Below are 141883 nucleotides of genomic sequence, written 5' to 3' on the forward strand. Positions count from 1 at the left end.
TATGGTTGTCAGCGTTTTCCACCTCCCGAAGTGATAATTTCATGAATGCTTAAGTAAAAACCAGGCAAATAATAATTTACCCTTCGTTAAGTGTAAGATGGAAAGTTCAGGATGAAGACTATAACACACACGATGCTTCGCAAAGGAAATCTTACAAGTTTCACCACAATATTCTGTATTTCTAGTCTTGCATTTCCTTGATTGTTAATTCCATATTATACATATGCACGTACTTACTTCATTTCAAGGCGCCAAAGAAACACATTTAATGAAAGATGAGTCGTAATCGATAGAAAATAAGCCCACAGGAGCTTTACTCGAACAGTTTGGTCTCTACGTAATTGCAAAAAATAGCACGATTTAATTTATCGCCTGACTAAATAAAGTACTCTCTACGTCGTTGAAAACGCGGATGAGACCAGTCGACAGTTAAAAGACAACTACCTGTTAACAACTCGAATGGTAAACAGGGCCTTAAGAGCGACGCTGAATAAGTTCCCTGAAAAATGCAAGCCTCATTAACTTAGGCAAAACCCCATCTCTTGAAGCTGTTTTTGAAACAATTTCACTCTTCTTTACTGGAACTTTTTCTTGAATTTATGTTCAGTTCTTTGCCTCAGATACAAAACAAATAGGTAACGACTGTTGAAAAAAGTTCGTCCATGCATAAGTTCTAAAGATTGTTTAACAGTTTTCAAATTAAACCATCCGTGCATTAAGACTAATACAATTGCATATCTAAACAATAGAGACTTAATGACTAGAAATGTGAATCACACAATTTTCCGACGTTTTATTTCTTTAATAATAATGAAGTTCGAAATTACTGAGCTGTTTTTCAGTGGTATATCACACCTAATAAGAACTTAAACAATTTCAAGCGTAACTTAAAAAATTCGAGCAACTTCCGCCGAAGAATTAGACAAGCTGGAAAAATATAGAAGATAATTTATTAATGAAGTCATTTGGTGTCTTATAGAAAGACATAAACAGCTTCTGGTATCTGTCTTGTCTGTCATCTTGAACAAAACTTTTACTATGTTAAATAATGGGGGAAAATGTATTGTTTATTCTCGTAAAAGTGCGCCTAAAATATGTTTTAAAACTCCTACGGAGTGCGTGAAGCCGTCTAAATGTTTCATCGTGCACAAATTGTCGGGATGATTTTATTATAAGGACGGAAAACGTTGTGCTTTTTGTCTAACTTGTGGTGACAAAGCCGTAGGAAGAAAAATGAACGATTTTACAAGAATAGCAACTTTTCAAATAATTTCGAGCCATTATTACTTGTTGATTTAACGTTGCGTGAGACAAGACAGACGACAATTCAATAAACTATGAGTAATATGAAAAGGACGTAAGCAAATTTCATGATAGTGCGTATGGCGAAAAAAAATAGTCATATTTGCAGCTCCATAAATTTATTTGAACTACAATGTCGACGACTCATTAAAAACTGTCATGTTAAAAATATTTATCAACAAATTTTAAGTATTTGGCATATCAGCGTAAATTTACATCGCATTTTGTTTAATCTGTTTGTCCTCATTGTCAACTTAAATTTGTATTGTAGCTCTGAAGCCCTTGAGGTTTGAGCAGATCGTTTGTATTGCGTTTTCTTTACGTCCGTGAATTACGGTCATCGTGGCTTTCGCGCAAGATGGAGCTGTATAAATATTCATAGTAAATTCCTCGAGGCCAGAGCTAGTTTTCAAACTAAAATTACGTGACAGGTTGATGAAAGTCCTTTTTAAATTAGAGAACTAACTTTCAAAACCACAAACAAGTGCAAAATTTCCTAAAACAAAAAGGAAAAAACTCAATTGAAATCCTATCGTGATAATTTAACGTTGAGGCACTTTGAAAATACTAGACAAAATTAAAAACAGGTAATTAAGTGTTAACAACTGAGTTGAAAATGTAAATTGGTCACCGTAAAGAGTAAAAAAGCTGACGTTTCGAGTGTTAGCCCTTCTTCGCCACATCTTCCTAAAGCGATGAAAAAAATCACACCTTCGTTGGATGCCACGCCCGAGGTAAAAGACAAAAGGAACAAATAAAAAGTGATGACAAACGCGCTCTGCCAAAACCTCGAAAAACTTGCTTTTAGCAGTATTTCATTCTAAAAACATTTCTAGAATTCAGTTTTGACAGTTTTTAGAAAAGTCTTGTACAAGCAAGATCTGCTTTTCCTTTTTTAAAAGTAGAACGGTCACTCCAACTTAAAGCAGTCTCAAAGTACTTAAATGAAGGAATCCTCTTCTTAGGTAGACTTGTTGGTTCCAGAAAGTAAGCGCCTCATTAGAAAACAGCTGTGCGCCAGCGCCTGCTCTCTGCGAAAATTTGGAGAAGCTGTTGACAGCTCCTTACTTTTAACAAAGATTGTTAAAATCCGCTGTAAAACTCTGGTAGTTTTTAATGAGAGAGACTTACTTTTAAGCAGGACCTGCTTTTTTTGTAATTGATATTAAAAAACTCTCACCTTCTTCATTGTGAGACCTGTGAGAGAAAAAATATCACACCCTCATCTTGCCACGCGTTTGATTGAAAACGAAAATAACTCAAATAAATGCTCTCGCAAAAACTAGAAATCATTGATATGATCAGTATATCTTGTATCATCAACATAGTTACACGAATTCGGCGCCTTTGCAAAGAAGGATCCTCGTGTTAGGTAAACATGCTGGTTCTAAAAATGATGAATACCTCGTTTGAAAACAGCTTTGAGCCAGAAACAAGGTCTTCAATCGCCTCGACGCTCTCCACAGAAAACCGTCACTTTCGATTGTATTTAACATCAGTAGTAAGACCAAAAAATATATTTGTACGTTGACAAAACTGACTGGTAAAAACCAGGCGACTTGACTTACATATAGAGAGAGGTGGTTTAAATGAGTCACTGCAATACGGATGAATTTAATTATTTCTGAATTTGCGAACCTTTGGCTCGATGCGCTAAACGAGGGTCAAGTCTACCCCTGGGTACACCGATGGAGATTGATTTTACTAGTTCATATTTACACTACCCACTCCCCCAGTGCAGCAAAATTGTCACTCCGATAATTTTCTCGATCAGTTACGAGCTTTTCCGCCTCCCTTCGGCCAAAATCCCTCAGGACTACCAATTACTCAGGACTTTTGTTTGGAAAAGTTGACCCGGAACAATGGGCCATTTCTTGATAAGTGTAATGGTTGAATTTTAAAAATAGCTTTCGTCATTGAGTAGGACTGATTTCCTCTTTTCAGAAACTTGATCTGTGTTTTCCCAAATTTTTCACCCATAAGAGTGGACAGAAATTAGATGGTTTCTCGCTTATTATTGCAGAAAGATTTTAGAGTGACTCATTTATGATGAACCGCCTTGTGTTATTAAGAGTAAGAGTATGGTGTAAAATTATAAACAAGTAAAAACAAATGTATACTTAAAGCTTTAATGACTTCTCCCCTATTCGGAACGATATTCAATGATTATATGATGTAGGTTACTTTGTTAACTTACTTCTTATGTAATTTTGAATAAAAAAAAGATCACGATTAACAAAATATGGTCTTGTGATTTCTTGCGTAATTCAAGTGGGCTTGCTTGCCTCGTATATTTTCCTTCTAAAGAGTAACGAATTCAGACAATCGTGGGACAATTTGTGCACGTCTACATGAGTAGGATTTTTAAGGAGGGCGGAGTTTGAATTAGTGCAGGTGTTATATAGAGAGCGAATGTAAGACACGTAATTGCCATGATATATGATCAACAGTTACTGAGAATCGTCTAGGCTTGTTTCCAAAAACTTAGCGAGTCGTCAACTCGAAATTATGCTTGAGGCCAATTAAGACCATGAAGGGCATTTATCGAGGATGAAAAGGTGAGGTAGTGCGCGAACTGTGTTGAGTAAGTTGATTATTGAAGCCATAAGCTTCTTTAAGATACCTTTGTTTGGCCAAGTATTGTAGAGGTTTTAAAGAAAATAGGCAAAACAGGTGAAGTTGTCCCTTTAACATGTTCGTAAAATTACCGAACGGTTGAGCCACGTACGATTGAGCAGTACTTATGATTACGATCGGATGGAAGAAATGAAAAAGGGTCTCAATGTTAACTATTAGTCGTAAAACGACAAAGATTTTCATTTAAGTCCAGTATTGCACAGAGTAACGAAAATGATAGATTTGACGAAATTTTGTCAAACCGAGTAAATGTTGATGGATTTTACGATTTCGTCGGATTTGATGGATTGACGATTCAGTCAACTTCGTCAAAGCGAAATCAGCTCGGCGGATTTGACGATTTTGGGGAATTTCGCCATTTTCATTGCTGCATGCATTTCGGGACATATCTCAAGATTTTATCCGTAAGGCGAAAAAAATTGACAAATTTTAACCGTTAGTCGTGAAAAAAGTCAGCTGTAGGAAATTTTCTTTGAATCGCAACGGAAAGCAAACAACCGGTAGCTGTAACATGGCCAAATTTTAACCGTTGGCCGTAAGAGCCACCACCGCATTAGGACCCTCTGTATAATCTGAGTGTACCAAAGCAGGTTAGACAGTAACGCGTGAAGAGAAGTTTAGTTTAGCTTGCTTTTTCTTTTAAAGCTGATGCAGGGGCGTTAGAACTACTAAGTTTAAACAGCTGCTGCAGTGGAGACAGAACTACAAGAAAGGGCTGGGTCATTTAAGGTCTTAAACTCAGTGCGGGTGATGTGTTGGAAGAACAGACATCTTTGAATTAAAATTTAATCTTAAAATTTATCGTTTTGGAGAGGATTTTGTAAAATTTCTTTAAAACCATAGGAGAAATTCGTATGACCGACGGTGACGAAGTTTTGATGTTTACGCTACGATAAAGTCTATGATGACGTAACCGCTTTCCGGATCGCCTTTACGTCTTTACTGAGTAAACATGACATTATAAAACAAATTTAACTGTCATGTAACTACTGTAATTAAGCACGATGAGCCATTAAGACTTTTGTCTCATATTTGTTTTGAATTAACTTAAATTCAAAGTACTTTTCAAATAAAAAAGAAAAGAACTGGGAGAAGGCTGCGATGTAACGGTCAATGAGAGGCATGGAAAACACTTTAACCGCTTGAAAGGTCACGAAATATTTACTTCATCGTCTTTATAGTTTTAAGTGCCTTTCTCAGGATGGTAAGTTTTGATGCTAGTTAAAAAATAGTGGAGTTAATTTTGAGATAAACTTATTCAAAAATTTTATTCATAATAAAGGCATAATTGAACTTTTGGCTGTGTCCTGGCTACCGAGCGAATTCGCAAACATGCACTATTGATAAGCCCACGCTTTTTGTTTTGAACCATAGATAAAAGCCGTCAATGAAGAACTGTGGGGTGGGATAAATTACAATTTAAATCGATAATTCTTACTGCCATCCTTCTCAAAGGACATGAACAGAAATGAATACATATCCATCGCGTGAAGGCTATCTCAAGATTGATTATGTCTCGGAAATTTTTACCAATGGATTAGGCACCAACAAAAGAAAATAATTATTTTCTCTTCGTAGGAAATTGTCGTGTGTCAATGACTTGGTTCTTCAAATGAAATTTAGAAGTTAAAAAATAAATATATGCAGTTTCATGTTACTGAGATACGCCATTAGTGCATAATATAACAGCTGATACAGGAAAATGTTCCATTTGTTTTGATGCAAAAATTGCTAAAGCTGAAGTATTAAACATCCCCCATGGTAGATTTAGATGGATAGATAGACAGAGAATAATGGACGAATAGGCGATAAGAATGAATGAATGAATGAATCGAAAACCTTAAGATGGATATCATGTAATCAGCAAAAAAATAAATATGAATTGTTTTGTTCTTTACGATCATTCAAAGATGTAATGGTTTCCTTATACACGAGAAGAACTTGTCTGGTACTGAACATGTTTAAATTTATCAATACGTCCAGAGAATCTAAAATCGCTTAATAAGGTAAATCGATAAGTATTTGTTTTAATTTTTCCTTCTGAAAAGCAGAAGTGTCAGTGAAATGCAGTAGGCCGATGCAGCCGTCATTGCGGCATAAAAAGCAGCCACATTAGTTTAATTACTTCTCCCATGCAAGCTCGTAACCAGTTGCCTCTCAACAAAAAGGCAGGTGAAAGTAAATGTCGCCGGCTAAAAGCCAAGGCTACTTGATAGCTCAACTGTTTAGGCACCTCTTAAAAGCACGGGTGCAAATCCTCATTGGCAAGAAGCAACCATCAATGATGCCTTAGGCTTCAGGAAGGAACTGGTGTAGCGCTCGTCTTTTGTTTTGATAAAAAAGAAAGTGTATTTACAATTGAACTATCCGTATAGAAAAAATTAGAGTGGTTTGTATTTAAATGCCAAAAGCAGGCTTGTAATGCTGAGACTGCCATTGGTATGGATCGACAAACAAATCTTGCTTAATCTCGAGCATTTCCATAGTACAGGTAGATTAACTTTAGACGTTTGGCACAATACTTTTATATTAATGTAGCGTTACCATTTAAGTTTTGAGTAAGAACGAGGAGCATCATTTTCTCTGTAAATTGCATTCTTTATGGGATGAAAGAATTTAATTGAACCTCGTTTTATAGAAGAGTCTTGGGATTAAAAATTGGCGAAGCGCAATTTCATTAAATTCAATTGCGTACAGGTCGTTTACAAAAATGAGAGCAATAGTAAACACGGGAACATAGCATACAATTTTTGAATAATACAAACGCAAAAGATGAATAAAAGGAAAGAATATTTATAACGAACATTGACCAAAGAAGCTCTATATGCTACGTGTCATGATTATCACTGAGGGCTTGGAAAAATTCAGGTTTGCTGTACATCTGGTGTGTTATATCAATCACTCTTTGATGTTAGTGTAAGTATCTTGACATATTCAGTTATCGTTTTAAACACGTACAGGTAAAGAAATTAAGAAAAGAGCGGAGATGAGTAGAGACAAAGAAAGTTTAAATTGACAGTTAACTTAGGTGTTTAAACAACTACATTACCATGTTCAAACTAAACCTTCAGCTCTGACAGAGATCGATTATATTGGGTGTTGATTTTAGCATTCTGCTCGTGCGGATGTATTCAACTACGTTTTTCTCTTTTTTGTATATACTTAGATGCTATCGAAAAGTCGTATATTTCCGATAATTTTTAATCTTAAATGTTTCCAAAAGTGTGCTCTGATTAGGTTATTATTTAATTTAGTTCATCACGAATATGTTGGCGCTTTTTAATGCTTCAAGGGGAAGTACGAAGGACAGCTAATGCAGCCAGAATAAATATTACGCCGGAACATTGCCCCTTGTGAATCAACATTCATTATTTAAGTTTTGTAAGTATGTAAGTAAAATGCCAGAATTGAACACATTTTGAGCATGATAGCCCTTTTTCAGGATGACGTTAAGAGGCATAAAATAAATATAAACATGTCTAGCAAGCAGCCGCCTGAATTTAATTGCGTCAAGACTACATCTCTTTGTTTGCTTGATCGATAAGGTTCTGCGATTAAGGTGCTGAGCTGAATCTTTATTGTCGGATTTCTTTCAGATGTTTCATTCTGTAATTTCGTCGGGAAAGAACATCGACTGAGCATACCGTACAGTACCTTCTACAGCCACAAAACATTCACTTACTTTCGGTTGTGTTATTTCGTAACATAACGGAACAATGTCGAATTTCACAGTCGATAATGGAAACTTAACTTTAGCTGTAATTCTTTCCGCTGCAAATATTCTGTTCTCCGTCACGGCAATTGTTGGCAACTATCTGATCCTGAAAGCTCTTAGAAAAGTTTTGTCTCTTCATTCCCCGACCAAACTTTTGTTGAGCTGTTTGGCAGTCACGGACATCTTTGTTGGTTTTATACCACAGCCACTCTTCGCTGTCACCATTATTGCTGGCATTTCCACCACAAACGACTTGAACCCAGGAGTGTTACTTTACATTACAAAAATAAAATCGTTTTCAAGTTACCTTTTGTGCACAGTGTCAGTGTTCACATCATGTGCAGTCAGTGTAGACAGACTTCTTGCGCTGTTTTTGGGTATTCGATACAGGCACATTGTTACAGTAAGATGTGTTTTACTCCTCATTTTTTCTTTTTGGTTCATTGGAGCGTCTTGTGGATTGATATACATCTGGAGAATCGACATTGCCTGGTCTCTCGTCCTAGTTTCCTTGATAATTTTGCTGTTGATCTCAAGTTTTTCGTACACCAAGATCTACCTCAAACTTCGCCATCTGCAAGCACAAGTACATATACGAGAACACTTTCAACTAGGGGCAACAAATGCGGGAAGAACATCATTGAACATTGCGCGATATAGGAAAACCGTTGAAAGCATATGGTGGGTCCAAGTTGCCTTTATCTTGTGCTATGTCCCATTTGGTGTCGTAGCGACATTAAGAATTCATGGAGGATTATCTGGGAGTGTCATGGAAATAGCGCGCAATTTTGTTGTTACCCTTACCTACTTTAATTCTTCCTTAAACCCGTTTCTTTACTGTTACAAGATGAGAGAAGTGAGGCGAGCTGTAAAGATCACAATCGGGGAGATTACCTGCTACAATATAAACTAAATATATCGCACGAAATGACGGTGTCTGTAAAGGTTTTCGATGGAACTAGAAAGACAGACAATTATTAGGGCCAATTATATTTCACTTAGGGCGGTTTTGTATTTAAGTACATTTTATATTTCGCTATAACCAGTGGGAAGTGAAGGAGAACCATATACTCTGGGCATAGGAGCCTTGGGACCAAGAAACATGCAGCTACATATCAAAGCAAGATAGGTGAATTGTCGGTGGTGACTGTCTCAGGATACTAACTGAACAAAGTCAATAATATTGAATTGAAGGAAGGGCCTGTGATTCAAATAAGGCCTGGGTCTCACCGAGCAGATCCTTACATTAGCTTAACACGGTTTAATTTAATGCCATGTGTGTGTTCTTAACCTTATATATGCATGCTGATTCTCTAATGGATGGTGTTAATGGTAATAAATGGAAATAAAAGATATTGATCATGATTATATGAATAGTTAAACACACGCACATACTAAAAGAAGATCACCTTCCAAAAAATCTGTTTTTCGCACTGTGTATCCCAGTACATAACGCTCTGCAAAGATGACAAACATCCAGGGCTTAACGCCTAATTTAAAATTGAAGTAAAAATTTTGGGCTCATGCATGATCACTAACAATAGAAAAATCGAAGTGCGCTATCATCGGACTGTTTTTTATTTTGATCAACTTTAAGTCATTTTACATGTTAATTTTTTTAGACTGTTATCCACGATCGACACGCATAACTAACATAAGAGTAAAGCGGTAAGTTTCTAAAAAAACTGTGGTGCTGCGTCGGTGGGAGAGTATAGCAGGTAATTTAGTGTTAACAACTGAGTTGAAAACGTAAATTAGCCACCGTAAAGGGTAAAAAAGCTGATGTTTCGAGCGTTAGCCCTTCGTCAGAGCGATTGGAGGAATTGTGGGTTGTGTCTGGGTTTATATGCAGAAAGTGGAGCTACGCCATTGGTGGGTATATGGTGACAAGAAAACAGGAGTAAATTAGTTGAATGAAAGCGCTCGTTGATTCCGTGGGGATGAAGGGTGCCGATTTGGAAGATAAATTTTTGTTCCAGTGTTTTACGGCTTTCCGAACTGCCTAGATGTAAGGAAAGGCCGCAGACTGCCATATGCTGTTTAGAATGATAAGGAAGATTAAAGTGTCTAGCGACTGGTTTGGATGCGTCCTTGTCATTTCTTTCCACGTCGCATATAAACCCACACACAACCCACAATTCCTCCAATCGCTCTGACGAAGGGCTAACGCTCGAAACGTCAGCTTTTTTACCCTTTACGATGGCTAATTTACGTTTTCAACTAAGTTGTTAACACTAAATTACGCATAACTAACAGTTTTACACCTTCCTGATGTAAATTTTACTAACTGTTAATGTAATTAGCACCGCTCTTAAAGAGATGTATCGTGTTGAAATCTTGAAAATACTGTGAAAACATGTAGCATTGTCGCGTGATACAAATTTTTATAAATAATTGATGTTTGCAAGGATCCCCTCTGCAGAAATGAGTACCGGTAGGTTAAGAAATTGAATCAAGAATTCATAGGAAGCTGTGTGGCGTTTAATTTGTACAATTCATACAAATTGTATTCATAAAATTTAATGTTTTATTTTATCGGTTATTTAATGGGGATACTTTTGCGAAACAGAAAACAGTTTTACTATTCTAAACACTTTTAATTTTTATTTTTGAAAAGTTTTCCGAATTTTCTGCATTCTATCTGTTTCTGAAGCGGATTCAGTTTGATGGTACCGATTTAAAATCAACATTTAACTACATTTGCATCTATCCTCGACTTTGTTTATCATGAAAAACGGTGAATGGTGAGCCAATTTCATGATAAGACTAATTTGTTAACATCTGACTCTGGCGTGTTTAATTGCACTTTATCTCAACAAAGCGGGACAGTTTCTTCAACTCTCCAACAGTAATCCGAGTGACCACCATAACTTAACACTAAGATGAACTCTTCAGTAGCTCCAGGCCATAACTCTGAAGCAATTCCGCCTGATTCTCGTGTTGATGGGTTTCGTCTATCGTTTATTTTATTTGACATCATATCGGGAACAACGGCCAGCGTTGCAAATTTCCTGTTACTGTTTACTATCTTCAAAGATCCTCATCGAAATTTACGTCGCTCCCCAAGCACACAATTGGTGATAAATATGGCTGTAGCAGATTTTCTCACTGGATTTTGCTGCGCATACCAGTTGATGGTTTACGACTCACTTCGACTCTCCGGCATGTCAGAAGAGAGCACTGACAATTTTTTACTTGTAACTCTGGCTATTATCGCTATCAGTCTCGTTGTAGTTTGTTGTAATGTCGTAGCAATGGCGTGTGATCGATGGCTGGCTGTGAGTTCGGCACTTTACTATCGATCAGTTGTCACAGCTAAACGTGTCAAAGCGCTCATAGTCACGATCTGGATTTACGCTGTCGTTTTCACCAGTTTTTTGTTTTGTCCAGGGATACCTCGACGGATTTTTGAGCTGCTATACTGCAATTTACACGTTTCTGTGCCTCTTCTCGTGCTCCCGGCTTTGTACTTGAGAACTTTTAGGTTACTGGAACAGCAGGCGCGGCTCCGAACTGCATGTCTGGGTTGCAGCGTCGAACACACCGAATTAAGAAGAGCTCAAAGTGAAAAGAAGACCGCGAAGGCATTTGTCACCATTTTATTATTGTTCTTTGTGGCCTTTTTGCCTTACACTGTCACAATAAACTTAAGAAATTTATGTTCAGCCGGGGAAGGTCAAATAGAATTAGTGAGGTCTCTTCAAATCGCATTTAGATTTGTATTTGTCAACGCTTGTGTGGACCCGTTTGTGTATGCTTGGAGAATTCCGAAATATGCTCAAGCCGTGACAACGATTTTAATCAGATACCGCATTTTGAGAGGAGGAAGACGAAGAGGAAGATCGAACTCCACAGATCCAGAATCAACAGCAGCGAGCCGGGAGGATGCACTGTGAATAGTGACCTTACTTTTCAGGACCCGTTTGCAATATGCAGGACAAATTTTACCTTCATGTAACTATTGTAATTGAACGCGATAAGCCATATCAAGACTTTTGCCTCGTATTTGTTTTGAATTATCTAGAATTCAAAGTACTTTTAAAAAAAAAAGAACTTGGAGAAGGCTGCGATGTGACTGTAAATGAGAGGCATGGAAACCGCTTTAACCACTTGAAAGGTCACGAAATATTCACTTTATCGTTTTCATAGTTTTAGTGGCTTTCTTAAACTGGCAAGTTTTGATATTTGTTCAAGAAAGGGGAGTTAATTTGGAGGTAAACTTATTCAAAAATTTTATTCATAAATAATGTGTCCTGGCTACCGAGCGAATTCGCAAATATGCACTATTGATAAGCAAACGCTTTTTGCAGGAAATTAATATTTATCTGCTTTGAAAGTTAAGAGAAGAAAAATTGATGTATTAAAATTCACAAGGCAACCAGGTGGACAATCAGACATGGTTTGATGAAACTCTGGTGTAAAGATTTAATGAATGTAACCAAGAAGTTACAATTCATAGACCCAACGTTTCGACACTCCTGTCTAGTGTTGGGGGGTGATCTAATCGCTGCTACAAGAGTTCCTTTTATATGCTCATTAATTAGCTGCTTTTTTTTTCTGACGAGATGTAAATAGGCGTTAAGTAATTAGCCGCCATTATCAGGATTTAAAGGAGCGTGGGCGGGGTTGATATGCAAAGCTTCCAAACAAAGGCGTTGGTGGTAACGTCGATTAGTGGTGATAATTTTAGACTTATCCTACCCAATTGTATGGTTAGTTAGGCATGTGTGCTCCGACGAAGCTGAATTTTCTTTTTTGCTGAAGAAGACCACTTTTTGATGCTCTTTCAAACGTGTACCAAACTGACGATTGTGTTCGATATACTCTCGATCACAGTCATTGCATGGAATAGCCGGAATAAATAGCGTCGGTTCGTTGTTCTTTCGTGACAGGATCCTTAGGTTTAGCAAAAATATGCCCTAAAGTCTGGAAAAGGTTTTTGAGTAATTTGAACATTGTGGCTATTCAAAATTCTCTTGATGGGTTCCGTAACGCCGTGAATGTGAGCGGTAACAGCAAAACCAGTCGCTGGTTCCTTCTCATCAGGAGTGTTACTAGTTGTAACTGGTTTCAGGCAGTTACGGAGAAAAATTTTGGTAAAGCCGTTTACCTTTAGAAACATTTTCTCTCCTCAGCCTTCGAATCAAGTAAGGATGGTAGACAGTCAGCCCTCCTGAGTAACGTTTTAGCTACAGACTTTTTATGGCAAATAGGCCCGGGTGTTGAGAGTCGAAAGCGAAGTATTTGTCGGTGTGGGTAGGTTTACGATAAACACTTGTCAAGAAAGGGTAAGCGTCTATCCTTTTCACGTTCAAGGGTGAATTGAATAGCTCCACTGAATTCAAAATGCGATAGAAGGCGTTCTGCTTCATTAGCGGATACCGCAGAAAAAACATCATCGACATATCGTTTCCAGAACAAGGGTTTAACCGGTAGAGTGGCTAAGGTCCTTTGTTCCACGTCTTCCATAACCACTTGGCAATGAGGGCAGAGACAGACGAACCCATAGCTGTACCAGAAAGCTGTTGATAGTAGGTACCGTTGTATACAAATTGCGTAGTTTTGAGGCATAAAGAATTATATCCTCCATAGGCAAAGAAGTTATTTGTCCTTGGGAAGCGTCTTCTCTGAGTCTCTCCTCCGCAACTTTAACGGCAAGATTAACTGGGATTTTAGCGTAGAGCGAAACAACGTCGAAAGCCGGCGTTAGGAGCCTTCTCCTTTATGAAATCCGCAAATTCGCAGGAATTTTTGACAGTCCCAACGACAGGCGAAAAATTCTCGCAAGATAACTAGAAATTGCATAAGTCGGAGAATTAACAAAAGAAGCAACAGATCTCAAAGGAATTCCCGGCTTATGAATTTTAGGTAAGCCGAAAAAAACTAGGACACAAGCTGTCAATATTGTTTAAGATTTTGTACGTATAGTTACTAATCCTACCAGCTTTTTTCAAATCAAGCAACATTTTTTTAAACTCTCTTTGAGTTTTACTGTTAGGATCAGAGTTTAAGACTGCATACGTACTTTTGTCATTGAGCAGAGACAATGCTTTGTCATGATATTGCTGTTTGTCCATAACTTTTTTCTACAATATAATTACCCTTGTCAGCAGATAATAAGAGCCGGTGTCAGTGTCTTCAAAAAATTCCTTTTACAAAATGTTGTCGGTCCAAACTGATACGCAAAGCCAATTTATCATTTTTGTAAAGTTTCCTTTTCGATAGACAATTATTTTGTATCACTTAGGGCATACGTAGGGTAGTCCTGAGGGGGATAGAGGCGACAAAATGTTTCTAGACTATGAATATAAAACTATGAGCTTATGCTTTCATGTTATGTTGGAATAAGCTTTACAAATAAAACTGGCATGTACTACGGTTGCAGCGATGGAGACCAAAAGACAGAACGTGAGTTAGGACAACTTATAGGGAGTGTGTTTCTAACCAAACTGTGGTGCTGCGTCGATGAGGGAGAATAACAAAATAATTTAGCCGATATTATCAACTGAGATTGAGTGATAACGGTAATTTGCTACCATAAAGAGTTTGTAAGCTGACGTGTTGATCTTTAGCCCTTTAAAACGACAGCTTACAAACTCTTCAAGTTCACGATGGCCAATTTACTTTATCACTCTCAGTTGATAAAACCAAATTATCGAAATAAGGAGTACATGCGCAATAGCCAAGAAACAGGTTCGGGGCTCTTGGTTAACCCTAGTGCTCTATTATACATACCACTCTTCCTTAGATGAATTGTACGTTCCCTGGGAAATAACGATAATAAATTTGTTGAATCAATAAATAAAATAAACTGGAAAGGTTATCATTTATTTGTTCGTGCTTAGTGACATTAAATGGCCATTGAGTGTAAGACTTCGCTTGTTCGCGGGGAGGAGACTTGATAGAGTAGGAACTCTTTTTGACAAAGTTCATCGCGCGATTTAAAAGAAAAAAAATCAGCGAGAAAACATGTCGCGTTCACGCAGAACCCTTGCATATTTTTTTCTAATTTTTGATTCGAGCGCCAGACATCGCTCGTCGTTGTCGGGGTAGTGATATCAAGATCTGGTAATGGTCCAGGACCTCGATACTCCACTAAGAATTCAACACAAAACCGTCGGAGTTCATGGTAAACAATCAGGTTCTGACAATGTTGCAAATGATCGCGCCAAAATTTGAACAATTCTTTCGCCGCCAAAATGTTTCATTCAGGGAAGATTACGCGCATGCGCTCAAATCATAGGTTGGGCAATATGGTGGCCGTAATGGCGAACGACCAGCAGCAGTTTGAATCTCTCGTAACACAGCTGATGTCTCCTGATAATAACATCAGAAATCAGGCAGAGGTAGGAAAATCTCTCCTATTCTTGTGTGATTTATTTTCGTGAAATTACAAAGGTGAGTAACTACGGTGTGGGTTCTTGCCGGGAACGTCCTTGAGAACCGCTGATCGTCGGCAGGAGTTCAAACCATGTGCATGACAAAACCTGGCTTTTTTCCTCAGCTGTCTCACAATTTTCCAGCTATTATCATTACGTAAAACTTATATAAAACCCTTTCATGTAACTATAGCTTCCAAATCAAAAGAGCGGGTTGTTTTGTTTAAATGTTCGCCCAAGTTTTCAATGTTATCACCGAGAGCACCTACTGCATATCGCTTAAAAGACACGATCTTGCACAAAATGAATTCTTCCGGGTTTCGCAAGGTCATACGGTGATTTATGATCGTTTTGGAAACGATTTAAGGTAATATTAAACCTCTCAAATCGTACTTGAGTTTGTATTCCTTTAAACAAAGGTCGATATTAAAGTGTATACCTTCGAATGTATTTGTTACATACATATTGATACGATTATTTATTTCCTAGAACAGTCAGGATCAAATTAAATACGTTTTAGGTTGTTAGTTAATTATTAGAGAAACATCCGAGGAATACAACGGGTTCTTCGCCGCTCAGAAAAGTAAAATGAACGAAAAAGCAGTTAAACAAGATTCCATGTGCTTTCGTGGTATTAAAAGCTAGTTAATTAGAATTGGAGTCAAAAAGTTATTCACCGTCGTTGTCCATGCTACGCGACCGGCAATATCAAATCCCGTTGGAAATAGATCTCTGTCGTTGAAAATAAGGTTTGACAACACAAGTCAGAGTGCTCCATGTAAATGCTAAAAACTTATATGTATCAGTCATATGTTGAATGTAAACTTAATTGCAGTAAACTTTGAATGATAATCCACGTATTGATAAGAAAATCCATGTTTAATTGTAATGAATTTTTTAAGGGAAGTCTCTTCCAGTAAAGGGCTTTTTTTCATTTTGCTGTATCACTAACAATGAAAGTTATAGTAATAGTTACCTGTGTGTAGGAAACATGATTGAGATTGCATATTTTCTGTTATGATTTTATTTTGTTTACATAGGTTGCCCCAAAAAGAAGATGAAAACATTGTCTTATTTTTAAGTACTTTTGATAGTTAATTGACTTGTGTGTAAAATAATACAAAAATCCTGATTCTTGGTTCCTTAAGACACTTTGATTTTCACTATTAAATTAATTATTTTAGTGATTATTTTGTTCATTACCATGAATTGTGTTCATAGTTGGGTGCAATTTGTAGAACAGAACTAAACCATTAAGGAAAACCATAAAAAAGTAAAAATCTCACCTGAGTGCAAGTATGTCCCAAAACACATCTGAAGTGGGAAAATTCATAAATGATAATTTCTTGTGCACTTGAAATCTTTGTTTAGTTCTGGTGGAATGATCATCATCCCTTTTTTGAGTTTTGAAGCAGATCCTAAATAATTTGGTTGTATGATCCCTTTTTTAGTTATCTTTTTTCAAAATATTTTTATTTGCTTAGATATTTTGTACACTTGGCATAAAACAAAACAAAAACACCAAAAGAAGCTTCACAAAACTTAGTTCACAAACTAACACTACTATCAGACTACTTGACAAAACTACTACAGGAAATTAATAACTAGAAACCAAAGAAATTAAAAATTAAAAACCTTTTCTTCCTTGTCAATTTGACTTGAAGTTTTTCTTGATAATTTGAATTCACCATGTTGAAACAGTAGTTTATATTTGATAACAGTAGTGGAAATGTTGGATAGCTTAATCATTATCAATGCAAGGTGGCTTTGCGATATCTATTTTATGTTACATTAAAAATTTAGTCTCTACTGTTTAGTAAAATCTTTTGTTTTGTTTTGTTTTTTTTTTCTTTCAGACACATTATGAAACCATCAATGAGCCAACAAAAATTAAATTCCTTATTCAGATGATAAGAACATCAGCCATTGCAGAGGTAAGAAATGAAGGCAACAGGGTAAAATTAAAGACATGTTGTTTCTTAGTGATGTTTTGATATTTTTTGGAGATTTTGGTATAATATTTTTATTCTTGAAAATGCATAGGTTTTTCTCTTTGCCCACTGTATCATTTTTTAAGCTTAATAATTTTATCAAAAACATTTATTGATTAAGGTGCGTCAGATGTCAGCTGTGCTGTTACGAAGGATTTTCTCAAGCTCAGTGGATTTTTATGACAAACTTGATCAAGCTTTTCAGCAAGAAATGAAGAATGATTTACTCAAGGCCATAAATGAGGAACAAACCCAAGCAGTAAGAAAAAAGGTGTGCGATGCTGTTGCTGAATTATCCAGAAGTCTTCTAGGTAAGTTGTGAAGGTACTTGTTGTTCTACAGGAATTTAATAATTCAAACAATTTTTTTTCTAGTAGAAAGGGTCTGTTTAAGAACAGATGTGGACTGCACATTTGTGTTTATCCAAAATCTAATTTTTTGAGTACAGTAGCTCTTAGCTGCTTAAAAGGGCCACCTATATTCTTGTGTCAAGTTCCTGCAATCAATGTGTATCATTATTATACAAGTAAATCATTTATTTTACATTTGACACAGATTTTATTTTCTCTTTTTTCAGATGAGGAAGGATACAATCACTGGCAAGAGCTTCTGAAGTTTCTGTTTGAGTGTTGCAACTCCCAGCATTCTGAGCTTAAGGAATGTGCTCTCCATATTTTTGTGTAAGTGTTCTATTCATTCATCACCTCCTTGTCTGGTAGTCTGATGTGGTAATCTTTTCTAACAGTTGAAATAGAGGGTGTACAAATAATCTGCATCACAGGTGATGTGAGGGAACCTTAAGATTTCTATTGGTGGACATTTGTGAAAGAGCAAAGCCCAAGGTCAATTAACACATCTAGTAGAAATAGCGAGAATGAATATTACAATTTTAGAGTGATATTAGTTATTTTTGAAAAACACAATTTTGTTATATTCTACAGTGATATCTTCTCTAGGAGAATGTCTTTCCATTGTCTTGTTCGAATACTAAATTTTTTCTCATAACAGATCTTTCCCTGGAATATTTGGAACACAACAAGAACATTACATGCAGGTTATCAAACATATGCTGTGGCAATGTCTGCAGGATCAGTCCAGCCAACAGGTTAATACCACACTGCTTCATAATTGTGTCTACATCATGGACAATACTTGTGTTTTCATAAACCCATTCACTCCCAAAAACTCATTAATAAGCCCCCTCACTGTCTACCATACAGTCCTGATGATGTTAGTTCATAGAATTTTGTATTAGATCAGCTAAGGGCCTATTTACACGGTACGACTTTGTCGCATGCGACAAGCTTACGACAGGCTTACGACACGAATTGTTTCGTGTAAATCAAACCTACAACTCGCTTACGACTCTTAAGTCATGTCGTAGGCCTGTCGTAAGCTTGTCGCATGCGACAAAGTCGTGCCGTGTAAATAGGCCTTAAGAATCCCCCATTTGATATTTTTCTCTGTTCTCATTACTTGTCTGCTTGATTATCTTGGGTCTGATACATGTTTATATTTTTTTGGTTATTGCAGGTTCGTTTTATGTCAGCCCGCGCTTCAGTTGCTTTTATCACAGATCAAGTGGAGGAAGTCAAACAGCGACAGTTTGTGGATTTAGTCCCAGGAATAGTCCAGGTAGTTGGAAGTTACTTTATAAATTAAAGTAAAACAAAATTAACTTGCAAAACTTGACAAGAAAATGATGAATTTTTGTTCATCAGACTCGAGGGTAAATTTATTCAGTTGTTTCCAAGTGTTCCCATATCATTAAGTCTTGCCATTACAAGTGTTTATTCCAGTTATCTACTGTCAATAAATTATAAATTGATCCCAATTGAAAGCAACAGAAGAACTGTAGGGTGAAATAATGTGGGATACCAAGTTGATGGCCTTGCAATTCCACTGCACTGCACTGCACCACCCTGTTGCATTTTAAAGCCACTGGACATGGGAGTGTGCAGGTTAATTATTCATTCATCTCTTGTGTGGAAATATATGAACTAACTGTATACAACTGTTTTGCCTCTAACCTCAGAGGACTTTTAGCCATTTTTGCCTTACAATCACACCAGAATCACACCAGTATGACCCATTTAAGTCTTGCTTACACCTGAAATTCTTTTGTCAGCTTCCTTTCCTGGGATTGCACAGGCTGAACCTAACACCTGACAGAGGATAAATTTATTCACTGACATAAATTTCCGTGATTTAACCCTTAAACTCCCATGAATGACCAAGACAGAATTTCTCCTAACAATATCAGTACAATTTCAAGAAGACAAGAGATTGTGATTAATGAAAAATATCAACTAAGGGATTATTAGGTGATCCAGGTCAAAATCTCCAAACTCACACAATGAGAAATATATTGCAGGCAGTGAGGAGAATTACTAATGAGATCTTGTGAGTGAAAGGGTTAGAAGACATGATTTAGTTCATATATGTTAAGTCACAAAAATATTTTCTTGTTTATCTCAGGCTGTACGGGAGAGTGTTGTTGCAAGTGTGGATGATTCAGTGTTAAAATGTTTAATTGATTTAGCAGACACTTGTCCTAAGCTTCTTAGGACAAACTTGGAGTCCATTTTAGATTTGATGTTGGAGGTATGTAGTTTTAAAGTCCTTCTAATGAATATCTGCTGACTTAAGAGAGATGATTTTGTTGCTAGGTAGAGTACAAAGATTTCTGGTTTGGTTGTTTGCACTTAAGTCTCTGGTCAATAATCTTTACCTGAGAAACGTGCTGAAAATGTAAGCATCAGTGGGTTTTACTTATGAAAAACATTGAAATACTCACAACAGTTGTTATCATGAACAAAGCTAATAGGAATACTTTCCTGAAAACAAGTTTAACTTGTAACTTATATATTGTCAAGTCTCATCTGATGGTGGGTACAAATAAGTCAAGAGGGAGAGTTAAAACTAGATTGTCTTTGGTGGGTGTTGGGTTGAATAAGACTTGTACCTGCCTTTTACAGATTGTGCGCAATGCAAATCTTCTTGAAAGTTGGAGACACTTGTCCCTGGAGTGTGTTGTCACTCTGGCAGAAACAGGTCTGTAAATTTGCCATTCAACAAAACACTTCCTTCTATAAACTTCAGTGGTTTGATTTTGGTACTGTATAACTTATGAAAAGTACTTGCACATATGCCTGACAGTATTTCTCATACGTTCCTTTAGAAAGGTTATTCTTAATTTTCATTAAATTGAATTTCATTATAGCACCAGCAATGCTCAGGAAATGTCAGAAGCATATTCCAATTATAGGTTAGTCGAGTGAAAATTCTTTTTTTGGTGCATTTTTAGTTTCAATTTTTTTTTCTTTTCCGATTTGTTATTTGTATGCTATTGTCATTTTTGTAGAGTGGAAAATTTTCGATTTGAACAAACTTTTGAATTTAGCCAGCCTGGCAGTGAATGATGCCCTGCCAAATTGATCAATCATTGCACACATACTAACTTAGAGATCAAATAATTAATGATATTGCAGTTCCAGAGATGCTGGCCATGATGGTTGATCTTGAAGACGACCCAGAATGGAGTGTGTCTGATGAACTTGAAGATGACGACTCTGAAAGGTATATTTGTTTGGTACCAGGGATTAAATTTCTGATTAAATGAAAAAAATTATAGTTGTAGGTTCCTCTAATCAGAGTGGTATTCATGGAATAAAACAAATACCGTAATTTCCGGTCGATTACCCGCGGGTAATCTGTTGATTTTGCATTAAATCCGCGCCACTGCGGGTAATAGGGAGGTGCGGGTTATGTGACAATTTTAAATTCTTCTGGAAGTTGAATTGAAAAAATTTCTCACCTACCTGCGTTTCCACCTCTCAAATGAATTTTATTGTATCAAAAGTGCCACAAAGCGGCACGAAAACATGATGCCAACTCGAGTTTATTTCACGCATAATTAGTTGCGTGACAAACAAATTTTTATCGGCACGCGTGAAAACAAAACCTTGATGGTGACAAAAATAATCCAAGGATATCCGGCGCATCAGTAACAAATTTCCAGTTTTCACTAGCTTGAGCTAAAGAGAATTTTCCCGTTTTAAGGGACTTGTTAGGCCCAGTAGAACAGGAGATATCGATTTTTTTGAGAAATTGCCGACAGTAATTTTAAATCCCAAATGCATCACCAGAATGTTGAAAATAATAGGTGCGAAACTTAACTAATGTAAAGGCTGTAAAAGTTTCATCCATCAAGAATGGTTTTAGAAAAGCAGGAATTGCAAGTGGCACCGACGATGATGCATCTCAGACATCCGACATCAGTGACGATGAACAAATAACATCTACCGCAATTCTGGATCCTGTACTCGATGCGCAGTTAATGGACTTATTTAATAGTGACACTGAGGATGAAGATTTTAATGGATTTTGAACTGAACTTACTTTATCATTCAAGTTTTTAACACTCGCCCTGTATAATTTTACTGTTCAATTTTCACTGTATAATTTTATCAATAAAGTATAAGCTAATATTGACACAGAATTGTGCACATGTCTGAATCGAAAGACTGAAATGTATCGCCTTAATGTCACGTTTTCGCCACCGAAAAAGTTGAATAACAACGTGCGGGTTATCCACCGGTGCGGGTAATCCGTTGACTTTTTTTTTCGCCGTATGCAATAATCGGCCGGTGCGGGTAATCGGCCGTGCGGGTAATCGACCGGAAATTACGGTAAGTTAATTTTAAACTTGGTCATCAAATTAGGACAGTTTTAATTCTGATTAGCACAGCTAGCATGTTTATTATTATTTTTACACTAACCAAAATTGATAAGTAATCAATGATGAAACTTTGCTTGAGACTTTTTGGCTGGGCCTCTTGGTTTCATTTAAATTTTGAACATTTTTGTCATCTCTGCAGTTCATAAATGTGAGCATAAATAATGAAGGTCAATTTTACAAGTGGAAAAAATATATATTTTGTTAATCCCTCCATAGTAACTCTGTAGCAGGAGAGAGTTCTCTTGATCGACTGGCTTGTGGTTTGGGTGGAAAAACAGTTTTACCACACATCATTGTTACAGTGCCACAGATGTTGCAGAATGGTGAGTTTATTGGTATATATGTGTTACAAGTCTCTAATTATATTATTTCATAGTTATACTTTTTTTTTCCTTTTTCTTGCTCTATTTTGTAGCTGACTGGAGGTACAGACATGCTGGTCTAATGGCAATCTCTGCAGTGGGTGAAGGTTGCTATAAACAGATGGAGGCTTTACTCCCAGATATTGTGAACACTGTCTTACCTTTCTTGGGTGACAACCATCCGCGTGTGCGATATGCCGCCTGTAATGCAGTGGGACAGCTTTCTACTGACTTTGCACCTGGATTTCAAAAGAAATTCCACACTCGAGTAAGCGGGAATTTTAATGATTGTAGAGATAGTTTTCATCTCTGTAGTCACTGGGATGAGACGGCAGAGTGGCACTTGGACAGTACAATTTAAAATTGTAGTGTCTGTCTTTTGTACAGTTGTGTTTGCAAAATAAGTATCTCTAGAGATGAAGGTCTTGTCTTGAGTAAGGAAGTTGTTGTCTTGAGGTACACGAGTCTTGTCTCATGAAAGGTATTTAAAAAATGTTAGTATTTGCAATCATAGACAAAAACTATCTCGGCAAATTGACTCTCTCAGTTGTTTGTATTTTAAGTGACAGGCAACTTTTCTGCCGACTTCATAAATCAATTTGTCCTCCCCCATTCCTCCTAGTCAGTGTTGTTTCTTTCCTAATAAAGGAAATTATTCTAAAAACTGTATTGATAAAAGGATGGAAGGGGAGACGTATTTGGAAATTAACAGTTTCTTTGGCAATTGTTGGTACATTGTAACTTTTTTTCTCTGTGTGTTTCTCCTGGGTGTGTTTAATTGTTGGATATTTATAGGTGATCCCAGGCCTTTTGGTTGTTTTGGACGACACTGCCAACCCTCGTGTCCAGGCCCACGCTGCTGCTGCTTTGGTTAATTTCTCGGATGATTGCCCCAAAAATATTCTGGCGTCTTATCTTGATGACATCTTGGCAAAACTTGAAGCTGTGCTGGCTTCAAAGCTAAGGGAGGTAGGTTCATTATTATATTCTACCCTTTACCTCTGGTAAATAAATATTCTCTAAGCCATGAAAAATATGTTTAAGTATTTAAGGGAGGTCATCGCAGAATTTTCTTCAAATAAAACGTATCTGCCTGTTGCAGGTGTAGATTTTATGTATAGTAAAATATATTTAATGCCACCTTGTTTTCTAACAGCTGCTTGAACGTGGTGGAAAACTAGTTCTAGAGCAGGTTGTGACCACCATAGCCACAGTTGCAGACACTGCCGAGGAGAAATTCCTGCACTACTATGATCGCTTCATGCCAAATCTTAAGTACATCATGCAGAATGCTCTGTCATCTGATTACCGCATGCTGCGAGGGAAAACCATCGAATGCATCAGCTTGATTGGTTTGGCCGTAGGGAAGGAAAAGGTACGTGGATTCAGTATTGACAGTAGTTTTCTAAGAAATGTTTTTATAGGCTGTTGTGTTGAACTTAAAAGATTTTTGTTGTAGATTGTCAAACCTGATCTTCTTTGCACGCAATTGAAATAGACCACGCCGCCTGGTCTTAATTTATCTCGGTTTCCATAGCAAAAAGCAACTAAAACTTATTGCAACTCGTCCTGAATTGGATTTTAGTCCGTCACCGTCGGCCGGTGTCAATTTATACTCCTGAGTTGAGAGGGACTCCGTGAGAGTAAAATTTTATGTCCAATAAGCCAACAGTATGACCCCGATCAGTGCTCGAACCCAGACCTCTCGACTGAGACTTCAGCGCGATGACCATTGGGCCCTGGTGTCTCGCGCGCGACTTTTAAGTGTACATGTTCAAACTGTTAAATCCCTGACTGTTTTTCTGTCTTGTTTAGTTCTTGCCCGATGCTAACGATGTGATGCAGTTGTTGCTTAAAACTCAAACTGAGATGGAAGAACTTGAGGCAGACGATCCTCAGGTGGGTTGGCTTGAAGATAAACACCTTTTAGGTGAAAATGGACAATTCCACTTTCTCTCCCTCGTACAGCAAGATTATTGTTGCGTCAAACGGAGCGATGAGGGAGCGACATGTATTTAACAATTTCATGTGCCACTTTTAGCGCCATTGAGAATCCGCTGCAAAAGAGAAATTTCCGTAAAATGGTCGTTTGATAGAGTAGAGAATCACCCAATGAAAGTGAGAGTAAACTAAAAAGCAACAAGGATGTGTCGTAAAAGAATACCTAGATCTGTGATTTAGGCTAAATTTTTTTGGGAGAACAAACCGCGGGGTACAGTATAGCCCCTAGGAGCTCAGCAACCAGGCAACTTCTGTGAAATAAAGTTTTAAATTACCAGCCTAGGTGAAAACTAGTGAGTCAAAATTGGCGCGACAAGCTGCGAACACCATCGCCAGAGACAGACGAACCCCTTTTTTTTTTTTTTTACCTCGAAAAGGTTTGGAGCAAGGGATCCACTTGTGTGGGAAGGACCGACTGAAATTAAACTGATAAATGGTCTAAGAGACCGTAAATCTTGTACATTACTTTACGTCCCCGTTCATGTATTCATCATGAAGGGATTGTTTTTCTCTGTGACGTTAGATTTCCTACATGATCTCCGCTTGGGCCAGGATGTGTAAGATTTTTGGAACAGAATTCACGCAGTATCTTCCACTGGTGATGCCATCTGTAATGAAAGCTGCGTCAATCAAACCAGAAGTGGCAGTCATCGACGGTGTGTGATTTATTTTAACATTCTTTGTGTTAAACGCCTCGTTATTTCGATTCTGCTTCCAAGTGAGACAATAATTTACAAATCTGTTTTATGTTTTGTTTTTCTGTAGCTGATGATCCAAAGAGCGGCCAGTATTCTGAAGATGAAGGATGGCAGTTTATTACCCTTGGAGATCAGGTACAACTTCTATCACCTGTCGAGTTCAAGTGGAGTGTTTCGTTTTGAAGTACAGTTAACTACGAGACACTCGTTTCTTAATTGCGCGAGGAGTTTAAATGATGATATGGCAGAATGAAGCGGTAAGGTGTATGAGGTGCCTTTTTTTTACTCCAGAGTACGATGGAGAAAAGAACATTTTGTGCTCAACTCGAGACGTACAAGTGAGACCTCCAGTTGTTTAAACGTACACTCATCAATCATTTCCTGCAATCAGCTTGATTTTTTATTTATTTTTTTATTTACAATATCAGCAAAAGTTCGGTATCAAGACTGCTGGCCTGGAAGACAAGAGTACCGCTTGTCAGATGTTGGTCTGCTATGCCAGAGAACTCAAAGAAGGATTTGCTCCGTACACAGAGCAAGTCGTCAAACTCATGGTCCCTCTCTTGAAATTTTACTTCCACGACCTTGTGCGGACGGCTGCAGCGGAATCGTTGCCATTCCTCTTGGAGTGTGCCAAGATCAAAGGGGACGGGTACCTCCGTCAGATGTGGGCCTACATGTGCCCGGAAGTGCTAAAGGCCATGAGTGCCGAACCAGAACCGGAAGTTCAGATTTTGATCATGGATGCCCTGGCACGGTGTATAGAGACATTAGGTGTGGGGTGCATGACCGCTGACTATTTCACAGAGCTGGGAACTATTCTGCACGATATTATTGACACTCATAAAAACAGACAGATCGAAAGGCAGCGTGAGTATCACTTGAATCACTCTGAAGTGATTATTACTGCTAGTTCACTTGCACCCAGTTCTTTCGCACCTAGTACACGGCTAGCTTGGTTCACCGGTAAGTCTCTTTTATGGCTCAGTTGCTGGAGCATCTGACAGTAAAATTAAAAATTGGAACTGGCTGGGACTGAGAGCTATTTGGGAACTCGGATTTCGTCGTAATCCTACCATCATGACCAAATGTTAAACATCTTTCTTTCGACTTTCAATTTATTTTATACTTGTTGATTTGTTTGCGTAACGTCATCTTTTGCACAGAAAGAAGAAAAGAGGAAGATTACGACGAAGAGGTCGAGGAAGATTTGCAAGACGAGGTATATTTTTGACTATTTACCTCGGATCTTTTCGATGATTGTTGTTACTTTTGTTGTTACTTCTCTTAAACGTAATATATTTTATTCTTATTTTAGCACGAGACTGATGTGCACATCTTGAGCAAGGTAAGTTGACTGAAATTTCACCTTGAATTTTACTCGCATGAGTCTCAACAAGCTGATAGTCTATCAGATTCAATTTCTTCTACTTATGAATTATCTTTGCGGATTCAATGGCCATAACTGCTTGGCCACCGCGCCTGCCACCTTAGTCACCACGCCCTCCTCCTCAGTGAATCTTACTGCAGCGACATTTCATTTATCATTTTGTACTGCTTTTATAGGTTTCTGATATAATGCACGCTTTGTTTGGTACGCACAAAGATGGTGCATTGCCTTTCTTTGAGCAGCTTTTGCCGGATTTTCACTCCTTACTGGTGAGTTCGAGAAATTTTCTGTAATGATTCCTCTCGCCATTTCTTTATGAATGAGCGAGTTTGAGGTTTGGTCAAACTGACGTGAGTATTAGACGGTGACGTCAGCAACGATCGATTGAAAGATCAGTTTTCAGTTTAACTGTTTTACTTTCATTTTCATTTCAGTTTAATTTTAATTTGCTTGGTTTATGGTCATAAACTTCCTTTGAACATCGCCTTCAGTTTATCGGCTGCATTTGGCTGCTTTGTTGGACTATTTTATAAATTAATTTAGTTATTTGCTTGTTTATCTTTCTAATTATTTTTTATTTCCTTTTTTTTAACAGTCTCCAGAGGGATCCGCTCAAGACAAGCAGTGGTCACTATGTATATTCGATGATGTCATAGAACATGCGGGATCTGTAAGTATCAAGCGCGTAAAGGAAGGGTAAAAACAACAGGTTTACCTTCATCATTATCGTCGTGATCCTAGTGCAGCTTGCCCTGGCTCCACACAGGGTAGATATTTTACTGTTATTGTTTTGGAATACCTTATTTTTCTCCTCAGTCCAATAGGAAAGCTAATTATTTGTCTGTTCTGTCAGGCGTCGTTCAAGTATCAAGAGTACTTTCTACGGCCGATGATGAATTATGTGGTTGACAGAAATGCTGATGTGAGACAGGTACAGTCTACGTGTTCTTATTTTTTTTATAGAACTGACAACTGCACGGCAGATGTACTTTGATCCTTTCACATACAGTGTAGAGCAATTTTCATTGGTTTTGCTTTACTTCGCTCAGTGATTGGTTCAGAAAACTCGCGCCTCTTTCTCAACCAATTAGATACAAAACTAAAACCAATCAGGACTTGGTCGCCCGCGCTTTCCCGCGCTCTATTCAGTTTTGTCGTTTTAGTTACTTTAGCTCTGAGAGGAGTTTTCCTTTCTCCTGATTGGCGGATGTGATTTCTATGGTTCTGGTTACACGGCACTCAATCGAAATCGTTCTAAAACGTATCATTAACACTTCCTGTGTACTTATTCTATAGGCTGCGTGTTATGGATGCGGAGTGATGGCTCAGTATGGTGGAGAGGAATATATCACAGCATGTGCAGGTCTGATATTTTGTCATTGACAATAAGATACGCAGTCTACTTCAAATATTCCCGAGTGTACAACCAGTTTTGTGACTTTGAATACTTCCCGAGCCGCTTTTCCGTAGTATACGATCTACCCGAGATCACGTTTTTAAAACTGAACCATGTTTTCACGTTTCAGATGTTGTACCCTTGCTTTTCCAAGTCATAAACGGCCCGGAATCCAGAAGTCGAGAGAACGTGAATGCCACGGAGAATGCTATTTCTGCTGTGGCAAAAATCTGTAAATATAATCGTGGGAATATCGCGCTGAATGAGGTGGTCCCGGCGCTCATTGCGGCATTACCGATCACGGAAGATAAAGAAGAAGCACCACACGTGTATGGATACCTCTGTGATTTGATTGAAGAGTAAGTGGCTTGGTTTTGTGAGGGAAAGGATAACGGAGAAGCCGGGAATTGTAGAGCCACAAAAGAATGAAAACTTAATGTAGACACAAATCGAACTGGCTAATGCGTGATGAACAGTGAAAGATTCGATTCGGGGCCACGTTGATCCGATGTCAGCGCTCTCACCATTCAGTTGACGTTTAAGGTGCGACTCTCTCAAACTCCCTGAATACTTCTGAGGATTGCAACAAAATGCCAAGTCACCACTCAGAATTGGTGCGGCGAGGGGCGGGGGAAGGTGGAAAACTTTAAGACACTTTACTTTACATGGATCAACTCGTGACGTTTTGGGCATAAGCACTAATGTCTTAGTTAAATTTTCTTGTCGTTGATGTTGTTTGTTTTGTACTCAAACAGAAATAATCCTCTTGTTCTGGGCACAAGTAACAGTAACTTACCTCGGATACTCCAAATTTTTGGCGAACTGTTCATCAATGATGTTCTTAGCGACGACGAGGCGGCCCGGAAAAGGGTTCTAGTAATCATACGACAAATACAGGTGAGAGAGCGGACGATTATAAATGTGTTGGTGAAATAACGCTCTTAGTCCGAGTTGAGAGAGGCTTTAACGTATCGAAAGTTACATTTCTAGGTCGGTATCCTGTCTTATCATTAACTCTTCAACCCCAAAAAGTGACTGGCAGCTAATTTCTCTTTACAATATCACCCCAGAATCAAACATTAAGATTATGAGAATAAAGGAAATGATCACTGACTAAAGAATCTCTTGATTGTTAAACCAATTCTCCTCGTCAACCCCTTAGGAAATGAGTAGAGAGCAGTATGGAGAATATGCGCACTGATGTTAGGGTGTAAAGGGTTAAAGAATATGCCTATCTCTTTCAGAGCGCCGCTGACATGTGGACGGCGTGCGCCGGACAACTCAGTGAGCTCCAACAAGAGGCTTTGAAACAAGCTCTCGAGGCAGAAAGCTGATTCGCGTGCGTGCGTGCAAGTTACCCAAGCGTACAGAACCTCGCAACATCCGCGACAAAGCGCGTCCCTTCGGCAGAGTTTTCTTAAATTCTTCTGCATGAATTGCGCCCACATTCTGTTGACACTCTTGTCATGAACACTGAACGATTTTGATTTTTCTATCGAGTGAAACAAAAAATAGAACCGAGCTGGATTTTAAGGAGAAGCGTCGTTACTACTATGAGTAGTAAATTGGGATTGACTCGCGGACGTTGTAATCGGGAGAAGTACAGGAACAAAAGGAGTGAATGAGAGAGGTGAAGACGGAAAACAGATCTGAATGACAGGAAGGAAAAAGAAAAATTATGGAACTGAAGTTAGTGGAAAACAAATGAACAGACGAGTGTGATATAATGATTATTATCGGTATAGCAATGTTAAGTCTCTTAGCCGATATGGTACTCCTTTCTCATGAAAACATTCAAGCCCAAGATTGAGAGAGAAACTCTCCTTACTATGTCTCTTCTTACGTTTCTTTTTATGCTGGGAGAATTTTCCGGTACGTCAGGATCTTACCAATAGCGGATTATTTTTATTTATCACCGCTCTTGTCATTGATGTAAGGAGATTTACAATGTACATCACTCTTGGTGCTTGGTATGATAAACTAAGACTACTTCACTGAATTAAAAACGGAATGGAAGAAAAAAAGTGTGTCCTACTTGGCTTGCCTAGAGCATTTTAGTAGTAACTCTTCCAGAGAAATAATGATAACAGCTTTTTCAAGTCATATATTTCCTGCGGAAATCTAACTCCATGGGATCTAGAGCTGTTAATAAAGAAAAACGCACAGCGGCATGTCTGTCGGAGACCTCAGTGATGTGAACATTTTGATTAGAAGTGCCACGGAAACAAAGAATTAATTAATATTCGTTTTATGAATACTACTAGTTCGTCTTCCAGGGAGTTATTTATCCTTGGCATGGTGTAATGTCAACACCTGCAGGGCAATTGTTCAAATTCTTTCATCCCTCTCGTGGTATGCATATTGCGCTTGCTCTTTTGTAAGTATTAAAATGCCAGTAGTACTCAAGCGTCGGACAAGCACAGTACATTCAGGGACGATAAAAGGAGTGAATTCAGCTTCCAGACCGTTCACGGTCTTTGGATATTTTTTGTTTCTTTTGAATGTATTTTTTGGTCAGTAAGCCGGCTTAATATGATTGGAATGTCATTAGACGTTCCTCATGATCCGATTTAAGAAGCCTTTTTAGAAATACGTCGCAGAAAAAATCTTCTGGGGTTCATAACCTTTGCGCTTTTTTATGTTAATGATTAACTTGTGTTTTGGAACTGTGCAATAAATGAGTTGTTAGTGATCGGATCCTTGCGTTTGCGCAAAGATTTCTGGGATCGCTACGGGGCAAACATCGCAACTCGCTAGGAGGAAATATATGGCGAAAGGTTGTTTCGATTTTGTTTCTAACGATTTTGGGGTGAGATCAATGCTTTTTCGTCGCAGTTTTATCTCAAATGACTAGTGATGATGTCGATAAGAGGGAAGTGTAAGTTTTTGTTGGAATTACCATGAAATATGTTTTAAAATATACCGATAAACTTCTCCCGTTGCCTAAGGTTGATTGTGAAATTGTCATCGCGAAAGGTCTCGACATGTTACAAAATTAGCCATAAATCGCCAGGAAACAACTTGTGTAAGTCTTTTCGGATGTATTTATGTACGTACAGCCTGTTTTTACACTTGTTAACGTATTACATAACAAAATTACGACGTCCGAAAATATACCTCCGCAAAGAAGAGAAGTCATTGCCAGCGGAGATTGAGATTGTTTTTTTACCTTATGTTGCTATCTGGAAGGATGAAATAAGCGATGAAATCAAGAGGAAATCCCTAGGTCAAGTGTTTGTGTTTTCTGTTTTTTTTTAGAAAAATCCAAAGGTTTTTGAGCTGCAACTTTTCTCCTCGAACTCTTTGGAGGATCTTGTCAGCAAAAGCAAGATAACGGGAACTCCAGCAGAAATTGTGGACATAAATTCAGTTGTGCTTCGCTTCTTAAGCGACCTATTTGTACCTACTCTTCGTCGCAGAAGAAAGGTTTCAGTTTTTCGCCGATTATCAACGCTGGTTCGTTTTCATTTGTCACAATAAAGAAGTGATGTAAGTGTTTAATCACTTCATTGTATCATGATAATATTTCATGCTCAAGCACACTATTTCAATCTCCAGCCGCCTCTTTTGTATTACCAAGCCAAGAAAAAAGCTAGAAGTAGTCTTTACACATGTCAAAAAAACTGAAAAGCCTTTATTGAGTTATTTCTTGTATAGCTAACATTTCTGAATTTCGAGACCATTCTGGGATGTCAATTTTACAATACACCATGCGTACAGAAAAAAGTTAATCGGTAGATTTTACTGCATATTTCATGGTTGTTCAAACAAAAACTTACGCTACCCTCGTGTTAATATTACCCAGATTAATTTTTGGTAAAACAGAAGCGAAAGAACGATAATCTCTCTCCAAAATCTTTTTTCCGACGTCAAAACAACCTTTCGCCATACGAGTTGCAATGTTTGCCTCGTGGCGATCCCAGAAGTCTTTGCGCAAACACAAGGATCCGATCAGTGGCGACTCATTCTTTCGGTGTTATCCCATTCAAGTTTGCGAAAGCTGACTCGCAAACACTCGTGTTGTTCAACTTAACTCCTCAACTGAAACAAGCATCACAGCATGCATAGTTTATTTCATAATCAATATCGGGCTATAGATAGTTTTTAGGCAGAGAATGGTTAGTATCAAGCTCAGTGCAACAATTTAATGATCTTACTTATATCATGAACAATAAAAGGAAAATTATAAGCGATAGATCTATCTAATTAGGACAACTCTTTAGGTAAAAACGAATGAATTGGCCAAAACTAAAACTGATACCTAGTTAAAACACTCATGCGAATAATTGTTGTTGCTTCCCCTACTAGACACGAGCAGCGATCGAAATATTTAAGTTAAATTACTCAGAGACATAGAAACGCAAGTCTCTGCTGATTACGAAAGAAAACCTCTTCGACAGTCCTTGCCATTCCTTTTCCCAGCCTGAGAAACGGAAAACTCGTGCGAAATGCTTACGCGTCGAGCTTATAGCAAACCACGCTAAAACTAAACCCATCCAAAGGTTTTATTACAGTTCGTAAAGCTCTTCTCTTAAAAGAAGCCGGCAACTCACGTTAACACAAAGCGATGTTCTTCTAAGTCAGGGAGTTTGAAGACCCCGTTCGGTGTATAAAATGCAAAAGCTAAATGTTCCCATCTACGGTATATGGGAAAGCTTTGCAAACAATCTGGAAGACGTACAATTTCTGTAGCGGTTGCTTGGGGCTTCCAAACCCAGTTGCCATCGTAGTCGCGCGTTACTACCCCCTCGTTGTTGCCATCATCATTATCATCATCAGCGACGTCGGGGTAATCCGAAAACTGTTCATCTTTGTCGCTACAAACAAGAACAGCATGCATGATCTCTTTCTTGTAAACGTATGTTCCTAATATCTTGAATTGAATCGAATTTTCACCAATCTTACGGTATTTTTCAGCATAACGTTGACACAACGTTTCAAAGCCATACTGGAAATAGGAACTTCCATACCGCTCCGAACTTGGTATGAAAGCGTGAGACTTAGCGAATTGACTTACGACTTCTTCTTTATCATTTTCTTTACCAAGAAAAGGCTCTATGGCTGCACGTAGGGTATCACGTACGCGATCGATTTCGTTCTCCGAAAACTTCGGACTCCACCACGAAAACTCTGCTTCGATATTATGTCCGTTTTCGTCTTCGTTGATTTTCTTCATTCCTCCCCATCATCAATGATATTATCTGCTCTGACTGGTATAGTGAAGTGCGCTAGATCGACGAAAGGGACTCTGGTCCCATTTATTTTTGCTGCTTGTAGGTTCTGCCATGGTAGACCATACTTTAAGTTCATGTACCCAGCCATGAAAGGATGGCTGAAAACGCACTCATAGTCAGAGATATGAGGATATTGATGTCGACTATCAATGAAGTATTTGTTCCAATCATCGTCCCACTGGTTCTGTGTGATGTGTATGCTAGGACAACATTTCTCAACAACATGTGGCTGATGTGCCCGACCATCAATCCACTGATTAACTCCAGCCATTTTGACGCTATTGAATATTCAGTTTGTAAGACTGTTGACAGCTGACTGCTGAGTTGACAGAATTTCTCAGTTGCCGCTGACACTCTGTTTTCAAAAGATGATACGAATTTAATGAATTTAGTTATTGACTCAGAGAAACAAGGAAGTTTGATTCCCTCTTTTCTGATTGGCCGAAAGCGTACAGTGAATTTTCGAAATCAGTGCCTGGGACGTCATCTCGCTTCAGATTATACAATAATCATGTCAAGGACACTCAAGGTCACGGTTAATAGTAGCATAGTAGTTGGGGTTGGGGAACCAGTTTTCAAAAACTGTGCCCGAACCGCCCAACTACTATTCTGCTGGGAGATGTTCGATGTTCCATGTCACGTTATCACAAAATGGTTATAATTATCGCCCAGAATGCTATTGTCTTTCGCGACATGTACTTGCAGTGCCTATTTAATCAGCGGGCAGCATAATAATTTGCATATCCTGAACTAGTCGGTTGTGATTGGTCAGCAGGTAAAGCTTTGGGAATACATGAGTCTCTTTGCAGATTTCAGCTGCTGAAAATTGAAGAAAGATGTTCGATGTTTCCATGTCACGTTATCACAAACTGCGCCCATGTTTTGGTTATAGCATATTGAAAGAGAATGAATTCCGAGAAAATTAAAGACAATTGGATTCCGAGAAATAATAGTTGAAAGAAAATTGCCATACTGCCCACTCTTTGGCGTCATTCAAACAGGATGTCGATGATGCAAAATAACACGGACTTTCCCGAGGATATGAGTCATGATGGTCTGATTTTTTTATACAGATAATAAGTTTCATATTTTGTCTATACAGTTGTGGAAATCTTTTTTGGTTTGTGAAATTTATTTTTAAAGTAAAGTTTACTCGAAAAGTTTAGTTCTGTGTTTGGTAAATGTGGCGTTACCGAAATTGGTAAGCCCCAAATTTGCGTTCGTCCTCAGTTGGTATAAAGTAATCATTGCTCTATCATTTTGCTTTTCCTTGGGAGCTCTTCAAAATACAGTCCACTCATCAATCATAGCGGCCAAGATAGTCTCACTAAAACTTTTTTTTCGAGCTCCAATATTTCTGTCTTGTTTTGAAGAATCGTGGCTAATTATGTGTTGGTTACGTGACATTCAGTGGTTGTCATAATTAAATATGAAATGATCTATACAGTGTAATTGTATTTCGGCTCGGAAAGTGCTGGAAGGCTTTACCCCCCCACATAATTTCCTTATTGTTCTGATCAATATCAGTATCTGGGCAACTGCCCACCTACCCCTCCCCTAACCCAACAACAGTCAGTTGATAACAAGTTAGGGTTAATGTTGGGTTGGGGGAGGGGTAGGTGGGCAGTTGCCCAGATACTGGTATTCCCAACTGATTTTTGCGGGAACTTAATCTCGCGAAAATGGGACGGGCCTTTGTCGCGAGGAAGAGCGGGAAGGCAATAAGCGTCCCAGCAAATGTGTCTGGGAGTGTAGAATATAAACTCACAGTTACTTCAATGTCCTCAGCTCTTTTTTTCGTTTTTGTTTTGGGAATGTCGCTTTTGAAAATATCTTCAATCCTTTAACTCCCAAGATCTCATTAGTGATTCTCCTTACTGTCTGCCATACAGTTCTGGGGATGTTTGTTTGGAGAATTTGGTATAGGATCAACTTATAATCCCCTAACTGATATTTTTCTTTATTCTCATCACTTTTCTGCTTGATATTGTATTAATATTAATTGTAAGGAGAAATTCTGTCTTGGTCACTCATGGGAGTTAAAGGGTTAACCAAGATGAGTTGATCTGATTTTCATGAACTGTCAAGCATGAGGTATTTTAAATGCAAGGACCATATTTTCTCTTTTCTGCTAAACGTAATAGTATGTTTAAAGTGAATATCACAAGAATTTATTACACCAGCAATACTGAGTAAAGCGGCTGTTTAAAGATATAACTGGTACATCATTCGACTCAGAGGAAATTCATTCCAAAATGGGTCTGCTTGGCATGCAGTACTTTATCGAGTCTAGGAATACTTTAGAATACTTTATCGAGTCTAAGAACGCTCAGATATCAACAAATATTTAAGTGAGATTTAGCGGTAAACATTCTTGTGGTTTTCATGCTTTTGTTTTGTTCTGTTTTGTCGTTTTAATGTTCTTACATTGCTAGAAATCTTACAATAAAACAGGTATAAGCAAAAGGCCTCTTTCATCAAGTGCTTCTGGTATTTTTGTTCAAACTCGAAACCTCGATAACTCGAAGTAATTTCAATTAGCAATTCGAGTTACCGGGGTTCAAACTCCAGGGGATCTAGAGCTTTTAATCAAGAAATACACAAACAACGATCTGGAAATTGGAAAAAAAGCAGTTAACAAGCTCCCAGACCGTACACGAATCTTTGGATATTTTTTGTTTCTTTTGAATGTACATGTATTTATTAGTCAGTCAGCCGGTTCAACATGATTGGAATGTTATTAGACGTTCTCCATGAAGTGGTTTGAGACGCCTTTCAAAAACATGTCAAAAAACATCTTCTCGGCTTCATAACCTTTGCGCTTTCTTATATATGTGTGTGGTTAACCTGTGTGTTTTGGAACTCTGTGCAATTGCGTGTTATCCTATTCAAGTTTGCGAAAGCTGGCTCGCAAACCGCTCGTGTTTTGCAATCCTGTTCAACTTAGATGCAATTAATTCAATGAGAACATTAATAGCTCCTCAACTGAAACAAGCATCTCAGCTAGCATAGTTTATTTCATGATCAATTGTTGACAATCGTTGTCTTTGATGCTGGGCTATATATAGTTTTGAGCAGAGAATGGCTGTGGCAAACTCCGTGCAACAATACAATGATCTTACATATATCATGAACGATAAAAGGAAAATTAAAAGCGGTCGATCTATCTTATTTTAAAAGAAGCTTCTGGTGAAAAGCTTGAATAAATTGGCTAAAACTAAACTGAACTGAAACCTACTTCAAACACTCCAGCGAATTCATTCTGAAGATGTTTTCGCCTCCCCTACCAGACACGGTTAAATTAATCAGAGACATAGAAACTCAAGTCTCTGTTGATTATTATCGAAAACCTCCACGACAATCGTTGCCATTCTTGTTCCCGGCCTGAGAAACGGAAGACTCCTGCGAAATGCTACGCTAAAACTAAACCCATCCGGCTGTGGAGTAGATAGAATCTTTGGTTAGAGGCTTTGGACTCAACAAAGATTAGGATAAAACTAAACTGAGATTGTAATATTTCCAACGATGGCATGAATCACAGCCAACTGCAACTAAATTAAATCTTAAGTATGCTTTTCATAACAAAAAAGCTACAAAGGTTTTATTACAGTTCGTAAAGCTCTTCTCTTGAGAGAATCCGGCAACTCACGTTAATTCAAAGCGATGTTTTTCTAAGTCAGGGAGTTCGAAGACCCCATCTGGTGTATAAAATGCAAAAGCTACATGTTCCCATCTACGGTATATGGGAAATTTTTGCAAAAAATTCGGAAGACGTACAATTTCTGTAGCGGTTGCTTGGGGTTTCCAAACCCAGTTGCCATCGTCTTCACGCGTTACTACCTCCTCGTTGTTGCCATCATCATTCTCATCATCATCTGTTGCCATTACAGCGACGTTGGGGTAATTCGAAAACTGTTCATCTTCGTCGCTACAAACAAGAACAGCATGCATGATCTCTTGCTTGTAAACGTATGTTCCTAATATCTTGAACTGAATTGAACTTTGCGCACTAATCTCACGGTAATTTTCAACATAATGTTGACATAACGTGTCAAAGCCATACTTGAAATAGGAATTTCCATACCGCGTCGAACTTGGCATGAAAGGGTGAGACTTAGCGAACTGACTTACGACTTCTTCTATATCATTTCCTGCGGCAACAAAAGGCTCTATGGCTGTACGCAGGGTATCACGTACATGATCGATTTCGATCTCCGAAAACTTCGGACTCCACCACGACAACTCTGCTTCGATATTATGTCCGTTTTCGCCTTCGTTGATTTTCTTCATTCCTCCCTCGAAGCCCCCATCATCAATGATATCATTTGCTCTTTCTGGTTCAGTGAAGTGCGCTAGATCGGCCAAAGGGATACTAGTCCCATTCAGTTTTGCTGCTTGTAGGTTCTGCCATGATGTACCATACTGTTGGTTCATGTATTCGGCCACAAAAGGATGGCGGAAAACACACTCATAGTCAGAGATATAAGGATAACGATGTGGACTATCCACGAAGAATTCGTTCCAATCATCGTCCCACTGGTTCTGTTTGATATGTATGCTTGGAAAAATTTTTTCAACAACACCTGGCTGATTCGCTCGACCATCTATCCACTGAACAACTCCAGCCATTTTGACGCTATTGAATATTCAGTTTGTAAGACTGTTGCAAGATAGAATCACCGAAACAACGGGAAAACGAAACTCATCCGACTAGTAAGACTGCCAGACAAATTCTGTAGAAGGTTATAAGCTATATTATAATACATTCAACTCACTATCTCTTTTCTGATTGGGCGAAAGCGTACACTGCATTGTCGAAATCAGTGCCTGGGACGTCATCTAGCTTCAGATTATACAATAATCATGTGAAGGACACTCAAGGTCACGGTAATAGTAGCATAGTAGTTGGGGTTGGGGAGCCAGTTTTCAAAAACTGTGCCCTAACCGCCCAACTACATTTCTACTGGGAAATGTTCGATGTATCCATGTCACGTCATCACAAAATGCGCCCATGTTTTGGTTAAAGCATATTGAAAGAGAATGAATTCCGAGAAAATTACAGACAATTGGATTCCGAGAAATTACTGTTCAAAAGAAAATTGGCATACTGCCCACGCGTGGCGTCATTCAAACAGGAAGTCGATGATGCAAAACAACAGGAACTTTCCAGAGGATATGAGTCATGATGGTCTGATTTTTTATACAAATAATAAGTTTCACATTTTGTCTATACAGTTGTGGAAATCTTTTTTTGGTTTGTGAAATTTATTTTTAAAGTAAAGTTTACTCGAAAAGTTTAGTTTTGGTAAATGTAACGTTACCGAAATCGCAACGGAATGAACTCTAATCTAAGCTCACGTAATTTTTACATGTAACACGCCTTTTTTCGGTATTCGTAATGCATGGTTTACTAGGGTGTTTCTAAGGGCCCTATTTGAATTGGTAGTGTTTATGTTTGTGACGTAAAATCTATATACCTGACAAGGCTGGACAAATGTAAGTACCTTTGATTTCGCTACCCTTTATCTGGCCTTTTCAGCTCATTCATGCTGGAAGCAATGAATGAGGTATCGTGGTGAAGCAGATATCGACGGAAGTTGTCGACCGTGGACGGAAGTTGTATTCCGTAGACGGAAGTTGCATTGTGGATCGTGAACGGAAGCAGTCTCGCATGCTACCCCTTTCTACTTAGATAAAGTCAAAATTAATTTCGATGAAGCTCAGAAACCCACATGGAAAGAAATAAAATGTTTGTATGGTTTAATAAAGATAATAACCTCAAACTTGGATCGAGAAGCCGAAATGTTCATTTCAACACACGCTGTGACCACGCAGAAGAGCATCAGAGGCAGTCATACTGATTGGTAAGCCCCAAATTTGCGTGCGTCCTCAGTTGGTATAAAGTAATCATTGCTCTATCATTTTGCCTTTCCTCGGGAGCTCTTCAAAATACAGTCCACTCATCAATCATAGCGGCCAAGATAGTCTCACTAAATTTTTTTTTTCGAGCTCCAATATTTCTGTCCTGTTTTGAAGAATCGTGGCTAATTATGTGTTGGTTACATGACAATCAGTGGTTGTCATAATTAAATATGAAATGATCTATACAGTGTAATTGTATTTCGGCTCGGAAAGTGCTGGAAGGCTTTACTCCTAGACATAATTACCTTATTGTTCTGATCAATATCAGTATCTGGGCAACTGCCCACCTACCCCTACCCCTCGAAAATGGGACGGGCCTTTGTCGCGAGGAAGAGCAGGAAGGCAATAAGCGTTCCAGCAAATGTGTCTGGGAGTATAGAATATAAACTCACGATTACTTCAATGTCCCCAGCTCTTTTTTTTGTTTTTGTTTTGTGAATGTCGCTTCTGAAAATGTCTTTAATCCTTTAATAATAATAATAATAATAATAATAATAATAATAATAATAATCTTTATTTCTTAAGATAAAATCACATATCCTAAGTTACAATATAAACTCAAAAAACTATTTACATATCATATCTTAAAATTATTCTTTTACTAAAAACGTTCTTAAACCTGTCAGTGTAGATTCTAGGGACAGAGACTGACGTATTTCTAAGATTGTACCTCATGTTCTTTTCCTTGGGTAAAAACTGGAAAAACGGGCATTAACTCCCAAGATCTCATTAGTGATTCTCCTTACTGTCTACCATACAGTTCTGGGGATGTTTGTTTGGAGAATTTGGTATAGGATCAACTTATAATCCCCTAACTGATATTTTTCTTTATTCTCATCACTTTTCTGCTTGATATTGTATTAATATTAATTTTAAGGAGAAATTCTGTCTTGGTCACTCATGGGAGTTAAAGGGTTAACCAAGATGAGTTGATCTGATTTTCATGAACTGTCAAGCATGAGGTATTTTAAATGCAAGGACCAAATTTTCCCTTTTCTGCTAAACGCAATATGTTTAAAGTGAATATCACAAGAATTTATTACACCAGCAAATTTTCCCTTTTCTGCTAAACGCAATATGTTTAAAGTGAATATCACAAGAATTTATTACACCAGCAATACTGAGTAAAGCGGCTATTTTACGATATAACTGGTACATATCAAACCAACAGCTAGGAACGAAATTGTTAAAAGAACAGCTGCTGCAAGGTTCAAGGTTCTGTCAGAGCCATTGCGATGCTTGCTTTTTGTAATTCAAATTCGAAAGTGAATAGTTCAGTGAATGCCGCCTCTTCAAGATATGGTTAAAAATGCTCTACAAGTGTTATATAAATCATTCAACAAATATATCATTTTACTCAGAGGAAATTCATCCCAAATAGGTCTGCTCGGCATACAAACGAATACTTTATCGAGTCTAGGAAAACTCATATCTTGGCTTTGTCTAGACCAATTATATCACACGAAATGGTATGGACAAAACTGCCTATGGCCCGGGCTGTTCAAAACAACTCAAAGAAAACCAGACATTGTAAGACACTCTCCTCAAAACAAACAATCATTTTTTTGAAGGGGCGTCTAGTACGCGATTAAGTGTAAGGCGAATATCCTCATTGATACACTTACACGAGAGGCAACTTTTAGACGAGAATACGCAAAAACAAAAAAAATGGTACCAATAGTAGTTTTTTACAAGGTGAAAGAGAAAATTGTTGGACCTGAATGAGAAAGCATTATGCCAGCTTTGCTTAAGATATTGTGATAACCATTATATGCTATTTGTATTCTCAGTCGTAAGCTTGATAGCCATTCACGTGAGTCAAGTCTTTGTTCCTCCCCAAGAAAATTAAAAACGCGGGCTCTCTTGTCTATTAAGTGGCTATTTGTATTGAGGCTTGTCCGTCGTCTTCAAGACTTTGGACTAGGAATAATATCCATCGTTCCTGTAAGATTTCCCTCAAATAGGTAAAAGCTATTCTGAAGCTAGATTAAATTTCCTAAGAAAACAGAAAATATTTTTTGTTTTCACTGTGCACTGTCGTAGGAAGGACACTTGACGAAATTTGAGTTGTTTCCTATCATCAAGGCTTTTTTCTGAGGGCGAGTGATTTACAAGCGCTGTTATTTTTTCCACGTCTTCAGGAAACGATAAAAATCTATAGAAAGTGTAGAGTTTTTAGTAGCGAAACAAAATGATATTGACTAATTGTCAACTTCGCCAAGTAATCCTATGGCTCGTCATTTCTAGCTTAATGGCCATATCATGATAAACTTACAGAACACCAATCGAAGAATGTATCGCAAAACACCGCTGATAACAGACTACTGGTGCACTCTAATGAGTTTATGAAACAACTTTAAAATGTTTCAGTTTTCCGTGGCTTTACTTCTGAATTATACCGGTGTTTGTTTTTTTTTTTTGTCTTATCTTAGCGCGTGTAGTTTCCTTGTAGTTTTCATAATGTTTAACGGCAAAACTATTTTCAGGCCGCATTGAGTATTGGTTGAAACTAACTATTCCAGTCTGAGACAGGCTTAATTAAATTTTGTCATATTTTCATTCTCTACTCTACAAAGTGTGATAACAATGAATTACAGATGAGATGTAGAATTATCTAACAGCTAAGAATAGTTTCAGACGCTCTCTGATAAATTATTTTCCGGGCCGAGACGCTAATTAGCGCTAGTAGTTCTTAATTAATTGCCTGGAATAAATGATATGAGTTGTAGGCGAAAAATATCTAAACTAAGCTAGTCCTTTTTTTATGGATAACTCCGTACTGTAGAATCATCACGGAAACGATTATATTTGATGCTCACTCGCGTGGGTTTTGAACGTTCTGAGTTTTCATATTACTAGGAAAACATCTGGCTATGAATGACATTAATGAATTTGTTATGGGAAAAGCGATCTTTCAAAGCTGATAGCAAATTGTTTATCGCTGAAGAGACAATATGTACATGAAAAAGTTCTCAGGAAATAAAATGAACTTTCGAAAATTATTTTGCTAGCCTGACTATATGGTGCGTGCATGCAAGCCCATATTGTGAAAGTTTGCCCGGAGACAAGTTTCAATCTATAATCTAAATTTATAACTCTATATTGTCGGCGTTTGAGGAAAAAAAGTCGTATGCTAATCTATGGTAATAGAGATGACTTCAAGCCAAAAGAATGCAGTATTTTTTTTAGAATCTAAATTCGCATATTTTTATGGGAAAAGAAACATTACATTTACCAAGATCTCTGTAAGTGGAAGTTACGGTTGCTTCCTTCGGGGAACCAGATTCTTCGATAAGAGCTTGAGGTAAGAGCTTTAGCCCAATAATTTAAGCTTTGCTACAACGCGGCTAAATAAACAGATATTCAAGTTTCGATAGAGAATTTCGCAGCAACATCTCCAGTCTTCCAATAATGAATATTTACGCGGAAACTAAAACTCTTCAATTAGTGACGCCTCGTTTCGAGTCAAATTTCTTCGATGGTAAACGAGTTGTTTTGCTTCGAAATCTGGTTTTCGCAAAACCGGCTCTAACAGGCTTATTTAAGTGAGCTTTGTTTTGTTTGGTAATCAATACTAAAACATGACCAAACAAAAGCGCGTACTGTTCTTGATAATTTTCAATCGCGCGTCTCCAGGCAAAATATCAAGTCTTCTTTCCAATCTTACCTCACTGTCTGTTCCTTACACGGTACCTGTTGCATAAATTACCGATATTTCCAACGCTATTGCTTAAAAGCTTATTCATTTATCCATGCGCGCAGATAAAGGCGTTGAGTATTGTGCAAACAGATACCAAAGACGACAAATCGTTAAAAAAAATACTTTCTTTGAAACGACTAATCGGTTTCTCCACGGAAACGCTGAGAAATACTACAAAGTTGTTTTGTTGATGTTTTAATTTCCCTTCACAGAATTTTTTTGCGTGCTTTTATCCTTTTGAACAGCTATTGGCTAAGGCAGAAAGCTATCACTCATCAACCAATGAAATCACAAGAAAGCGACAACAGCCGGCCCTGTTATTGTTTCCATGAATGACTCACGTGTATATCTGACAAATTATTGTCACTAGCGATGACGAATGCTAACGTGCCCGACAGGAATCCTTTCGCGGGCTACCCACGTGCTTGCCGACTCAGTTCACCTGTATAAACCAACCTCGCGGACCATATCTTCAAAATCAGAAGCAGCCACCCCAAGATGCTTTCAACTGTAAAAGGCAGATTGTCGTGAGGAGCGGTTTGGCCGATCGTGATTCATTCGTACAAATCGAAAACACGAACGCACTAACGAGGAAACTTGAAATGGCTTTCTGTGTGAAACGGAGGAATTCTACCATTCAATTCGCAATCTTTGGCCGGGTTTTCCTTACGCGCGGCAAGATTTGAAAAATTTAGAAATATGTTGACCGCCAGAGTGTTTTTCTTTGCTCTGTTGGGGAGTGTCGTACAAAGAGGGAAGCTTGCGAAAGCAGGTAGGTCAGAGAGATTTTAAAATCTATTTTCAACATGAGGAAATGCACCGTCTACTACAGTGTTTGTAAAATAATATGAAAATATGTCATTACGATTTTACTCATGCGTGAATGCTCTGAAGCAGCTCAGAATAATAGTATTTTTTCAGGCTTAAAAGCAGAAACTTGTGGCTCGTATGAAAGCCGATAAAAAAATTAGCTGTCATTTCATGTGGTAGTTAGAGAAAATTATTGCTAGCGAACAAGCATTTTCAGTTCCTTTCGGAAACCTCTGTCATTTTCTGCCGCGAAATGACTGGCTCCGTAGAATTTTTATTTCGTTTTGTTGTACATCAAATTAAAACAAGCATTTTATATGCTTTCGAACATTGCCGGCATTAAAATGTTAAATTTGGCAAAAATTCGACGAGTAAGCGTTTTTACTCGAAACTGAAACAAAAAACCATCACAGCCACTTTTGAATGAAAACAACATAATATTAATGAATTTTGTAGGAACTGTCAAGTACGCGATTGTTCTGTCTTCAAAGCCGCCCTTCGATCTCAAGGCCAATATATTCCCCACTCTTATTTTGTAGTCTTACTCAAAAAACCACAAATTATCTCAGTTTTTTTCTCTGTTCTCATCGCTGCCTACGAAATGTGAAGCAACTTCATTCACAAGGAGAAAATTTATTTGTCTCTCTCATCTCGCTTTGCACTTATTCCGTGTATGTTAAAGAATTAATTATGAAGGACTGGAGCATAAACTAAGTGAGCACGTTCATCGCTTTGTTCACAAAATACCCTAGACAATATTTTCAGCAATATTTTTCCACGAAGAAGCGGGAGAAACATATCTTGGGAAACTATTATGAGAGGAATCGTAAACAAGAACTTGTAAATCAAGACATTAGTAGGCATGTATATGTATTTAAAAATGTGACGCTTCAGGAAAATACTGAAAATTATTTCCTGAAAATACCGTTGTCATGGAATCGTATGCTTCTTGAAAAAATTTTGGTTCGAATTTCAGGACTAAAAAATTACTGGGAAGGACAAAGTAATTTGTCATTTTCGAAGTAAATTCTTGAGGAAAAAGAGTGGCATACTACCGTAAAGACATTGCACATTTTTGAAGCTGTTTTTTTCTTTAAATGCTTTTGACATGTAAATAATACGAGCATTTTAATCCACTGAGGTGCAAACATGGGTAAAGATTCAAGGCCCCTCTACTTATTTAAGGTGTTTCTTAATTTATCCCATCTAGTCGAAGATGAGTTTCTGGAGTATGGCATCGCAGCTGTGTCAGTAAAAATACACCAAGTTTTTGTAGTTGCTTTGGGAGGGAAGATTTTCACCGATTAGCAGCACTTTTGCATTTTATCTGTTTACTTTCGCGATCAATGAAATAATGGACGGATAAAAGGTATCTTCAATTAGAGAAAAACAGCAGGAATACACGAAAGAACAGCACAACTGCCGTGTGCTGTCTTCTTTGTGATTAAGAATTGCTTAGAGAGAAACAAAAATGAAAATTGGACTCGGTATTTTGTGTGGCGCTACCCATATTCCAGGAAGCTGTTATGTTATCTTAGCTTTGTGCGGCAGGTGATAGTGAAGGCCTTTTTTTGCGCGAATAAATGCAAGCAATTTTCGTTATTTATTCAAGATCGATACCCAATTCAAACATGTCGAAATCCCTAAAAAGCGTTCATTCAAATAAAGGGCCAAGGTTGTCGTATTTTCATATATCATTGTCAAGGGGAATGTTAATTGAACTCGCGTACTAAAACATCCATTAGTTTTTCGTCCGGCTGCAGTCATTCCTCGTGAAATAACTTAGCTAAATTTTCAAGTTTTGTCCACGTGAAGACAGTAATTACATATTTTTAACGGAAAATCTAACTGTGTGGTTTTTCAAGAACATTGTTTAGGCTGGGTGTAAGGACTATCTCTTTCGCCATCATCATTCGGGGAAAAAACAAACCTCTATGTGTAATATTGATCGTCATATCTTACTCTAAAAGGAGAAAAATATACTTTTGGAATTACACAGAGATTGAATTAAAAAACTCTCAGTTGGCATCCAGTCCACGGATTTAGATTCCTTTCTTTCAATAAAAGAGTTGTGTATTGAACGTTCAAAATATCGTTTCGAAACGGCTCCCTTTTATCGGTGTTTGATCATGCATTTCACTTATTATTCATAACATAAACCTAAACAACCTGGTTAGAAAAAAAACTATCGTAGGATGAGGTTTTTTAAATGTTCAGTGAAAACAGATATGAATATATTTTACCTTCAATCAAAGAATTTTGCTCTGAACGTCATTTAATCTCTTTTGAAGTCCGACAGAAATTACTTCATCTGTCTACGATAAACATTACCATCTGCTTGAGTTTTAATCTAATTTTTGCAGAGTTGATTTCAAATGAAATAATTTCTATTAATTTTTTACAACTATCAGAATTTTTTTAAAGGTCTTGGACTTAGAAAATCGAGTGGTCTTTACGCCTTGTGGCTTATTTCACGGTGTCGCATCAATAAAATGTCTGAAAGCTTAACAGTATCAGCTTTCTTACGAACATTCTGTTTTGCAGTGGGTAAAGATCTCCACATCAGTAGTTTCTGAACGACAAAAATCAGCGTCAGAATCAAAATTTATATAAAATCGTTTGACTGATGTGTGGCTTTTCACCCAAAAGTGAATGGCAATTTCTCGCCTCGATCTTGCATATATAACTGATCGCAAGATTATAAACGAAAAAAAATTTCGCTGCATTCAATTTTGATGGATTATTAAAACAAATTTAACGCGAGGGAGTGAAATGGCTGTCCTGAGTATTCAAGAGGAAATTTTTCGGTTTACCACCATTTGGATGTACATATTTTGGTCAACGAAAGAAGGAGACGGAACGAGAGTTCTTCTGCAATTATGGCAGAATCGTTATCAAAGCAATGTGGCTTAAATTCATCGTGGCTGTAGGACAAAGCTCACAGTAATAACCTTTCCATTTCATAACAGACCGCAAAGAACGATGATGATAGCAAACTTTGGTGGCTGGTCCATTTATTACTTCTCAGCAGATGTTTCCTTGGTGTCATTAATTTGTTTTTTAGATCAAGATTAGCAGCTAATCACACTTTGTGCCAAAATCATAACCGTCTTGCGGATAATTCTTTTAAATTAAACATGTTAACGCACGTGATTTTTCGTTATATATCTTGAGGGCCGGCCGTTAATCAAAATTTCGGTTCCATATCTTGGCGAAGGACGCAGAATTCCGCGAGAACTGTGATGAGTTTCAAGAAAAGGGCTCATTCCCGTGTTGCTTAGTCACAAAGAAAGTTTCATCTGTACAAGGTTAAAATTTGAGCATTCATTGAAAGACTTTAAAACTTCCTCACTGATTTCAAATCAGTTATTTTAAGTTTCCTTTGTTTCTGGTTTCTTGCATGATCCTTTAGCAAAGAAAATAAAAAACAAATCACGTTCACCAAAAATTCATTTAAGCTACAACGTCGTTGTAAAGACGTAAGTAGGTAAGTCTTGTTATTACACAGTTTATCTTTGCACCAATACTCTCGAGTACTATAAGGACTACCAACGAAAATGGTTGAAAACATATTTTATGTTTCGATTTCGAGAGTATTTGAACATAAATTACATTTAAACAACCATTCAAGCAAGTATACCTGTTTTCTTGTAAGGTACAGTTTCATTAAACCTTTGATTTTTACTACGTACATTACAATTCTTTCGCTTTCCCAATACATCAAAGTAAAATATATTTTCAGAGCATAAATGATAGAAAACTACAATATCACTAGCTCTTAGAGCCTTTTGTTCATACTGTCATGGTATTGGAAGTCTTTTTTAAAAACCCAACCCAACGAAACGTAAATTTGAAAAAAGACCAGTCTCAAGTTGTATTCTTTACCTAGTGTACATTATGCTCATAGTTTGTTGTGTGTCTGGATGTTTGAAGTATACAGCAAACATGTTGAAAGTCCTTCCTCTAGTTATTTCATATTGGCAGCAGTTACTCGGAAACATTTGTGCCAATGAGCTGTAACGATCCACCGAGCGAGGTGTTGATTTTTTCGAAAAAGCACCGAGAAAATCTATGAAAAAGGAAATTATATTTCTGCCTTGCCTTTTCAGCAATACAACTGATTCACAACTCTGACATACGAAAGCAAAATATTCCTTGCTTCAAATTCGAAACAAATATTTTTAATTGGACAGTCTCTTTAAAATTTCGTCTGTTTTCGTGACATTTCCGTAAACACTGAACTCATCTTCGAGGTTAATTGCAACACCTGCAGACTTTGTTTCTCCTTTCTCTCAAGTTTCTTGGCTGTTTCCTCACGTCAGAGATTTTAACTTTTACTATCTTCTAATCGACCAGGTTTCACCGAAATTTTTCAAAGTTCTCGACACAAAACCTAGAGTCGTTGTCTTAATACTTAGGAGAAATTTTGTCCAAGTTCTCAGTATTCAATCGTATTCTAAACGAAAGTGCTGACGCATCCAATTTCAGTCAACAAGAACGTTCGTAACAAAAATATTGTATATTACTTGCAATCAAGAAGAGTTTAGAAAGAGGTTTAGTTTCTTAATGTAGAAGTCTGTTTCTCCTTTTTTCCTTGAAAATTTATTGACGTTTTATATCTCGAAAAGGTAGCATCATAGCTTTGGGTCAGTGATTTCAGCTTGTTGTTCAGGTTTCACCAATTTCTAGAAATGGTTTTTAAACGGAAGCTACTGCTATCAAATGTCTGTTTTTACCTTTTAAAAAAATCAATGTTAACAACACCGGAATAATTTTGCGGCTGAGGTAACTTCAAGCCATTTAAAGATACAGTGTAGTAGGTTACACCCAAGCTGAACTAGCGTAGCAAATTCGTCATTTTGTTGGGGGAACCCCAGTGGTATGTTGCCTGAAAATATCTTGAGGCAAAAAAACGCTCACAAAACACATCAATAAAGTAAATAATGGTATGATCGTCCTACTGAGTGTAGTCCTGAGAAGGACTGTTGTCCAAATGACGAGTGACGTTCCGACAACCTTCGCCGGCAGAAGTCATCATCAGAGTCAAAATTCTCCAATTCCGGGAATGGCTCCGTACCTCGGCTTACTTTTGCATTATTTTTTTCTTTTTATTATTTATTATTACAAATAAAGAAATCCATTGCAGAAGCAACCTTGAGAACTTTAAAAACTTTTCGACAGATAATTAAAAACCTCTGTTTTTTATGCAACATTTATTCATAATAAGCTCCAACAAATGATGCCTCAGTACGATAATTTCCTTCTTCAGCCGCGGCAAACCACATGCTAGCATTACCAAGAGGTAAAACAAAACTGAAAATAGAATGATATAACTCTGTATTGGTGTATTGTTTTATAATGCCATCTGAAGTAAGGATGTTAAGCACTGTGGCTGGTTGAATTTCAGTGTAGCAATCTTTGTTACTTTTCAGTTGAGTGTATGTTTTGCCTTCAACCTTTCTTGTTATTTCAGTTAACCACATTGGGGACAATGCAGGAAATAATTTGAATAATTTCCCTTGAAAGTTGATAGGTTCGAAAAGGAAATACCTTGCGTTTTTCAGCCAGGGCTATCGAGCCACAAACGAAGACTCAGAACTGGCGAGTGAGATTCTTAAACCACAACTGCCTTTTCTCCAATATGAACTACTCATCTGAGAGCGTAAAACTCTATCTCATGGGAATTTTCAATTACGTTTAACTGTTTTCGAAATAAATGAAAGATAATGAAGTCGCTTTCAAATCATTTTATACTCATTCCTCTCCAATATTGACTTTGTATAAAAATGATTTCCAAGTACAAGTTACCATAAAGAGACTAATGAAAAATTTGAATATCTCAGACGTTCGTATGCAATGTTAAACCATGAATAAGAATAAAACTCAAAATAAAGAGGTTTCTAAGATGATCCATGGACTAAATGTTATAAAAAAAAGGAAATATTCTTGGCTAACTGGTTCGGTAGCTGTTTGTTTCAATTTTAGGAAAACGCGGCATCGTGAGGTTTTGCAATGAAAACATTGGATACATGACAGAGTTGAAATTTTTCGCTTTCATCGCCGAACCCGATGTTTAAAAAAATTCTCCTCTTTAAGAGCATCTTTGGCTTACAGGTCACCCGTAAATATTCGATTTTCATCGAGTAAACAATTTAGGAAACGAAAATTTAGCATAAAGTTGGGTGTTGTTATACTGAAGGTGGTGAAATCTACTATATATATTGCATCAGTATTGCATCAGCCAAAACTCCTGTGATCAAAGTTTGTACTGATAAATTGTGAGCTCCTTCGATATCTTAAACCGAGTTGGAAAATGTAACATCAGTTCTTCCGGTGAAACTGTTGAAGAACATGCACATGAAATACAAAAGGCTGATTGTTCTTCAGCTTGTCCTGATTGGAGTGAGAGAAGCCATCCCACTGCCAACGAGAAAAATGAAATGGCAAACGTTAAAAGGTGTAATATTTCGTTGAAAAAAGAAAATAGCAATGCTCTCGCGTTAGCGTTGAGGAACTGATGTAGTTAATTGCAAAATATTTTCTGATATCAGGAGCATGGTTTTATTTTGAGTATTAACGAGAATTCATCAAAAACTTTCCACCAAGCAAATATCATGGTCACGTACCTTCCTCACACCCGCCGAGTTCAAGGGTTTATGGAAACAGAAGATGCTCAAATAAATTACAAGAACGAAAAAGCCATGAAAATAAAAGTAGCAACGCAGTCTTACTCTTTCCTCTTTTCGTTTCCTTAGACCCAAAATTCACTTAGTTGTAGTGTACTTGGAATAGAGGTTGCAAGGCATCAACTGAATAAACATACATTTTAATTATAATCACGTATGACCTTTACACAGACTCTATCAATGAAAGTTGCTGCCGTCGCTGGTCTACTGTCCTGATGTGATAGTTATCATACAATGTGGTCAACCTTATGGCATCGAAAAAACACTTATCTTTATTCATAGTAGCATAGCATCATTACTTGTTTATAACCCCCCAATCAATGTGGCGGCAAACTTTATTCTTTTTTTATTCCTTTTATTTGCTATTGCTGCATGTATACTGATTGCTTTCAAGGACATTATTTTCCGTTTCTGTAAACGCTTAAAAACAGCTAATGTATTTTTTTGTCAAATTCTGCCTAGGGAAAACGGAGTACGTGCTCTGGGTGTAAATTAAAGAGAGCTAATGTTTCAAAGCACTACGGTTTAAAAAAGACATGTAAACATTAGAATTTCCAAAAGAGCACTTTCAGCGAGTATATTATGTAACGAAAAAAATTTAGCTGAGTGCTTGCGATTTATTACAAAATGTTATCTATTTTATCTCTTTATTGTAGATTGCTCTTTATTTGGTGATAAAACCGATTAATTTCAGTCATTAGGATTCCTTAAAGACCAATGATAATTGAATTCAAAGCATACGTCGTGATGGACCGAAAGGAAAGCTAATTAAAAACCTTCTCACGTACACTTTTCAAAACATGACGGCATTGAAAATTGTATTTTACAATCAGTTTGTTGTCAATTTTTCTTTACCTGTCAAAACTATCAGTGAAAGACTTAATTTTTGGTGGCCTGCGAATTTTATGCAATTTATTTGCAACTGTATTCCTTGTTTACTATGTTGGTCATATTAGCGCGATTCTAGATTGATTTTGTGTAACTGTGTTCGAGAAGGAAGACCGAGCATTTTTCAAATCTCATCTACCTTAGCACAGTTTTGTTCTTCCTCAGAAGTCTTTGTACAGCTTACTGAAGGCGTTTACGAAATAATATCCTGAAAAAAGAAACATGTACTTCCTATACTAAATAATTTGAAGAAACTTTATATTTTGTTACGTAGCTAGACAGCTGAAAATTTGGAAATTCACGATTTACAATGAACTGGCACGGACAACTACTCACATTTCAGGACGCTGGAAGACGCATAAAGAAGTACGCTGTAGTGACCCTACTAGATGTTCGTCCTTACGATTCCACAATAATTGTGTGTCCTAGACTTTGTATTTGGATTGCGTGAAGTTAACTCATTTGGAAAGTATTCTTAATTCCTGCTGTTTTTTTTTCTATACCCACCTGCTACCTGGGTTGTCTCCGATATTAGCCAGGGGGTGGGGAGCAGCTGCCTCCATCCCTTTCCTGTGCAGGGTGGTAAAACGCCACAGATAGTTCTTTATCATGGGGGATAATGATGGACAGTTTGGAGTAAATTTTGGGGAGATAATGATAGACAGTTTGGAGTAAATTTTGGGGAGAAATTTTTATGGCATGAAATAAAGCCCTGGTAGTAAAATTATTCAATAATTAAGGACAAATCATGTTTAAAAGGGATTTGAGATGACAACTCTGTCAAACAAACATTACAGGTTGAATATTTTCCTTTGACCTCCATTTAGCTTTTTTTTCCAAGGCGAAAGCTTGTATATAAAAGATCTATTTAAAACCAAGGTCAAGAGAATATAAACAGTTTTCGGATCAATATCAGTATCTGGGCAACTGCCTACCTACCCCTCCCCTAACTCAACAACAGTCAATTGACAACAAGTTAAGGTTAATGTTGGGTTAGGGGTAGGTGGGCAGTTGCCCAGATACTGATATTGATCCCAGTTTTCTATTCGACATTTAGATGAAATTCCTTGGGCGTTGCGTTTCTTGGAAGAGCCAGCGGATACACAATTTGCGCACACTCGGTCAGCAATACTGAATTGTAAAGTGGAAGACAGACCGAAGGCTACGATCACATGGCAAATCGCACGCACAGGTTACCCAATAAACAAAAACATCACAGGAGTACGACACATCTTGCCGAACGGATCCTTGTACTTTCCCGCCTTCGCCGTAGACAAATTTACAGCATCAGTACACAACACTGACTATCAATGTAATGCAACAAACAGTGTTGGAACGTTAATCAGCCGCATAGCTAAGCTACGGGCAGGTAGGTGGATGAGGGGGAAAAGGGAGCGGACGATTCTTGGACCGAGTAAAAATTTACAATAGGTCAGCCGCTATACTCCTTATAAAGCGCCATGCTGTCAAAGACTATAACTTAACGGGAGTCATGTTTTTACCAAAATCACGGGAGGGGGATGGGGATTGCTGTATTCTTATTGTTTTTCTCTGCAGAGAAAGAGTTCTCGTGGACCAGGGAAGATCTAACAATCGGTAACCACTCTGACTTGAGCTGTAGTACATGGCACTCGTAGCTAATTAAGGCAATAAACTATATCAAGTTTTGTTTGTACAAAAAGCAATCAAGTTGTGGTTCCAAGCATTAGATTTACGTATTTACATTTTACCCCGTAGTAATAACCCAACCATTCAAGGTGTATGCACAAGACAACTTCGTTATTCGCGGAAATACAGCCGTTATGAAAAGCGTGATCCCAGAGCACGTACGTGATTATGTGCGTGTTCTGTCATGGCATATTAAACGTGACGTGATCACGCTTGGAGGCAAATATTCTTTGATGCCATCTGGGGATTTGATCATTACCAACGTGGACGAAAGTGAAGCAAAGGACAAGACCTATTACTATACAGCAGTGAATGTTCTGACAGGAGAGAAGCATTATAGCAACCCAGCTAAAATATTTTTAAAAGGTAATCATTGCATAGCTCAGACCGGGTGTTTTGTAATCGTCTCATTAAAACAGGAAGTTTTTAGCCTTTCATCTGTCAGAATGTTGGCCTTTATTAATCTTGGCACGTTTTGATAATTAAGGTTTTTTTAAGAACCCTTTACTCACTATGGATAGAATTGATAGAGAACTTTGCGAAGTGTCGCAAAGCCAAAACCAAAGTCATTTCAACATGCAAAGAACGAGCAGACTTCCGAAAGCGCAGAAAATTTGAATGGCCAAGTCGCTAGAGGTTTGAGTTTTGTACCTGACTGGTTGAAAAGGTGACGTGAATCTTGCTGGCTCATCACAAAACTAAGTAATTCAGAACCCAGATTACTTTCACCACTCAATTGAAAAATTAACTGATGTAGCTATATTCTGCTCTTTCCCTTTCTTAGACCAACAAGAAACTCCTCCCAGGGTACTGACCAAACCCTTCAACATTACGATACAGGAGGGAGACACAAGTAAGTTACAGTGCGTGGCGGAAGGATTCCCGATACCTGCAGTGGAGGACTACAGCTGGAGGAAGGATGGGGTCGTCATTCAGATGGGACACCGCTTTTCAAGATTTGCCGGTGGAAGCCTGAAGATTAAGCCCACGCAGTTTCAAGATCAAGGGTTGTATGAGTGCACTGTAAAAAACTCCAAAGGGAACAACACCTTGTATGTGTATCTTACTGTGCTTGGTGAGTATAGAGATAAACGAACCACAATTTTTTTAACGGCTTTATAATACAAAGATAAGCCATTTTGGAACAGTGAGGACTGTCACTTCAGCGCAAATGGTCTTCTGGTTTTTTATGTCGCTTTTTCCTTCGCAAAGGAAACCCATATAAGGTAATCAGAGTTTATTGAGAGACTTTCCTTTTTTTTGTCTTAGTTCCCCTCAAGTATCTTGTTCGCCCTCAAAGAAAGGTTGCGCCAGTGTTATCTTCAAATACGGGCACCAAAATGGAATGTGACGTCACTGGACAACCAAAACCTAACATCACGTGGCTTCAGAATGGAAAAATATTTCCCGGCGATGAGCGAATCACAGTTGAGCCGAAAAAACTCGTTTTCGCTGTGATGTACAGCAAGGATGTTGGTGTGTACCAGTGCATCGCGGACAACGGTCTGGAATTAGTACAGAGCAGCGCTGTGCTTATTACTGGGGGTTAGTGAGATGACCTAGTATTAATTGCCTCTTTTTTAATAGTATCCTGTTTGACAGAGGTTTCCTGTAGACAGCTAGAGTGGAACTCAGTCCACACTTAACGAAAGAATGAACCAACGAATGACAAAAAACGACAAACGAGGAAACGAGGAAATGAAAATGAGAACGAACGAACCTTCAGTTTGGATGTTACATAAAAGCTGTATGGTACTAAATTACTCAATTAATCTGACAGAAAAATGGAATATAAATATGACACTTAAAAACACACAAGGAAAGTACTACATGTCTCCCGTGCTCCCGTTTAAAGCAGATTTCCATGTAAGATTCAATATAGTTACCTTTCTTGATTTTTGTTTCACCATTGCAGTATGTTATCGTATTATCCAACTTGCTGACATTTCACTTACTCTTCATCAGAACGCAATCCATCAATCAGAACAAGTGCCGATCGAGTTGTTCTAAATCGAGGAGAAAAGCTCCATATATGGTGCAAGGCCTTCAGTCAATCCAGGCCGGAAGTCACGTGGTACCTTGATAATGTGAAGTTACACGAAGAGGACGGATATTCTATGACGCAAGAACTGGAGGTTGGGGGAACTAACGGAGATGAAGGCACAAAGAGCACCCTAAGGGCAGACAGATTGGACGTGAGAAGGACTGGTGAATACAAATGTGAGGCTTGCAATATCGGCAACTGTACAGCAAATGTTATTGAGGTCTTTATTGACGGTAAGTACTGGAATCTAGCGTACAAAAATAGCTGAATAGTCTAGTTTTGAATTGAGCAATCGCGTTGATGTATTTCGACAGGTTCTCACAAATGTGAAGAAAAGTTTGAAGTCTTCCTGGTAAACTTAAGACTGGACTGATTTTCATAGCGTTCCTCACAGATTCCATCTTGTGTTCAAAGCCATTTGAGCACAATTCTTGTCGTTTGAACGACTTTGACTTTTTTCTAAGGTACAACAAACATCACTTCATTACCACCCGTTGTCAACGCAACCGTTGGTCACTCTCTTCAGCTGCCGTGTGTAGCGAAAGGTTACCCAGTCCCTACCGTCACGTGGTCCAAAGACGGTGTTGGCATTCCGTTTGGCCATCTGCAGTCAGTGTCGAGTGACAATATATTTCAAATCTCTAAGGTTCAAAAACGAGACGCAGGTCGGTACAAGTGCACAGCGGTCAACAGGAATAATATCGGAGACGAGGGTTTTGTGGATGTTACTGTTTTTGGTGAGTGATGAATTTGCCGCAAGTTGTGGTTTGAAAAGGTTGTGGTTTTCACTTGAATTCTCAGTTGTATCAAATAAATCGAGCAAGGAAAGTGGGGAGTTAAAACCTCAAGTATGGGTTCTTATTTATCTTAGGGAAATGTATTGTTTTTTCGAAATTAATTGTGGCAAAACATCCGGTCTACGGAGAAAAGAAAGTAGCTTTTTTGTAATCTATTGCCGGATTACTAGTTCTAATTCAAGAGTTGATAATTTTAACCTCTGTAATCATTTGACAAATAACCGACAGTTAAACAACCATGGCTAAACTCAACCCAATATTGTCTCCCAGTGGGAAGGGGAACAGTTGTATGGTCGGGGAAGCATAATTCATCTCTGTTCAAGGTCTACATGTCACTTTTGCTATCTAGAGTCTAATTGCAAGGTTTGACTTTTCTTTCCTAGAACTTCCAAATCCAAAAGTAACGTTCCCACACGAGTGGTTGGAAGGACAAAGTGGTACCCTATCATGTTCATCCATCACACATGACGGGTCATTAAATCTTCGCTGGCAGAAAGACGGAAAAGACGTTGTTGCCGTGGCCGACACTATTAGTATAAATTATTATATCAGTTTGGGCATGAGCTTTTTGCAATTAAAACGTCTAACTGCGGCGGACTCAGGCGAGTATAAGTGCGTGGCGAGTAACATAGCTGGGACAGCAAGCGTGTCTCAAGAAATGGTCGTATATGGTAAGTTTGTCTTCGCGCACGTTTAATATATTACTCTTAACAAACACGAACAAAAAGTGGTAGAGAAGTAGTAGAAAGGGCGAGTAAGCGGTCGTTTCCTTGGCCACTGTCTCTCACCCACAAATGGTTTGTCTCGTGCTCGAAAAAATTTATTCCTCTCCTCAGCCTTTCTCTGAGTAAAGTTTTTGTTTCGTTTTTAATCGTTTTTTTTTAATATTTCTCCGTTTCCTTTAGTGCCACCATCCATCCCTCAGCAAAATCCAATCACTCAACAAATCCTCAAAACTTACACAACTTACTTGACATGCGTGACATCCGGGACACCTCCTCCGCGCATTGATTGGTACAAGTTTGAGTCAGTTGGCGGCAAATTCGTCCCAGTCCAGATGGAAAACCCTCGTTTTCGGAAAATGTTGAATGGAACTTTGGTCATAAGGGACGTGAGGGGCGACGACGACGGAACGTTTTCCTGTGCGGCGTACAATGCAGTCTTTGATGACAGGCCTAGCAGTCAAGTGCGACTAATAGTTCATGGTATAAAAAACCTTGATAGTGAAAATAGAAATTTCTGTCATTAATATCATTTAAACCTATATAATTTTTACCTTTTGTAATAGAAGTCATACGCTTTGTCTTCTCTGGAGCCAAATTGCCCAAAATCGACGGAGAATATCATGGTTTTCAAGGTTTCCACACCATACCACGTTCCTTTCCTTTTCCTAAGTTCACATTGCGGACCTATTTCTTAATTTTGTTTGTTTATCTTGTCTAGCAGTGCCAGCCACTGTTGTTACTGCGCCCGCAAATACAGTGGCCAAGGTCTCCGATGACGTCAAGATAACGTGTGTGGCAGTAGGGAACTTACCGATTCAGTTAGCTTGGTTTAATGGTAGCAGGAAAATGCGTAACAACTCCAGAGTTACAATAAAAAGTTCCGTGGAAAAAGAATATTACCGAGTTAACGGTTCGCTTCATATCCAGAAGCTGTTGCTTCAGGATACCAAACAGTATTCATGCAGAGTCACAAACGAGTTTGGAAGTGACACCAAGCCGTTTCAAATCACAGTTCAACGTAAGAAGTTATCCAAACTTTTTTCTGAAGTTAGATAAACTAATCGCTTAAAACGATGGTGTTTTCCCCATTTTCGAGTTCCATGAACCCCAGCGACCGAAATGACGTTAAGTACTAAACGTTTATTGTGAAAAAGAGATTTTTTTTTTCACGAGAATAACAAATTATATTCATCTGGAAGACTTGAATAGGGTAGAAAAGATGGAAAAATTTTAACTCCGGCGCAGGAAGTCTTTTTGTGCTGAACCCAGAATACACAGGAAGCCTTTCCCATATCAACTTAGAGATGGACTAACTCTCTGACGAGTTCGCTCCGACTTAGTTGATGTAGGAGCCAATCATGAAAACGGAGCTAGTTGGAATCAAATCCTATAGATAGAGTCACAGTTTTCTTTGTTTCACGTCTGTTTCATTATATTTTTTATTTGGTTATTAATTTTTTTTTTTTGCTTTGAAAGGAATCATCTTTGTATCATTTTTTTTCTCGTATTCTCAGAGGAACCATCTCCTCCCTCAACGCCAGTCGTCAAGGAAACGGAAGCAACATCCATATACTTGACTTGGAGCCCAGGCTTCGATGGGAACGCACCGATCATTCAGTACATAGTGGAGTTTAAACTGCGCACGAGAGGCTGGGACGAGGGTAAAAGGAGAGTAGTAAGACAGTCTAATGGTCTCCAAGTTGACGGACTGCGGCCAGCTTCTGAGTACGAACTTCGGGTGTACGCTGTAAATAAACTGGGAAAAAGTGATGCGAGCCATTATACAACTCGCAAGACACTTGAAGCGGGTAAGTCCTATTTTGTTCATTTTAATTTTTTTTTTCTTCGGCGATGTAATTTTTGTTGAAGATACACTACTCTAATTGCATATTTACGCATAGCATGCTTATCAACCTCATTTCCAGGCCCTTTTCCCCCTTGCTTGGGGGGGGGGGGGTGGGTCGAGGTTGCATGCCTACTTCTTGAAATCTCTGTAGCAAACTTAAGGTCGGTGGTGAGTTCTGCTGAATCTTAGTAAGATTTATGTACCCTGTTGGTTTTCAGTAACTATCCTCCTGGAACCCTCGAGGACTTTCTTTTGAGTTTTACTGATAGACATCATACATGCACGTATCGTAAAGTATAAGCGAAAAAAATAAATCTTACCTTAACTAACAAGCAACTCTTCCACAGCTCCATCACAGGCACCAAAACTGAAGAACGTCACTGCTGTTTCATCCAAAGAGATTTACGTTGCGTGGGAGGTGAGCTACTACCTTGTATGGGAGGGAAGCGGGGGTAAGGCCTCAAGGCATCTTATTTAGGTTTGGGAATTAAGCGGCAAAACTTTGTTTCATTAGAGCTCAACAGATGTGGAGGAGTTGTTTCTTCTTGCAAAAAATTCAATTTTATCGGGTGCCTATTAAACGTTTTGCCCCCTTTGACTTTGCAGTATGCAGTGAGAAATTTCGATTCATATAAAAATGACTATGTCTTTGGATAAACCGTATTACTTCAGTATTCTGATCAATTCACAATTTAAGGCATGGGTCGCTAGGTCCCCTCTTCGTTACAAATGACCTGCAAATGTTGTAAAAGCGGTGTTATGGAATTTGTATTTTCCTTTTTCCTTCAAACAGCCTCCTCCTGTTTCCAGCAGAAATGGTGTGCTCCGAGGTTACTTTGTTCTGTACAGAGAGGACAATAAGTACTATCGAGACAAAAACTTAACTGTGAGGGGTGGGGAAAGAAGGAATTACCTTATCAGAAATCTTAAACCTTATAAGATATACCTCATAGAGATTCAGGCATTTACCCGAGCAGGAGTGAGTCCGAGAGGGAAAGAGAGGAAAAAAGTTCAAACACATGAGGATGGTGAGCGTTCTGATTGGTTGTATGATTAAATAATTATTTTAGTGTGATAATTGAATTGAGTATTTACTTGGTGGTAGTATGTGAGGAACGTCATCAGACTCGCTTTTTGCGACAGGATTGAATCGGTGCTCAATTCAAGGATGAGCTAATTACTCTACACAGTGTCTCTTTCCACTAAGAAGTATCAATAGGTATCTGTTATCTGCCAAAAATTCTGGAGAAAATTGAAAATTTAGCTTGTAAAGACTTAATCAAGAGAGGATGCAGATGGTAGACGATGTCTGTCTTTCCGGCCTCACACGTGTACATGGTGCGTAAAATACGTGCCCTAGCACTTCAGATCACGCACACTGTAAGATCGTTAGCACCCATATATTTAGTTTCGCACTGCTTGTCAAGTCAATAAAGATTAAATACGTGTTAAAATGTCATTCCTGGTGTCGGCATCGAATCCGCTGAGTTGGCAGGTATACACACATACCCACTAAGAACTCGAGCTCTCCCAATTTAAAAATATATGACGTATTTAATGACGCGAATGATTGTTTCTTTACTTCATTTTTACTAGTCCCCAGTCAGCCTCCTCAGTCAGTCAGGATCAGAGTTCTTAGCTCGCAAAGCATGGAGGTTAAGTGGAAAGAACCACCCAAGAACACTATAAACGGGCAGTTACGTGGTCACCGAGTGTACTACTACAGCACAAAGAACCCAAAACAAGTGTTCGATAGAACTGTGACCAGACCCAATGGATTGAATGGACAGTGGAACGTCACTCTAACACGATTGCACAAGTTTACAACATACAAGATCCAAGTGGCGGCGTTTACTCGCATAGGGACTGGTATCAAGAGCCTTCCACGAACTGGAACGACGCTAGAAGATAGTAAGTTTGATGAAAGAATTATTTACTTTTTTTCATATTTGTTCGGCTGTTTGGAACCACGTCTAAGGAAATACTCAGAGGGACAGATGAACATCATATAAATAACAAGAGTTACAAAAGTTTAATCGCACGATGAAAAATAGAATGTGGAGAGGAGCTAAAACTAATAATATAATTTTACTAATACTTATAAAGCGTCGATATCAATATTTCTATTTTCATCAGCGCTTAAAAATAAAAATATTTCAAAATTACCCAGACTACTTAAATCCTAAAAAAAAAACTGCATGAAACCCACTAAAAACAAGATTAAAAAGCATATAAAATCACAAAAAAGCTTTCTGAAGTAAAAATGTCTCGATTGTCTTTTTAAAAGATGTTACTGAAGGGCTACTCTTAATCGCATAGGGCAATGAATTCCATAGTTGAGGAGCAGCAGCAGCAAAAGATCGATCTCCTAACGTTGCTTAAGTCTTTAATTTCACAGGGTTTAGTAGCAGTCCATCACAATCGGAGCGTAACTTGATTTACATGCTTCTTTAAGACTAATAAGTTCTTGGAGATAAAAAGGCGCTAAGTCATTGATAGCCTTATACGTCAACAATAACATCCTAAAGTCTATTCGGAATTTAACCGGCAGCCAGTGCAGATTATACAGCAACGGTCCTACATGGCAATATTTAGATTCCTGGAAAATTAACCTAGCCGCAGCATTTTGGACCCTCTGTGGCTTATCAAGCTGGTAGGCTGGCAGGCCATAGAGCAGGCCGTTACAATAGTCTACACGACTTGAGACAAATGCGGGAATGAGCGTAACTAAGTGAATATGTACTATCACGGTCACCCAAAAGTATTTAAAATCTTACTTCAAGCCTCAAAACGAACTAACCAATATTTCTGGAATATGGACATGCATGTAAACATGCTTTATGATGAAAGAAATAAAATGGTGACACCTTGCTTAACTTGTAGAAACCTACCTGGGGGAGCAAAGCAGTGTTAACATGAAGTGAGCAAGCTGGAACACGAACTTAAACCATTGAACACAACTCTGTCTTGTTTAAATATGATGTTTTGTCGAACCTCGACAGTATAAAGCCATGATATTTAAAATTTCTTTTATAAGCTTTTTTTCTCATTTATCTTTGACGAATATCGCTCGACATCTAAAAAAATTATCATTGTTTTTCAGTCCCAGGACCTCCAAGTAATGTCCAGGCCATCCCAGTTTTCAAGCAAACAATCCGTGTACTCTGGGATCCCCCGTTGGAACCTAATGGCATCATAAGAGAGTATCGACTCTATTACAGAAAGAGTATCGCAGACTCTCTTCTTACTGACCCCACTGAACATGTGTTAAGTGGAAATATGACGTCAAAATATCTACCTCAGTTAGAGTCTGAAACCGAGTATAGTTTTTGGGTGAAAGCAAGCACTTCCATAGGAGTTGGAGGCAATTCTACGGTAGTCAGGCAAATGACACAAGAATCAAGTAAGTGCACATTTCCTCAGAGCCTTTGACACCCTTGTTCAGTGGAAAACATGGTCTGATCAAACAAAACTGTTTCCCTAACATTTGATTGATTGAAAAACGAAAAGCATGAAAAAAAGACTGTACTCAATAAACTTTCGTTTCCGATTGATCAGAATACAAAGATATTCTTTTGATGAGAAAAATTCCTTTTTTCAGTTCCAGCCAACATCTTTTACGACAATTTACCTGTGACCCTTGCGACTAGATCAACATCCGCTATCTTGGAATGCGAAGCTTATGGTTACCCTGAGCCCTCGGTGATGTGGTACAGCAGTGGTCGTGAGCTTACAGACACTACGAAATACCGTCTGCTGACAAACGGCTCTTTAGAGATCATAAGCGTTAGAGAAGCTGACGCTGGGGATTATGAGTGCACGGCAAGTAACAAACTGGGAATAAAAACAGTCATTAGGAAGCTCAAAGTGAAAAGTAAGCTTATGACACTTAATTTTGTTTCCAGGCTCTTTCTTTTCTCTTTTCCTTGGAGAGAGGAGAACCCCTTGGGACAAAAGTTCAAATAAGCGATGCTGGGTAAGCTCAGAAAGAACAGGGATTAAGCAAAAGCTAAAGTCGACAGTAACATTTTTTTCTTCAATTGTGAAATGAACACGAGTTGGTAATGTCTTCAAAAAAGATTCCTCTCTCAGTGGGTGATTCATATTTGTAGTCTCTCGCCATGATTCCCTACTTTTTTTACACAGTTTCACTTAGTTGCTCTGAGGAATGTTTGTCTCTTGTTTTTATCTTGGATCTGTCATTTAATTTTAAAAGTATGACAATCATCCGTCAGTTTCTTTCTTTAGTATTATCTAAGTGCTTTTATGACTGATGTAAATGGCGGGAATGAGTTTCTTAACAGAATGCTTTTTATTCTTCTCGCTAGCAACGCCATTACCACCGAAAGTGATAGAATTCAAAATTCTCATAAATAGTACCGCTCTGAACATCACCTGGCGCGGATGGAATGATGGGAACAGCCTCGTAACTATGTTCATCCTTGAATATAAAGTTAAGAGCGAAAAGTGGGAAGTTCAGTACATCAGTAACATTAACTACTACCTGTTGTACAATGTGGATTTCAACAAAGTTTACTACTTTAGGATCTCTGCGCTAAACGCAGTAGGACAAGGGACACCAAGTGCAGTGCGTAAGGTTGTATTTAGGGGTAAGTTATATAAAATTGGGTTGGAAGATTGGAATGATTTGTAACGGAGCAATAACCTTGCACACGTTTATCTGGCAGCGCTCTGTGATTGGTTTGTTAATTAATCATACCATCCTCTTAACCAACCGATCGCAGCTTTGTAACTAGCGTTTTGCCACGTTTGAAGTCAGTTACATGTATTTCGTCATTGTCTCATGTGTTCCTCATAATGTTAAGTTCTGATTAACTGGCTTGATTTCCTTGGTTTTGACTTTACAATTGTCAATCGTAAAGTGCTCCAAAAAGTCAGAGGAATTGATTCAATCAAGTCGAAACCTAAGACTTGCAAATGGACTTACGCTCGAAAATCCTAAGGGTAAGATCCCTGAGGTGAAAGAGTGACCTTAGCTCGGGTAATGTTAGCCAGTTTTAGCTGATTGTAATGGCTATTTGGATTTTCATTTCAATAGATGGAAGCACCCTCATTGTCACCCTGGAGGAAGCGGGAGACATCGAAGTACCGACCAATAAAAGAACTCAGTTTTATCGGAATCCAGCGTTCTTTGGAGTGTTGATCGGTGTCGGAGCTCTCATAGTCGTCGTTATCGTGTGTCTATTGCTGGTCGCCTTCAGAGGAGGACGCATTGATCTCGACAAATTTCACGGTAATTGCGCGTGCTCACTAACAGACCGATTCTCAAGAGCCCAAAGGCTTTTCCATGTTTCCGTTTTCCCTGCCAATCATAGGTCGTGTAAAGTTTTGAATTACATATGAGCCACTGGCACCCTTTCCTCTGGATAAAATAACGAGGGCTCTGGGAACGAGATTGTCTCGCACATCTGTAAGTCTAGATCTTCTTACATCAATCTTGTTCCTATACCCTCCTTACGAGGGCTCTGGGATCGATGTTACTCATACGTTAACTGTCTAAACTGAGTGAAAGATTACCGTGACCTTTCAACACAAAGGGCTCAATTTAGGCCTGCGCAAAACCTTATTGTTTTAAAATGTTCAAAAAATAGTATCAGTTTCATGGTCTTGCATCTCTTTTCATTGGTTTCCTATCAATTCACTCACTAGCTTATATTTCATTTTAATCTCCTAGATTGGAGGAAATACTGGAAAGGGAAAATATTTCGCGAGCAACTTCCGGTCGACCAAGAGGATTACGATCAAAGGCAAGTAGAATCCTGTAAACCCAACTCTTGTTACTGTTCATTACATATTTCTTTGAAGGTGATAATTTTACCCACAGATTGTCACGAAAATAGCGAGCGCCACATGGCAGAAAACAAGTGTTAGTTTCTGCGATTGATTTAGAACACTCTGCGTATTTCTTTTCCAGGCGAAGCAATCCTGACCAGTCAGAAGGTAGTCCTGCAAGTAATGGTAACATGGCAGATTCTTCTTCTTCCTTAGACCCAATGCGGTCCACACACGGCTCTGAGATCAGTCTCCCAACCAACACGCTCCGCAATCATTTTGCTCAGGAGACCATAATGGAGGAGGACTACCCACCCCCTCCTCCTCCCTATCACTCAGGGACACCAGGACAGGCCCCACCAAATGAAGGCAGCTTTAGTGACACTTCTTCAGAAGGAAACTTTAATAATCCAGTTTACCACCGACCCATTCTCCATGACACCGATTTAGCTGCTCGCGCACGGCGTTTTGCCGATGCAAGCGATCATGGCATGTATCCCACTTTCTTCACCATGCAGAGATCGCTGAACGGAACGCCAGGAATCGGGGTCTTAGGATTCCGCGGGCATGCCGACGGAGGGTCTGAACTAGATACCACCAGCATATCACGGACAGTGGAATCTAATATTGACCTGCGACATTCAGCAGGGACGAGTAGACTGAGCAAAAGCAAAAGCCGCGGACAAAGCCAGGAACTAGTTCATCCAGTCTACTCTCAAAGCCCGGCATCCGGGGCTCCAAGATCACGTGACTCGGGCCTAGGCCCATCACGGAATGAACTTCGCCGAACGAGCCTTAATTCTAAACGTAGTTCTAGCCAAGTGACACCTGTATTGCGGCCGATGCCAACGCCTCAGCGGCGGGAGTCTGGGTCATCAAAGGAGCTCAGTCCTTACCACAGGGGTTACGACAGAACCTTGGGATCTCGTGATCCTCGTGCTTACGATTCGGCTTCTTCAGAGTACAGCTCGTCACGTGACGAACTTATATCCGCACTAGAATTTGGAAAAAGACATAATCTTGACCAGTATTATGGGATACCAACTTTGGAAACTACGTCTGTATCTTCAACTACAACGAACAGTAGCGATCAGGACGGAATTTGCAAGTTTACAGGCAGTCCCAGACCTTTAGGGGACGGCTGTTATGCACCCACTCCAGTTCACGCTCCTCCGTTTCACTCAAGATCAAAATCTCGCGGAAATGAGAACTACATTTATGTCCTCGATCCACGACGGCGCGGCGCTGAACGAGGTGCTGCTGCTCAGCCTAATGGTTCGATGGTTTGACGAAGGTTTGATGTCGGTAAGGAAGCCGTCGTCAGTTTTTGATTGTTTTTGGTTTCAAAATGGCGCCTATAAGTTGAATGAATTGTGGCGTCCAGATTTAAAGATACCCCAGATTTTGGATCAACAATTTCATACAAAGAAAAAAATTAACTTTCTCTTAAGCTTGGCTAATAAAAAATATGAAAATTGCCGACATTTAGTCACGTAGTGTAACATAGTAGGGCCCTCGAGTGGGGCTGACAGCGAAAAAATTAAGAATAAAAAATAGGTTATCAAGGAATGTTACTTTCAAAGAACGTATCGGAAATCACAACTGGAATCGAACTGAAAAGTTTTGATCAGCGGTCTCCTGACTATTCTAAAATCGCTATTTTTCCCTCTCATTGAAATTCTCAGAACAAACTTAGCAAAATCGAACCGAAGATGAATTTAATAGAAAACAGAAATTAAAACATGGATTTCAAATTAAGGAAAATATTCAAAACAACAACAAAAGAATCAATATACAGAAATCTAATATAATTCACGTGATGAACATTCACAGTAGTATTGTAAATATGTAAGTTCACAGTAAAGATAGCTATGCAAAGTATGAAGGTCTAATAAAAGTGAGACGAGTTACAAAAGAAATAGATGAAGAAACTTCACCATTGGTTGACTGTTGGACCCCAACCCTTGAGTGCTTTTCAACTCAAGTGAGAATCAAATGAAATGATAGAAATGGAGACATTGTGATCGTCTCTTCTCTTGGCAATTTTTTGGGTCTGTTAATCAGCGAGGTTTATTTGTGTACCTACTGGTAAACGACTTCGTCGTGGAAAAAGTACCAAAAAAAAAAAAGAAAGAAAGAAAGAAAGAAAGAAAAGAAAAAGGTAAGGAAGGTAAACTTTAGAACTTTGTTATAAGAAGGAACGCATAAAGAGTAAGAAAGAATAATGACGCAGCTGGAGCTTTATTACCAAAAAAATACTTTTTTATTTATTCATCATAAATATAATCATATTGTACAAAACGACTGGTTAGTTAAATATGAAAAGATTTTGATCATAAATAAAACCACCCTTAAGCAAACTTGTATCCAGACCCAAATACAACGATACTTACAAAAAGACAACGAACAAATCACACCCATCGCTACCCCCCATCCCTACCCCCCATCGCTACCCCCCATCCCTCAAAAAAAAAATTAATAAATAAAAAGATGAAAAACATTTTTGAAACAAACGTCAGAAATAGAGACTAAATTTCCGTTTGGTTCAGTGGGCTAACAAGATATTTTGGGGTTCGGCGAAATCAAGATTGGAGTTAAACAATCTTGTAAATAACAGTGTAAATAAAAGCCAAATGCAACCGCCAATGATGAGCCAGGCGTTAGGTGAGAACTGAGTGACCATCCAAATAACTGACAAACCCGCAACAATTCCCCTGCAACATAAATATTTGATGGCCCGCCAACAAATACAACTTTGGAGAAAAGAAAAACTTAATCTGAAGCACTGGAATCATGATGATTGAACATCTTAAGAGCTGCATTTCTGTTGAGCTGAATTTTCGCCGACGGTAAAGAGGCAAAGTGCGCAATTTCTGTTAATATACATTCAATGCATAGATTATTCTGCTTGCGATGTTCAATACAAAACACACATTTTGTTCCTCCAACACACTCTGTTATTTCTTGGCTTTTGTTGCCGACGGAGAAGCATTTCGCTTAGACATTCGCGAGGCCGAAGCAGACTGTGGTTTACGCACTTTCTCTCCCCTCCCCCGTGAAGGCGTCTTCCTCTGAGAGCCCGACGGGGTGGTAGAGGGAGGAGGTACATCAGGGTCCGTGGTGGGGGTGGGGCTTTCTGCTCGCCGGTTGGAAGCTGTCTTCACCCCACCACCTGTCAGTCGGACACATTCCTCCCTGTGCCTTGCATTCCACGCCTTCAGTTTACACGACTTACTGCAATAGAAGACCTCTTTACATCTTGTACAGGCCGACAAGCGAATTGCTATTGAACGTCCACACTCATAACAATATCGAAAGCGGTTTTTCATCACTTGCTTTCGTTGTTTCAAAGCTTGAGTCGCCAGTGCAGATATGCTCATGTGGTCAGCGGCCTTAGTCACTGCAATTCGCAGACCGCAGTTTTCGTCTCGACCTGGAGACTGGGGTTTAACGGGCGGCTCAGGAGCTCTGGACCCTAAAGAACATGGAGTGCTTTCCTTGCTACCATCAGGAGCTGGTGACAATTCTGACTTTCTGTCATCTTTCTGTTGCTAAAAACAAAGAGGAATGATATATTAATGATCACGATCTATCCAAGCAACTATACAATCACCCAACCATCTTTCTCTCGCTAGAATGAAAGAAAGATGAAGATCGCGGTCAAACCAAGAAAAAATACAATTGCCTTAAAATTGGAGGTAAAAATGGCTCTTCAACGACCCTACCTCATTATCCATTCCAGGACTTTCGCCATCGATTCCAGTGATAGCCTCGACTTCACGATCTGCTTGAGCCTCGATTTCGCGGACCTCCCCTTCGTCTTCACCAAAGATCTTGTTTTCAAGTCGGAAACTCACTCTGCTACATCTCAAGGTGTCTCTTTTCTCAGCAAGGGAGGTGTCATGCTCTTTCAGCTTGTTCAGTCTGTCAGATGACTTCAGGATACCCCAGGTGGACTGAGGACTTGTATCTACATTCTGTGTTCCTACGGCGAGAAAAAAAAATACAACACAAATTCGTGTTTATTAAGACGCATCCAAAAAGGATAATCAATCAGGTGAATCTGAAAAAATTAAATCTCTTATTCTGCTTATATCACGGTAACAGCATAAAATGAGGAAAAATCACAAGCAAAATATCATGGGCGAACCAAAGCTTCTCTAGGTCGACAAACGCAGTATGAAACGACGTATTACGACAAGGGATTACATGCAAGGGTCGGGGAGGAGGTCTACACTGTCCCACATTTAACCCGGTTATGGTAGCCTTGAATGTTTCCCGTGATTTAGACACCAAAAGACGTTAGGTACCATGAAGTTTTCAATAGAATATATTCACAACTCACCTTCTGCTTGTCTTTCCGCTTCCTTCAGCTGTTTCTCTATCAATTCCTTTTCTTTCTTCAACACTTGAGTCCTTAGCAGATCTCCCAGATGATCCAACATTTCCCGTCGCGCATTGTAACACTCGCGTTCTGTTGCCGTGAGGGCATGGTATGGAGTATGAGCAATCTTGCGGTCCTAAAAATCAACAAAAAGGGAGGCAGTTAACGTGGCAGAAACCCCAAGAGGGGACAGGTATTTTCAGGGGCGTAGCTAGGGGGGGAGGGGGAGGGGGAGGGGCTAGGGTGCACGTGCGCTTTCCTCTTTGGAAGTTTATGTAAATGTGAGATTAGTATTACATCACAGTTTAACCCGTTGTAGCTGTAAGATGATATGGTTTGAAACGGAACTACACAGACAGTGTAGAAAAATGGTCTTTTTCTCTAAATTGTAAGGAAAAAGTTCTCAGCCCAGTTGTTCAAAGGATGGATAACTCTATTCGATGAACAAATCGCTATCCAGCAGATAACTGTTACCAAAACGTGCTGCGCTATCCATCGGATAGAGATTTATCCAGCAGATAGTGTTATCCACCCATCAAACAACCGGAGCCAACTGTTAAGCAAAAAAGCGGACTTCAGAATTGCGACCAAAATTTTGTAGGATGCCCCAGGCGCTCCATATTACAGCTCTGTAGGATTGTAACTGCTTACCTGATAAAACACACTATAGGCATAATCAACAACGGTTCCTGGTGGATATTTCTGGTTCACGCTTATCGGGGACAAAATGTTTGCACCAGCTCTCATTATCTTGTTTATCTGATCATTAAAAAAAAACAACAACAGATTATCAAATTATATCCAATTTGAAAGATTACTTGGAGCGTTTCTATTGTTCTTAAGTACACGATGCTTGTCAGGTAAATTTACATTAACTTTCAACTAATATTGACATCAAAATTAGCTTACTAGCTTTATTCTTCCAGCTGGAGTCCTTCTCCTTTCTGACATAAATGAAGTAGCTGCACATAGTGCTGAACCTACTCCTTTGGAAAGCCGCAGACTGGGGTTGGCTCCATGTTCCAGAAGTGTGTCTACAGCCTGTCAAAGGAACGAGGAGAATTTACAAACAGTTTCAAAATTTTCCTTTTGAAAGTGAGAGGTTTTAAAGCTGAAATATCATTCACCCTGCACTAGATTACCTCAGCATTTTGCTAGTTGGGCAGATACATCAGTACTACTTATTTTTCACATGGGTAGAAAGAAGCATTATGAGAGTTAAAGTGTGTTGCCCAAGCACAAACACAATGACCCATGGAAGTCTTACATGTGTACCCCTTGATATAAAGAGATTCCTGAGTGATTATGGTTTACAAGGATATCATATCTTACCAAGTCATTACCACTACAGATTCCCAAGGAAAGGGCAGAATGTCCTTCACACAGGAGATCCGGATTGGCTCCATACTCTAACAAGAGCCTTACAACAGCACATGATACCTGAAAGCAACCATGAAAATCAAACCTACCCAAAAAGTTACTAAAAGTAATGTAACTACTGATAGCAAGTATGCTGTATGACACAGTTTTCCTTGCAATACAAAAAATGTTTGTCACCTCAGAACTCATTGCCTAACTTTTGAAATGCCTTCGTGGTGGAGGTCTTCCTTTCCTAGATGTTTCACTGATTGCTTATCACTTACTCAGACCACAACCTAAGGGAGGGGATAAATACATCCCAACTCATGTTGCATCTACTTGTAATGCAGAGCTGTGAGACAAATTTTGAATTGTTTCTTCAGACTGTTGAATATTTAAATTAATTGAAATGGAATATAGATAACAAAGAAAATGCTTTTTGATGAACATAAGGGTATAAAAAAAATGTTGAGTCCCACAATGAATCCAACCTCAGTCACCTTTAGATTCTGTGCTCCTAATTATTATGCTAGAAAAATTAAGACAACCTCAAAGAAAAACACCACAGTGACAAGAATGAATCAAAAGAGAAAAAAAGAATGGAGAAGATGAATATGGACTCAGTGCTTGTCTAATTTCAGGTGTGACTTAATGTAATACCTGGTCATTATCTTCTCTTGAACATGCTATATGTGCTGGTGTTCTTCCATTTTCTTCATAACCAAATGCACAGTCTCTTATGTTTGGGTCAGCACCTGCCCTCAGCAACAACTCCGTGATCTCCACTCCTGTTTGGTCAGGCAGAGCTACAGCAATATGCAAAGGAGCAATTCCCGATTGCTGGTTACAGTAGACAAAAACAAAGTCAAACAATAAATTAAGTAACAAATACCACCCTTTAGCAATTCCACTGTAGCTTTGATATATCATAACTTTACACAACGTCAATTCATAGAAACTGTTCAAAATTCTATTCTTGTAACATGCCAATCTTAATAGATGAAAATATGTTGTTGTACAACTAAAAACAAATGCCACTTACAAAGTAATAACAAAAAATGCTGATTCTCACCTCTTTTGATAATTTTGCAGAGGTGTCAGCTCCTTTCTGGAGTAAAATCTCAACAGCTGCAGTGTCTGCAGCTTTCACAGCAAAAAAGAGAACTGGCATTGGAAGAGATGATGCATTTGGATTTGCACCTCTCCAAAGCAACAAACGAACTGTTGCTTCAAGGTGAGGACGTCTGCAAGAGATGATAGCATCTGTTGATCACAAAACCTTTGTACAGATGGCAATAGAATATGTTTGTATACATATCCAGTTTTGTGGCTTTCTGATCATCACACTGGATTCTGGATGATAAGGTGCAGAGTTTGGGCCTTTACTAAGGATACCAAGTGTAACCATCTTGGAAAAAACAGTTTACAGGGTTTAGCCCTTCTCTCAGTATGGGAGCTGCATAAAAAATTCCTTCACTCCTGCTCTCTTCAAGTTACATAAACTGGGATGTGACACCATGGTTTTGACCATTTCAGTTAGCTACAGTGTGATACAATTATTAAGAAGGAAATTAAAGTATTTAGTTTACCTTTGCATAGCCAATAAAATTTGTTTGTTCTGCTCCATGCTTTTTTCACTGTGCAAATCATCCCCTGAGTCTGATGGCTGCCTTGTACTAGTCATAGCACTCATGATACTAAACAATGATGGATCCAGCACACTCAATTTACCAGTTTTGGGATCAGTCTCCTCATGAGTCAATGAAATGTCACTGACTGATGTCAAAATTCCAGAGTTAAGCATGTTATTCCCACCAGGCTGGATGATCAGTTTTCCCTCATTGTCAGAACTTTTCTTAAAACCAGATCTATTAAAATCTAATTTACTTTGTAGGCTATTGTTCAAGTTGTTTTCAAGCTCTGCACTATCACTATCTGTATCTACAACTATTCTGTCATTGAATTCAATAACTTTGTATGGCATCTTTGAATTGTTTGTTTCATCTTGATTACAGTTTTCATTTTGAATATTTTCAACACATTCATCTTCAGAGTTTTCCTCAGCATCATCAGAATCGTTCAGGTTTTTTTCAAGTCTGCTATCCTCAAGCACAACATTCTGCCGATAATTCCGATGAATATAAATTCCTTTCTGTTTATCTTCCTGTATGCAATTAAACAAATTTTCGTCAGGAATGGTCTCAGCAATGTTATTCTTCCAGGTGTGTTTTGTATAGAAGAGAACATGACAGGCAGCAAGAACTGATAACCCCTCATCATTCAACTTATTGACATTGGCACCATTGTCCAGTAGGCAATTGATAACATCTCTGTGACAATTGACCTTGAAAAAAACAAAGGCTCTCATTACAGTTGTGGGTGGTAATTGAAAACAAAGCAATGAAGACATATTTGTCTCCACACAATTATATGTACAAGTTATATGGACCAGGAAAGTGACAGAAGTAAAGCCAACTCCATGGCAACACTGAAGGGGGGCTCAACTTGACTCCTACATTTCCTTTTTTCCTTTTTTTTTTTGTTTTTTTGTTATACATCAAAAGAACTTGCATTACATTAGAATGTTAAGGAAAGAAAAAATTACATCAATGAGAAAATAAAATGGGTAGTGACAACACAAAATATGCACTGAAATTAGTAAAAAAAAATAAACTAAAAAGATGAAAAAAATAATGATAAAAAAATTTTACATTTTTTGTAAGTATGACTCTAGCTATTGCATCAATGTACAAATCCCAACCCACCACCCCCAAATAAGAGGCAGCCATGCAACAAAACCTGTACAGAAATGTAAAAACAACTTCATATGAAATACTCACTGCGGCAGCAAGTAAAGCAGTATAGCCAGTCTTATCAGCAACATCCACATGAACTTTTCCACTTTCAATCAAACTGCGAACCTTGAAGCAATCTCCAGCTGCTGATGATTTTAAAAGTTCCTCTGATGCACGTTCAACAGGGCCTTTAGAACCTTTGTTACCACGAACACCTTCCAAAATATCCAGGTATGAGAAAGAACTTGGAATTTGAGACAACACTTTACTTAATTCCATGTCACTGCTACCTTCAAAGTCTTGCAATGAAGGGGTATTGTTTCTAACATTCTCCCTTGCAGTATTGGCTCGTATTACTCTGTTAGACAAATTTTGACCAGCATTCACATTGTAGTTAGAGTAGTGCTGGAAGAGGAAGGCACTGTCCATTACAGAGCACAGTTTGATTAACCGTTCCCCACACCAGAGTCCAACATCTTGTTCATCATTAGAGTATGTCAATATTCCTGGACCATCCCTCTCATCTCTGCGATATATTCCCTACAATTAAAAAAAACAACAACAGCACCTTTCACTTGAAGTCATTTCAAGGACTCTGACTAATTGAGTTAGTTGAACATAATCACTTGTAGAGTGATTTTTTTCACTTCAAATTATACAAACCTCAAATTTATTTCCACTTGGAAAGAAAAATGTACCAAAACCTTCTTTCTTGTCATTTTCAAAGTGACCTTCAAATTTTGTACCATCAGGCCAGGTATAAACTCCTTTTCCATGCCGTCTGTCTCTATAGAACTTTCCTTGATAGCTCTATATGAAAAAATTGCACTGTCAATCAGAACCTCGCAAATAGCAGATGCAGGTAAAGATTCCATTCTCACTCAAGATGTGCATACACCAGTATTTAAACAATTGCAGTTTATTAAGTTTCTTTGATTTCTTTTTTTCACCATCCCTTGCTTAATTGTGAAGCTGCTACCACTATCTTAGAACCATTTGAACTGAGAAATATGTAGATGTCAACACGAAAGCGCAGCATAAACAATTGGAGCTCTGTCCATAAGTGAAAACATGGAACTTGCATTCACAACCGCCTGACACACTCTGTTCACATTAATTGCTCTCCTATGTGCACTCTCCTTTCAGATCTATTTTATCTAACTTAAGCCTATCCTTTCAGAATGCAATTAGAATAATTTTCAAAAACATAGAGCCACATTATAGTTCGCAGAAAGAAGCCACCTGACAGAGCCGCCGGTATGTTTTTATTATAAACAGAGTCCCCTAGGGAATTTACACATCAGTTTCGTAGTGTTTACGCATCAAATTGGCACTATTGAGTCGATAATTTTCATACATAAATGAAAAATGAAAGGAAAATGAAAGTAATAAAAGATGTTTAGCTGAGATATCTTTGCCGGGATCAATGGTGGCGTTTTCGAGTATACACTCAAAAAGTTAATCGGTCAAATTAACGCCATTCACTTTAGCACCCAAACCAAACTAGAGGCAGCTTTGGTGTGGAAATTTACGAGTCAATATCCTTGAAAATCTGGCTTTTCTGTTAATTATAAACTGCAGCTTAGTTCACATTTTCCTTGACATCTTTGCTAAGCGAAAGTAAAACATCTCGAAAATTTAAGTAAACATCGAGTAGAACTGTCCTAGAATTGAACGAAAAGCAAACAAGGACCTGTTAGCGGCCAAATTAAATATTCTACAACACATTTTGTTCCAGAATTACAGTTTTTATTCTAAGCTGAGTAAACTAAGTTAAACCCGTAAGACGCCTACTGTCTCAAACATAATCCCCGGTCTTGTCATGACAATTACGGAAAACTGAACCAAAATCGCGAAAGCAAGTCCTTCACTTAAACAAATTGACTCTATTTCAACGCACAAGTCTCACACCCTATGTATACAGTACCTTCTGACTCCGAGAACACATTTAAAACGAAATTTTGGAGGTGTATAATATAATTTGAAACCATTAAAAAAATCGTTTACTAAAATCGAAGACGGCTAAAAAACCGCTTTCTCCGTTACGGCCATTATCTCATCTCTTACTACAAGTACCTCTTTATCAGCCCAAGTCAGCGTTCCAGAACCATGTCGAAGATCGCGTTCAAAAGCGCCTTCGTACGTTGAACCATCAGGCCAATATTGTTTCCCATAGCCATGTCTTGTGTTATCTACGTATTCTCCGTCATAGCAAGCTCCATTTGGCCACTTAAAGATCCCCTTACCGCTCTTCTTGCTTCCCTCGAGTTCGCCGTGATAAACAGCACCGCTCTTATATTCCCGTCGGTATTGGCTTGTGTTTAATCGCAACACACGATTCGTAGAGGAAAAGTTTGTCCCCCTTCGCATACCTCGTAACACACAAGCAGTATGCTCTTCGTATAAAAAACTGCGATGCTCGGCACCCTAACAGAGGATTCTAACGCCGATAGACGTAACAAATATTGACTGCTCATCTGCATTGAATGAAGGCGCTGAGAGCTAGCTGGACTGTCTTTGTTGTCAGTGTTGCTAGGTCACCAAATATGGATAAATGCTGTTTGAAGCGAAACAAAAGAAGCCAGACGAGAAAAAAAAAACATCCTCTTCAACTTTAATTGACTTATACCCTTGACTTTATTTCACGATTCATTTTTTTTTCAAAAGTTGCATATTTTTGAAAGTTAAAGGAAATAATTTATGCAATAAAAATGGACTTACTTAATTTTTAAATAACTTGAAATTGAGGGAACTTTGGATTTGAAGAGAAAGCATGACTCATTGAATGTAAACAGGTACTCAAACCTTTATGAACATGCGTACTATCAAAAAATGTTTGAAAGTAATTAGAATCTAAAATTACTCAGGGAAAGACTAATGTCAAATTTCCCCTTCAATGTAACAACACTCTTATGCAGGAGCTCCATGAAAAATAAAAATTATCACACAGGGAATTTAACTTCAAATTGTGAAACCTTCTTCATTAGAAATATAAAACTGAAACTAACTCATTGATGGTAGAAGGGTTTTACTTATTTTTATTGTGGTTAATATCTTTTTATCATTCATCATTTTATGTTAACAAAGACTTCTTGTTATCTGTAATTTGATTTAATGCTTATCTTGTCCCTCCCACATGAGTAAAAAAGTACTATAAGTGGGGATGAGGAAGTGGGGGGGGGAGAGAGGGAGAGAGGAGAGAGATGTGGTAAAAACTTGAAATCCCAAAGGAGATCGCAACCGCAAAAAAAGAGCTTCCAAAATTTTATCACACGTGGGCTTTTTTACTTTAATTTTTCATGCTGCTGTTGTTTTAGGTTAGACTTATACTTAATTTCATAAACATTTGTTTAAGCTATATCAAAAGTAAATATCCAAAGAAATGTAGCATTTTTGAGACCTGTATGTTTACTTGTGATTGTCTTTTAATTGAAAAGAACTTTGTAAACACGCCAACTGTAAATAAAATTAATGTTAATAGTATTGTAATACATGTATCGTAATGTAGTGTATGCATAATTAGTGTAAGTATAAGTATCAGTAGTGTAAGTAGCAAGTACAATGTAAGTGTAATTAATACTGTAAGTAGTGTAAGTGATCGTCTTGTAAATAAAATTGTTAAAAAAAAATAAAAAAAAGTGGTAATTCCAATTAAACTTAGAAAATGTCTAGCTAAAAGTCTATCTAAAAAAAGTAAATCACAAAATATTACATATGTATCCTTTTAAAGAAATTTATTTATTCCCCAACAAGGCAGTTGGGATGAAAATTTATAACTATTTTTAGGAAGTCAATGAAAATGAAAACAAGTTATAATCAATCCAGGTGCAAATGTATATTCCCAGCAGCCTGTCAATAAATAAGAGTCCCAAACCCCTTTGTTTTTATGCTTTGACCTGGGAATGGTTTGGCTGAAATTGTCCAATCAATTCAAGTCAATTATCCTGACAACATCCAACCAGGTAATACTAATCGACAAAACCATGGCAAACTGTAAATACCAAGAAATATATATATTCCTTTGTCCAAGAGGTTTGATGCTTAAGTTATGTAATATATATGTGACGGGTTTAATAAGGAGAAAAATCATGGACAAAAGCATGGAGCCAATACGAGCAACATAATTACATAAGTATCCAAATTAACTGGTCAAAAAAAATGTTCCAAACTCAGAAAGGTCCTCACACTTTCTCCTTTGCAATTTGCCAGAGTATTACACCTCCTGAGAGCTCTACACTCTATTCAAGGAGGAGAGTTTTAACAGAGAATAGTAAAAAACCAGGTCTGCAGAGTTCCATGTTGTAAGATGTCAGATATAGACAAGGTGGGTCAGGATACCCTACTGATCCTACTTTAAGAGGTCCCATCTATGATCAAAGTAATTAAAAAATTTGGTCATTCAGGCAGGTAATCAATGTCAATTACACTCAGAATATTTTCCACCATATTATTACCATTCTTAATCTCCTGATTAACCATCAAATTAGCAAAATGGCTCCTGAGGTGCTCCAGAGCTCTCTTGTTCAAATCATTATCATGTTTTTCCTTTTCAAACTCACTTCTCAACCTGTTGATTTCTTTCTGTAACTTTTTAATTTCAAGCAAATGCTGTTGTGTTATAAAATCCTCATAACTTTTAAAATTTTCCTCTTTTTCTTTTTCCATTTTATCAAGCTTAAATTGGAGATGTATCTTGTTGAGCTTCTCTTGATTCAATTCTGCTTGCGTTTGTTTGAGCAAATTCTCTGTTTCATCTCTTTCAATTTCTAATTGCTTACGTTCCTCCCGAGAAATTTTCAAGTTAGCGTGATATCTTCTCAAATCTTCTTTGAGTGCTCTGTAGTTAACTTTTAACCTCTCATATTTCTTTTTCAATACTCCTAAGTTGCATTTGACAGCTCTCTCTGATTCAGCGACGTCTTTAAACTTTCCCTTCCAAGAATGAATCTCCTCTTGTGCCGATTCTAACATGGCGGCGAGCTTGAGATTTTGCATTTTAGCTTTCTGTAGAAATCTACGCAAAGTTTGCAGCTCATTTTCATTCCAGATACACTCATCTTGGTCCTTACGCTTCGGTTTGCTCTGTCGTTTCTTCTGTTTTGAAACGATTTGTCGACTCTTTTCCAGTCGCTCCACAAGAACTTGGACGTCTTCATCAGTAGATGTTTTCGCCCTTTGCTCCTCGAAATAAACTCTCCTATAAACGTCATCGAGATATTCAAGCTTTTCTGAACTTTTCTCGCCTTCTTCTGGGCTTTTCAGCAATTCATCTACGCTTCCAAACTGGAATTTTGGAGGAAAAACTTCTGCCACCCAGTGATCCGCCATGTTGAATACGATAACTGTCAGGCGTTCTCAGTTGAGACGAATTAGGCTTGGACTCTAACGTTGAGAGTGGCGGGAAAATGCGCCGCGGGAAAGCTCAAGTTGTTTCTGCACCAAATTCATAGGAAATATTCTAAGCACACTTTACAGAACACCTTACAGGTAAGCCTCGTTTTATATTTGAATTACAACGTGAAAAATGATGATAGGTCGATTGCAATAGATTTCGCGTACTATTTAAAATTACTTCGAATTTTAATTCGAAGGAAGTGCATCAACATCTGGCCAGATGCTGTAGTTACACTGACATTAGTGACATAACCCTTGAAGTTTTCGGTTCAATAGTTTAATACCTATCCCTTTTGGCGGAATTGAGTACATGGCCTAGACAGGACCATACTGATATTCTGTAGTAACTCAAACTGTTTATTGGCTGATGTAATGGAAAAAATGAAATATTTACATAATCTGTTGACAATGTCAACTCGCCTCAACGGCATAATCGCGCACGAGCTCGCTGTAAAGCAAAGTTCAAAGTTGGCTTTCCCTAATCAGCAGTGTGCATGTAAAACTATGTCTTCCTGATAAATTTCCTAATTTCACCTCTAAATTCTACTTGTTACATCACTTGAAACTACGAAAAAAAAATTGACTCTTAAAATCGATTCAGACGAACAAAGAAAAGACATATTCAGCAAATTTCTACATGTTGTGAAAGTCAGACTCACCTTATATGAGCCTTTTTCTGTATATACAAATACCCCGTGGACTTGAATTGTGCGCACAATATGTACGCTCTTGTTTTGCAAGTGATAGCCTTATATTTACCCAAAAATTAATTTTCAAACCATTTTATATTTGTCTTAAGAAACTGTGCAACCTGACTAGAAGCTATTTATTACAGCATTTTGCACCAAAAGCGTGTTTTACTGCCTAAGCTAGTTCTTATATGGTCATTCAAATGATTATCTAGTCTTTTTTGGCATTGTGTTGTGTCTTTATGTGCCATCTAAGGTGTGATGATGTAATGAAAGCCTTTTCGCAGAATTGGCATTGGAAGGGTTTCTCTCCGGTGTGTGTTCGCTCGTGTGCTTGGAGGGTGCCATACTGGGTGAATCCCTTAGGGCAGTACCTGCACCTGTAAGGCCTCTCCCCGGTATGTTTGTACATGTGAGTCTGTAGGTTGCGGTACTGAGTAAAGGACTTGGGACACACTTTACACTTGTATGGTTTGTCATCGCTATGAATGAGGAGATGGCGTTGTAGATGACCGTAGCGAATGAATGAGGCCGAACAGATGTCGCACTTGAATGGCTTCTCTCCTTTAAAAATAAATGCAAAAATATGAGATGGTTTTCAGTAAACAGACGTGTTCTAAGATGGAATATCTACGTAACATCAACATCGGGTTTCGAAGTAAGAAAAGACTCAGATTTTGCCTCTCTTCTCGACTTACATCAATTGTCTTATATTACTAACTTCTTTTTAATGCTGCCCTTGAACTTTCCAGTATCCGCTTGTATTCCTTGGTGAGGATCCGACGTTCTTATATGATCTTTTCCTATGTTAGCTGTTAATGGACTTTTTCAAGCTGAGGATCTCTTAAATATTACTTACCACTCTCCTTGCAGAATTGATTAGACGATGACTTCTCGCTATTTCAGAGAAGATATCTTATCGAGCAAACAGGTGGTGAGAATAGATGACCAGGAAATGTATAACAGAAGGACAAGAGAGTTGCTTATCAGACTTTGAAAGTCTAAGATACAATTTTGAGTTAGCCCTACCTTTGTGTATATACATGTGTGTATGCATCTCGTCCCTCCTTGTGAAAGCGCGCCCGCACTCCTCGCACTTGTAAGGTTTCTCCCCAGTATGTAGGCGCACGTGCATCTTCAGGGCACGTGACGTAGTAAATGCAAATGAGCAGACCTCACAGACATAAGGCCTCTCTCCTGTGTGCATGCGAATATGCGTTTTTAAGCCACTGAGTCGGGTGAAATCCTTGGCGCATAGACGGCACTTGTACTTTTCACCATCTTTAATGAAAAGATCTTTGACTTGTTCACGTGCCAGGAAAGTGAACATTGCTGAGAAGGGCAAAGTCCCTGGCACTCTGGTAGTACCCCCCATATGCGAAAGCACGTGCTTTTGAAAGTTGCCAAACCACGTAAACTCGCGGTCACACTCCTCACATTTATATGGCTTATTGTTGTTATGAATGAGAAGATGGCGCTGGAGATCACTAGGGCGAGTGAAGGACATCACACAGTAGTTACACTGGAATGGCTTTTCCTTGTCCGACTTAGCTGCTTCTTCAGAGACAGGGGTTGAATCACGCGAGGGAGATTGAAATGGTTGCCCCAGGAATGAAGCGATAGAGGTAGAATCTTCTGATGGTGGAAAAAGAATCGGAGTTCCCGGAAACCGGGACATTTGATTCTGAAATTCTTTTACAACGTTATGAACTGATTCCACGCTTGTTTCGTATTCGGACATATCCAGTGGTTCCCAACCGTCCCATCTTGGGGTATCCATGGCAGATGGCTGGATTGACTCATTTTCCTCAGGGCGGGGATTTTTTTCTTGTGTTTGATTAGTTTTAACTAACAGAAACAAGGAAAAGAACAAAATTGAACTTTAAGGTGATGCAAACAGAGACTCGCGTCGGGGGGCTGTAAGGGAGTTTCAATGTTATTTACTCATATCTATAAACACTGTCAAAACCTCCATGCATTTCAGACCCCACAAGTATTTTCTATTGTGCAGTTTGATTTGATTGAAATTCAAATTATTTTTTAAGCTTTGTTAACTTCAATGTGGTTTAATCCTCTTCACGTATGTTAAATCGTAAAATTTAGTTTACATTTGTCTTTGTCTTTCCTTACCTAAAACTTTCAAGAACAGATATCGAGGTAAAAGAACTAAGGAATGATAAAACGTTTTTTAGTTTGATGAAGAGCCCAGATAAAGTCTTCGAGGTCATTCTTTTGGTATTGTATTATGGGACACTAGGATGCTATGCTGTCGATATAGCATTGGCAACACGATTACTCCGAAGTTTGAAAATAATCATTTGTAAATGATATGAGACTGGAAGTCCCAATAATTCTGTCAAAAAATTTTGAAATTAGATATTTTTGTTATTTAAAATAACTGCAAAGTCTTACTTTTATAATTAAAATCAGACGATTATAACTATTCAGAAAAGTCCAAGCAATACACGAACTAAGGTCTCCTACAAATTACCGAGCAAAGCGATCTATTTACGTTTTTTTCTCATTAAAGAGTACTTAAATAAAGGACTCTTAACATTTTCTGATGAGCTGAAAGGGTTGCACTGCATGCTATTTAAAATGGAAAATAAAATTAAAGGAAACAACTTAAAGACAAAGATTTGAACGGCAGCCTAACAGATTGAATGTACTGGTATGTCAACTGGAAAGCGGTCGAATTGTTAAAAAATTAGGAAAAATCAGTTTTTCATTATCTTTAAAAACGGCCACCTTCGGGTTACAGAACAATCTCATAAGCCCGATTGCAACTGGCAAAAATTCATTTCTACCGCTTCGCCAGCGATGCTGTGACTTGTTTCTTATGAATTTTCCTCCCCGGCTCCACTTGTTGGAGCCCTCCACTGACATAAGCGTTCAAAAAGGTACCAGCGAAATGTCGGGCGTAACCTGACAAAACACTTAAGGCCACACAATAAAAAATTTCACGACACGGAACGTAATAGCGTCAAGTTATACCTGCCTTGCTAAAAAAAAGAGGAAACATTTAAAATTAAGTAAATATTAGAGACAGTAAAACAGCGAAATAGCTCTCGCGGGCATAATATTTACATGCGACAAGTTTCAAGAAATATTGTTCGCTACTGACCGAAACAAGCAAATTGATGAGGTCTTTGTTTGTCTTGTTTTTTAAGGTATTATCCATCAGTTGCATGGAGGGAGTTATGGTTTGATCTTTAAGATAAAGCAACTGGCTTCGAAGTAAATTGATGTCATGTTCCTTGTTTCATTCCAGACCATATTCCTTGTTTCATTCCAAACCAGCAGTGAATCAGCGCTTGTTTTACCGAGTCGAGTATCAGCAGATGCCAAAAGGAAATGAAATTTTTGCTCACAACTAACGACCCTCCGGCAACGATTTCAGCCCTTTGAATATTCCGATGATAGAAACAGATACTAACTCCCGATCGATATAGCATGGTTTTTGTTTCACCCCATTCAAAAGTATTCTTCAGCCGAATTTGTACATGTACGGTTGGGTTAAGTTTAGGATATCAAAATGGGCAACTAATATCTAAAACTTATAATCGAAAACGTTTTAAAAAACAGAAAATATTATCAAGGGTGATTTGAAATCTATTTATCTTCGTTCTTAAAAAGACCTAGAAATTAATAGCTTGTTAAATTTTTAGAGGTTATTGTATAATTCCTTTTGACCGGCTTACAACAGCGCTTTTATCTCATTACCTTCCAAAGACTTTTTTTTCTGTTGGATGTTTTTATTACCAAAACCTGTATATGAACAGAGCCAAGCGACCCAAATGTAGAGATTTCTTATTTCGAGCACGAAATGTGCGAAGATTGCGACGTTAGAACATAGGGAAAGAATAAGTTAAATGAATTCAATCAATGTACAAAAGCGTATTATATTAGTTATTGTTGAATAAATGAAGGAGTGTGTTATCCTTGGCTCTTTTTTGGCATAGAATAAGAGGAGTTTTTTTTCCGAATCAAAAATTTTTGTACTTAATAAAACCGTTGCCACCTAACGTCCGAGCATAACAAAAACAAATTCGAGCACAATGCACATCGCACGATTTCTTTCCTACTGAATGATACTTAAAATGAAATCAATTATATTTAAAGGAAGCCAATTGTATATTCAGGAAGAAATTAAATGGACTAATTCTTTGGAGCCCATCGCGTTGCTTTGACCACACCGTACTGAGTTTCATATTATTTTAGGTGACGCAGTTAAATGAAAAGTCGAAAAACAGCCGGAAAATGTGTAGGCGTTAACTTTGTATCATAAATCTGGCTATAAGCTAATGTAGAGAGCAGAACCCGCAACTTCCAGCCATTTTTTTCTAAGTAATGGTTCCAAACACACAATTCAAGTAGTTAACCACTTAACTGTGACTTGTATAAATTTCCTGAAGGCTTTATACAAGGTTCGTCAAAACTGTTTTACATGTCAATATCAGATTCAGGGCAGTTTTACAAGCTGACAGAGAGTTCATTTTTCACACAAAGCTTAATGTGAGGACCACACTTTGTACAAAGCACTCCGATGAAGGGCATACTTCCAAATTGATGGCATTTAAAATAAAGGTTCAAATAATAAAATTTGTATCTCTAAGTGATTTCCGTGCGCCGCCTTTAAAAAGTGACTGCATGCATCGCTGCCCTACTACAATGCACGTCTTGTCCCCTAAGAATTTGATGCATTCTGTTTGTTTAGCGGTTCACCCATCTAAAAGTTTGGAATTGGGGTTGACAACTTGTGGAAATTTCCTGTGAGTTGTTCGTTGATTCTCTGCCATCTGAAAAGCACATGGAATAGCGGGTGGGAAAGCCCTTTCGCTGGGTTAATTTAACTTTGGCTTTATCTAGATAAGATTTAACCTGTGATATGCCAAACAGCTAAATAGAAAGAACATGAATATTTAAAAAGGGCCTTTTCTCGGATCGACCACTTTTAAACACCTGTGCTAAAGAGAGAAGCAAAAGGTGATTCTCTCAGCAGGAGACTAAACATTTAACGAAGGACGGCAGTTTTACTGTTCCAATCTTTGGTGTTCCATTCAATTCCAGTCCATGTATTTACGTTCTGACGAACTCTGCTACTCTCGTTTACATTTACCCCAAAATTACGTTTAATAAAAACATAATATAGATTTATAAACTTCTCTTTGTATACATAGTGGATTTTAATATCTATTTTGCGGTCAGTCCTCGTTACGGATATCTCCTAATCTGACGGATTTAAAATTGTCTATCATTAGCAATTTTATTGCGATTTTCACATTTTGAGTCCCTTTTTGCATCTCGCAGAGCTGTCGCATTGACTGTTAACCGTTCAAACTCGATACGATTCATTGATCGGGAATATTGTTCTATCAGACATTGAGTGCAAAACATTCAATTTCAATACAAGAGCACTCTTAAAGAAAAAAATTCTTTGAGAGTCTTGATTGTGGGATTTTAAACTATAGATGTTATCCGACTTGAAACAATTTTTTCTTTAAGTGAATTGATTATTTACTTTTGAAGATGTAGTGGTTTGTTGACTTTTCGTTGCAGGTTGAGTGAACTTTCTTCATGGTAAACTCGGCGGGGATTTTCAATGATTTCACCGATTTACTCCACTGTGATATGTAAAAACGTGTAGTTAATTTTCGCACCGGTGAATTTTTGGCTATTTCACTCCTAAGCCAAGGCACGAACCTTTTTAAAGCTATTCTTTTAACAGAAGAAATTCGTTTACGGAAAATTAGCCGGATTGGGGCGGGCATATTTGACATCTACTTGTTACATCTACAAGCCACAATATTTTGTAAAAGTCGTGATTTCAGCTACTTTCAACAAGATTTAAAAAGGCATTTTACCTTCTGCTCCCCTGCTGAGATGGGACGTTATTCCAGTTGATTTCTTGATCAAGAATGACTTGGGCATCTTGAATGGTAACAAAACAATGTTCTTGACGCTAGAGTAAATATTGGCGTTAGGGAACCAAAGCGAGCATCAAAACCTAGATTGACACTGAAATGGTTTTCTCAAGGAGCAATGTAATGTGCAACGCACCTGCCAAAAATTGACCAATCACATGGCTTCACGTTTTGCAGCGCGCATGCGCGAGCTATGCGCTTCACAATGGAGGAAGCGCACTTGTAAAGAGCGATATTGTTTAACGCTGTAACCCGTTAATTATTCCACATTGTTCGTTAGTTTTCTGGCCTAATTGGAGAGTTGTTCGTGTTTATGGCAAGAAATAATTGTACGGTTTGTACGAGGAGAGTGAAAATTTCTTAACAGCTGTCGCTAGCTTTATTTGTACGGATATGTTACTCAAGGCTATAAAAAGCTCTTTGAAAGCAGGAAACTTACTTTCAAGGAAGTTTACCGTTTTATTTATTTTAGTCTTTGTAGCACTTCAGCACTTTCCTATTACTCAATCACAACAACGGCAAACCTTAAATGTAAACTTTTTTACTCCATTTAACAATAAAGTAAATTTTGCCATGATTCTTACCCACAAACAATCCATTATGAATGAGAGAGACATTTGTAGAGGATTACATTAAGGCTTCGCAATTAAGAGTTCTTCTAATGAATAATTCTGTTTGCTTCAAAGTGCTGCTAGCCGTAATTACCTGACTAAACGCTACCCACATCAGAGGAAAATAATAATTGCTTTTTATGTCCGCAGCCGAAAATACGCCCAGTAAATAACATTTTCACGCTTTCCTTTTCAAATTTCCTCCCTCAGGGAAAGGAAGCGGCCAGAAATCTCTTCAAAACACGACTGATTTTTGGAATATCCTTTGAACAACCGGTAGTCTAGTTATATCGACAATACAACGGCGGTGGTTAGATAGATTTTCGCTTTGATTGCTAAATTACCAAACAAACCGCAGATTAAAGTTCTTGAAAGCTGACTGTATCTGTTAAGTAAAACAAGAACTATGGCATAATTTAACAAGAACGATGTATACACCAAAAGGTTATCGAACTCCGAAAAAAACCTGTTTATTAGACAGATGTTGAAATGGCGCAGAAGATAAGTTTGTGCTTTGCGTTGATTGTATGTTATCTCTAGGGAGCTTTGAGCGTTTGTAATAAATGGTGTGATTAATCTAATTTCAGTAACTAAGCCTTGAAGATTTAGCAGTTAACACTAAAACCATAGAGAGATTTTAGTTACTGTATATCTAGACATTGGTCAATTGATATGCAACTGGAATTAAGGGGTTTCTGAATCATAGGTCGTCGAAAATGCTAAAAGCAAAAATTTGCGCTTGTAGATTACAAACTTCGCTCTTTTTTATTTTAAGAAACATTTCTTTCATTTTCTTTTCTTTTTCAACTCTCGAAAATCAAAGATTATTGTACTATGCATATGGTTATGAACATCTTTTGTCAAAGAAAGCCGCTTCGGGTTTCTTTCTTTTGGTGTAATACATTTTCATTATCTGTACTCTACATCTGTGAAACCATTGCAGTCAGTTAGGAAAAGGAGTTCCTTTTTCTTTTAAATCAGTGGCCAGGAAAAAGGTACAATAATAACGGTACGTATGAAAATGATTGAACAAGTACACCATTCAAATTATATCTCTGTGATTCCCTGGAAATTGTATTCATTCATAGAACCTTTTGTTTCGAATTTTGTATTGTAAGCGTCGACATTTTGTATTAATCATTACTGAACCATGGACTACCCTTTTTCATTAATTTGGAGATAATTTTTAGGGGTTTGGCTGAAATTCAACAAAAGAACAAAAACACTCGCCATGGAAACAGAAACAGTCTCTGGAACACCTCTTTTTTACATATATTTTAGCAGCAAAAAACTTACGCGTGATTCCTGGAAAAAATTGACACACCAGGAAGAAAACCTACCTGTTACATTCGTTTACAGGTAAAATTTACCTAAGCAAGTACGCTGAAAGAAATCCGACAAATCTGTCCAGTTAAACGTTTTTTGAAGAAAGGTTTCGTGTCTCATGCGTTTTTACGAGTCTGTATTCAATTTGCGCTTTTTCATAACATAAAAGAAACAAACACAATGCATGCAATCAAATTATTTACTGATAGTGGTCGGCACTCGAATTTGGTTGGGACTGTGCTTCTTAATTAATAAACTAGTTTTGACGATGAAGACTTTGGCATCGAACGACATTAAATGAGATTAAAACAAACGAAACTAAAACCTGACATTGGCTTGCCACAATGCTTTATTCAAAAGCTCGATAGGATAATAGGAATCTACAGGCTTAACAGATAATTGGAGATGAGTCAATCCCATAAACAGGTCTGAGCGAAGTTTGTTATTGTTCTTGAACCACAAGTGACGCCAGTGAAATTAAGAAAAGAAGAATGGCATTGTTACAGGTTGGAGACAGAAAGTCAACTGCTATCCTTCTGAAACTCAGTCAACGTTTGATGAGAAAACATCATTCATTAAGTTATTTTCCAGTGCGCGTGCTAAGTACTTTGTGTACACCATGTGGCAAATTTTATTGTTCGGGGTTTCTTTTAATGAAAAAATTGTCTCTGGAACCCAACTGGTCGTTCTGGAAACTATTCGAAACCAAACACTAACGCAATGAGTAAACAGTTGCATTTTTTGCAAACATTTTTACTTTACTTTACTTTAGACTCATAATTTTTTTTTTCATCTTTTGTTTGATTCCAGACAGTTTCTTGTTGCTGAAAAAGACTAATAGCAAAAACCACAAAACTCCCACTTAGCAAATTAAACCAGGATTTAAAAGGTGACTGACAAATTGTCACATAAATTAAATAACAGAATAAAAATAAATCTGTTTCGTAATTAGAGGGAGACTGTAACTGTTCAAACTTTCACCATCGCCTCATTCAGAATCTGTTATCGCTCGGCCAAAATTTCACAATGAAACACAAAGAACTCGGCTAAATCCAGAACTTAAGCGACCATACATTTCTCTGGGTTTGTATTCATTGGCGTCAAAACAGCATTACACGCATGCGCCACTGCTCAAAGCTTCATAAATCATTCACACAAAAGTTCAAAGAAAGAAATATGTCAATTGGGTGTCAACACCTGTGGACATCAGGACTGTTGTTCACTGGAAAGTTCGTTCGAAGCCAAAATTTTCACACTTTGAGTTAAAGAGTTTGCAATTGTGTCTTGCGTTGGTAGTAACATCTGCTAATTGCTTTACTCCTCGTCCTGTTTTCACGTCCTAAAAACACCTTTTAGTAATTCTATTGAATTCGCTTTCACGGGTTTTTCCTTTATGCATTTGTTCGGTTTTTTTGGCCGACAGAAAAGGGATGTTAATGTTTTCTACCCCCTTCATCATATACAATAAAAATGGCTGCCTTAATTTCCTTCATGCGCAGAAAGAAAGATACCATAGATATTATTGGAATATGATGATTTCAGCTCTTTTTACGTAGATATTAACCCTCGAGCCCCAAATTCCCAAAAATAACTAACCAATTGGTGATAGAGTAGTTTGTGCCAGTTACGAAATAAGCCTGAACAAAACCCCCTCCCTGTTATTTTCTTTTTGACAAAAAAATTTATTTCCTTAATTTCCGGGAAAAATTCTCTTTCATGAAAAGCACAGGCTGAGTTTCGGCTATGTTTGAAGGTTGGTCTGCCTTTTAACTTATCTTTTTCATGGACAACAACTTCTATACTGCTGTGTCTATTTATCTGTGTTTCCTCCGTGAAAATATAAAGTTACAATTATATGATTCTTTTTCTTGACGTTCTACGTGTTTTGAAGAACGAACAGTTATAAATACGATTGTTCAATCAAAACCAAACAAAAGATATATCAATACATCTATCGCGAAAAATGAAATATTTCCTAGGTTAATTTTATTATTTGTTCCATGTGCGAGAAAATACCTGTGAGTTGTAATCTGGCTGAAAAATATAGTCAAGTTTTGAAATTCGTCACTGACGTATCTTCACACTAACTTGAATAACGAATGTGAGTAATCTTTTACAGGATTTCCAATAAAAGTAAGACCGTTCGATTAGAAATCTTTATTTTTTTCCCTATTACAATTGCATGCACTAACCAAACAAGTCTCTAATAGATGAGTTTGTTGCAGGTAAAAATCAGTGAACTATTTTATCCCACCAAACACAGCGAATCTGAATGAACACAGATATGTAAGCTAGGAAATTTTTTTACTATCGTGAACAGTTATTTCGTGCAACTATGTGTAAACCAATAAAAGGGATGTTAATTTTCAACAGTCCAAGGTTTTATTATTGTTATTATCTTAACCTAAATTTTTTAGCTTGCCAAAACACAGGTTGGTAGTGATCACATTTGTTTATCTCTTGAAGTCTGTCAAACCCCTTTTTAGTTGAATGCGATACTTAGTCTTGGAAAGGCATCCTTTCTAAATTAATAGAAGCTGGACTATCAAAAAAAAGAAAACAATTATAAACCTTGAAAAGCTAGTTGAGGGTTTCCTAATAAATATTGAACTGCTGCAAATTTGCTTTACTCGTTTAAAAAGCAATCGACATTCACTTCAAAAATCTGTTAATTGTACAATGTACGACCAGCGTCAGTTCTTTATAAGTTGAGAGAAGTGCGTTCGCGGTCCGCAAGTGCTCGTCATATTCTCATTTAGAGTGAGTAAAGGCACCGGCAGTCCTAACTTGTCTCTAGTCAACTGAAAGTTCTCACAGGCAGTAAGTTCTTTTCCAAAATTCTCTTCTTTTATTAACTAGAATTCTTATTAATAAGAACGAAATTCCAAAAACACAAAACATCGTATGTTAGCTCAACCCTCACCCACTGAATATGTGAAGAAAATTATGAAGAGTTACAAACACGGTCATATTTATGCGTGTAATGTACCTCTGTTATTCTAACATTTCAAAAAACTTAAGTTAATAATTATACACTTCAGCAGAGAACTTATGTTTTCATTCACAAATACACTGAGCGATGGAGAGATTTCATAGAACTTTTAACTGGTTTGGAGCAACAAGTAAGCAGTATTTATCAGTATGATGCACAGAAGAACAGTTTAAAGAACAATTCTATGTTATGTTTGCGTAACAATCGAAAAATCTGCGGTTGCTTTTATGCCAGGTGAATCCTTAATTTGCTTTCTTATTCTTGAACCACGCCTGAGAGCTTAGTCTTCACTTAAACGAGCGATTAAGTTCTATATTCTCTTGACGAGATAGCAATTGGCGCAGAAGCGAACCTTTCTGGAAAGACTAGAGGTTGACAATTTTACTCTTTCATGTGGTGATTTTACGCTGCCAACCAAATATACATATCTTCTTTAAAAATAAAGTCAAAGAGCAGAGATGTGTACTTTTATATTTTCTAACTTCGCTGAATTTTGTACGTTCTCATAGTTGATTAAAATAATTGTGAATCATACACTTTTAGATTTGTGATTTCGTGTTTGAACGGCCATTGCAACAGTTTCCATGACCAATTTTTTTGTTATGCAGGTCAAACAGACGTGGTAACTCAAAGCGATAACAACCTTTTCCGTTTCCTGACCGTGACCTCTAAAATTTACGATGAAACTAGACCAAAAGATATGAATTCATCGTTTGATGTTGTTGAAGGCAGGTATTTGAGCAAAGAAAATTAAATTCGAAGCAATCATTAAATACTTACGCCACAGCTGAATTGGTTGAAATGAAATAGCTGTTATATACTTAATTATTTTCTTTTATCTCGTCACTTGAATAAATTTAGACAATGTTACACACCGAAAGCGTCATTCCTGTTTACAACGATCTGTACTTTAGCTACGATTTGTAATTCTTTCATTAAGTGTGAAATTTCCAACGCTGTAGAACACTCCTTAGACTTCCTTACTGGATTAGACGCATTTCGATGAAATATTTTGAGGGAGCTTGGCATTGAATGTCACCGAAGCGCAGTATATGCATTTTTCTGGTGCTTGAAGTCTCAACCTTGGTTTACGAATGAATTGAATGGTCCGTGGGTGATAACACAGACTCTGACAAAAACACACAATCGGTTCTTGCTCAGGGTTGATATTATTAAAGATAGTCGATAATAGTGTTCTTTTTCGTAACCACATGTATATTCTAGTAGGATTTGTCCGCTTGGTTAAACCCGAACTGGGCTTCGAGCCGTGACGTCACCGAGAAAGACTCATCTCATCCCAGACCTAATGCGAACTCCCCTCCAGTATACAAGAGGGAATGCCAATTAAGGTATCAGGCTGTCACTTGCACACTCTTATTTGTAAAATTTATTTACCATACTACTTCATTATTCCCTGTATCAATCTATTAATTAAACAGTCAAAGTTTTATAAATCTCAAACGAGTTTTCGCTGTATGTCATTCAAGTACAACCTCGAACGGCGCCGAGGCCGACGCTCTCTAAAAGACCAGATGTAGTCGTTCAATATTGAAAAAAATGATTTCTTTTAAACGCCATATAACACTGAGCTGAAATGGCTTACTGCTGGATACAAGGTGTGAATTTCAGGGACGGCTAATGGTCGCCTAATGGTAAGGTGAAGTTCTCGCATTAAATGGAAGTTGTTTGTGCCTACAGACGGGTCTCAAGTACATCGGAGGATGTATAGAGTTCCAAAGTATCACGGGATGTATTGAGTTTCAAGGTATCACAAGGAATGTTGAGTTCCATCACGTCTCCAGCTTTTGGCGCAGTATTTCTCTCGCCAGTGGCTGCTACTCTGGAACGTTCCTTACGGCTCTCTCTTTTGCATAGAATCCGATAAAATTCGCGTCGATAATTCCCCGAGAAGATCACGTAAAGAATTGGATTGATGGCACTATTATAGTAAGCAAACCATGGGAGTACAAATATAACTTGTATGGGAATCTCCAGGAAAAATTTAAAATTATAAGTTGCAATCATCTCTAGAACTTGAAATGGAAGCCACGAGAGAGCAAAAACCACTATCACTGTTACTAACATAACAGTCGCCCGCCTGCTCGTTTTCTGAACTTTTTTATGCGCAATCGGATTCTGGTGTCCAGGTAATTTCCTCCTGCAAAGGCGTAATGCGGCTAGGAAGTAGGCTACAGTGATGGCAAACAGTGGAATGGCATAACCTATGACAAATAAAATAAGGGTGTAGATTTCTCTTGACAATGCTGACCAATCCTCTATACAGATCACAGTTTTTGTTTCTTCTTCTCGCTTTGCGGTCGCCACAAACATCACTGGAATCATAAAAGCCAATGCGCCAAGCCAAATTATGACGATCGCGAATCCCACAACCTTTGTTGTCATGATCGTCTCCAAAGGATATAAGATGGCAAAACTGCGATCTAAAGAAACCGCTACTAAACTGAACACTGAGGCGATCAAGGAACCAAATTGAGCTGAGTGGAAGAACTTGCATAACGCAGCGCCCATAAACGTGCCAAACCATCCACTCCAAATGAAATAGAATTTGAGAATATAAGGCAAATCAATGCTCATGAGAAGATCTGCAACAGCCATGTTGGCGATGAGAATGTTTGTTGAGTTCTTCATGTGGTTTACTGTGTAAACGACGTAAATAACCAACGAGTTACCGATTGTTGCCAGTAAAAAAGCAGTAACAGCCATTACCGTGACTACGATTTGAATGTCGCGCGGGATCGGTAATCTCCCGGCGGGTGGCGCTTCGGTGGAATTGTACGTCATGTTGGAGGCACCAGCAGGTCCTATAGAACAAGGCAAAGATTTAACTTATGAAATAGGTTTCCGCAGTCGGAACGTCGAGTCAGAGTCTTTAGCCTTGACAAATTTTAGTCATTGAGCACTGATTTTCAGTCATGCAGTAGAAGATAATCTACAAGACCTCTTTAGCGCACGATTGGTGAGTTATAAACAGAACTCTGAGGTAAGGCTAAGTCTGAGAAAGAAATAATCCTTTAAGTGGCCTAATTGAGGTGATCCACTTGAAGTATAATTATCGTTATTTCTGTCGTTGATCATTCCGGTTAACTGACATATTGATGAGGCTCAGTTTCTTGAATATAAAAATACCTTGAAATACTCAGTCATTTCCTCCAAAATTTTCGGGAAAACATTTTGTCGAAAAAGTGATCACCGGCCAAGATGGGTCAAATAGCCTTAAAAACGTGGTTTCTTAAAAAAACAGAATTGTTGAATGAGATTGTAGTAGTGAGTCTTGCTGTGTAATGTGAGGAGGAAGGGCTCGTCATAACTCCGTACTCTTTTTCCGCCCCTGGTTATTTATAATGCGTATTTGGAGAATTGTTCGTATCTCTAATTGGTAATGAACCAAATATTAAGGTACGAGTTGAGGGAAGGATATTCTATAAATTCGACAGTATGAAGTTAACCAATTTGCTCTCTTAAATAGACAATCAATCCTTGTCTACAGGGATCACTTAAATAGAAACTACAATACAGGCCCTGGTTGTTTGAAGGTTGGATAACGGCATCCATTGGATAAATCTCTATACGGTGGATAACGCTATATGTTTTGCTATCACTTATCCGCGGGATAGCAACTTCTCCATTGGATGGCGTTATACGCCCTTTATACAACTGGCCCCTTAACTTTTGTTTGTTTCTCATATGCTCTACTGAAACGCCGTCTCAGGATCAGAGCTCAAGGTCCTCTCATTTGGACAGGTTAATTATTCTAGTATCAGAATTATCATTAAGCCAAACACTTGTCGTATGATCGACACACTCTTTTTCACTGAACTAGTTTAAATGTATTCTTGAGAATTTGCATAGTCATCGGGAGTTAATCTTTACTCGCAACTTTAGACGGTTTAAGTTTGACGGAGGGAAAGCACCCTACCTGTATTGTTCATTAGGTCTTTCATTTTCGGCTGACAGATTCAAGCGCTTGTATTTCCTTATTAGGTCTCTTGATAAAGAGTGAATGAAAAACTAATTAGTTCACCTTTTGCGGAGATATATAAATTTTCAAAACCACCCGAAGGATTTTTATTACGGCTAAGTTTAATGGCCTACTTGTGGTAGTTCTAATCATACTGAATGGCACCCCACTTTTTACTGTTGCCATCCATGTTGTTCTTCATTTGTCGTTGTCATTTTCATTCTCAGATTCTGCTCTCCTTGAGCTGAATACCTGCCCGCTTAATCAGCAGGTGACGAGAATAATTAGTGAAGCAAAATGCACCTTCTCGGGCATAAAGATGAAGGTTTAGCAATTCAATTTTTGTAACATTTAAAAAAAGTAAACTTCTGGGAGACTTGTTCACACGAGCACAAATACAGACAATTTGAAAATCATGGTCCACTTACTTCTTCATCCGCTTTGCTCCCCAAACTTAGTTTATGAATGTAGAAAGAAAGGTGCAATTTTTCGTTATTTCCAATTTGCATCGAGGTCTTTTTCCTCAAACCTTTTCCTTGATGACACTCGATTAATGCGTTATAAAAATTATCTTGGGTGGAAATCTTTCCGTGTCTTTAATTTATGCTAATATTTAATCAAACATCTTTCCAAATTTCGCCCTTTGAATAGAAAAGGGAAATGAAACACACTCGCACACGCACTTGTAACGTTTTTTTTCTTTTTCTACGAATTTAGTAACACTCCAAATCTTTTTGTTAGCTGTAAAGCAGAAAATTCACACCCCTAAAAACGAGATTGCTTCTAAGTGCCAACCCATGTAAATAGATGTCAAGGAACTTGAATCAAACTCAACTGCATTTTCAGAAGGGGAACAATCTTTACCTGTCAGTCAGTGAAACTCCTTTGATAACCATCAGTTCGATTTCTCATCCTCATACATGGTTGTTGCTCTCAAATTTACCTTTGATTTCCTCTTTCTAAAACCCGCATATAGAAGTTTGGGATACTGTAGGTAACAGAATAGCAACCAGTCTCATTTGCGGGTAAATATATAAAAAAGTCGTTCAATTTGATGTCTTCACCGGCGTAATGAGTTTCGCCGTCGTATATGAATTTGGGCCCGAAATTTACCAAAGGAAGTTGGTTAAAGCAGTTTTTACAGATGTTAAAGAAATAAATTTTTATGCACCTTCAGATTGTTAAAGTATTTCTTGAGGTGTGCTCTTCAGTCCTTGAGAGGAAAGCAATGCCAAAAGCTTCTTTATGTGGCTTCTCTACCACAGTTTCACTTAAAGCGGTGATGATAGGAAAACCGTGGTATAGCATCCTTAAAGTTATGCATCAGATGCTTAACTATTTCATTCAAGTTATGATAATCTTTAAAGCTGTCACTGTCATGGAAATCGTCCCAGTATATAGTTAATTGAAAGAAGTTTTAATTAGTCGAAAGTGTTTAATTGCAAAACCGACAATGATGGAACGCCATTACTGCTCTGTACTACTTGATTACATTGTCTTATGAATGTTTTTAAGAATATTTGATAGTTTTATCGTTTGTGGTCATCTTTTTATTACACTCGGTGGTATTCCATTATATTGGGTGCTCGCGGTATTAGATACGGCGTGAGCTTTTACTTTTTACAAGCAGTCTATGCGGTGGGTTTTTCATCATTCTCGTAGCTCATATTTTCATACTTATGTGGTGATGAATTCTTTATGTTACATGACACCCTCATCTACTAAACTCACTCAGGCTCCATGATTCTGGTAATCTTTACTTTTTTTCATGCTTTCAGCTCAAATATGGCACTCAAATGTGGGAAATATTGAGCATTCACGTGCCAAAAACCTTTTTTTTTAAATAATAGTTATACCTGAAAGTAGGAGCACATCAATCCATGTAAATTGTATGTGAGCTTTCTATGTCTTTCACCTTTGATGAAGAATATTACAAGCCTTTTAAAACCACAGTTTAATGAAGAAGGTTCCAATAGCAGGACCTTCGTAGGTACTGTTTATACAAAGTTTTTTAAATACATGAGAGAAGCTGGAAATAAGTCAGTATAAGCTTTATTGTATGATGATATTACTTAAAGAGTAAGAACATTACGCAAATGGCACTATTTTCCATATTCTTTATTGCATACACTGTTGCTTAGTAACCTAATACAGCCTGAGGATGAGACTTTATAATTTCGTGAAAACCTCGGAGAAAGTCTGTTTTGATTTGATGTTGTAGGATACTAGCAAGGAATCATTAAGTTTGGACTACGGTTTAGCCAGATGGGCGTCCAGGCGTTTTATGGATGCTCACTTTTTGGAAAAAAAACCACTTCGTTTATCTATTATTTGTAATTATTATTTGCCTTCTTTAAAATTATTGGATGCCCAGTTCGTAAATCCTGGCCAAAAATTTGGTTTGATATTTGTACATCTCTTTAATTTACTGTTTGTTGCTCTGTGGTAGTGTACGTGTTTAGCTGCAGTATAAACATGCCGATGTCTATGTGATTAATTTAGTAAATCTGCATGAGTAAGTTCAAGTAATATGAAAATGATTAAAAAGAAAAGTATGCAACTTGGAGATTGACAGCTGTCATACATTATGTGCCAAAGCGGTAATATGATACATGTAAGTATAACTTAAGCGCGCTCGATATAGCTTGTATCAAACCTTCCTTCACCTGAGTTAAGCACCATCTTTTGTAACGAGCTGCGAACGATCCGAATAAAACGTTTGTGTCTATATTTCTGTCCATTTCTGGCATCTGGATAGGGTCCTATTCAATTTATAAACATACCGAGTATGTTTGATAGAGCCATAGTTGGTCTCCAAAAAGTCACGGACAGTCGGCCATAGTGAGCTTTTCATCATAACGGATCTATTGTGGAGATAATCTGCGGATGTGTTGTTTTAAGCATAATTCTCGAAGCATCCTTTAGAATCGCTCTTTACGCCCGCCGCACAGACCATTAACGATGGCTGACACCAGAGAAAACTCACTTTTATTGATCAGCCTGCTTCGCAATCACAACAGGTACTCGCAAGCAACTGATAAAGGAATCCTGAAATGTTTCGAAACTCGCTTTCATGCAGCACCAGACTTCATGTGATCTTTATCATAACTTCATAAGTTCATAACTTAGAGTACCACATTAACTGACTACGAAAACGTGAGACTGTGAATAGATCGTTAGTTTGAATTATTTTATTAAAGTGCCTTTGACAATTCCTGACACGTACTGAGTAGTTTTCAAGGAAAATGGCTCTTGTTTTGAGCCCGCAAGTGAAATATAAAAATTGAATAAATTAAGAAGTTATTGTAGTGTCGTTTTCAGTCATTGTTATCTTAAAGTTTTGCAAGGCTTTGAGAGGTGACCTGCGGTGGCTTCGGTAGACCTCACCCGTATGGCCGTGTACTGTGCCCTGTGTTCTGAACTGACCACAAGGTCTGAATTTGCAGGATTTTCTTTTTACTAATTATCCATTCCTCATTTCCTTTTGATCTGATGAAATCGTTTTATTCCAGCACTCCTTAATTAATATAAAGCGGAGAGGGTCACCTGTCATAACTTTGCGGTCTTCGAAAGATTCATTACTAGAGTTTCGAGAAAATAACCAGATAGGGAAAGAACCTGCGTGGCATAACATGGGCTTGACGATTAAGTTACCAAAAAGCAAATTTTAACCACGTTTGAATAGTCTTAAAAGTTTGCTCCTTTTGACATTCGCAATAATTGAATGGTAAGTGATAAAGGTCACATACAGCAGTAAAGCACATAGACACGTAACTAACGGACAGATGTACGTGAGATTGCAAAGAACTCTTTATTAAGTTCAAAAGAACACACGTTATTTGCCTTATCGTGGAAATATACTAGTGTTGACAATGCAAATTTAGTGTCATGGAATTTTCACTTATTTACAGTTAAAATGAAATGTTTCTAAGATCATAATAAAAGTACAAAGGTGGTATAGTCGTTTCCTTGTGCATTAGCTATAAGTCTTTCTCGGGCAGATTTTCGTCATCGTTTTCATTTTATTCGCTTTCTTCGTAGTAAACTGTTTGAAATATTTTTAATCTACAGGAAATTTTTTGTCCTTACTGCTATTGTAATTAAATCATTATATTTCCATTTGATGCTCACATAAGTCTCCTAATTTCTCATAAGAACCAGTGATGATTGATGATTACAGGTGCAACAAGCACAAGTCCTCGGGAGGGGGCGTTTACTTCCTTGTAAAAAGCTGAAGGGGATGTGGATGTGGTCACATTTTAACGACTGTCTATAACGGGGTTGCATTTTAGTGGGGTCGTACATTTTTGGATTAAGTTAGTATTAAAAACGGGAACATTCGCGGTTAAAAAGTTGTCACCGTGTGACCAAAAATGACGGATACTATAATTTGCCAAACAATCGACTATGGTGGGTTAGGTTTCTGAGAGAACAGAGGTACATATCCGGCAAAATTGACCCAAATACTCCTCACTGCACGAGACTTACCTACGAAACAATTTAACGTTGAGTGGTAGTTCATTACTTGTTGGCAATTGAGGCAGTAACAACAAATGATTTCAGTATACGTCGGCCGACGTCGGCCATACTCGTAGTAGTACCTCTGGTACGATATTATGGTAAGGTAAAGTACTGCAAAACATCTGTCAGATCCAGTTACCACAGTAATATCACAGCGATATATCACTGCTGTTTTCTATAACTAAAACGGGTTCTAGTTGAAAGAAACCTTGCCACTCTCAACGTAATAAATTACAGGGTGAAAATATCAAAACAATGGTAAAATTAAAACTAGTAAAAGGTTGGTGCAAAACATGCTCTTTGAATATATCAAGTTTCGCTGATTCAGTCAAAGAAATCTGAAAAGAAGAAGAAAAGGAACGAAACCCAACAGGAAAATGAAAGCAGTCAGAAAGAGGTCAGAGTTTTTTTTGATTTGGAAATTCTTCCTGAAAATTACATCAAGCACAAAGCTTGCTAAAAGAAAGGTGAAGCAAAAACGAACACAACGGCTGAGAAATGTTTGAGTAATTTTGGTGCCTTTTCTTCCCCAGTTCAGGAGAACTTTTTGCAAAGGCCTGATTTTTAAGTAGTTTGGACTGGACTCACGGTGTCTCTGAACTTCCTCTTCTATGGTCAGCTTCTTCTCTCAACTTCTGAAGAGGAATACTGACTGCCAATGAGCTAGCTCTTGATAAGCGTGTCGTGCGAGTTGCGCTGCGGCTGTATACAATAGTCTTCCTGTAACGCTCCTTTCGGCTTGGTCCCCTGCAGAGGATTCGATAAAATTCGTGACGGTAATTCTCCGAGAAGATCACATAAATAATTGGATTAACGGCACTGTTACAGTAACCAAACCACGGAATGACATACCAAACCGCCATTGGGACTGTAAAGTTGGTTAATATTTCCGGATTGATATATCTTATGATTTCCAAGGCTTGAAATGGAAACCAAGAAAGAGCAAAAACGATAACCACTGTTATCAACATAACTGTGGCGCGTCTGCTGGACGCTTGAGCTTTCTTGTGCGACATTAACGTGCGATGACCTGGGAGTTTTCTGCTCCAAAGGCGCATCCCCGCTAAGAAGTAGACTACCGCAATGATCAAAATTGGAATGATGTAGGAAGTTGTGAATAGAAACCATGCGTAGGTTTTATGTGATATGGGCGGCCAATTCTCGTCGCAGATCATATTTCCCGTTCCTTCATCTTTGGTGTTCTTGACCACTAGCATAATCGGAATGGACAAGGCCAGTGCGCCGAGCCAAATCGCGGCGATTGCAAAACGCACAACATTCCTGGTCATTATGGTTCTCATTGGAAATAAAATACCAAAACTGCGATCTAAAGAAATCGCCACCAAACTAAACACTGAAGCAGCCAAGGAACCAACTTGAGCTGAGTGAAAGAACTTGCACAAGGCGGTGCCCATAAATGTACCAAACCAACCATTCCACACGTACACCCATTTGAGTATGTAAGGAATGTCAATGGTCATGAGAAGATCTGCAACAGCCATATTGGCAATGAGAGTGTTTGTTGAGCTCTTCATCTGGTTGACTGTACATACGATGTAGATCACCAGCGAGTTACCAATTCCTGCCAGGATAAAAGTTGTGACTGCGACCACTGTGACTCCAACCTGAATGTCTCGCGGGACTACGACTCCCTCACCAGGTGGCGAGATGGTGTCATTTTGTGTCATGTTAGAAGCCATGGAAAATTCTGCGAAATAAAAGAAAAGGTGAGTAGTATGAAACAAAAACTGTTTCAGTTAAACTGAAAACTTTTTCATCCTTTTCGTAAATAAAGACTACTTTACATAAATTTCCGTAAATAGCATTCCTGTGTATCATATTTCATTCTCGTGAAACTCACCGCTCCAGGCCGGTACATAAATTCCATAAACTAGCACCACAAGTTCCTATTTAGCAAAAGATTTTGAACACCTCTTTTGACTACGCTGAAATTTGATGTGACATTTTACACTAAGTGGTCAGATGAACTTAGCTTCACAGAAACTAGAATAGTATTCGGGTTCTACATTGTGTTAGAAAAAACTCTTACCACGCAGTTGAGAAATCAAAATTGTAATGATTTCTTTTTAATTTACAGCGAAAACTTGCGGGGAAAAATGGGCAAGAAGCCTCGAGAAGAAAACATACTTGTTTCGTTTTTCAGTTCCACCATCAATAGCTGATTAATTGAAGCACAAGTTTTCACCAACCAAGCACCTTGCCTTCGAAAGAGCAAAATTAAATTGAGTTTACTTCTTATACCATTCATTTACATAATAATAAGTTTTCTCCACGGGATGGTCTAGACTTCGACATAAGCAATCAACCCTTTGACTGCTCAAAATTTTCTGTTTCAATAACAAAGTTGTTATCTCTATGATTCCATTGAGATGTAAATGGTAATGGTAAAATGAAAAATGAGTTTCACACTTTCAGAGTCAATCAGCAGCGCCGGTGAAATATTATTTGGCGCTGGAAAACGAACTCAGTGTAACTAATTTAAATCATGGAAGAAGAATCGCCAACTGATGACATGAACCACGATGATCGTGCTCTGAATTGTGGGTCGTAACATTTAATTACAGAGCATTCAATGAGCCGGTCGTTTTTTGTCGGTGAGAAAGCTCTATTTTTGTATGTTTTTCTTTCTCGATATCGGTCTTAATATTGACACTGAATAATTAAACAAAAAAGCTCGAGGAAAGTTTTTTGGCCTTATTTGAACTTGACCATGAATCAAGTTCAACAAGTAATGATACTTCCTGGTTAAAGAAAAACAACATTTAATCTTATTATTTTGCCTTGATGCGCACAAACCAGGTAACTATCTCGGTTATGAAAACAGCTGCAGTTTTGAATAAAATAATGTTAAATTCCTGAATAAAACGCATCAAAAAAAGGAAATTTGTGCTTTTAATTTTACCTTATCAATCCAGTTTTTAATTCCAGGTTGTATTAAGTGCTCTTCATTAATTCGTTTCATACCCCCTGAGAAACTCACAACGTCTAAGCGGCGTAATTTTATTTCTTTCGGATAATAAATGCCGAAGAATAATTCTCATTCCAGAATGTTCTTTGCCATAGATTATAATTCGGTAGCAGAATCGGACTCAAAGTATAATCCAAATGCTTTTCAGAAAAAAAAAGGGAAAAACACTGTGTGGGAATATTTATTTGTATCGATATTTTTTTAAAGACGAACTTCAATTTAAACATGGTTTATCGAAACTTAAGACTCTTAAAAGTTGTATAACAGCAATACAAAAATAACGCAAACAAGCCTCTCCAGATTAATTTTTTCCTCAGATTGTGTGCCTCAAAAAACGACGAGTTGTTCAATAAAAGTGGAAAACAAGGCTGAGACAACATCTGATAAGGTGAATTTCTTGATTTATTACATCTATTTTGAAAGTACTTGTGATGCATACAATCTGATTAGCTCTCAGCAGTGTAATTTATTTACGAATTGTATTTTTTTGCTCTAACTTGCATCTTTTTCCAGCCAATAAGAAAGCAACACTAAAATAAAACCGCCAATCAGATTTCAAGGCTTATTTAAAATAAGCAATCAAATTGCGAATTTTTCAACTTTTTTCCTCGGCTAAGTGTTAGATCAATAAAATATTTGTTCTGACTAAAATCCTTTATTTGGCATATTAAATTTGCGATTTCAAAATGGATGAGTGCGATTTTCATCTGAAATCCTACTTGTTATTTCAGTGCATAATGCACTCCGCTCATTTCAATTAAATTTATAAATCAACCAGTTTAGAGAATCATCAAAACGTTTTTAAATAAATACCGACGAAAAATATTTCCCAAAATCCTTAATGATGGTAATGTAACATATTAAATGAAAGCGGTCCTTTTTTATGCCGTTTCGTCGGCCTAAAGTAATATTTAATGATTCGAAAGCTATTGATTATGACCGACGCGGTAAACTGAGAACTTCATAATCAACCATTAAATCAGAGAATTCCAGTAGTGAAGTATAAAGGTACGCTAAACTGATTAAAACAAATTAGAGAGGACGGATGAAACATGAGTGGGGGGAGAGGGGAAAATCTTTGGCTTATATGTGGTTGAGACGAAAACGGATCATTTTCATTCACCTCTCGGCTCTCTGCTTAATTGATTCAATCTAACGGATGGCTGATGCGAGAAACGTCGGCTTCAAGAACTCTCTTCGGAGGCCAATTTACAGTATCAGCTTCGTTGATTAAACAAAATAATCTTGCATGATACCGCGACGCAGCGCTCAAGTTTCCTTGGAAACCTACCCCATTTATTTCTTGGTCTTTACCTCACGCTGAGAGTCCAAACCTCCATAGGCTCTAACGGTGGTAAGGTCTTGATTACTTCTAAATTCACATGGGTAACATCACACAAAATATGTGGCGGTATGAAGAGGCAATACGTATTTTGATTAATGGTACGTAATTTACATTATATACTGACATGCCAATAGAGACCTAATGAATCAAAGGTTTTTCTTTTTGTTCGACAAACGTTTTGCGTCAATATAATCTATCGAACATGCCTTTGAATTTTTTAATTTCTCTTTCACCAAGTTTGTTTTTTCCTCGCTAAAGCCGGTCAGAGAGTAGCATTTGTTTTTTCTCTCAAACTTCTTCCACTTGAGGTACTACAATAGTGAAACTAATCATTTTCAGATAGAGTGTTTAGTCAGTAACACTGGTAGACGAATTTAAAAGCCTTTTCTCGTTCTTTGTTTAAAGTTTTCGATGTGTTATCAGCAAATAGAGTAGCAAATCAAGAGATAAAAAGAAAATTGCTCCGTTTCCATGGTAGAAGACGATAATTGGAATCGCATCATTGATAACAAGCTGAGACCTTATAGATTCTTGATTAGAGTAGGCAATTTTTTCGCAGTAATTCGGCTTATATGTATGCAGGAACATTCTGGTAATCTTAGCACACTGTATGAATAAAGATAGAAAGTTCTGGCCTCGATGCTTTGTGAGAATACATGACGAATTAAAATGCTTGAGACAAGACGACATCAATTATTCAAACAACGCAACTAAGTAGACACCAATAGAAGTATCATCCTTTCAGGGAGGAAACTTTTCTCAGATGTAATTACTAATTTGTTTTAATGTTTGATAAAGTATTGAAGTAGAAAAATGATTTATGTTCAAATAAGCATAACATTTTCTTCAGAAAAAGCTTGTTTGGAAGTACTGAGTGATCAATTTAAAGCAAACAGTTAAAAATTGGTTTCTTTTCATAGCATTGATCGTGAGGTGTGATGTACATGAGGAACTTACACTAACGTAATGTTTTAGCAAAGATTAAAATCGTTGTAATGTAACTTTCCCAAAGAGAGGGATTTAATGGAAAATTGTGCGTCAATCGCCGACGCAATTTATCAGGAACAGCCGCGTGTTTACTCTAAAAGCTTATATCCCATAATATCTTCTGGAATTTGAAAAGAGAAAAGAGCCCCTCTATGGTCTACTAAAATCCAACAAGTGATTGGCTAATCGTTTTCCCGCCTGGGCTAAGAGCACGAATAAAATTTTGAAAAGTTAAAGTCGCCCGAAAGCTTTTTAAAAAAAAGCTTCTTCTGATGAGATGTTATTTTACAATGGAATTGATTTTGATATAGTAATGACAAAATTTACTCATATGATCTAAATTCCCATATCACTCGTGAAATGTGGCAAACCAGATAAACAGACGCTGTGGACAAACTGCTAATTTAATTCAAACATTCATTCACAAATTTTCTTCACCGAAAAGGATAGAATAAGATACTAAATTAGATACTTACTTAAAATATGAATATCTTGGATTTCCAGAAGTATATCGAACCTTACATTCTTCAGAGAACCCTTTTTGACGTTATTTGAGAGGAGCGAAATCGGCACGCTGCTGTTTAGAAATTAGCGTCCATAAAAGGTGAATTTCTTTTGCAGAATTAAAAAAAAAACATTGCAACAGTCACTCAAACATCACTTTCAAAGTTTTTGGAACGCATCAACCATTTCTCTCGCTCCTCGTGATCTTTAAATATATTTTCAGGTCCCATTGTTTGATTGGTTACGAAAAAAATATTAAACCATTTTCAAAAAGTTAATTCTCACCTTGAGTAAGCCTTGCCATGTCTATAACGTGGAACATTGCAATAAGTATCTTCAGTGAAGACTTACACTGTTCAAGTTAAGAAAATTACTTTTTCAATTTAGTAGTCCCACAATAATCTTCATTTTTCGTGCGAAAATTGACTTCGGTAAGAAACAGTAATGTTTGATGAAAATGAGGACGCATGCAGGATCACTGTGTCAGTCCAGCCACAACGACAACGATTTTTAGGTAAATTTGTATGTCTATAAGCTTTTAACAAAGTGTGTTTGGGTTAAAAGCACTAATTTTAGACTGTGCGGTGTTTTAAAAGAATAATAACCGAATTCAGTCGGCCCGAATGTTCCATAATTAATAAAGATATAATTATTGACAAATAAGTTTCAAAACACTGACAAGGATGCGAACCTTATCTTGTCAACCAAATCTTACATCAGAAGTAAGCAGCCAAAAGAGGAATTTTAAAAATATATTTCACCTACTTTTGAAGCTGAGCTAGCTTATCACACTAGACACTAGACACTCGACACTTCTACTCCCGCTCCTATACTTTCCCTCCCCCTCCCCCCCATCGTGATTGAACCTTTCAGCACCTGCACGAAAGATCAAGGCTCGAGTCCGTCAACTAAGTAATTTCGCCGATAGGCGCTAGCGACAATAAATGATCTTTGTCTGTAAAACATTCCTTTTCGAAAAGCAGGTGATTGAGAGCAAGAGCTTTTGCCTAAGGATAAACAAAGCTACTCTTGCAGAAAAAATTACCCTCCTGGATGATATTTTACGCTTCTCATAACTTCAAATTTTTTAATCCTTCCGTGGCGTAAAGCTTTTCGTCCTTAAAAGCGTTCATCACAGAATTGACAGGTTTCACACAGGGGGCGTTATTCACTTGTACGTCCGTTTACACTTGTCACCACGTTTGGTTTTTTTTGTGTGTGCGTGCGAGGGTTAAGTCAGTAAGAGAGGAATAATAGCTTAATAAAGAAACCCTTACAAGTTCTGACTTTCCATTCTTTGCAATGATCAAGTTTTCAAACAATTGAGAGACTTTTATTCAGACACATCGTCTGTCAGCGTAAATGATTTTGAGAAATATAAAATGATTAACATTAACTCGCTCTTACTAATTCACTATCACTTCAGTAAGTTCCAAGTCTAGATTACGAAACTAGCAAACCCTTTACCTTCATCACAGAATCAGAGATATCAAAATAAAAGAAAAGTAACATCACTATTAATTTAAACGAAATATATGGGAAGGGCACGCCGCCTTCCTTAAAACACACCTTTCGTATTCCAGAAATATAAACATCACCTGATTAAGACGATTGGGGCTTCAAATGAGAAACAGTCAATATCAGTGAGACCTAAATAAATTCGTTTTTCAATTTTAGCGACGACGTAACCCTCGTTCTGTACTTTTTTTTTGTTGAGACTCTTTTCGTCGAAACAAAGAGTCCTCTAAACGCATATTGTTTCTCCTCGCGGTATTTTCCGGCTTATATCTGCACTATTTACATCATTGTACATTGCATAAACCGTAAACGAAACAAATGAAATTGATCCCACACTCTACTTTTTCAGGTTTTAGGTGTTGATTCACCCCCCCACTCAGATCGGTGCCTTTTTCTCAAAGAAGAAATTACTCACGTTCGGTCGTCCAACAGAAGTAAAGCGCTCGATTTCAATCTTCACATAAACCGGCGGAAACTCTTTGACGATAACTGTTCTGTTAATCAATGAGAGACTTCGTATGATTAATTACTTGATTTTCTAATTCAAACACCTATCGATAAAAACGACGTTGCAGTCATTGAAAAATAAATACACCTGCTGGGTGAAGAAAATCCATTGTAAAATCCAATAATTTAAAGTCATGAAAATTAGAAGGCTTCCGAGGGTGTCTCTCTCCACAGTGACCAAAACCAACAAGGGAGGGCACGTTATAGCATAATGCGCCAATAACTGTCTGGAGTTACTGATGCTTTGTTGATTATTTAAAATTGCCAATAGAAGTTCAATGCGATGTTTCAGGGTCAGATGATAAGTCATTATTATTTGATTAATTTGCATACACTTTAAAACTAATTCTTGAATTTTCCAGCAATTAACCATTCTTACATGGTGAAACGCTTTTTGAGAAAGTTACTGTTGATTTCATTTCTATCCCTCTTTGAAGATCGACAAGAAAATAATAAAGATCTCGACGGGCTTGTTACAGGAAATTAGCGCTAACGAAATATTCCTTATGACTCAAAATTATCATCTGTCAACTGAAAAAAAAAAAAGACCCACGCTCTAACTCACACCCTTGAAATCAACACGGTATTGGTGCCCGCGTTTCTTACATGATCACGTTCACGGACAAAATCACGACTCAAAACGACCACAAAATAATTCAGAAAACTTCGTATTCAGAATCGACCGAGACAAACGTCTTAGAAAAATTATATGAAGGTGACTGGGCCCCCATTCCCCTACTCCCCCGCGAAGAAAACGACCTTGACTACGAACAAAAATTCAAAAGGATTCAGGGATTGTTTATGAGGCCTAGAAACTTCCGCAGGTGACTAAGACCCCACACAAAAAGAAACGACCTGAGGGCGCTAGGCACCAGAGCAACAGAAAACGAGAAATTCAAAAGATTTGTTGCGCTCTTTCTGTAGCAACGTTTTTTAGCCTCTGCCAAATGACAAGTTATTCAAGTGTAAGATAAAGGTTACAGACCAAGAGATTATAATCTCTTTTTATGGACCTTTGAGTCGAAGTCAACCTGTCAGATCCAAATTAAGAGAAATTATGAATTTAATTCACCGCGGTGAGTCTGAAATTTGATGTTTGACTCACGATTGCGACGTTTGTATTCAGAATAGAATTCAAACTACTTATTGAGGCCATCACACAAAAACACTCGTGAAATTAGCTCTCTTTCAGAAATTAAAAATGGCGTCTGCCTCTGCACATTGGATTCTTGTATTAATTTATTTCAAGCGAACTTGGGACGTCCATCACAGCACTAAGTAATCAACCTGGCGAGGTCCTGCCAGTTAGTATCACAGTTTTGCTGTTGGTGTTTTAAGATATATTTGTTACAAGCTGAACGAGGTCAGTTTTATCTACACTGCATTATGCTGATTTCAGAAATTCAATCCTATGAACCTTCAGGGGAAAAATTTAAAAGAAGCAGAATGCAAATGTCTTATGACGGTTACTGAACGAGTTGAGATCTAGTAATGTTCTTTTCAGATCAAAACGATTTCAGAAATGATATTTGCGAAGTCAGTCAAAGTCTTACTTAGTATGAAGATAAAGGTTTGAGAAAAACAAAAAAAATCGTTTGTTTACTTGGACCACCTCCCACGCCTGCAGAAGTGAAGTACACATGAAAAATTTATTGCAAGTGTAAGTTCCCAACAGACTCTCCCTAATCATGTCAGGAAAGAATTGAAAACAGTGAGGGGTATATTAATAACAACACAAATTTGCTTATCAGGAAGTGTATAGTTAATTCCATGGTTTGAGACCCAGTTTCATAAATTTAACAATCAGTTGAAAATCCCTCTTTGAGAAAAGCCTTTGTTTGATTTTGCGAAACAACAAAACTTTCTCCGTTCGTAACTTTTGCTAAAAACTTTCCAGCGCAACTAAGCAGTGGAAAAGCCAAGTACACCGATCATAACATAAGCATAACACCGATCATAACATAAATACTACCATAAGCGCTTTTCTCTTCGCACGGAAGATTGAAGTGTTATGTAATACCTTATCTATAATTTAATTTAAAAGATCTTGATCCAGAAGTCTAATAGCAACGAAGGAAACTGAACCAAAAATAAATGTTTAGTAATTTTTGCTTGTTTGTTTATGTAAGAACTTTTCGTTGGGGGTATGCGACGGAATTTTCCATAGTACTTATAAGGACGCAAACGCAATACTGTCCGGATTTTAAACATTTGTTTATTTTAAGTCTTCCCGTTCGTATAAAGAATTCAAGGCCATCGTAGCGATAAAAATCAACATGAACGCGGAAATATTGAAAAAAGAGACATCAAACAATACCCTTGATTTCCTTTCAGGTCCCATGTAAACACATTAGCACTGCGTTCATATACATGATAATAAATGGCTCAAAGGAAATTAATCACCCTTCGTTATTCTTGACACCAAACAATCTGCAGTCATGAATACCAAAATGATGCAGTCACCCAAAAATTTAACCAATTCAAAGTAAATTAGTACATTATTAAGAATGATTTTAATTGCAAATATAGCTTTCGATTTTTCCCCCTAATGTCTGAAAGAACCGAATAACATTATGCGTTTCTAAAATTGAAAAACTTCTCGCTTATTTCTTAAGTCGAGTCATGGCGTTCACGGAAAACTGGAGAATATTGGATCGATAGAAGGAACGATCCTCTTTAGAAACAGACATTAAGATTAAAAACACCTTTCAACCAAACGGACTTTATGATATATAATGCCTCCCTAAACATGTAATATAATGATCATGTTCTCTCTAATGTACTTTGTCAGGTGAAACTTTTATGACCTATGTTTAACGAGTTATATAACGTCAGGAAAAATATAGTTCATATCCTAAAACTGAGAACTGGCATGTTATGAAGAAACGGGTAAAATTCCGCTCGTAATCTAAAATTAATGGGATATAGAACTCTCTATGGAACTTCCTAATGGTTTTTGTGCCGATTTGTTAGGATATTTGTTCTCAAAAAGAAAATGATAATTCCTCTCAAACGAGTTTTTCTTCAGCGCAGCGTTTTAACGGCCAATTTTGATGACACTTGACTAAAAAAAGCGCCGTGCATTAGAATATGATAAAACATATTTGATTTCATTTATCATTTATGAGGTCTTTCATAATTCGTCTTCTGTTTTTAAAGAGAGTTTTACTGACACGAAACCGGTTCTTGAATGAATGAGGTAAGATATTCGAAAGAAGGTCGTAAAGTACTTAATGTTTAAAAGCGAAGTCGTAAAATCGAACCGAGATGAATTTATCAGGTGTGAAATGAAAGAATGAAACTATTCTTGTAGTTTTACAACATATTTTGTTTTTCACAATGCACAAAATATGCCGTTTGAATGATAAATTAAAATTTGTGATAACAACACTAACACAGTTTCGTTTTCTGTACGATTCAATAAGATGATATCACACCTCATCAGTGACTTATTTTTCATCCTGGCAAACAAAAAAAATTAAACCCTTATCGAATACTCTTCAAAACACACCTCTCCATAGAGCATTGACCATCTTGTTGGATTTCTTAAGACGAAGAGGAAGAGCCTTTGTAGCTTTTCAGGAGTAATAATGATTAAAACACACAATTAATGTTCTCCTACCTAACGAAACCTGTTTCCTTTGAATATGATATGAGTTGGTTGGGCTTCTGTCAAACGAGAGAATGCAGGTAGCGCGCGGCCCTGTTCACCAACAGAGATGACTTGATCGACGCGGCTCGATGTGGAAACTGTCTCACACCTCCTACCAAGATAAAGAACTTAGTGGAACAGCTACTAATTAATATTTACCTGACGAACTTAGTAGTCAAATGAAAACGGAAAAAGAGAACAAAACGCTATATGTGCTGTTTACACGTGATAACCATTATTAAATTTGTCCTCCAATAACATCGACGATTTGTTGGGAACAATAGCTTAAAACGATTTAGTCATTTGTTCCCTCGACGTCATTCATCGAAAATGTTCGCGAAGATGTGATTCTCGTAACCAAAAGGAATTCTTGGCGAGAAAAAACTCTCCATTATCAAGCGGTAACGGCGGGTTAGGCAGTGTAAATTGCCGAATAATGACATCTCTTTCACAGTCAAGTGCACCACTAGTTAGAAGGCTCGTAACATGCCATAAATTAATAAATAAACCGGCTCATTTAAGTGCAGTGAAAGGAAAAAGAACCGTGTAAATAATCATAAAACTACTGTCGTTAGAAATCATCGATTAAAATTAGTTGTGTCAACAGTAAAAATTAATGCATCACTAAAATGCGTCTTTCGAAATTAAATTTGTAAATGCATTTACGAAGAGAAGAATTTAGGTATTTGGCAAGGTTAAATTAATTTAAGGGACAATTGCAAATTCACTTCATGTCATTGTTTTCCCCGCGCGACCTCACCTCAATGCACAGCTGGTAGAAGATATAAATGCAAACATAGGCATGACACGCATGCAACTGTTATTATTTTGGATGGGTGGGTTGAGATGAGACACCGATTTTTTCAATTTTTTAAAAGAAAAGGAGCAATAATTTTCAAATTTTCCAACAAAAACATCGTTCGATAGAGAGCCAAAAAGACCTTTCCAATTTTTATGAAATATCTAAGACAGCTATTTTGTGGTCTGTTGTCTGAACAATTGTGAGCAGAAATAAACTGCATTGGTACCACGCTTGCAAGTAGTCTCCTTCACAGCCCTTGTGTAGCTCTGTCACATTAAGGATCAAAGTTTAAGAAACGCTGACTTTTAAAGTTACTTTCACGGTCATATTCTCGAGATGACTTTTAAGACTACTTCTCTTCTTTTCTCCCATTACCAGCGAGAAAGAACTCGGCTTAATTGGGCTAATTGAGAAGGTTTAGATTCACTTTTCGAAATTGAAAACAAGTGAGATTAAGCAGTTCAAGAAACCCTTTTTTATTATTATTCACAGGATGCTTCAAGCTGGCTTAACTCACGATCGATACTAAACATTAAAATTATTTCTTTCTATGCTGAGTGCTAACTCTATTCTATCTCGGGAACGATAACGTAGTTCAAGCTGTGAATCACCGCCTAAACGATTGACCAGCAGAGGGCTTGCTTGTCGAGGACTACAATTAACTCTCACACTGCCATAAATAGACCAACGTATGGCACTCACAATGAAAACAAAACGAGTCAAAACAACAACAACAACAACAAACAAAAGCCGGAAACGAGTAGAACAAACACAAGAAAAAGCAATGATGGGTAACGAGAAATTAGCAAGGCAAAGAAGTTTGATTGCTAATTGTGCCATAATTTAGTAATTCTTAGTTCAAAGCTATCAATTCATTACCTTCCGGTCTCAATGAGAACACATTCATCGAACTCACCGGTCTGTTTTCTTTTCTTAATATGACGATCAGTCCATCATATAACTTCTCGACTTCGGATTCCTCGGTTCCTCAGTAATTACAGCTTTAGCAAAACCATACCAAACTTTTCGTCATTTTATGGGTCTCAGAAGAGCGTTGCGAACGTGATATATTTAGATTAAAACCCATACAAAGGTTTTCACCCGCTAGATTGCGCAATATTTGTCCTCAAACCACCCAAGCCCTAAGCAGACCCGATAAACTAAATATTACGAACTGAAGATCTATCAATTTCATTCTCCAATGAACCAATCACGTCGACGCAGTTTGACAAAAGTGTGTTTACTACAATAGTGCACTCTGTAATTTATGCACTGACAAATCATTCAGTGAAAAAAAACAGTTATAGCTATCACTGTGTGTAAATATGTTCAAGTCAACCTGAAATGTCTGTATTCCACGAGAAAGAAATATTCAAGCCACTTTACACCTTTCTAACCAATGTTACTGAGTGCTTTCTGCGCAGAATTTCTTTAAGCAAGTCGTTGTAAAAGTAATTTATTTATATTCACTCAAGCTCAACAAAGTGTCTGTCGGCAAAGTTGAAATACCTAGCTATCAACACCTCTAGTTACTAAGAAGCAAATGAAGGAGGTTTTGCTGCGTTGGTTATCCACTGCTAGTTGATAAAGGTAAATAAAACTCTGTGGCAAATTTTAAATGCTATCAGCTCTTACGTTTCTATGAAGCTGTCGTCAGAGCAAACAACTCTTGCAACGCCGGTTCGCTTTTCAAAATTCGCCACGATGTTTCACCTTTCTTTATTAACTTAATTTTGAAAACCAACCAATTGTTTATTAAGATGCTCTTTAAAATAATGGTAGCTCGTTTTCAAAAGTTCACTTATTTCTAAGTGTACGCAGCTTTCACCTTCTTTTCGTAATATTTGCTTTCAAAATTCCTGTTGCAATCAACAAAATGTCACGTTTGCATTTCGAATGGAGTGGAAAAAATCGACCAATCATAACAGTATATCAGCAGCTGATTACATCTAAACTGATGTCAGAACATTTCATTAACAATTTGGCTAAATCAGCTGTTCACTTGAAGTTTTATAATATTTTGGTGATAAATTCTCTAGCGTTGCAACTTACCGCTGTGAGCCTGATAGATTCATATTTCATAACATCGAATAACAAAAGAGAACCTTTTGTTGGAATTTCATGTTTTCACATTTCACAGTAAGGAACAAGAAAACATTTTTATGGGATGTTCGTTGTATAGCGGCAGCCCTTAATAAAGGAAATTCTTGCCGTCCCTGGACTTACGAAGCGGCCTCCTCTAAAGAATACGGCCCGCATTTTCCTAACCCTAAGCTAAAATTGACTAATCATGGCGAGTGTGCTTCATCCTAGATTCAAAACTGAAAACCGCGCTCGTTTTGGACCGCACAAAAACTGCATAAAAAGAAGGAAACATATAAAAAAAGAACAGTTTGAGACTGGATAAATATAGTCGAGTGGAAAGCTTTCGTTGATTCTTTGATATTCTCATCTAGGTGTGAGGAATCCCAATTACGAAAAATTGACAGCTTTTTAATGTAAACTTAGTGAAAAATAATTCTTAATTCTATTTCAGCGATTTAAAGGACGTGGGACTTGTCAAACATCCTGCCCACGTAAACCTTGGATATTTAATAAGAAATCTTTTTAAAAATCTTTTTAAAAACTTAGAATGTCTCGGCATCATTGCGGGAAAAAAGCGAACTGAAGAATTTTCAACTGTCGATTATAATTCATTTCACATGTCATGGTTTTGCGCCAAAGAAAAATGAAGCACACCTTAACATAACTCTTTCTTGGCACAGCTAGCTCTATAATTTCCCACTTTGACATTTTCCTTTCGATTGCTTTAATGATATCGCATTAAATAATGATGCATTTTATGAAGTCAAATTAACCACAGGGCCGTTTTGAACAATTCAAACGACGCCGTCGGGAATTCTCCGCAGCACGCTAGCAAAAAAACAATGGTTCCAATTAAAATCCGCCCCCAATCACGTACCAAACTTATCATGAAGCTGTATCTCTATTTTCCAGTTATATTAGCGTGTGAAATAACGGCTTTTCATATATTACAATGACAGTCATAGGTAACTGAAAGGATATTAGTCACCCATTTTGAGAACGTGCGAGAACAAAATGCAAATAAACTTGTCGAGTTATTTAAACTTCTCAGTGGTTTGTCTTACGTACGGCGAGAGAAATGTTTGTTATGTTTTGACGGATTCATTTTTTGTCGCTCTTACGTGTGTGCCCAGCGTGATCGACAATCGACTCATTGTAACAATCTAGAAAGTTGAACATTTTTGTCTCAGTTTCTGCTCACATGAGATGCAAGCTGCTGAACATAATTAAACTATCTGTGTTACATCGCTGTTTCAGCATGAAAGTGACCACTTTCTTTCTACAAGTGTAAAATGAAAGTGTGCGTATGCAGGGAGTTCGTATGTGCTTCACGCGGCGAAAATGCCTGCCATGAAGCATTATGCTGACTCGGATTCAATTTCAATTTCAAAACTGCGAATTTTGGCTCGTTTCTCTGAAGAATATTTTTGTTGAAATCTTACACCATGTTTTACATCTTCCGTCAATCATTTCTCTAATATGAAGTTGATGGAAATTGTTTTAACTTATAGCTTTGTTATGAGTTATAATTAATTATCCTTCGACCCCTCCGAAAGCTACCTCGACATACAGTTGTTTACATATGTATCTCTTCAGTCTCATACGGCAATAGGTTCGAGCTACTTTCTGAACTGAAACAGGGCCTTGCATGACCTCACGGTAGAGTATCTCTATAACTGTCTACTGCTTCAAATTGTGTTAATTACTTATCTTCTTTCCCAACTGAGGACCAGCACCCAAATTAGATAAAGTGTTCCAAATGTACCAAACAAACGCTCACTTCAATTTATTTTTCGTTACCATGATTTTAAGAAAAATGAAGAGTACAAAGTTATCTAAGTAAACAGGAAAATTTATGGCGCCTTCGGCTTCTTTCTCCCACGCTGTGGGACATATGGTGACAACGCAAACGGCGGAAAGCTACCAAGGCTTTCGTGTATGTTTCTCTTTTAGAGTTCTATCCTTATTGAATCAGGCACAAACTAAAAATACAAAACTGAAAGGTTAACATGACAGAAAACTTTGGAGAGAATAATTAGCTGGATAACTAGTATTCTAGCCAAATGTCTCCACTGTTTATAAAGAGCGGCATATGTGATCGTGAGGTCACTTAACCTTCCAAAAGTCTTTCCTTGAGTTAAATTCCACGGGAAAATGCCTGATATCAGTACAAACACACTGCATCCTCGAAGGAAGGTAAATATTTGTAATTCAATTTGGTTGCATATAATTAAAACTACTGAACATGATGAAGCTGTGATTCTGGCCTCAGTGTTATAGTCGTAAATATGTACGCCTCAGCTTCAAATACTTTCTCAGTCCGAATCAAAAGTCAACGTATTTCATCGAACCATATCTAAGGTGATATTCTTTTTAGTCAAATGCTGAACAACCAGTAGATTAATTCAGATTCGGCGTGTCAGGGAAGTCAAGCTGAAAGTGCGAATTTGGTTAAATTGCAAGCTCTACGTTTCGCTGTAAAGCTGGACAAATTTCATTTCTCCTTCCAGTTGTTTTTTGGTCTTGAAGCTTTGGTCGCACAAACACGTAGTTTATAGATTTATCCAAAGACTCTGCTGCACTCACCTCTCAAAGCTAACCTGTAAATTAGTTGTGATGACTGTAACTTCTAATGTTGATAAGAATCTAACTAGTAGTAAATTTACCTCGATTAAATGCAATCTCCGTTCCAGCTCCCTCGGTTTGAATTGTTTTCTAACCTCAGCTTATTCCGTGAAGCTAAGACGGCCAAAAACTTGTAATTCAGAACTATAAAGCGCAATAAAAGTACCGCACAAATGCTCGTAAGAAGTGTTTCCTGTGACGATTCTCAGAAAAAGGAATTAAACAGAATAAATCTATAGGTACAAACCGGAAAATGCTGTAGCGCTCAGCTCAGCTCTCGGCCGCCTTTCTGGCTTCACGCTGAGTGACTTCAGTGTTAGAACTTGAATGGACGCCTGTTTGAACTTTATTCTTTTATTATTTCATCACTTTTTCTGCAGAACCAACAAAAACAGAGTCAGCGGGGTAAACAATAGATTATTCTAGAAGAACACAATTGGCCACATATTACCGGAAGTCCGCGCAAATCAGTTGTCAAAAAATGACACAGTTGAGTTGCATGTTGTATAGAAATTGTTCCATAATTGGTTCCAATACTACTTAAGATGTACCTTCCTAGACCAATTGCCCAATGCTACTAAGAGTATAATATACAAAGTGAATTCTCAAGTAGAAAATGTTGAAAAATTAGTGGGCTCGCCGCCAAAACGTAATGAAATTGCGGACTTCAAGCAAGTAATGTATTATAACTAATAATGCATTTATCATATCAGTCGGACGTTGAAGCAGCTCTTCGGCGCGCGGTTGAGTTTACGGGCAGGTGATCTCTACATTCGGTTCTCTTAACATGTGGTTTAGAATTGTCCTTGCTTTTATGTATGTAATTAATATCAGTGTAATAAACAAACCATAAAAAATCTCCTCGAGGATAATAATTTAACTTCTCTCGTCAATGATAAATTCGTAGACAAGATTTTTAATTACGCACGGCCATGCAATATGTTTGATTAGATATATTATCAATTATGCCTGAAATATCGGAGTGGTTCTATCGGTTTTCGCGACCCAAGGAACGAGACGAAGGCACAAAAAAAATGAACTGAAACACAAGACGAGGCCATGATGCACCATCTTAACCTAAAAGACTCAAATCTTAAGAGATACTATTAACATAATACAATATGACAGCCAATATACTTCCGGAAAAACTTCGCTCTCTCGGAAACATTAAGTCGCACGAAGGCCTTTAAGCTAATGAAACGAGCCAAGTGTTCTTTGTGGTTGTTAAACTGTCACCGGATTGTTGTTAAAAGACTAAACTATGTTCAGTTACAATCTAAGTTTGAATTAAAAAGATCCAACATTAACTAAGAGACACGATTAGTTTATTTTGTTGGATCATTGGTTTGATCCACAGCCTGCCGAACGAGCAAATTAGCAATCCCAGCGCCTTCTAGAGGCCTTGGAGATAAACATTTGCAGGAATCTGCTCAATCAAGACGATTGCATTCATTTGTCACACGTGTATTTTATTTTAGCGCCAAAAGGACAAGACTTCATTAATAACAATTGTTCAAATTTGCATTTCTCCCCACAATTCGCGCTTTCGTGTAAATCTTTCTTTATGGCTTTCCGGCGAGAGTTAAGAAATATTCTTTACTAATATTAGAACTTTTTACCCGTGTAACGATTTTATATGGTAATGAAACCACCTGCTTACGATTCAGCTTTTAGAATAGAAACTTGTTTACAAACTATTCGAAACCAAGGGTCACTCGGGTGTTACGAGTATGCCAAAACATTCCTTCACGTGCAGCAATCATGGCTGCGAGCCTTTGGATTAAAATTTGAAATAATTTCGGGCTTACCTTGCATGCGTGGAAGAAAATATACTTGGGTAAATGTAATGACGTACTTCTTCTAGCGATTTCTTCCGAGGCTAGCTGATATTTTACTGATATCAAACTGAATAAATTTGGGTCCTGCTCGTTTGCACTTCAGAGTATGCTCACCATCAATCCGGCATAAGACGCCTCATATTTGTGGTAGCAACAGAAGAGTGAAACAAAGGTGTAAGATGCTCTAACCCACAGTTTGAGTTAATAAGCTCTCGAAATCGGCTTTTTTCTGGAATGAAAGTTGTAGCGTTGATTTGTTTGTTAAGCGTTCCGAGACAACGAGGGTATAAAAAGCCGGCAAAACAACAACTAGCCAACAGATTAAAGGGTCATTGCCGAAGCTTGGATTATCCGGGTTTATAAGTATTAGAGGCTGGCTTCAGTCACCTATCACACCTCAGTTATCCCTTACAGTCACGTAAACGTAACATCTCAAATCAGTATCATGCCCATATAAGCGTTAACTATCATTGTGCTTCATAGTAACGAGATGAAATTTTGTTTGTTCTCCACTTGCCCTTTATCTTGATAACTCTCTGACAGTATACTCTTCATGGTTTAATCCGAAGGTTAAGCGGTGCGAAAATTGCTGACTGACAGTGTGAGTTTGTCTATCTTTCTTTTCCGTAAACATTCCAAGATTACGATCTTTGAAAAGACAACGCGCCGCACGTTGTAGCCTCCTTCAGTTTGCTCTTATTTCTTCAGAGATAAGTCAGGCGAAGACTAGAAAACAGCACGAAAATATTGATTGCCACATAAAAAAAGGGGAGTGTAGATACACTTAGTCATCCCTAGATTACTTACACGAATACTAAACGAACGAACTATCAGAAAAAAGTGCCACTCAGAAAATTCATGTACAACCCTGGAATGTATCAAGGTCTTTTACGGAATGGCTTTGTTTTGATCCGTTGTCTGTGTTGTTTTTTTCTAAGGAGTTTCCTGTCATTCTTATCGGAGCCATCGTTAGTGAGAACTACTTAAAGTTTGACGGGCGAACAAAAATATATAGGAGATAGTTAAATAATTGATCAGACATACTGGGCTTTAAAATTATAGTTGTTGAAAAAGTCTGCGTGATATCAAGCGCTTCGGCGTCTGCAGAGTCATTTCTCCATACTAGAAAACCACACTAACATTTCTGTTCAGCGTCTGCCCATTTGTTGTTTATCTAAAGGAGCTTACATTTTGAAATAAAATCAAGGTGCATCCACGTTCGTTAAAGACCAAGAGCACCCTTTTAGGCCGCGCGAGACACAAGCACTATAAACCTTTTACCCGTAATCCGCGACTCGAACCAGTTTTGATGGGACGTTTCTTAAGTCAAGCAAGCTGCTATTTCTGCCTAAAATTTTTTTAACACTCTCCACCATTATAACTATTACTTTCAAAAGCAGTCTATTCCGTATCTGGCGTGCGCTAGCGAGAAATTCTCGCTGCACGCGCATGAAAATCACTCATCCCCCGTAGTGACCCGGTCAATTATAATTCCGGAAATTTTTCGCGTTATATTCTCTAGAAGGCCCCCCAGTCATTAATTATCGTGTTTTTGAAGAGTTTTCTGATAACATTAAAGATATAGATAGGTCTTTAAAATCAGTATTACACTGTAAGAACTCCTTACCTCTGTTTTCCTCTTTCCTAAGTCAAGAAAACAAGAACGTTTTAAAGTAAAGTTCGTCAAAATTATAGGCGGTCACGACACGCAAACACAAGCGCTGTATTTATCATGTCATGGTCTCAACCTTTAAAACCTTAAATCCGTTGGATTTTTGAGGGCCGCAATAAGTTTACAACATTTTAAGTAAACATTAGATAATAAGTTTTAAAAGGTCGAAGGGAAACCCTCTTTGAAGACTCAATTGAAGGATTACAAATTATGTGCACGAAATCACGAACTATTACAAATTGATATTTACATATTTAACTTCCACATAAAATACGTTTTATCTTGATATTGATTACGCCAACCTACCTGATTTCAAACCTTTTGTTTACCGGTGTGTTCGTGAGGTTTGTTTTCTTTGTAATAGTGCTGCAAGATTTATATCTAAAGGGCACTTGTCGAACTAACTGTTTCAGTACTATGACCTGGCCATGACGTACTTCCAAGTAAAATAAAGCAGAGACGTCAGAGGATCGAAGTTAGCTCTCGAGTTCCGCGTAAACTTTGCCAAATGCAACAGCAAAAGCTTGAGCTGATTCTCCTAGGGTCGGTCCTGCTTCTGTTGTCTGATGCCGAACTATTTGAAATTCCAGGCGCGAATCTGATCGAGACGAAAATGAAATGTTCTATCTGCACCAAAATATCATGTTTCCAGCAGGAAATTTTCTGCGAGCATCTATCACGATTTCAGTTAGAATATTGACCTTCTTGTGCCGATTTCCGTCTACTGGGCTAAAGTCGTTATATTTATTTTTGTTCGGTTTCCGAAAACCACAAATTTTTGAGTACCGATTTACAATTGTTGTCTAAGTCCTCAACTGCACTGGTTAAAGTTTTCAGATATTTTGAAGTTTTCGAAGTCGACAGAAAATTGTGATGAAAAGAAGTAGATAAACAGCCCACCGAGAGAGCGAGGTAATAGTTTCCTCTTGAGGTTTAAAATCATCAAAGCTTACCTCTGACAAAGAAGAAGGAAAAACCGTATCAATCTGCAATCAGTCGCTTTCGGCTACTTGTGATAACTCAGCTGTCTCGGTTCAAACAGTGTGCACCACTAATTTTTTCATGTTGATCTTTCTTTCATTGAACAATATTTGAACAACGTGTCTATCATCTGGGCAAATCACGAAGGTTTGAACGTAGAGAGACCTGCATACCACCTGACGTCAAAATTTCCACTGGGTTGAGTGGCTGGCGCTTCACTTTATCGCGCAAAAGTTTTCATTAGGATACATGGAGAACAACTGGCAATAATCTAAAAAGTTCTGTTGTAATAATTTTATTTTAGGTTTTCCGTGATTATTGTTACAATAGTCACGCAATAGACTTTGATAATGCATCTATTATTGACAAAGGCGGTTTCAGAACAAGAAAAATACTAGAAGCGTGGCATTCCAAGTTAACTCCCAATGCGGACAATAATTCCTGTCCTTTGCCCGGACAATACAACATTCTTTTTAACAAACATTCTTAGTTATCAGCATTTTTAATTTTTACTTTGTACTTCACGCCTAGTATATTTTTTACCTTTTTATCATTTTACCCGTTTAAGGCTGTAGCGCAAACAGCCGAAAGCTCGTATTTTTAAAAGTTTTAGCCAGAGATCGTTTTTTAAATTTCATATTGTTACAATTGTTAGTATTGTGCAAGATAGTATATTCAATGGTAAAAATGCTACTATATCAAAGAAACAGAATTATTAGATCAATTCACATCTTGTGTGTTACATTAAACGAAAATGCTTCTTTCAAAGTCCACTGTCCAACACGAGGTCTGGTTTTATCACTGGTTGCGTGGTATTAAATTTTCATGAGTCACTAAACGATGCCACTGAGCGAATGGTCTACAAATAGCGCGAATGAAGATCGTGTCACGCAAGAAAGAATAAGACTAACAATGGCCCCTAAGAGCACTTAATCATATTGGCCAATACTTAAAACCACGAGGCAGAATTATTCGGTAGCCTTTAACCTTCATCGAAACTACTAATTCAAAAGTTACCTGTTTTAAAGGTAATCATTATTTGTGCAAATTACCATAAACATGTGACGTGGCTCTTTACAAACTTCTGCTGATTAGTTATTATTTTGAAGACTTGTGATCATGGTTTGTTTGAACTTTTCATGCTGAAAGAGTGTACATGTAATACGTTTTCACCCTCGAAAGCCTATATGGAACATGTCACCTAAACAGTAAAAAAAAAACAAAACAAAAAAAAAAAAAAACCAAGGTTTCCAATTCATCGAAGAAATCACGTTTATACAGGAAAAAAAATTTTACTTGGACAGGACTTCCCAGAGTCTAGAGGGTTGATCTTCTTACCATGTTACACCTCTGCCAGTGGCCAACTAATAATATACTGGCAGTAACCGCACTTTACCAGTCCCCCCACAGTCATTGTGAGGTCTCGTCAAGCAAAACATGATGGGGGAAACAACACTCTTCGAGACGAAACCAAACAACGGTTGCTAAGGAGACTAACACCTCGTTTCCGTTGCCAGTGTGGAGAAGTAAACATAGAGAAGAGGTTAACACCAGAGTGATTGCATGAAAGGTCCGCTAGAGCGAAAACAACTGGGCGTAAGTGGAAGTTTGACCCTGCTTTTTTTAGTATTACATATGAACTAACTGCGGGCAAATTGAATCGTAAGCAAACGCAATTAGACTATAGCCCCATTTGCTTGTGACGACTTCCACTTATGTTTACATGTGAATGAATGTATTTCAAACAACCCTGCGTACATCATTGCAATCTTTCTACAATACAAATGTGCTCGTGAATGAACTCGAGCTTTGCAAACCAAGAACACAGTGATTATAACCTGTCACCATAAATAGACTTTATTTCATGCACCGGAATTTATATAATTAAGTAAAACTAAAAATAACTCTGATTTCATTAATTTAATGACCAATTATCACAAAAAATAACGTTCTTTAATTGATTTTGAGATTTAATTCATTCTTGTTTTAATGGATAGAAATATTTAGCTTTGATTTAGCTAAAGATTGATTTAAACAACAACAACAACAATCGTTGAACAATATTTTAAAAGTATTTCATCTAATTATAATAAAATTTTGGAAGTTTACTTGTTGTACCGACTTTCGTAACTCTTTTCTGCTCGTGCCAGGCCCACGATTAAGAGGGTGAAAGAAAGATAGGGCGAGTCAGGAACTAAAAAACCTTTTGTAGGACGACTTGCGCCACTCTCCGCTTGCTCGCGGCTTTTTCTATGGTCTCCACTGACTGAGACTCTGACACAAACTAGAACATACAACTGAGCAGAATGCCGGTTTTACCTCTTAAAATGGAACTTTTAAGCTGTGTGCACAAATATTGATTATGGTCCAAAGTTTTATGCGTACTGGCAGAAAAGAAAATTTACCAAACGTATAGGTAGTTTCAACCTGTTTTAAAATGAAACTTCCCTTATTTAGTATTTTCAAAGTTTTCCGATAAAACGTTTTGGTAAAACCCCGCACGACTTGAATTCTCATTAATCTAAAGCGAGGGAAGAAAATATACACTCGTTGCATGTACCGGGATCAGACTTAAGAATAATTTTTTGTTTGTTCAAATTCAGTTCATTTCTGATCGGTTGCTAAATGTCGCAGAGGAAGTGTCTCGTGTATGTGAGCGGCTGACAGAGTGCGCCGTCCCATAATAGGGGTGGTCGTCATGCGCCGAGACATTATAGGCGTGGTCATAGGCGTTGCACGTGTTGCGGGGATTCCCAAATAAGCATCAGAGCGGGTGTTTCCCATACAGCAAAGAACGCGGCCAAACTCGCGACGAAAATTCTCAGAAAATATAACATACAAGCAGGGATTTATTGCACTGTTTAAGACACCAATCCATGGTAGTAATACCTCCACCTCAATTGGAAAGAGGGAGAGTGTCTGTGGAAAGTGATGCAGCATAAATTCCCGCGCTTGGAGCGGGAGCCAACAGAGTGCAAATACGACCACCACCGTCACAAGCATCGTTATGGCTTTTTTTGTCGTTTCATGGGCTTTCTTTTGATATTCTAATGTTTGAACACCAGGTAATTCTCGATTGTGAAGTTTTACACCAATGAGTATGTAGGCAATGGTAATAATCAGAAGAGGAGTAAGGTATGACAAAACTGTGAACGAAGTAACGTAGTTGTTTCTGTCTTGCGAGGTAGGCCAGTTATATTCGTTACAGCGATATATTCCATTTAGATCTTTCTTTGCCGTGGTCATTATAATCAGGGGTAGAGCAAATGCTGTAGAAAAAACCCAGCTTCCTACCAAACACGCCTTCAGGACTTTATTAGTGAAAATTCGCCTTAATGGAAACCATATCACTATACATCGATCAAGGCTGATGAACACGAGATTTATAACAGAACACGAGATGGAGAGCACCTGAGCAGAATGGAAAAACTTGCATAGAGCTATCCCCATAAACGTACCAAACCATTCGTCTCCGACATAAAGCCATCTGAGCATGTACGGAAATAAGCATGCCATTAAGATGTCTGCGACTGCCATATTGGCTATCAGTATGTTAGTGGAGTTTCTCATGTATTCCCTTGCGCTTACAATGTATATCACCAAGGAGTTTCCAACCACCGCAACGATAAAGACTATAACGGCATAAATTGTTACGAATATGACAAAACTTGAACTAAGTTCAGGTCGTCCAGGGATTTGATCAGAAGATGAATTGGACATCTCTTGCAGTTCTGTCAAGTGATAAACAAAAATGTATCAATCCTTTATACCTTTACATCGGTATGCATATTATATATGTAAAATATTTCAAATAAATTAACAACCGTAAAGCTGACACTTCAAGCGTTAGCCCATAGTCCTTCGCTTTGATGAAGGGCTGACGCTTGAAAAGGCAGCTTTGAAGGTCTTTATGGTGGCTAATTTACATTACAAACTCAATTGATAAAACAAAATATTCTCGTTATACTCCCCCACCTACGTAACACCACAGTTTTTTTTAGAAACCTACTTCCTTTATTATTCTTTATCTGTATCTACTGTTCTCTATACATTCTCCATACTGTTCTCTATACATTCTCCATACTGTTCTCTATACATCTCCTAAGCTGCTGACAGGGAGAATTTGGTCAATGATCAAGAGCTTATTTAGTCGTTGATCGTTTCCTTTATTCTCATGACCTAATGGGTGATTCAGGGCTGATGTTGTAAAGAGAAATAAGATGCCTGTCACTCTGAAGGGTCAAAAAACTGTATGCAAATATGAAACTATCTGCGCTTTAAAATTCCGAAGAGCAATGAAACTGTTCCAACTTAGGATTCATACAAAAAGAATTCTTGACTACGATAATAAAAGTCCTTTTTCTCGGCGGTAACCAGAGCAAAAAGTGTTGTGAAAAAAGCCCTTTGGATTTGTTTTTGCAACCTGATTACTGATTCGTTTTCATATAGCGACCATTTTGAAGACATTTCTTGGACGATTTCGCCGCTGTACGTATTTTCTGAAATTTCAAACTGTGCTTCGAGATTTTCTCTCCTTTTAATGTGTTATATAAATTTTACAAAAAAGAAACAAAACAAAACAAAAAAGACTTATGAAATTATTCTTTAATTATTGATAGACGTGCGCTTGAAAATTATTGCCGCGCGAACACTAAAAGCGAGAGTACCGCTCATCTGTCAGTGTTCGTGAAGCTCCACCTATTTTTTATCACGTATAACATACCTGTGGCCATAGCAGTGGTGTTTAAGATTCTTTCCTCACTTTGCATGGTATACTTATTAAAGTCTCACCGCAAATTACCTGAAAGTTAAATCAAGGCATGGTCGGAAGGGAAGCTTTCGTTTTTTTGGCATCACTCAGGTCCCCTTATCTAATCATGGACATCCATAAACTGGACCGCTGACTGAGTGAACAATTACAGGCGATAACGTGTTGACACTTTTACATTGACGACCAAAATATAGAAAGTAACAACCAGATAACAATGGTGTACAGTTACAAAATCACTCAGAGGTTTCAGGTATGATCGAGTCTTTGATTTAACGTCAAGACTACTTTATCTCATCCTTCTCATCCTTTGTCAATTTTTTTTGAAAAATACCCTTGACCGTGATCTAGCCAGCAAAATTGAGAGGCCCTGTTTCAGATTAAGGCCTGGAAAAGTAATTATTCAGAATTACTGCTAGCTTGTTCCAAGCCGATATCGGATTAGTAGGTTTCTAAACTGCAGAGGAAACACTGCATAAAATTAGTGATCACTTTTAAGGAACACGCCGGATTCATGCTTAGATCGGCGTTAGTCGATGTACTCGAATAAAATCATTTTTAAACCGGCAGAGGGTCACTGCCCACCATGAACTCGTCCTTACACAATTCAATGCTCCACATCTTTGTTCACCACAATTCCATCACTCCTCGTGTTTTAAACTACCACTGCCTTTTATCTATAGGCAAATCAACTTTTTGGTGTTTGACTTACTGTTGGTCTGTTGCTCCTATTCTTGTCGCGGCAGAGTCTTTCCTTCCTTCCCTCTTTCTTTTAGAATGTGATCGAGGTGTTGGTGTGGTATTTGTCTAAGCCTGCTTAACCAGCGGTTTTGTCGGCACTTTACCTAGGTACGTCATGTATGGAGAATTATTATCTACTCAATACTTTATATGTCCTATACTTTAAATACATACAGTAATGTCCATAATAATTCCCCATTTAAAGCGATGAAGTGTAGAGCCGTGAGAGACTTGGAACGGAAGACGGATTTCCACTGCTCGTTTTCCACTGTTTACCACGGTGGCTCTACCTCGCCATTACCATCGGGCGCCCCCGAAAAACCACCCGCGCGAGACACAGGCAAGGTTTATCGTCATTAACATAGTTAGATTGAATATTTCGAATGATCTTTGAGCAACGCTGTCAGAAGCCCACATGTAAACTGCCCACCAGTTGCCATCAGTCACGCCTTATTCGTTAGCGCGACACCCGTGTTCGGGTGCTATCTGGACGGTAAATTTAGTGAAATTTTTACACCCCATTGAAGACACAAAGTCTCAAATCCATACTCTGTATGGCGGCAATTCCCGTTTGGGTCAAAGAAAGGGTTTCCTTCCTCCCGGGAGCAGGGCCGTTAGAAAACCTAGAACAGCTGAAAGTAAGAGATCTATTCAGATTTTTGCGAATGTAAAATTTGGATATCGTAGTGTGTTCGTTTCCTAAGCACAGTAGAGTGTTTATATCCACCAAATCCACTAAGTTAAATTTTTGCAATTAAAAGCCGAAAATAGTCCAGGATTGCCGTCTTAGTTTTGACGTTGTTTTAGGGAAGCGCTTTAAAAAAATTAAAGTCTATTTTGTATAAGCAAACAATCAGACCGACATTTATGAGATCGGAGGAGTTGCTTTCACTTAAAACTTTACAGTGCATGATATTTGGATGTCCTTTGTCATTATGCTTATTATTTTTTTTCATATGATAATTCGTATATCTCGATCACCATTTTTAAGAATGGACCTTTGTTGACCATAGAGCACGGAATATAAAGCTTAAACATGAAACGATGTTGAGAGACGACTCATAGACAGTTGAAGGATTACTCGTCCCTGTTTCGTTGGCGACACTGGTCTGTGAGGTCGCGCCGATTGTTACGTGTGGCCCCAAGGCACCGTCAAACACACAAATGTTAAATCTCTAGCCGAATGAAAACACTTTTAACGTTTGTTTTCCTATCCAATGTTAACAGGTGTATTTATCTTTGCATTTGAAAGAAGTTTTTAGATCTTCTGTCATCTGCCTATCAAACAACATCCACTTGTCCATCGTTTCTTATGATGGTTCTTAAACGCGTTAGGGATCATGAAAGTCTCTGGCTTAAATGAATTGATGTAACTGACCTCTTGAAGAATTGAAAGCGAGGTTTGCTAAGAACATATAAAGACCCACAACAGCGAACTTGAACGGAATATGATCTTGAGGAAAACTTGACAGGAAAAATACCTGCCTTCTTTGACTCTGTTTGTTTTGTTTGTGTAATTGTTGACTGCTCTTCTGATTGCTTTTACCTAAAATCAACACAGGTAGGAACCTAAGTGACGAAATACATTCTGGATTTCGAGGTTTCTCTGGCATACAAGCGTTTTCTTAGAGAGTAGAATTCAACTTCGGTTCAAAAAGAAAACCGAATGGACGATTTGCTGGGGATGAGCAAAGGTAGTCAGTGAATAGTAAATATTGGGGCATGGAAAAAGGCCCAAAATTAACACGAAATTATGAAAAGCGCACCCAGGCAGAAATCATGCCAATGCGAATTAGGAAGCAACGATGGACACTGAGATTTTATGGAGCTTTGAATCTTAATCTTGATTTAGAATCATGTTTACGCAATGTCCGTAGGATATATGCATACATATTTTTTTCATTTAAGGACGTTACGCGAGAAAGAGCGAAATTAAGATCTAACAACTTAGAATGTCTAACACTTACTATCTGTAGCCTGAATAAAAACAAAATTACAACTTACAGAACCTCACAGCATTCGGCACTTTTAGCCCACTTAAGATACACTTCTCTCGATTCGTTGGACCACTGACTCAGTGAGTGCAGTTACATTTGCTAAGACATGCAAAACGTGTTATGTTTATTTATTAATACGGTTTCTGCTTGCCAATTAACGTACAAAGCGGTTGAGGATGGCATGTGGTTGACATTTGACCCCACAAAATGCAAACAGAAGTAGAGAAAACGTCAAATCTATTTTTAATCTGTGCTCAGTACTATGTATTGCGAAGACATATATCACGCAATTTTTTCAAATAATTTAGAGAAAAAAAAAGAATAACTCGGCCAATCTGAAATTAATTTCAAGGATATGGTAGATTTTAAACGAGAGATGGATTATTTTTTGAACAAAGCGTTAAAATGTCAAGGCGACACAAAGGTTTTTTAAGAATTCGTTTTCGTGAATTGAAATCAAATTTCTAGTAAAGTTTTCGTGCCATTTTATCAAATCAAAATTATAATAACCGGCACTTTGTGAAAGCATAATTACAACTGAAACGGACCTTCGACTACATTTCCGCAACACTTGCTACTCCACGAAAAATGTTGGGGGTGTTTTAATTCATTCAACTTCATGCCTTCATTCATTTATCCATTTGTATTAATTTTGCACGACGCTCTAACATAATTGATTGTATTAGCAACCCATGTTACTTTCTGTCCGGTGAAATTTCGTAAGATTTTGGGGTTTCTACGAACTACGCGAGAATGTTTTTTTTTTCTTTGCTATTTGAGATAACTTAATGCAAGAGATTATATACTACACTTTACAATCTTTTGGTTGACCCATAAACTAGAGATGGGAAAAGGCTTATCTTATCACCTCGCCTTTATAAGAGATCGCTGTCGATTCTAGTTACTTTTACGGAGAACCGCGGAGAAAAACGAGCGGAAATACTGTGCATAACATTACAGCTACCTTATCTGATAACGTATCGGTAAGATTTATTGGCCGCAAAGAAAGATGATGAAAATTGAACGAAAACACAGCATCAGCAAAGAAGAGACCTTACATTAATGAAAATGATAAAAAGAGAATAGTATTTTTAAAGAATCCGCCCTGATTTAGAACTTTTAGTAAAAATCTAACCCCTTTAAGTTAGATTTAAAACACCCAACTTAACTTATCTTAAAAGCATTTGGCGAAATGTTAAACTGATATGTCCTTATTCCCCGCTAATAATGGACAACCTATTTGGGGTGTGTTTATTCAAAGGCAAGGGATGATGTGAGTCGGTTGCAAGCTGTTAAATTAAAGACACATTAGGTAAAGCCTGATATCTGTGCTAAAAAACCAAGATCCTAAACAAGAGCTCTTTAAGCTGATTTGTTTTAATATAGCAGAAGTTAAACAGTCTGTGACTAATAACGCCTTGAAAATATGTATTATCAGTTTGGTTAAAAATCGGCCATTCATGATTGAGAAAAGTCACTGCGGAATCCGTTATCTTGTCCTGAACATCTTGTTTAAATTTCACTTTAATTCATTTTTTTTCCAAGTAATTTCAATGAGTCGTTTATGTTTCTTTAATCCGAGATGAAGAAAAGAGACCTCGCCGATGTCAAAGCATTCGTATGATACTTAAAGTAAAAAAGTATCTTTCGTTATTTTCACTGATTCATCCTCCAGATGACGCTTTTCATTGTGTCAAGGTTTGCTTAACATTATCTTTTTTATTCATAACAACTCCCTCTTTGCAAAAAATGTAAATGTTTTCCAAGGGAGGAGGAAGGGTAAGTTTCAGAGTTTGTGCAGCTTCCAATGGAAACCTGTGTGATAATCCGTCCAGTGAAAGCAAATATACCATTATGACGGATCGGGAAAGAATTCGCAAACAGTCGCTTCTGTGGCATTAGCATTCGTAAATGTCACAATGATTCTTGGGTAAAAATATCTAACATGAAAAACGACGGGCTAGTCATCAGTCATATTCCACGTCGTTCGTGACAACTCGCATATTTCTCTCTTGATTTACGACTAGTTTCTGGTTCTTTATTTCACAGTGTTTTCCCATCAAGTTTACAGCCATCATTTGACCTTACCCTCTTACTCGACGGTCGGAAAGAAAAAAATTAACCCAATAGTAAAGTGAGACGGCTAAGAATAGAACCGACTTATTTGACATGGCTACCTCGTTCCCAGTAAGATCACCCATTTCCTTGCATTCTGAACGATTCAAGAGTCCAGTCCTTTCTTGATTTGACGGACATATGCTAGTAACTAGTTGTTATAGATATTCAGTTTATACCTCCATTTTCTTCGCACTAACGAGCTTTCACTATGAATTTCAACATAGCCAGGGTTATTCTCATCTCTGCAAGCCATTAGACATCTTGTAAAACATAATTGGAAAGGTTGATGGTTTTAACGAATATGGAAGTGATCCTTGCAGTAATGAACACTACTTAAGTAGAGTGAAATTAAGGCCTGGAAAAATTCAGGCCTGTATGAGATTTGAACCCATGATCTCTACGGTACCGCTTTTGGTTTTAATTAAAACTTTTCTCTTAAAGAAAATGGTTGATAATGAGGCCATATTTGAGGTTAAAGTGAAAAAGTAACAACTGTGAATATATGAAAGTCATATATTTGAACTGCGGCTAAAGACGTGAATGTGAAAGCGATCTTCGCAGTAATGAACACTAATTGAACAGCAGTGAAATTAAGACCTGAAAAAATTTCACGCCTGTACGGGATTTGAACCCATGATCTCTGCGGTACCGGTACAGCGCTCTACCAACTGAGCAAACAAGCCAACTGGGAGCTGGCCAGTTGGTTCGAAATAAACCCGTGAAGTGGCGAATAAATGACTGTGAATATATGAAAGTAATATATTTGAATTGCTAATAAAGACGTGAATATGAACGTTCCGTTTAATCAGTTTCAAAAAGGTGCACCGCTTTAAGTAACGAGCCTGCCGTCTTTGAGAAGTAAAGGTCTTTCGATCTTGAAATAAGGACTGTTGCTCGTAATTTTAATATTTCAGGGAGAAAATTCGCCAAGGATGATATGATGCTAACACATGATGAACTCACAGATACTAAAAAGTTGGACGGCATGTGCTCATTATTTGCTTGCATAATATTGAGTCGTGTTTTACATCAACTTCCAAAAAAAAAACGAGGAGGAAAATTTTTTACAAGATGAAGCGCTTTATAAGTCCTTAGTGTTTTTATGAAACATCTGCTGTCTCGTTAATTTCCAAACGAACAAAGACTGAAATGCCCCTCTTTTTCTTTTGTTCCGTTCGACTGATCAGCTGACTAATCTTAATTAAGGTAGTACGGTTCAAATGTCTTTTTTTTTCCAATGTAATTTTTGAAAATAAAAGACAATGTGGTGACCCATCGCAAAGTAACAATTGAGTGTGCCATTACTAGTTCATTGGCAGATTTTAAAACACACTTACAAGGCTTTTAAAAGTGTTAACAAGAATGTCCACTGTACATTGTCCTTGTTAGGACTAATAGTTTATATTTGCCGGTCCTTACGAGTTTATTTGACATTTAAAAATGACAAGTTAATCCATTTGAAATAAAGCCGTGAATGCGAGCTCAGCTAGAAATTAAGGCAAAATACTGAAATCGTCGACAACGTCCGCTCGGCTTATTAAAAGTAATTGGAAATCAGTTGTCCTGTCCGACGCTCAAAACAGCATAACATGTTTATATACTAAAAGAAAGAGAGTGGTGATTAACGACTCAAAGCTCAATTGTCGCACAGAGGATGTCAGTTCTGTGTCCAAACGTCACTGTAATTTGTTGTTCAAATCGTTCAAACTCTCCATGTATATCAGTATACTTGATAATCTTGTCAATCTTAGAGAGAACACGTCTATCACATATTCATATCGACCTGTACACAAGTCAATAAACCATTTCCTATTACCTATTAGTTTGTCCCCTGTTCCTGCAATAAGTTTTTTTTTTTTACCGATTTCCAATAATTCTTTTTAATTAAACAGCTTTGGTTCCCCGATCAGGATATTTCCTTCCAACTGACTTGTGGTTGAAAATCTCGATGAAAAGTTTCGAAAGAGTTCTGTTTTAAAAAAAAAAAACGAGCATCATTACATATCGATTCTTACTGTGCTTTGATATTGATTCACCTGCTTAAGGCGATGACCTTCGAATAATTTATTCCATGACACATCTTGAAGAGAGAAGGCTCTTATGGACGACAAAACTTCTGTTTTCATGTGACAAGAAAACGTCATGGGAAGAGAAGGAAGAAGAGAGATGAAACAGCTTTGTGATCAAAGTATTTTAGTACTACACAAAAAAACGTTCAAGACACTCAAAGGCAAGGTCTTGATTAGTTTGATGACGACAGGTAGTAACTATCAAAATATTAAGTAAATACAAGAAAACTTCATGCTTAGAAACATGACTTAAACGGTTTAGCAAATTGTTTGAGATCAAATCTATTCTAAAATGACTTCTAAACGAAACGATGAAAATTTGTTGTTTGGTAGTATACTCTCTACTTAGAGTAGAACTTAAAATTGAAATTAGATTAATGTCCCTTTTAGAGAGTAAATGCAAACCAATGAATGAAATACATAATATAAAATGCCCCCCAGCGTTTATCATACTCGAGATATCCACTGTAAGTTTTCCAACTGGTCTACCACCAGAGAAACCAAGAGCATCAGTATTTTGTCAGCTGGAAATAACAAAAACAATCGAAACCAACAATACCTAAAAGCCAAAGGTAAGTTTAAATTAACACCTAAATGCCATCAAAATACATGCGACCTCTGCCTTCACTCAGTTGGAAAATAAACTTCATATCCTCTGACAACTCTGACAACACTGACATATTTTAAGGCGCTTGCATCATCTAACTCAGAACTGTGGTGCATAAATACACGGCCAGTAATGAATCTTTCCTTCCTTATTTCACTTGAGTTTGATTTCAGAAGATATCGTCTACGTCGAGTTGTAATGACATCGAGTATAGCTTAAATGAAGTCATCTATACGCATATATACGCACTGATAAGGCATTTAAGACTTCTAAGTTTGAAGTTAGAGCTTACCTGCTAAGACAACATGAACACCTCTCTAAAAATGTGCAATGTAATTCTAGAGGTGGTTTCGCTTTTAGTCATGAGTTATTGATAAATAATTTAAAGTACTAGCTATCCCCGATGCTATGAAAATAAGCATCCATAAGCTTTCAAAGCGGAATCAATTTTACCGACAAAACTCATTCACACGACTCCTTTATCAATTCGATTGTTCCAAAGCCTCAGCATTTATAAGTTCGGCAAATCTTGCTCATTTTGGCTTAAAAACGCCTGTGATTCTCACCTTAAAGTCGTTTTCCAAAGAGACCGTAGATTTCTGACAAGTGATACCTGCCGAACCCAAGGAACAGTACTTTTCACTGCTGGACTCCTGACACAAGTCGCTGCTTTTATCAATTATACGCCTCTCCCATACAAACACCTTTAATTGTGAACTCATCAGTATGCATGTAAACTGTGGTAGTGGAACAATTGAATCATATTTATTCGTGCTCAGCAGGTGTTATCCTTAATGGTTCGGTTCTCATTTCCCATCTTACTTTTACTGATTCTCTCGTCATGAAATTTCATTACTTGCTGCAGTTTGCGGCAAATTATACATCGTAAAAAGCAGCTTTTTTTTTTTAAAGTTCACGGTCTACGTGCGCACCGCTTTACCGAGTTTGACGTCTAAATTTTATTTCCATGCATTTTTTTTATTCTAATTTCTCACAGCAAGACATTGTGAGGACGAATGAAAACTTCGGTTTGTTTATTATCGATGATCAAAAATTCAATAATTCGCAGTTGAGTTTGCGTGTTGAGCAGCATGTTTTCCTTTTGGTACTCTGCTCTTTTCTCTATCACGACTCTTAGCTCATTTTACAGGTTATTATTTTTCCCCAAACGAACCGCAAAAGCGCTTCGGTACATTAAGGCATAATTTATCTGAAATAATGAATTTTTCATTTTACCACGTTTAATAACAATTTACAACGGCGACCTCTCGCTAAGAAACAATGGAAGCTATTTATAACACCTCTTCGGCGAGGCAGGAAACGCGCTCTAAATCTTAATATAGCAACTTTTCGGGCGACCGCCGCGGCGAGTAATTTTAAGCAAAGAATATGACTCTATTTACGGAAATGAGAACTATAAACAACAAAGCGGCAAAATAAAATGGCATAACGTAAGAGGATTGGCGTAAAAGTGCAGCAAATATAATTACAATTGTGCTCGTTCCTTGTTCGTCATGAGCTGGGAAACTAACAATGGTCGCTGATTGAAGAGGAAATGAAATAGATTTAAACGCGTCATAAGTACCTTGCGCAGAAGACAGATTCGCCTATGGGGGCGTTTTTTACATAAAACGTCAAAAATTTCACTGAAGTAAAATAGATTGATACTCCACAAAAAAAAAATTAATCAACATCTCGTGCTCTGTGTCCATTACAACTATACAAAGGGCTATCGTGTTCTGAAATAATGTACCGGTTAACGATACTTGGTTGAAGGATTTCATCCATGATTTCCTTCCATTGTGACAACTGAGAGCGGATCTAATGATTTTTGTGAACATCTATTTTGAATACTGATAAGGGACTCCAAAATAACCCTTAAAAGTATGTGCACGCACGCACGCATTCGATGATTATTACATTCATTTGACGTTCGTCATTAATTCTGGTGATGAGGTTTTCTTTTTAAACGAGCCCTGCCTGATGTCCTTAATGACTGACGCGTTTGCATCGAGGGTAATTTTATGTGTTTAGTAGGCGTGGAAATGAATAAATATCATAGTTAATCATTCCCTTGTAAATAATGCGGAAAATTTTGCGGAAAATATTGCAGAAAATATTGATACCCGATCAAACACAACGCAAATAAACATTGCTGAAACCGGCTCGACTGAAGGAAAAAAATGAAACGAGATACTTTCGTCGATCATAATTGTAAGCAAGGGTTTAAGTAAATATACTTGGTTTTCGATTGCGTTTAATCTCTGTATTCAATTATTTATAAAAAGAATGTCTTTGTATAATGAAACTGGAAATTTATTCAGCAAACTATCTACGTCTTAAAAATAAAAAACGTTAACAATAATATAAGCCCCTAAGATTCTAATGTATAAACTTCACTTAGTTGTATATACTAATTATAAACAAAAATATAATTCTGTATTAAAACTCTAGATGTACAACTCCTACCTTGTGAAAAAGACGTGTGCTCTAAAAAACCACACACATCCTGGTTGAATATTACAAGAAGAACAAATAATTTAACTCATAACGTAATGAAAATGACAAAAGCTCTATACCCATCCGAAGGCCATGAACTAGCCTAGACTTGAACCCAGGTCACCCAGTAACTTTCCCTCAAAGTTATGTGCATTAAGGTTTTTCTTTAAACAAGGAGCTGAGTGGGGACACCGTGTAGTTTCACACGCTTTTCGTGCGAAGCGTGCGCAGTTGCACTGTGAAATGCAGAAGAAGGTTAATTACATTACCTAAAAAGATAAATGTTCCTTCCAACCGATGGCCTACTGTTATTATTTTTCATGAGTGTCTCCAAAGGACAGAACAATAATTAGCAGGTCCCCATTATTTTAAGCTAACTGCCAAATCAAAGAATTATTCGAGAAAGGGCACGCAATATTTTCTGATTCCATACTCCTGATTAATGGATCCAAACCGCAATCCGGAATATATCTTACCCTACTATACAAAGATATCTCATAATAAATTTAGGCTACTTTGTTGCGATATTTTCTAAATCCCTTCATCCTCTCCATTAAATCGTAAAACTAAGGATCCTAACTTTCCGGCGACTTCCATCTCTCTTGATCGCGCTCAGAAACGCAAACTGTTCGGAGAACTTAGATATTTAAAGAGCTAGTGTTAACCGACTGGCCTCCACTTTTGTTATGTAGATGTAAACGTTACGTTTTCATTTCTTGATAGATGGTCGACGCATTTGGCAGAGAAATGACAGCAATGACAAATATTTTCCAGCGGTTTCCTTCCCTCCTTCCATGATAGCTTTGTAGAATCGAAGCACTCCTTGAATGACGTCAGAGACTTTCCAGCCACGTGAATGTAAACAAACGAGTGCCTTGAGGAACTTTGAAAGAAAAATAAAAAAAGAAACGAGTATCAAACGATAAAAAAGAACTGACAACCGCATTAACCAATTAATCATGGAAAGCAGACATGCACTAAGCTTCCCTACAAACTAAAAGGAAAGAACGGGAATCAACTTGAAAGAGGCGACCAGGAATAGTCCGAGAGAACATGACCATAATAATGAACAAATAAAATGTTAAATTTTTGGCTCGGTCGTTGGAAAAAGAAACATCATCAAATCTGTCATCCAGTTTTTCACTAGCGTAGAAGAGAGACAAAAGTCCGAGATTCCAAGAGGAATTCGAACGCCAGGTCTTTCGATCAACCACCTGGCGCGCAACTATGAGTTACCGATAACATACACAAGACAAGATTTATATGTGACGAGCACCGACACTGAAAAACGGAGGAAAATATATGGTTGTTCGGGAAAAAAACATAGTTGTAATGACGAAAGGTTGCACGGGTAAAGCAGAAAACTTGCTGATGAACACAAAATCCTTCCTATAATCTGAAGTGAATTAAAAAGAAAAACTAAAATCATTTCAAGTTAACATACCTGTGACATTCTCTGGTCACCGAAAGTATGGTAAACTACCACAGGACACCCAGCTGCTGACGCGGCAGCCCACTGAATAACAGCTTTTAGTTCCGGGTCCCCCTTAAACACCCCACATCCCCAGTTTCCGGTTGCAACGGGGCGTAATCGGGGTTCACCGTCGGACTTCTCTAGAAGTGCCCCTGCAATCTTAACAGCTCCATGTATCGTCATACTGCTCAAATCTTCCACAAATCCATTCAAAGTTTGCTTGTCTGTTCCCTCTTTGTCAAAAGAGGAGAGCGATTCTTCTGTCTTTTTCTCAGGTTCAAGCTCTGTGACTTCCTGGGGAGTTTCCACTTGAACTTCTGTCGTCAGTTCCTTGGATTTTTCTTTCATCACTGCTAATGCTTGCACCACTCCATCGTAACTGATATTCTGGGAAAGTTTCTCGGCTATTTCATACACAGCCTCTGGGATTTCAGAGACGAGAGCGTTCAAGGAATTTCCTACAGTCAGTTTATCTCCTTCAGGGAAGTCACTCTGCTCCTCTTCAGAAGATTCCGACGAATTCACATCACTTACATCTGATCTACTGACACAAAAAGTTCCATTTTCTGTCTCTCCTTGTCCATCTTTGTCTTTCAATGGTTCATGTTCATCATCAACGGGAGAAGAAAACCAATCACAAGCTGTTTTCTCAACACAATATTCTACCGCCTCAGCCAGAGCAGAGTGTATTGTATCTGCCAACAGAGCATCTACGCGACCATTAAGGACGTTAAGAAACTTCTGACTGTCCTTGATATGCACAGCGTCCGATAAGGACTGAGAACCAGTATCGATTTGCCCATTAGATGAATCCGTAGAGTCAGGATCTGTAATGTGCTCGGTGGGAATCTCCAATGCATCTTTCTCAAGTTCGTTCCTTCCAAATTGTGATCCAAATAACGAAGTGATGGCAATATCAACAATTAAGCTTGATAATTTTGTTGCAAACTGCTCGCACACTTTCGCGTTGGATTCATCCCCAACTTGATTGAATTCCTCCATGAGGTTTTGTCTGGCGCTTAAAGACATCAAGCAGCTATCCGAGTCATCTGCGACCCTAACCCTTTCTAACTTTGACGATATCACTAATGACGATAAGTCCTCTACAAACGCAGTAAAGTGAAAACCATTAGAGTAAGTATTATTTGGCGAAATTTCCGATGGAGTAACTTTCTGATTCAAAAATGACAAAATACTATCTCCATTCTTTACCGGGGACCTTATTTTCTTGGGGCTTTTGCAGAAAGCTTCTTTGGTATCCGATACCACTTGTCCCGGTGAAGTCGCCACGGTTGCTATGGCAGTTGCGAGGGTTGACGTCAACTCCACGCATGACATTAGAGAGTTGGAGAGTGAGTCAGCAAAGCTTTTCACAGAAAAAGAAAGAGATGAATCTTTACTTGAGCTTCTATTCAAGCTGAGGGAAGTGTTCAATCCTAGTTGAGACTCTAAAGATTTCTGTTCGGATATGTTCGGATCATACATTGCTGGAGAGGACGGAGGTGTACCGGGAACTGTTGGAGAATTTGAACCGCTTACGCTAAGCGACAAGCACTTCGGGAGCAGCGATGGGCTCAGGAGGTTTTCCGAGTATCTCCGTACCTTTTCGGGAGTACTTCCAAAGACTTCGCTCAAAGACTTTTTCATAACATTAGTCACAATATCACCGTCAACAAAGTCTTCTAAGAAATAGTCATTGTTCACTTCATTCATAGCTTGTGATAGCGCTACATTGACGAAGTTAGAGCTAAACTCCTGAATTTCCATAACTTTGACGTCTTCTGGAGAGGGATTTTTTTTAAGAGTTTCAGTTTCCTCCGATGATGCCGCGAGATCTTCCAAAGAAACCACGAGCTCTTCCGATAAAACAAAATCTTCGCTTTCAGCTAAAGACGCATCACTTTCTTCATCTAAAAAGAAAGGGAAACAGAATTTTATCTAGGTTTGGCAAAAGAGGCGCGGGACAAACAGCGAGGAACAAAGAAGGGGAATTATGTAAATAGAAGGGTAGTCGCTTGAATTCGTTTCCTTGGTGAACATCGCGACGAATGAGGATGAATGTCATGAAAGAATTGTAATTTGAGCAGCGCTTAAAACTTCTACAGCAGGCTTCATGAGGAGGAAATTCTTGTCACACAAGGAACGCTGCGAGCTGCTACGAATGCCGAGTGTCGGGAACATGTACAAATATTGTGCACATTTACTTCGACTTCGGCAAAAATAGCCCAGAGAATGATACCCAGAACCCTTAATACCGTTGCTCGTTTCGCTCTTTTCAACCAACTGGATGCAAAACTGAAACCAATCAGTACTTGGTAACGTGGGTCTTCCATGCATTTTCCTTCGTTCTGATTGGCTGATTTGATTATATTAAGTTAAGATTAAATTGAGTCGATCCTCAAGCTCCCTAAGTGAAAATGAAAGTAGAAATGAACAACGGGAGAACGTGCACAGAGATACCAACCTGATTGAGTGCGGAGGATCTGGGTACCGACTTCAGGGTTGTAAAATCCTACCAAAGCCTTGTTTAGTTCTCTTATCAACGCAGATTCTTCAAACTGAGTCTCTCTTGGCATATCCTTGAACCGTTTTGCGTCAATTGCTACCACTGTGGTCTGAAAATCACCGTCTTTATCGCGCTTTAACAGAAAATGGCACTTCTTTCAGAGTAAAATAAACCCACTGATTTCCGGAATATTATTGCCAAGAACATTTTTGATATTCAAATCATTTCAAGGTTCTAACTTAAGTACAGACAAGTTTTCAAATCCTCGACAGTGGGTAGTTTTGTAAAGTTACAGATTTCTCTTACGGTAAAATGCCTTGGTCTCTGTTAACTCCCCGGAATAATTCAAGAAAGTCAAACGCTGTTTATGCATTCCATTTTTTCTGATCATAATCTATCAAAATGCTCTTTTTTAACTCAAAGACAAGCGTTCAAGCAAATCTAGTTCACCGTTATAATTGCGGCAAAGAGCCAGTATTCACAGTTCTCAGTAAATGGTCTTTATTCTACCCAATCGTTCGCTTAGCAAATGATATTTGCCAAAAATAAGACTGAAAATTTACCTCTGAATCGTCCTTAAAGTCGCCAGTGAAGTTAAAGGTTCTTCCGTATCCCGAATAGGAAGAAAATCTTTCAGCTCCCTGGAACAAATCCATACGCAGAGACGAATTAACGCACACACTCTTACTATGGTTGTGAATAAATTGATTTTAAACTGACCCTGATCACAATTCCTTCATTATCCTGCATGGCCTCCATAGTCATCAAAGCCACCAGTAATTCAGGGTTGATGCAAAACCTGATCTCCTCCTGGAAAAGAAAAGAAACTTTCTTATAAATCAATACCTTTTAAAGTAGGGAAACTATCCTTAAGAAACTGTACTATTTGGGGAAAGATATTTACCCTCCTTTTTACTGATATTTTTTTGTATTTCAAGTACATTACCCTTCCCAAATACCACAGTCTATTTCCACAACTTATTCAATTTGTAACAAAACACATTTGATGAGTACATGACTACTGACTTGATTTAAAATTTAAATAAAGGGTAATACCTGGACATGACCTGCACCCAAAACACCTCCTCCAATGAAACGGTTTGCAAAGTCTACCTGAAATATTTTATAAATCAGATGATACTTTCATTGGTCTTTAAGTCCTAACTAAAACTAATTTTATTCTGTTTCCTTTATATATGAGCACTAGTTAATTTGGAGAGGTCACAGGCTTTCTCAAAGTCATAAATGATCATAAATTTTGCATTAATCAACTACCAACTCTACTCTGCTAAAGAAGGACTAGCAAGTTTCAAATTTTATTGAAGGATTTCAATTCTCCAAGTGAATGTAAGTTGCTGTTTCTGTTAAACTGGCTAAGAAATAGGGTTGATAACCAACTTGTGTTTGGAAAAGAAGCCTGCATTCCTCAGGGAAGAAAAAGGCCAACTAAACTCAACAGAGCATCAGAACCATTGTCAAGGTGGGCACACAACAGTTTCAGATTTCAAAACAAACCTGGAGCATATGTTCTCCAGAATTTTCTATTGATGTCTTGTTATCAACAATAACTGGACACAGAGGAAGGTCACATGACATCCAGTCATCAAGTGAAGGAAGAGAGTTACTTGGTATAACCTGGTAAATCAAATGAACAAACACCCTAAAGAAGCAAGTCACTTTAAAATAAGGAAGTCTTGAATTGTTGGATTTTTTAATTTTAATTAAATTTCCACACACTTTGGATAATAAATATATCAGAATAATCAAATGGACTGCTGAGGGAACCTTGATACAGTTGATGACATCCAAATATACTTTCTAAAAGTCTGACAGAAGTTCCACTATGTAACACTTTCCTATCATTGAATCTTTTGTAAGCTCAAAATTTCTTTGATTAATTCATTATTTCAAAGTCACCTGTCTGCTGTAGAAAACTCTTCCTGTAACATCTGGCCAGACACTGCTAAGTCTTTCAAAATAGTGAATTAGACATCGGAGCTTTGCTGCCTGAGCATCTTGGATATCCTCTCTTTAGAAAAAAAAATGGCAAAATTAGGTAGAGAACTGGAATATACATCATCACCTGTTGAAAAATCATGTTTAGATATTCATGTTGTATATTCATGACAGGTGGGAAGATTCAGTGACTTTAAGGTAAACATACTAGACTCTGAGTCAAGAGGTCCAAGCTGTAGCTAGGTCACTGTGTTGGGTTCTTGTACAAGGTTTATATTGTAATAGAGTCTCACTCTACCCAAGAGCAAATTATGAAGTCCTTTCTCCCTCTTTCCAATTATGTTAACTTCCAGTGTGTCCATGGCATCTTGCAGACCATGTTTTGAGAGGCAAGGGGTGGAGGAAGGAGGGTAAATTTCCAAATAAATGTGTCTGGGACTGAAGGTACTAATTAACTTTCAGAGAAATGCAATTAATTTCTGAAGGATTAATTATGGTGGACAAACAAGCTGTCTAGGTGGTGTGGTAAAAGTCCCAGTCACTGCTGGTTACAAAAAATGGGATTAGCTTTGGTGGTAATGTATTCTACTTTGGTAAATTTTAACCACATAACCCTTAATTATAAAAGAGGAAAAAAATTAAGGAGGGATAACATAGACACTTCACACAGGCACTCAGCTGCAGCCATCACCTCTTAAAGAAACTCTACCTCTACAAAGATAGCCTGCAGAGCAGGTGTAATTCTGGCAAGTGAGTGCTCAGTATTTTCTTAGAAAATTATGGCTGCTATCTTTTATTTTAATGACAGAGGAAGACTGGAAAGAGAAAGAAATTTGTACCAGGGGGCAGTTGATGGTCAAAAATAAGGAGAGGGGTAGGGGCAAGGAGTGAAGATATTTAACATTAATTCACCCTCATAAGACACCTGCACTGGAGGTTATTGCAAAGAGAGAGAGAGGGAATTGGCACTAACACACATTTGTAACAGTGATTGTATGTAACTTCAAGTTGCGTTACTTAGAAACCCTCCACGTTTAAAAAAAACCTACCTGTGAAAACATGTAAACAAATGAACAAAGTTAATGGATCTAACTTGGATGTCATCTGCTGGTGGGGGAAATGCGCAGAGAAATGCCGAGGCCAGAAGGCAAGCAATGAATCTTCTGTCAAGGACAATGCCAGACTCTGCAACATAATTATGATTTTACATGTTGAAAAAACCTGAGTTTTTTTATTTTGAAAGGGAGAAAAAATGGGAGATCTAGATGAAAAGCATAGCTTGATGGTTGGAAACTATGTATCTAAAGAAAAAAAGACGTTTGCGAAAAGAAAAAAAAAGGCAACAACATGATACTGATGTCCATCCGTCCGTCATCTCTGCAAACTATCGAGAAGTGATAATCAACACATTTTGTCTATTACTATTACGATGTTAAATTAATCGTGCTTTTACGGATCGGGGTCAATAACTTAAAGATAGTCTTAATCGAACGAGTTATATCTTGTTCAATACAATGCAAAATACCAAACATCAAAGGGAACAGATGCCAAAGTGTTATTGACAAAAAGATCTGACGGCAAAGATGTCTCACTGCATTTGAAGTTAGCAATCAATACGTCACGTTTGCATAACTGCGCTAAGGACACTCATTACCGCACGATTGCTGTAAAGCCTCATCATTCCGTGATCTTCACAGGAAACTATTACAAATTCTACTTTTCGAACAAGTTTTCGGAAATTATTTTAAACTTTTGCGTAAATAAGTTCTAATAAGAAAAGATGTCCTTAACGATTAAGCCTGTTAGAGATTCTGAAGGACTTTTACAGTAACAAAAGAGATTAGAAGAACTTTTGAATTGTCGTGAGAATTTGTTAACGGTTTTCAACAACAACAGCGGGGCGCACTCGACAAATTATTGTCCACCGCAACAATAATAGAGGCG

The 141883-nt window shown here is 37.8% G+C and overlaps 13 protein-coding genes across 38 annotated transcripts in view; 4 read left to right on the forward strand and 9 right to left on the reverse strand.

Annotated features, from left to right (window-relative positions):
- Window positions 1-8925, forward strand: part of LOC131792919 (adenosine receptor A3-like) — a 10879-nt gene extending 1954 nt beyond the window's left edge. Inside the window, exons 1-2 of one of the 2 annotated variants that reach the window (XM_059110362.2) lie at window positions 5885-5945; window positions 7536-8925. In XM_059110362.2, the coding sequence (XP_058966345.2) occupies window positions 7656-8567 (912 nt within the window). In that variant the 5' untranslated portion in view covers window positions 5885-5945; window positions 7536-7655 and the 3' untranslated portion in view covers window positions 8568-8925. Of the gene's footprint in view, window positions 1-5884; window positions 5946-7535 lie in introns of those variants that run through there. The other variant, XM_066168779.1, reaches the window with a different exon arrangement.
- Window positions 8926-10536: 1611 nt separating this feature from the next.
- LOC131772852 (melanopsin-like) lies at window positions 10537-11550 on the forward strand. Its single transcript, XM_059088849.2, has one exon. The coding sequence runs from the start codon at window positions 10537-10539 to the stop codon at window positions 11548-11550; it is 1014 nt and encodes a 337-aa protein (XP_058944832.2).
- A 3330-nt stretch (window positions 11551-14880) lies between these two features.
- On the forward strand, window positions 14881-29752 carry LOC131777704 (importin-5-like). Its single transcript, XM_059094063.2, has 27 exons — window positions 14881-15000; window positions 16890-16967; window positions 17146-17335; window positions 17602-17704; window positions 18033-18129; window positions 18558-18659; window positions 19503-19628; window positions 20003-20078; window positions 20248-20292; window positions 20516-20603; window positions 21982-22088; window positions 22181-22395; window positions 22923-23096; window positions 23284-23502; window positions 23943-24026; window positions 24652-24784; window positions 24894-24961; window positions 25255-25696; window positions 25993-26048; window positions 26145-26174; window positions 26393-26485; window positions 26812-26886; window positions 27070-27147; window positions 27513-27579; window positions 27743-27971; window positions 28368-28509; window positions 28857-29752. The coding sequence occupies exons 1-27, from the start codon at window positions 14881-14883 to the stop codon at window positions 28944-28946; spliced, it is 3327 nt and encodes a 1108-aa protein (XP_058950046.2). The 3' UTR covers window positions 28947-29752.
- A 1913-nt stretch (window positions 29753-31665) lies between these two features.
- On the reverse strand, window positions 31666-33081 carry LOC131792244 (uncharacterized). The gene has a single exon (XM_059109657.2). It carries the CDS (start codon window positions 32786-32788, stop codon window positions 32162-32164), a length of 627 nt encoding a protein of 208 aa, XP_058965640.2. The 5' UTR covers window positions 32789-33081; the 3' UTR covers window positions 31666-32161.
- Window positions 33082-35845: 2764 nt separating this feature from the next.
- On the reverse strand, window positions 35846-37689 carry LOC131772949 (uncharacterized). The gene has a single exon (XM_059088940.2). The coding sequence runs from the start codon at window positions 37473-37475 to the stop codon at window positions 36492-36494; it is 984 nt and encodes a 327-aa protein (XP_058944923.2). The 5' UTR covers window positions 37476-37689; the 3' UTR covers window positions 35846-36491.
- Window positions 37690-41997: 4308 nt separating this feature from the next.
- LOC131783134 (cell adhesion molecule DSCAML1) lies at window positions 41998-66163 on the forward strand. 2 transcript variants are annotated; one of them, XM_059099901.2, is made up of 21 exons: window positions 41998-42072; window positions 42714-43240; window positions 51910-52221; window positions 52590-52886; window positions 53305-53595; window positions 53790-54065; window positions 54486-54797; window positions 55029-55301; window positions 55745-56032; window positions 56267-56566; window positions 56805-57104; window positions 57601-57894; window positions 58280-58350; window positions 58726-58960; window positions 59529-59843; window positions 61036-61335; window positions 61534-61806; window positions 62261-62542; window positions 62992-63186; window positions 63628-63700; window positions 63868-66163. In XM_059099901.2, exons 2-21 carry the CDS (start codon window positions 43168-43170, stop codon window positions 65012-65014), a joined length of 5907 nt encoding a protein of 1968 aa, XP_058955884.2. In that variant the 5' UTR covers window positions 41998-42072; window positions 42714-43167; the 3' UTR covers window positions 65015-66163. The 2 variants fall into 2 exon arrangements, with proteins under 2 accessions (XP_058955884.2, XP_058955947.2); XM_059099964.2 differs by having other exon boundaries at window positions 56808-57104.
- Window positions 66164-66173: 10 nt separating this feature from the next.
- On the reverse strand, window positions 66174-74759 carry LOC131783303 (ankyrin repeat and MYND domain-containing protein 1). Its single transcript, XM_059100067.2, has 12 exons — window positions 74340-74759; window positions 72927-73073; window positions 72309-72803; window positions 71058-71812; window positions 70541-70712; window positions 70129-70308; window positions 69442-69549; window positions 69019-69150; window positions 68761-68868; window positions 68071-68245; window positions 67451-67710; window positions 66174-67276 (listed from the first exon to the last, which is right to left on the reverse strand). Exons 1-12 carry the CDS (start codon window positions 74631-74633, stop codon window positions 66683-66685), a joined length of 3420 nt encoding a protein of 1139 aa, XP_058956050.2. The 5' UTR covers window positions 74634-74759; the 3' UTR covers window positions 66174-66682.
- A 1017-nt stretch (window positions 74760-75776) lies between these two features.
- Window positions 75777-77606, reverse strand: LOC131788520 (coiled-coil domain-containing protein 160 homolog). The gene has a single exon (XM_059105638.2). The coding sequence runs from the start codon at window positions 77589-77591 to the stop codon at window positions 76659-76661; it is 933 nt and encodes a 310-aa protein (XP_058961621.1). The 5' UTR covers window positions 77592-77606; the 3' UTR covers window positions 75777-76658.
- Window positions 77607-78054: 448 nt separating this feature from the next.
- LOC131773047 (zinc finger protein 678-like) lies at window positions 78055-84339 on the reverse strand. 2 transcript variants are annotated; one of them, XM_059089044.2, is made up of 3 exons: window positions 84211-84339; window positions 79376-80194; window positions 78055-78910 (listed from the first exon to the last, which is right to left on the reverse strand). In XM_059089044.2, the coding sequence occupies exons 1-3, from the start codon at window positions 84275-84277 to the stop codon at window positions 78558-78560; spliced, it is 1239 nt and encodes a 412-aa protein (XP_058945027.2). In that variant the 5' UTR covers window positions 84278-84339; the 3' UTR covers window positions 78055-78557. The 2 variants fall into 2 exon arrangements, with proteins under 2 accessions (XP_058945027.2, XP_066024848.1); XM_066168751.1 differs by lacking the exon at window positions 84211-84339 and adding an exon at window positions 81471-81594.
- Window positions 84340-90891: 6552 nt separating this feature from the next.
- Window positions 90892-92001, reverse strand: LOC131791528 (RYamide receptor-like). Its single transcript, XM_059108901.2, has one exon. It carries the CDS (start codon window positions 91999-92001, stop codon window positions 90892-90894), a length of 1110 nt encoding a protein of 369 aa, XP_058964884.2.
- A 4974-nt stretch (window positions 92002-96975) lies between these two features.
- On the reverse strand, window positions 96976-119302 carry LOC131786154 (RYamide receptor). Of its 21 annotated transcripts, XM_066168228.1 has the most exons (8): window positions 116522-117239; window positions 114961-115087; window positions 114755-114857; window positions 109172-109313; window positions 105458-105536; window positions 99848-99921; window positions 99561-99606; window positions 96976-99407 (listed from the first exon to the last, which is right to left on the reverse strand). In XM_066168228.1, exon 8 carries the CDS (start codon window positions 99397-99399, stop codon window positions 98284-98286), a length of 1116 nt encoding a protein of 371 aa, XP_066024325.1. In that variant the 5' UTR covers window positions 99400-99407; window positions 99561-99606; window positions 99848-99921; window positions 105458-105536; window positions 109172-109313; window positions 114755-114857; window positions 114961-115087; window positions 116522-117239; the 3' UTR covers window positions 96976-98283. The 21 variants fall into 21 exon arrangements, with proteins under 21 accessions (XP_066024325.1, XP_066024326.1, XP_066024318.1 ...); XM_066168229.1 differs by lacking the exon at window positions 105458-105536; XM_066168221.1 differs by lacking the exon at window positions 99561-99606 and having other exon boundaries at window positions 116522-117238.
- Window positions 119303-121141: 1839 nt separating this feature from the next.
- On the reverse strand, window positions 121142-132189 carry LOC131784227 (prolactin-releasing peptide receptor). Of its 3 annotated transcripts, XM_066168609.1 has the most exons (5): window positions 126718-126755; window positions 126195-126259; window positions 124685-124817; window positions 123928-124005; window positions 121142-122935 (listed from the first exon to the last, which is right to left on the reverse strand). In XM_066168609.1, the coding sequence occupies exons 4-5, from the start codon at window positions 123971-123973 to the stop codon at window positions 121809-121811; spliced, it is 1173 nt and encodes a 390-aa protein (XP_066024706.1). In that variant the 5' UTR covers window positions 123974-124005; window positions 124685-124817; window positions 126195-126259; window positions 126718-126755; the 3' UTR covers window positions 121142-121808. The 3 variants fall into 3 exon arrangements, with proteins under 3 accessions (XP_066024706.1, XP_058957042.2, XP_058957113.2); XM_059101059.2 differs by lacking the exons at window positions 126195-126259; window positions 126718-126755 and adding an exon at window positions 132071-132189; XM_059101130.2 differs by lacking the exon at window positions 126195-126259 and having other exon boundaries at window positions 126718-126809.
- A 1615-nt stretch (window positions 132190-133804) lies between these two features.
- LOC131788096 (uncharacterized) overlaps window positions 133805-141883 on the reverse strand; it is an 8872-nt gene continuing 793 nt past the window's right edge. Inside the window, exons 2-10 of the mRNA XM_059105197.2 lie at window positions 140989-141124; window positions 139901-140012; window positions 139499-139618; window positions 139040-139096; window positions 138704-138793; window positions 138547-138624; window positions 137942-138116; window positions 135448-137387; window positions 133805-134886 (exon numbers count right to left, since the gene is read on the reverse strand). Coding sequence (XP_058961180.2) covers window positions 134713-134886; window positions 135448-137387; window positions 137942-138116; window positions 138547-138624; window positions 138704-138793; window positions 139040-139096; window positions 139499-139618; window positions 139901-140012; window positions 140989-141124 — 2882 coding nt within the window. The 3' untranslated portion in view covers window positions 133805-134712. The remainder of the gene's footprint in view (window positions 134887-135447; window positions 137388-137941; window positions 138117-138546; window positions 138625-138703; window positions 138794-139039; window positions 139097-139498; window positions 139619-139900; window positions 140013-140988; window positions 141125-141883) is intronic.

This window comes from Pocillopora verrucosa, chromosome 6 (assembly GCF_036669915.1).
Source record: "Pocillopora verrucosa isolate sample1 chromosome 6, ASM3666991v2, whole genome shotgun sequence".
In the NCBI taxonomy this organism is placed as follows: Eukaryota; Metazoa; Cnidaria; class Anthozoa; order Scleractinia; family Pocilloporidae; genus Pocillopora; species Pocillopora verrucosa.

What these genes read in the sequence shown, in the direction of transcription:
- LOC131772852 (XM_059088849.2), top strand. Translation starts at nt 10,537, where the DNA reads ATGAACTCTTCAGTAGCTCCAGGCCATAACTCTGAAGCAATTCCGCCT.
- LOC131777704 (XM_059094063.2), top strand. Translation starts at nt 14,881, where the DNA reads ATGCGCTCAAATCATAGGTTGGGCAATATGGTGGCCGTAATGGCGAAC. An exon ending in CGGATTTTCACTCCTTACTG is followed by an intron (nt 26,486 to 26,811) that starts GTGAGTTCGAGA and finishes TTTTTTTAACAG; the next exon opens with TCTCCAGAGGGATCCGCTCA. An exon ending in GAAATGCTGATGTGAGACAG is followed by an intron (nt 27,148 to 27,512) that starts GTACAGTCTACG and finishes CTTATTCTATAG; the next exon opens with GCTGCGTGTTATGGATGCGG.
- LOC131792244 (XM_059109657.2), bottom strand. Translation starts at nt 32,788, where the DNA reads ATGAAGAAAATCAACGAAGACGAAAACGGACATAATATCGAAGCAGAG.
- LOC131772949 (XM_059088940.2), bottom strand. Translation starts at nt 37,475, where the DNA reads ATGGCTGGAGTTGTTCAGTGGATAGATGGTCGAGCGAATCAGCCAGGT.
- LOC131783134 (XM_059099901.2), top strand. Translation starts at nt 43,168, where the DNA reads ATGTTGACCGCCAGAGTGTTTTTCTTTGCTCTGTTGGGGAGTGTCGTA. An exon ending in GCGTAAGGTTGTATTTAGGG is followed by an intron (nt 62,543 to 62,991) that starts GTAAGTTATATA and finishes TCATTTCAATAG; the next exon opens with ATGGAAGCACCCTCATTGTC. An exon ending in TGATCTCGACAAATTTCACG is followed by an intron (nt 63,187 to 63,627) that starts GTAATTGCGCGT and finishes TTAATCTCCTAG; the next exon opens with ATTGGAGGAAATACTGGAAA.
- LOC131783303 (XM_059100067.2), bottom strand. Translation starts at nt 74,633, where the DNA reads ATGCGAAGGGGGACAAACTTTTCCTCTACGAATCGTGTGTTGCGATTA. An exon ending in ATTTTATTGGCTATGCAAAG is followed by an intron (nt 70,713 to 71,057) that starts GTAAACTAAATA and finishes CATCTCTTGCAG; the next exon opens with ACGTCCTCACCTTGAAGCAA. An exon ending in CAAGAGAAGATAATGACCAG is followed by an intron (nt 69,550 to 70,128) that starts GTATTACATTAA and finishes GGTTGCTTTCAG; the next exon opens with GTATCATGTGCTGTTGTAAG.
- LOC131788520 (XM_059105638.2), bottom strand. Translation starts at nt 77,591, where the DNA reads ATGGCGGATCACTGGGTGGCAGAAGTTTTTCCTCCAAAATTCCAGTTT.
- LOC131773047 (XM_059089044.2), bottom strand. Translation starts at nt 84,277, where the DNA reads ATGCCCAAGTCATTCTTGATCAAGAAATCAACTGGAATAACGTCCCAT. An exon ending in TCTCAGCAGGGGAGCAGAAG is followed by an intron (nt 80,195 to 84,210) that starts GTAAAATGCCTT and finishes TGTTTCTGTTAG; the next exon opens with TTAAAACTAATCAAACACAA. An exon ending in ACACATGTATATACACAAAG is followed by an intron (nt 78,911 to 79,375) that starts GTAGGGCTAACT and finishes TTATTTTTAAAG; the next exon opens with GAGAGAAGCCATTCAAGTGC.
- LOC131791528 (XM_059108901.2), bottom strand. Translation starts at nt 92,001, where the DNA reads ATGACGTACAATTCCACCGAAGCGCCACCCGCCGGGAGATTACCGATC.
- LOC131786154 (XM_059103190.2), bottom strand. An exon ending in GGAACTGAAAAACGAAACAA is followed by an intron (nt 99,408 to 99,847) that starts GTATGTTTTCTT and finishes TTTATTTCGCAG; the next exon opens with AATTTTCCATGGCTTCTAAC.
- LOC131784227 (XM_059101059.2), bottom strand. Translation starts at nt 123,973, where the DNA reads ATGCAAAGTGAGGAAAGAATCTTAAACACCACTGCTATGGCCACAG. An exon ending in CACCACTGCTATGGCCACAG is followed by an intron (nt 122,936 to 123,927) that starts GTATGTTATACG and finishes ATCACTTGACAG; the next exon opens with AACTGCAAGAGATGTCCAAT.